This window comes from Cibotium barometz, chromosome 26, assembly GCF_041138505.1.
Source record: "Cibotium barometz isolate CiBa-2024 chromosome 26, ASM4113850v1, whole genome shotgun sequence".
NCBI lineage: Eukaryota > Viridiplantae > Streptophyta > Polypodiopsida > Cyatheales > Cibotiaceae > Cibotium > Cibotium barometz.
This window is the reverse complement of record NC_141071.1, coordinates 48,072,855-48,212,338: the sequence shown is the minus strand read 5'-3', so window position 1 is coordinate 48,212,338 and position 139,484 is coordinate 48,072,855. Positions and strand designations below refer to the sequence as shown.

The following is a 139,484-nucleotide window of genomic DNA, read 5'->3' as shown; positions in this document are numbered from 1 at the left end:
ATTGTGTCTTCAAAGGTGGTAAGCATGTAGGATGGAAGACACTAGAGCCTATGGTGGTAGTACATATGCCACTATCTAAAGGCCTTGTATTGATGTCAAATATCCTCCCTTCATGGTTGTAACTCTATAGATAATCATCTTGTATATTCATGAGATGTATAATAAGCTTGAAGAATCTTATAATGGCCACGATTACTAGATCTAGAACGGTTGTCCATGCCTACACCATTGTGAGCATAAATTGATGCTATTAATTTAAGGTGTCAAACCCATAATTGTTAGAAGGTTTTACATGATGAGAGACACAAGTCTTGTTCACAATTGGAAAACTCATCACATTTACATATACAAAGGTAACTAATCTTTAAAAATAAACTTGGAAACAGGGAAAACTTATCCCATGAGTTAAGGCATTCTTGCAAATGATTCTAACACAACCATTTGGAGACCGCTTCAATCAGAGCATGCAAGTTTTGTGTGTCGCCATGCATACAATGAACGAGCCTATTATTCTTGGGAGGGGATGGATTGTGTAGTTAGCTAGTAAAAAAGAACCACAACACTTGAGCTTAAGGGCACCTTGAACCTATCAACATCCAAAGCCTTATCCTCCACTTACAAACTATCACCTCAGGTAATCTCTAACACTAAATAATCCCCTCACCTTGCAATATCAACCACCCCCTCAAACCATTATGGAGATCCAAAACCTTGTCGATGAAGACAACAACCACCCCAAACATCAACCTTAATACCCCTTCAGGTCACTAAGAAGGAGTGGATATCCAAGAGTATTGTGGCTAGACAAGGAAAGTTTGATGCCCAAAGACCTTGCAACCATTTATCCAAAAGCCCACCCATGAGTAGAGATCTACCAAGTGGGAGCCCTAAGCAACATAGTTTTATGCACATATTGTGTGTTGTTGGATCTCTTTCAAGATGTTAGAATCTCATGCTTTCTATGACAAAAAATCTTCCATTTGGGTCATCCTAGAAACCTCACAAATTGCACCCCGACCTCCAAATCCAAAGATAGTCAAGCGACATCCTTCAACCTTAGTTCAAGCCCAATAGCCAACATTCTCGTGGTGGCAAGCTATTAGAAGCACAAGGTTTCTACAATGGGAACCCCTACATTTGGGTTTCAAAGTCAAGAACTACACCACAAGCCTCTACAACCACACCATCAAAAGCTAAACCAACGATGGAAGGGAGACCAAAAGCCATTCTTTTGACACTAACCTAAAAACTTAAGCAGGAGTGGAGAGGAGTGGTTTCCACCTCGACTCATGTCTCAACACCACCTCTAGAGAAGTTGGAAGAGTTGATTGGATGAGAGAGAGAGAGAGAGAGAGAGAGAGAGAGAGGGTGAGAGTGTTACATTTATATATATTTTATCATATTTTTTATGCTTAATAATCGTATAAAAATATGCTTGATTTAATGTGTGCAGAAATGGGTTTAATGGAATGTGCAAATGTGCACAAGGTTATTAAATGTGCGTATGTGCACAAGGTTATTGTATGTGCAAGTGTGCACAAAGTTATTTCATGTGTAAAACCCATTAGCATTTATAGTTCGGCAAAGGTTTTGATATGTATAAACCTTAGGAACTTTCATATGGTTACTAATATGTAAAGTAATACCAAAAAGTGGGAAAAGTAAGCTCAAATTGTACGCACATCTATTATTAGCTCCTTGGACTATTTTTATGAATACAATTCTCTGAATACTCATGTCGTGGAAGTGGAGCTACACAGGGGGGGGGAAGGAGTTGCACCCAATCTTGTCTTGATGGTGAAGTTATTCTATTTCTCTTGTCTTATGTTATGCTATGCTCCTTGATATTAAATTGATTCAAGTCTTTGTTTTAATTTTTGATGTATTTTGTGAGTTTTTAATTATTTCTTCAAGAAGTACAAAAGGGTTCCGTGACAGAGAGAGGAAGGGTGAAAGATAAAGATAAAGGGAAAGAGAGAAATAGATAGAGAAAAAGAAAGAGAGAGAGGGCAAGAGAGGGAGCAAGATCCCTCCCCCCTTCCCTTGGGAAGAGAACTAGGAAGCAAAACTCAAGCTTGGTACAGAACAAAGAAATCGTGCTGAGCGAGACATGGGAAAATTGCAAGAAACTAGCAAGGCATCGTAAGCAATAGGTTAGGTAGAAGATTGAGGAGAAGAGCCAATGGCAACACAATCGAAGTGGCCAAAAACCCCCAAAATCAATCGAGCTCTGCATCTCCCTCTAAGGTGCAAAACAAGACTATAACCCCATGATGCTAATCAAGAGAGGTAGAGATCCCCAAGAGGTCCAATGCAAAGCCATTACATGCCAAGGGATGCATATTCTAGTGAGAGAATATGAACTTTTACTAAGATGAGCATTTGAAAAAGAATACTGGAAGACTTAGTAAATGAGAATATGAACTTTTAATAAGATGAGCATCCGAATGAGAATACTAGAAGTCTTAGTAAATGAGAAATTAGAAAATAAAATTTAATATTAATAGCCAAGTTTCCATGTGCATAAATTTATTGGGGATTTTCCATGTGCAAATACGTATATACCCTGCACATATGCACATACGTATATATACCCTACACATTAGGGTTAGAAAGAGAAAGAAATAATAAATTTATTGGGGTTTTTCCCAAGTCCACATATGCACATGTGTATCATCACTGTAAGATTCCTCCCCCAACCCCTTTTTGATGTCTAGTATATTCTCCTGTAATCAATTCCTTTTCTGAAATATAAGAGATCTTGTTTGTGACTGTTTTAACCTAGAGAGAGAAAATATTCTAGAGAGAGAATATTCAGATTCTGAATAATTCTGGATAGAAAAATATCTCTTATAATTCAGATGAGCTCCCCTGAAACAGAAATTTAGAAAGAATTTTCCAATGTGCAATTGGAATTAATTGGAAATAGGTATAAAGAACCTTAGCCTAAGGGTCTAGATTTTCATAAATCTTTAGACTATGGTCCAATTAAGGTTCCTATGGGCCAATAGCATCAATCCATGTGTAGGGAGGAGATAAATCCAATTTGTAAAAGAAGATACCCAAAAATTGAGTAAATGCTCACATAAGATGAAGAGTTGAAAATGTACAAGGTTTATTAGTAAATAAACACATATGTAAGGAAGGGGAGTTCTTTAAAGGAGGTGCATATTTCACATAAGATGAAGAGTTGAAAATGTACAAGGTTTATTAGTAAATAAACACATATGTAAGGAAGGGGAGTTCTTTAAAGGAGGTGCATATTTCACATAAGATGAAGAGTTGAAAATGTACAAGGTTTATTAGTAAAAAAACTATGACACATATGTAAGGAAGAGGAGTTCTTTAAAGGAGGTGCACATTTCACATAAGATGAAGAGTTGAAAATGTACAAGGTTTATTAGTAAAAAACTATGAGCAATAAAATTTTGACACATATGTAAGGAAGGGGAATTCTTTAAAGGAGGTGCATATTTCACATGCTTGAATGAGTTTTAAACTCAAAAATAATGTGATATTTTTATCTCTCATCTCTCTTGAACCAAACCAAATCAAAATGGAACCAAACCGAATCAAAAAGTAACCAAACTAGGTCCAAATCTAGTCCAAATTCAACCAAACTGACTTGGAAAATTCTAGAATCAGTTTGTTTGGTTAGGAGCTCAAATTTTCCTATAAATAGAAGCCTCCCCTTGTTGAAAAAAATATAATGTCTTATGCATTGTTACTCTACTCCACCTAAGCCAAAATATAGAGTCTTATGCTTTGTTACTCTACTCCACCTAAGCCAAAATATAGAATCTTATGCCTTGTTACTCTACTCCACCTAAGCCAAATTAGATAGAGTCTTATGCCTTGTTACTCTACTCCACCTAAGCCAAATTAGATAGAGTCTTATGCCTTGTTACTCTACTCCACCTAAGCCAAATTAGATAGAGTCTTATGCTTTGTTACTCTACTCCATCTAAGCCAAAATATATAGTGTCTTATGCTATGTTACTCCACCTAAGCCAAGAACTGTGAATTCTTTAATAATTCACTAGTTTTTGACACTTCTCTCTTTCTTCAATCCCCATTGGTGGCTCCATCAACATACTAAACCAATTGATTGGTTGGGGGCCTCTACCGTGAATAAAGAATCAAGCAAATCATAAGGTAAGTATATTGAATTTTGATCTTTCTATGATTTCTCAATGATTCTCTCTTCTCAACCCCTCTCAAGCTTGAGAAGTTTAATTGGTATGGTTTTTTTTAAATGCTATTGAAGTTAATTGGTGAATAGTAGTGAAGAGTTACATACTTTAATAAATGCTATAGAAGTTAATTTCCACTTATATTTAAATTCTAATGGTTTTTATAATTTCTCTCTCTCACTCAAGAAATGGTCATACTCATGACCCATTCTCAATCCAAATGAAGCTTTTCATAAAGCTTTTTCTTAATCCAAGATTAAGCTATGCTTGAGGCCAAATTAATGGCTTTTGCTATGCTTTTAGGTTATGCACATTGATGATTCAATCCATTATGGATTGATGACCCAATTAGAGACCATTCTAATTGTTTTCTTAATGATCCAATTAGAGACCATTATGGATTGATGATCCAATTAGAGACCATTCTAATTGTTTTCTTAATGATCCAATTAGAGACCATTATGGATTGATGATCCAATTAGAGACCATTCTAATTATTTTCTTAATGATCCAATTAGAGACCATTATGGATTGATGAGACCATTCTAATTATTTCTTTAATAATGAGCTTTATCCCTTAGAAAAAAATTGAGATTTATCAGTCATAGTAGCGGAGCTATGGCAAAATTTTTATAGAAATTACGCATAAAATAAATTCATTCAAAGTATAAAAAGAGGAATTCCTACCATATTCTAGGAACTATCATCCTAGATTAATTAAAAGAATTTTATTATGCATGGAGATGTGGATGTTGCATGTAGATGTAGATGTATGGATGTGAGTGTGAATGTGGAGGTGGATGTATGCATGGGACGTGGATGTATGCATGTAGAAATAGATGTGTAGATGAGGATGTAAATGGAGATGTGGATGGATGCATGTAGATGTAGAGGTATAGATGTAGATGTGAATGGAGATGTGGATGTATACATGTAGATGTAGATGTATAGATGTAGATGTGGATGTGGAGGTGGATGGATGCATGTAGATGTAGATGTATAGATGTAGATGGGAATGGAGATATGGATGTATGCATGTAGATGTAGTTGTTAATGGAGATGTATATGTATACATGTAGATGTAGATGTATAGATGTAGAGGTGGATGTGGATGGGGATGTATGCATGTAGATGTAGGTGTATAGACGTAGATGTGGATGTAGAGGTGGATGTATGCATGTAGATGTAGGTGTATAGACGTAGATGTGGATGTAGAGGTGGATGTATGCATGTAGATGTAGGTGTATAGACGTAGATGTGGATGTAGAGGTGGATGTATGCATGTAGATGTAGATGTATAGATGTGGATGTGAATGTGGAGTGGATGTATACATGTAGATGTAGGTGTATGGAGGTGAATGTGAATGTGGATGTGAATGTATGCATAGGGATGTAGATGTATGCATGTAGATGTGAATGTACACATATAGTTGTGGATGTATGGATGTGAATATACGATTGTGATGTGAGGGAATCTGAAGTGATGAGATGGAAATGATGTGATGGGATGAGTATACATATAAATGGAATATGGAATAAGTAATGTAGATTGAGGAGGGATAATGTGGAAAAATGAAAGTTAAAATAGAAATTGTATTGTAAACTGTTTGTAAATGCTGTTTGTAAATGCTGTCTGTAAATGATTGTTTTATGTCAAGAATGCTGGGGGGAGCATTTTGACCGTCTTGTGATTAAGGTCGTGATGAGGAAGTTGCAACTGCTGACGGGGAGTCAATGAAGGACGTCTCGCGTAGCAAGGTCGGCCGAGGTCTTGACCAGCCTCGGTGCGATTAAAATGGTGAGCTTCCGGTACGGTGGATGAGGGGCCAAGGAAGCGGCCTATGCGTGAAGCGCTAGGTTACCTGCGAAGGATCCTAGAGGGTGCTGACCATACGGTGCTCGGGCTCTGGGTTGCCTAGGATACCCACGCGTGCGTCGAGGAAGATATTGGAACAGAGTTGGAGTTGTTTTCTGAAATCGAGCATGGATCTGGTTGATTGACCTTGCTGGTCTTCAATGGATGAGTCCATGGCTCCTTATATGGATCTGTTGGTTGATCTTGCTGATCTTCAACGAGAGTCCATCTTGTTAAGTGATTATATTGCCAAGTATTATGGGCTAGGAACTATCGAAACGGCTCCTGAGCGTTCTAGTTGCCAATGATGCCATAGATACTCTGATGAAGGAATGATGGAAAATTAAGAATCAATTGGATAAATTGGAAGATGGTGATCAATGATACTATGGTTTTATTAAAGGATTGTTTTAAACTGGTTGAATCTGGTTGAAAAAGGGCAATTTCATATTGGGTGTGTGAGTGGTGTGACTAGTTTTATTTTGCATGAACATCCGGCTAGGGGGCCTTGGAACTCTTTTCCTTGGTACCCGGGACAAAACCTAACCAAATTTTTAATTGGATCCCATCACTACAGTGGTTGGGCGGTTGGCTAACCCATGGGATCGGATGGGGTTAGGCTGGACTGATGGATCCGTAAATCGAGACTCAAACTTTTGTTTTTATGATAGAAAAAAAAAATAAATCAATCCCGGACAGTAACTGTTCTATGGATAGGAATCAACGGCTGTGCCTCTTGAATGGGGAAAAAAGCGTTGATCCCAATGATCCAAGTGCAAGTTTCTTCCTTGAACTGACTAAGTATCTTATAGATGTAATCGGATCATCTCGATCAGAAATGATCTTGACTATGTTAGAGTAAAAAGTTATCCTGGTGGAATCGCCCGTGCTTTCCGGTTAAGGAAGTTTTTTCGGGTTCGGTTTTGGAACAACCGACGGATTAGTCTCTTATCCGGATATCCGTGGGCGAGGCCCCGAGTGTGGGACCCCTGTCCCGCGCGAGAAGCGCTACTTCCGCTGTCAGTACCCCGAATCCATTGCTCGGTGGGAACAGGGATCTTACAGTTGGTATCAGAGCATTTGGTTAATAAAGATCAACTGAGAAGACAAATATGTCAAAAATTTATCAAGAAACACAAAAAGGTTATAATTGTGTGAGATAATTCATACAATTTGATATTCAAACTGAAATTCATAATTTTGGTAATTGGATCTTCAGATGGAAGTACTACAATTATATAGAATCCCTGACTTGCTTGAGGCCTAGACATGATAGTATTTACCTTATAATTCCAAGGGCCGTGACTACGCGTATATACCGAGAGTATACTGCAGCTCTTTACTGACAGTATATACGAGTAAATCTAAGACTTGAAATTATAAGCGTTAATGCTATCTAGATGATGATTTCGAATGTGATTGATATGATTTTTAATTCTGTTTGAGAATGGATGAATTGATTTGGATTCTGATTGAAAATGCTGATTGAAAAATGTTGATTTTTAAAAAATTAGTTGAAATATAATGAAACCACAATGAGGGAGAATGGGACGAATCCCTGTAATGATATTCATAACTAGAATGATGATAATGAATTCAGCAAATCACTATGAGGTTAATGGGTGTGCTGTTAGATTGCTACTGTTAATATTTGACCGGTAGATCAAGTTAAGGGATGTCAAATTGAGAACTTGCTTGACTGAAATTTCCGTGGAGGAATGTTTCGAAGGAAACTTTTCGGTCTAATGGACCATTATCATGTTAAAGATATGAATGATATGATCTGAATGAATTGTTATTTAATAATGAGTTCTATATAAGGGATATTTATCCCAGTGTTCTGTTGGGTTGACCAGAATATAAGGAACCCCAGAATAAATTGGATCTTAAGAAAAAGAGTTGTCCTCTACTTGGCGAGATGAGGACATCTCGCATTTTTTAAGTGGGGTAGAATGTAAGATTCCTCCCCAGCCTTCGAGGTATACTGGAGTAAGAATCTTCCCTTCTGATCTTATAATTATTCCCTCTCTAAAATTTTAAAAAAAAAATTCTGTTTAAAAAAGGAAGACCCTTTTCCTAGAATACTTCTCAGGAGTCACGCCTGTTTTAAGGATTTAGAACAATGAGTTTAGAAGTGAGAATCGGTGTTTTGGATACCAAGGTTTTGGTTTTCATTCGAGTACGGCCCCAAAAGAAGTTCTTTATCTCTTGGGGAGTATAAGAAGTTATCCCCCAGATATTGTGACCCTTATATCTGAATTCAATGAAAGTAGGTGACTTAGCCTACAAGCTTCTTTTATCTCCTCATCTCAAAATTCTTAATGCCTTCTATAGAAAATTGTGTCAAACCCAAATCATGGAAAGACGGTAAAACTTCAGTGGCAAGTTACCGTTGGCTTCTAGGTTACGCTAGCTCCTTCCTTTATATAAGTCGTAACTTTTACTTGTCGCTCACAGTAATCTTACTCCCATCAATCTCCTTTCTTTCTTAATCTCCTTCATGGCTTGGCAACAAGAACTAGTTTTATCCATGATGATTTCTCACCTTCAAGACGCAAGAGAGTCTGTGAAGAAAGACTTTATAGAACAGTATGAACGCTCACTTTTTCCTCACCTAGGAACTTCTGTAGCGCAGACCAAATGGCGGACCTATCAAAACATAACTAGGGTAACACCCTGGGGTCAGCAGCACTTTCGTAACAATGTCCGCTTGGCCATGGTTATTGAAGCTTTGGGTTTGGGTCCCCGATACTACTGCGTCATGAGATCAAGGCATCTTGGGTTTTCTGAGCGGGTCTTCTTACTGGCGTGTTTTCTTCCTCATGAGAAGATATGCCTTTACCCCGTTTTTGGCTTGCCTCTCAGAGGTCCTTTTGTTAGATCACCTCATACCACTGAGATAGGTGCGGCAATAACCAGCAGAATCATTCCCATAGATGAGTTACCCTATACTTGTGCAGCTTGTGAGGACTGCTTTCGTGACCATATGATGGACGGGCTTATGAAAGTGTAAAGAGTTTCTCTATCTTTACTGTATAAGTTCCGAGAATGAATAAAGTTTAAATCTTGTTATTATTTTGAATCTTGCTCTCTTTAAGACTTTTCTTGGTGGTTAATCGTGATTAAAATTTTTCTCTAAGTCTCATATTCGTGCATCTTGCGAAATTATTCCAAGTTGCGAGATGAGGACATCTCGCGTTTTTTAAGTGGGGTAGAATGTAAGATTCCTCCCCCAACCCCTTTTTGATGTCTAGTATATTCTCCTGTAATCAATTCCTTTTCTGAAATATAAGAGATCTTGTTTGTGACTGTTTTAACCTAGAGAGAGAAAATATTCTAGAGAGAGAATATTCAGATTCTGAATAATTCTGGATAGAAAAATATCTCTTATAATTCAGATGAGCTCCCCTGAAACAGAAATTTAGAAAGAATTTTCCAATGTGCAATTGGAATTAATTGGAAATAGGTATAAAGAACCTTAGCCTAAGGGTCTAGATTTTCATAAATCTTTAGACTATGGTCCAATTAAGGTTCCTATGGGCCAATAGCATCAATCCATGTGTAGGGAGGAGATAAATCCAATTTGTAAAAGAAGATACCCAAAAATTGAGTAAATGCTCACATAAGATGAAGAGTTGAAAATGTACAAGGTTTATTAGTAAATAAACACATATGTAAGGAAGGGGAGTTCTTTAAAGGAGGTGCATATTTCACATAAGATGAAGAGTTGAAAATGTACAAGGTTTATTAGTAAATAAACACATATGTAAGGAAGGGGAGTTCTTTAAAGGAGGTGCATATTTCACATAAGATGAAGAGTTGAAAATGTACAAGGTTTATTAGTAAAAAAACTATGACACATATGTAAGGAAGAGGAGTTCTTTAAAGGAGGTGCACATTTCACATAAGATGAAGAGTTGAAAATGTACAAGGTTTATTAGTAAAAAACTATGAGCAATAAAATTTTGACACATATGTAAGGAAGGGGAATTCTTTAAAGGAGGTGCATATTTCACATGCTTGAATGAGTTTTAAACTCAAAAATAATGTGATATTTTTATCTCTCATCTCTCTTGAACCAAACCAAATCAAAATGGAACCAAACCGAATCAAAAAGTAACCAAACTAGGTCCAAATCTAGTCCAAATTCAACCAAACTGACTTGGAAAATTCTAGAATCAGTTTGTTTGGTTAGGAGCTCAAATTTTCCTATAAATAGAAGCCTCCCCTTGTTGAAAAAAATATAATGTCTTATGCATTGTTACTCTACTCCACCTAAGCCAAAATATAGAGTCTTATGCTTTGTTACTCTACTCCACCTAAGCCAAAATATAGAATCTTATGCCTTGTTACTCTACTCCACCTAAGCCAAATTAGATAGAGTCTTATGCCTTGTTACTCTACTCCACCTAAGCCAAATTAGATAGAGTCTTATGCCTTGTTACTCTACTCCACCTAAGCCAAATTAGATAGAGTCTTATGCTTTGTTACTCTACTCCATCTAAGCCAAAATATATAGTGTCTTATGCTATGTTACTCCACCTAAGCCAAGAACTGTGAATTCTTTAATAATTCACTAGTTTTTGACACTTCTCTCTTTCTTCAATCCCCATTGGTGGCTCCATCAACATACTAAACCAATTGATTGGTTGGGGGCCTCTACCGTGAATAAAGAATCAAGCAAATCATAAGGTAAGTATATTGAATTTTGATCTTTCTATGATTTCTCAATGATTCTCTCTTCTCAACCCCTCTCAAGCTTGAGAAGTTTAATTGGTATGGTTTTTTTTAAATGCTATTGAAGTTAATTGGTGAATAGTAGTGAAGAGTTACATACTTTAATAAATGCTATAGAAGTTAATTTCCACTTATATTTAAATTCTAATGGTTTTTATAATTTCTCTCTCTCACTCAAGAAATGGTCATACTCATGACCCATTCTCAATCCAAATGAAGCTTTTCATAAAGCTTTTTCTTAATCCAAGATTAAGCTATGCTTGAGGCCAAATTAATGGCTTTTGCTATGCTTTTAGGTTATGCACATTGATGATTCAATCCATTATGGATTGATGACCCAATTAGAGACCATTCTAATTGTTTTCTTAATGATCCAATTAGAGACCATTATGGATTGATGATCCAATTAGAGACCATTCTAATTGTTTTCTTAATGATCCAATTAGAGACCATTATGGATTGATGATCCAATTAGAGACCATTCTAATTATTTTCTTAATGATCCAATTAGAGACCATTATGGATTGATGAGACCATTCTAATTATTTCTTTAATAATGAGCTTTATCCCTTAGAAAAAAATTGAGATTTATCAGTCATAGTAGCGGAGCTATGGCAAAATTTTTATAGAAATTACGCATAAAATAAATTCATTCAAAGTATAAAAAGAGGAATTCCTACCATATTCTAGGAACTATCATCCTAGATTAATTAAAAGAATTTTATTATGCATGGAGATGTGGATGTTGCATGTAGATGTAGATGTATGGATGTGAGTGTGAATGTGGAGGTGGATGTATGCATGGGACGTGGATGTATGCATGTAGAAATAGATGTGTAGATGAGGATGTAAATGGAGATGTGGATGGATGCATGTAGATGTAGAGGTATAGATGTAGATGTGAATGGAGATGTGGATGTATACATGTAGATGTAGATGTATAGATGTAGATGTGGATGTGGAGGTGGATGGATGCATGTAGATGTAGATGTATAGATGTAGATGGGAATGGAGATATGGATGTATGCATGTAGATGTAGTTGTTAATGGAGATGTATATGTATACATGTAGATGTAGATGTATAGATGTAGAGGTGGATGTGGATGGGGATGTATGCATGTAGATGTAGGTGTATAGACGTAGATGTGGATGTAGAGGTGGATGTATGCATGTAGATGTAGGTGTATAGACGTAGATGTGGATGTAGAGGTGGATGTATGCATGTAGATGTAGGTGTATAGACGTAGATGTGGATGTAGAGGTGGATGTATGCATGTAGATGTAGATGTATAGATGTGGATGTGAATGTGGAGTGGATGTATACATGTAGATGTAGGTGTATGGAGGTGAATGTGAATGTGGATGTGAATGTATGCATAGGGATGTAGATGTATGCATGTAGATGTGAATGTACACATATAGTTGTGGATGTATGGATGTGAATATACGATTGTGATGTGAGGGAATCTGAAGTGATGAGATGGAAATGATGTGATGGGATGAGTATACATATAAATGGAATATGGAATAAGTAATGTAGATTGAGGAGGGATAATGTGGAAAAATGAAAGTTAAAATAGAAATTGTATTGTAAACTGTTTGTAAATGCTGTTTGTAAATGCTGTCTGTAAATGATTGTTTTATGTCAAGAATGCTGGGGGGAGCATTTTGACCGTCTTGTGATTAAGGTCGTGATGAGGAAGTTGCAACTGCTGACGGGGAGTCAATGAAGGACGTCTCGCGTAGCAAGGTCGGCCGAGGTCTTGACCAGCCTCGGTGCGATTAAAATGGTGAGCTTCCGGTACGGTGGATGAGGGGCCAAGGAAGCGGCCTATGCGTGAAGCGCTAGGTTACCTGTGAAGGATCCTAGAGGGTGCTGACCATACGGTGCTCGGGCTCTGGGTTGCCTAGGATACCCACGCGTGCGTCGAGGAAGATATTGGAACAGAGTTGGAGTTGTTTTCTGAAATCGAGCATGGATCTGGTTGATTGACCTTGCTGGTCTTCAATGGATGAGTCCATGGCTCCTTATATGGATCTGTTGGTTGATCTTGCTGATCTTCAACGAGAGTCCATCTTGTTAAGTGATTATATTGCCAAGTATTATGGGCTAGGAACTATCGAAACGGCTCCTGAGCGTTCTAGTTGCCAATGATGCCATAGATACTCTGATGAAGGAATGATGGGAAATTAAGAATCAATTGGATAAATTGGAAGATGGTGATCAATGATACTATGGTTTTATTAAAGGATTGTTTTAAACTGGTTGAATCTGGTTGAAAAAGGGCAATTTCATATTGGGTGTGTGAGTGGTGTGACTAGTTTTATTTTGCATGAACATCCGGCTAGGGGGCCTTGGAACTCTTTTCCTTGGTACCCGGGACAAAACCTAACCAAATTTTTAATTGGATCCCATCACTACAGTGGTTGGGCGGTTGGCTAACCCATGGGATCGGATGGGGTTAGGCTGGACTGATGGATCCGTAAATCGAGACTCAAACTTTTGTTTTTATGATAGAAAAAAAAAATAAATCAATCCCGGACAGTAACTGTTCTATGGATAGGAATCAACGGCTGTGCCTCTTGAATGGGGAAAAAAGCGTTGATCCCAATGATCCAAGTGCAAGTTTCTTCCTTGAACTGACTAAGTATCTTATAGATGTAATCGGATCATCTCGATCAGAAATGATCTTGACTATGTTAGAGTAAAAAGTTATCCTGGTGGAATCGCCCGTGCTTTCCGGTTAAGGAAGTTTTTTCGGGTTCGGTTTTGGAACAACCGACGGATTAGTCTCTTATCCGGATATCCGTGGGCGAGGCCCCGAGTGTGGGACCCCTGTCCCGCGCGAGAAGCGCTACTTCCGCTGTCAGTACCCCGAATCCATTGCTCGGTGGGAACAGGGATCTTACAGTTGGCTCTGATACCAACTGTAAGATCCCTGTTCCCACCGAGCAATGGATTCGGGGTACTGACAGCGGAAGTAGCGCTTCTCGCGCGGGACAGGGGTCCCACACTCGGGGCCTCGCCCACGGATATCCGGATAAGAGACTAATCCGTCGGTTGTTCCAAAACCGAACCCGAAAAAACTTCCTTAACCGGAAAGCACGGGCGATTCCACCAGGATAACTTTTTACTCTAACATAGTCAAGATCATTTCTGATCGAGATGATCCGATTACATCTATAAGATACTTAGTCAGTTCAAGGAAGAAACTTGCACTTGGATCATTGGGATCAACGCTTTTTTCCCCATTCAAGAGGCACAGCCGTTGATTCCTATCCATAGAACAGTTACTGTCCGGGATTGATTTATTTTTTTTTTCTATCATAAAAACAAAAGTTTGAGTCTCGATTTACGGATCCATCAGTCCAGCCTAACCCCATCCGATCCCATGGGTTAGCCAACCGCCCAACCACTGTAGTGATGGGATCCAATTAAAAATTTGGTTAGGTTTTGTCCCGGGTACCAAGGAAAAGAGTTCCAAGGCCCCCTAGCCGGATGTTCATGCAAAATAAAACTAGTCACACCACTCACACACCCAATATGAAATTGCCCTTTTTCAACCAGATTCAACCAGTTTAAAACAATCCTTTAATAAAACCATAGTATCATTGATCACCATCTTCCAATTTATCCAATTGATTCTTAATTTTCCATCATTCCTTCATCAGAGTATCTATGGCATCATTGGCAACTAGAACGCTCAGGAGCCGTTTCGATAGTTCCTAGCCCATAATACTTGGCAATATAATCACTTAACAAGATGGACTCTCGTTGAAGATCAGCAAGATCAACCAACAGATCCATATAAGGAGCCATGGACTCATCCATTGAAGACCAGCAAGGTCAATCAACCAGATCCATGCTCGATTTCAGAAAACAACTCCAACTCTGTTCCAATATCTTCCTCGACGCACGCGTGGGTATCCTAGGCAACCCAGAGCCCGAGCACCGTATGGTCAGCACCCTCTAGGATCCTTCGCAGGTAACCTAGCGCTTCACGCATAGGCCGCTTCCTTGGCCCCTCATCCACCGTACCGGAAGCTCACCATTTTAATCGCACCGAGGCTGGTCAAGACCTCGGCCGACCTTGCTACGCGAGACGTCCTTCATTGACTCCCCGTCAGCAGTTGCAACTTCCTCATCACGACCTTAATCACAAGACGGTCAAAATGCTCCCCCCAGCATTCTTGACATAAAACAATCATTTACAGACAGCATTTACAAACAGCATTTACAAACAGTTTACAATACAATTTCTATTTTAACTTTCATTTTTCCACATTATCCCTCCTCAATCTACATTACTTATTCCATATTCCATTTATATGTATACTCATCCCATCACATCATTTCCATCTCATCACTTCAGATTCCCTCACATCACAATCGTATATTCACATCCATACATCCACAACTATATGTGTACATTCACATCTACATGCATACATCTACATCCCTATGCATACATTCACATCCACATTCACATTCACCTCCATACACCTACATCTACATGTATACATCCACTCCACATTCACATCCACATCTATACATCTACATCTACATGCATACATCCACCTCTACATCCACATCTACGTCTATACACCTACATCTACATGCATACATCCACCTCTACATCCACATCTACGTCTATACACCTACATCTACATGCATACATCCACCTCTACATCCACATCTACGTCTATACACCTACATCTACATGCATACATCCCCATCCACATCCACCTCTACATCTATACATCTACATCTACATGTATACATATACATCTCCATTAACAACTACATCTACATGCATACATCCATATCTCCATTCCCATCTACATCTATACATCTACATCTACATGCATCCATCCACCTCCACATCCACATCTACATCTATACATCTACATCTACATGTATACATCCACATCTCCATTCACATCTACATCTATACCTCTACATCTACATGCATCCATCCACATCTCCATTTACATCCTCATCTACACATCTATTTCTACATGCATACATCCACGTCCCATGCATACATCCACCTCCACATTCACACTCACATCCATACATCTACATCTACATGCAACATCCACATCTCCATGCATAATAAAATTCTTTTAATTAATCTAGGATGATAGTTCCTAGAATATGGTAGGAATTCCTCTTTTTATACTTTGAATGAATTTATTTTATGCGTAATTTCTATAAAAATTTTGCCATAGCTCCGCTACTATGACTGATAAATCTCAATTTTTTTCTAAGGGATAAAGCTCATTATTAAAGAAATAATTAGAATGGTCTCATCAATCCATAATGGTCTCTAATTGGATCATTAAGAAAATAATTAGAATGGTCTCTAATTGGATCATCAATCCATAATGGTCTCTAATTGGATCATTAAGAAAACAATTAGAATGGTCTCTAATTGGATCATCAATCCATAATGGTCTCTAATTGGATCATTAAGAAAACAATTAGAATGGTCTCTAATTGGGTCATCAATCCATAATGGATTGAATCATCAATGTGCATAACCTAAAAGCATAGCAAAAGCCATTAATTTGGCCTCAAGCATAGCTTAATCTTGGATTAAGAAAAAGCTTTATGAAAAGCTTCATTTGGATTGAGAATGGGTCATGAGTATGACCATTTCTTGAGTGAGAGAGAGAAATTATAAAAACCATTAGAATTTAAATATAAGTGGAAATTAACTTCTATAGCATTTATTAAAGTATGTAACTCTTCACTACTATTCACCAATTAACTTCAATAGCATTTAAAAAAAACCATACCAATTAAACTTCTCAAGCTTGAGAGGGGTTGAGAAGAGAGAATCATTGAGAAATCATAGAAAGATCAAAATTCAATATACTTACCTTATGATTTGCTTGATTCTTTATTCACGGTAGAGGCCCCCAACCAATCAATTGGTTTAGTATGTTGATGGAGCCACCAATGGGGATTGAAGAAAGAGAGAAGTGTCAAAAACTAGTGAATTATTAAAGAATTCACAGTTCTTGGCTTAGGTGGAGTAACATAGCATAAGACACTATATATTTTGGCTTAGATGGAGTAGAGTAACAAAGCATAAGACTCTATCTAATTTGGCTTAGGTGGAGTAGAGTAACAAGGCATAAGACTCTATCTAATTTGGCTTAGGTGGAGTAGAGTAACAAGGCATAAGACTCTATCTAATTTGGCTTAGGTGGAGTAGAGTAACAAGGCATAAGATTCTATATTTTGGCTTAGGTGGAGTAGAGTAACAAAGCATAAGACTCTATATTTTGGCTTAGGTGGAGTAGAGTAACAATGCATAAGACATTATATTTTTTTCAACAAGGGGAGGCTTCTATTTATAGGAAAATTTGAGCTCCTAACCAAACAAACTGATTCTAGAATTTTCCAAGTCAGTTTGGTTGAATTTGGACTAGATTTGGACCTAGTTTGGTTACTTTTTGATTCGGTTTGGTTCCATTTTGATTTGGTTTGGTTCAAGAGAGATGAGAGATAAAAATATCACATTATTTTTGAGTTTAAAACTCATTCAAGCATGTGAAATATGCACCTCCTTTAAAGAATTCCCCTTCCTTACATATGTGTCAAAATTTTATTGCTCATAGTTTTTTACTAATAAACCTTGTACATTTTCAACTCTTCATCTTATGTGAAATGTGCACCTCCTTTAAAGAACTCCTCTTCCTTACATATGTGTCATAGTTTTTTTACTAATAAACCTTGTACATTTTCAACTCTTCATCTTATGTGAAATATGCACCTCCTTTAAAGAACTCCCCTTCCTTACATATGTGTTTATTTACTAATAAACCTTGTACATTTTCAACTCTTCATCTTATGTGAAATATGCACCTCCTTTAAAGAACTCCCCTTCCTTACATATGTGTTTATTTACTAATAAACCTTGTACATTTTCAACTCTTCATCTTATGTGAGCATTTACTCAATTTTTGGGTATCTTCTTTTACAAATTGGATTTATCTCCTCCCTACACATGGATTGATGCTATTGGCCCATAGGAACCTTAATTGGACCATAGTCTAAAGATTTATGAAAATCTAGACCCTTAGGCTAAGGTTCTTTATACCTATTTCCAATTAATTCCAATTGCACATTGGAAAATTCTTTCTAAATTTCTGTTTCAGGGGAGCTCATCTGAATTATAAGAGATATTTTTCTATCCAGAATTATTCAGAATCTGAATATTCTCTCTCTAGAATATTTTCTCTCTCTAGGTTAAAACAGTCACAAACAAGATCTCTTATATTTCAGAAAAGGAATTGATTACAGGAGAATATACTAGACATCAAAAAGGGGTTGGGGGAGGAATCTTACATTCTACCCCACTTAAAAAACGCGAGATGTCCTCATCTCGCAACTTGGAATAATTTCGCAAGATGCACGAATATGAGACTTAGAGAAAAATTTTAATCACGATTAACCACCAAGAAAAGTCTTAAAGAGAGCAAGATTCAAAATAATAACAAGATTTAAACTTTATTCATTCTCGGAACTTATACAGTAAAGATAGAGAAACTCTTTACACTTTCATAAGCCCGTCCATCATATGGTCACGAAAGCAGTCCTCACAAGCTGCACAAGTATAGGGTAACTCATCTATGGGAATGATTCTGCTGGTTATTGCCGCACCTATCTCAGTGGTATGAGGTGATCTAACAAAAGGACCTCTGAGAGGCAAGCCAAAAACGGGGTAAAGGCATATCTTCTCATGAGGAAGAAAACACGCCAGTAAGAAGACCCGCTCAGAAAACCCAAGATGCCTTGATCTCATGACGCAGTAGTATCGGGGACCCAAACCCAAAGCTTCAATAACCATGGCCAAGCGGACATTGTTACGAAAGTGCTGCTGACCCCAGGGTGTTACCCTAGTTATGTTTTGATAGGTCCGCCATTTGGTCTGCGCTACAGAAGTTCCTAGGTGAGGAAAAAGTGAGCGTTCATACTGTTCTATAAAGTCTTTCTTCACAGACTCTCTTGCGTCTTGAAGGTGAGAAATCATCATGGATAAAACTAGTTCTTGTTGCCAAGCCATGAAGGAGATTAAGAAAGAAAGGAGATTGATGGGAGTAAGATTACTGTGAGCGACAAGTAAAAGTTACGACTTATATAAAGGAAGGAGCTAGCGTAACCTAGAAGCCAACGGTAACTTGCCACTGAAGTTTTACCGTCTTTCCATGATTTGGGTTTGACACAATTTTCTATAGAAGGCATTAAGAATTTTGAGATGAGGAGATAAAAGAAGCTTGTAGGCTAAGTCACCTACTTTCATTGAATTCAGATATAAGGGTCACAATATCTGGGGGATAACTTCTTATACTCCCCAAGAGATAAAGAACTTCTTTTGGGGCCGTACTCGAATGAAAACCAAAACCTTGGTATCCAAAACACCGATTCTCACTTCTAAACTCATTGTTCTAAATCCTTAAAACAGGCGTGACTCCTGAGAAGTATTCTAGGAAAAGGGTCTTCCTTTTTTAAACAGAATTTTTTTTTTTAAATTTTAGAGAGGGAATAATTATAAGATCAGAAGGGAAGATTCTTACTCCAGTATACCTCGAAGGCTGGGGAGGAATCTTACAATCACCTTACACATTAGGATTAGAAATAGAAAGAAAATAATAAAAACAAATTTTTAAATAAATAAAATAATTATTTTAGGAAATTAAATAATAAAAATTATTCATAAAAATATGCTAGGGAGTATGTGTGTACATTAGCCTTGGCAGAAACTATAAATAGAGTGCACATTTTAATTAACCCAGGTTGATGGGTGAAAGACTGAGGTTGGATAGTGAGTGCAAAAACCTTATAAATAATATTCTGGAAGGAAAGAAATTTACTAAGGTAGAGATAAGCATGGTGAATTGATACATAACTCTAACTATGCATAATATGGGAGTTAACTAGATGTGTGGCGGGATGCATGTAGAGTGCATGAGTACATGAGAAAATGGGTAGATGCATGAAGTCTATTGTTGAGTTACATGACATATGGTGGGATACCAACTTTAAGTGGACTAATGGTACATGTAGAGTGTGTAGCCATCATTTTCAAATATAAAAAAGGCCCACTCCTCATGGGAAATCCATGGAATTTTTACTAGAGAGAAGAGAGAATTTTCTTCCTTGTTTTCAATGATGTACATGCCCATTGGCCATATGTTAGCGTTATCAAGGCTATAAGAAATCATTTGAGTATAAGAGAGTGATCATTAGGAGTTATACAAGCACCTAGAGATCTACAAAAAAACTCATGGCTTATTGGAGAGGTGGGAAGTTCATTTTTTAACACACAAGGTACAACAAGTCTACAAATCAATTTTCCAAGGTACAATTAACTCCTTGTTTATAATTTACATTTTTCCTGTTCTTTTGTAAATTAATTAGCTATTTTATGGTGAGTATAATTTAAATCAAATTAGGATAAAAACCCTATTCTCTATACAATTCTCAAAGCCAAAGACCCTTTAAGTATAATTTTGACCCTTTACCTTTAGTTTAATGTGTAACCTTACAAAATAATTAACCATCAAAAAGTTAAGATAATTTGGACCCTTTACCTTTAGTTTAATGTATAACCTTACTAAATTAACCATCAAAAAATTAAAGGTTGGGAGATAAGTTATTCTTAAACTTAGGGATTTTTTTTTTTGACTAAGCCTTAGGTCAAATTAAATTTTAGAGAGAGAAAGCTAATCTAGATGCTCTAGTTTGAGAAGAACCCATGGATGGTGGGCTTTAATTAGGAAAATAGCATTGGTTGCATTCATAGTATTGGTTGCATTCATATATGAAAATGGTTGCATTCATATCCTCGCCTTCATAGTATTGGTACTCTCCAAGCTTGTTGATTGGAACTTATGGAGGAATACTCTCGTCGTCACTATCAATTTTAGGATAGCATTTTTCATCATCTAACTTTTCTGACTCTTTATATTTAGCTTTTAGCTTACCTCCTGACTAATCTCATACATTGTTTTTCACATTGTATTTTGCTCTATAAGAGTTATCCCAAGGGAATGGAGAGTAGACATGATAGGTCTGTAACAACTCCACATCCATAGGTTGCTTACTACTTGCTTATCGCTTCCTAATGTTGTTTGGGATCCCTTGGGAAATACTATAGATCTTATTATAAATGGTTAAAGGTTTTCTAGCCTATTATTTTTCTCACTTTCAATTCTTGGATATATCGAGAAAGAGTTCCTAAAGACCCCACTGGGGAATCTAGATCAAATCCATTTTAAAAATATATTGGAAGCGAAGTGTCATCGATGACAGATGGAACTTTAGACCTTTGTAGAGATCGAGGAGTCATATGTTGCCAGAGGTTTTTCAGGTTTTGGATCTTCTAGTTGTTTAAAGAAATTAGAAGGAAGAGATTTGGGCTCCGTAGGAGGATATGTCTCTTTTGGTAAGCACGATCTTAAATTTCCCCTATGGTGAAGAGGCTGGCATTTTTCTTTAAAGGTGGGTTTGGAAAGCCATAAGGAATGGTGAAGAAGGTGGACCTATTACCATATTAGAGAATTTGGGAAAATCTCAAGACTTTGGGAATTTCCTTTGTAATCTACTTTTGGTGTGTGTTAAGCATACACACCTAAAAGTTGTCGAAGAATGTGCATTTAGGAACTACTATTTAAGCTCTTTATAATGATATGTCACATGAGGGGGGTTTTGAAAAAAGCTTACAAAGGTTCACCATGGTCCTTTCTTTATAATCTTGCAAAATGGGACCTGAGATTTTTCCAAATTCTCTAATATGGTGTCAGTGGTTGATTTTTTTGGGTCGGGGGGAGAGAAGGTGCTACCTTTCATGGAGGTGGCTGATCACTAATGTTTTGCTTCTGGACAAACGGGATGGTCTAATTCATCATTGAGACGCTGTGCGTGTGCTTCTTATGAGAGGTGCTACGTTGGTGGTGTGGTGATGATGAATCAGCCCATCCCATTTGTCCAGAAGCAAAACATTAGTGATCAACTGTCTCCATGAAATGTAGCACCTTCTCTCTCTCTCTCTCTCTCTCTCTCTCTCTCTCTCTCTCTCTCTCTCTCTCTCTCTCTCTCTCTCTCTCTCTCTCTCCCCTGACCCAAAAAAATCAACCACTGACACTAAATTCTCTAATATGGTGTCAGTGGATGGTTGTTTTTTTTGGGTGGGAGGGAGAGAAGGAGCTACCTTTCATGGAGGCAGCTGATCGCTAATGTTTTGCCTCTGGACAAATGGGATGGATTGATTCATCATTGAGATGATGTGCGTGTGCTTCCTATGTGAGGTGCTGTGCGGTGGTGGTGGCGATGATGCACAATTGTCTCACAGTGATGATGGGGTCCAAGCTCATGCACAATGGTGCTGATTTTGCCTCGACCGTGCATGTTGTGGAGGGTGTTGTTGTTGCCACCATTGACCTCCACCCCCGAAGCTGACGTGAAGGTAGCTTGTCAAGTCAAATCTACCACTCCATTAATCCAATACTCGCTACTATTTTCAATGGCCGATCCAGTTCGACTTGGTTGGACAGTCCAGTGCAAGATTTCCAAAGTTAACATTTCATATTTTCTTCTAAGTTTAATCACACGAGAATGATAGTTTCCATGTTGTAGTTTTGATTTCTGAAGTAATGAAGAAGAAAAAAAAGTGTCACATTTGCCTAGAGGGGTATCATAAGACTATTGCATGTTCCTATTTGTGTGATCCTTGTCAGAAAGGGGAGAAATGTAGAAGATCATGGATTTAGCAGAGGAATTCTATGGGTAATCAAATATTTTAATAAAGCAATTCATCTAGAAATCTAGATGAGGCTAGAGATAAATTGTTAGAGTTTTCTGATACATAAGATGTAGTGCTTATGATTGGCATCATGAGCATAAGAGGGGTAGGCACAAATCATGTTCTAGCTGCAAGAAGATAGCGTAGCTTTATTACAATAAGCCATATAGGAACTTAAGAAGATCTATGAGATTGACTCAGACCAAGACAATGATAGTGATGATGTTGACCTTTCTTGCCATTGTGTTGGGATGGATATGGTGGGGGTTGTGGATCATGGGAGAACCAGTAGGGCCATAAGTGCCAAAAGGAGTTCTTGTGAATGATCCTAGTCTTGCATCCAATATTTTCCATGGTTTGGCAGATGTGGTCAAGATTCTCATGATATTATGCAGTTTGGGCATGGTCGTGATTATGTGATTCTTAATGTTCATGAGGATGTGTCTCGTGATGAGGCAACATCCACATGGCTTTTGTGGGGGGACCTCTTGCCGGATATTCTTGCAAAGAGATGCAAATTTTGTGGTTCATTTTCAGTGGAGTCTACTTCACCACAAGGTTCAGTTTCCTCTATGGTTGATGGTAGCTAGGTTTCTTCTCAAGTTTATAATGATGTGTTTACATGATGTATGGTGATATGCATCATGAGGATGATGCTATCATGCTTCATGAGGTGCTGATTTTCATGATATTATTCTTGATGATGCCATTGTTGATTTTCATGCTAGTCTTTTATGTGATGATGATTCACATTGCTATTTTTCATGATATTATTCTTGATGATGCCATTGTGGTCCATTGATGATCTTTCTAGTGATGTTTTTATGCATGTTAGGGCTTTGCGTATCTAGGATAGTGACCGTGATGTTGGTCTTTTATGTGATGATGATTCATATGTTGTTGATTTTCATGATATTATTCTTAATGATACAATTGTGGTCCATGATGATCTTCATATTAATGTTTTTATGCATGATCTTCATATTAATGTTTTTATGCATGATAGGGCTTTGCCTATCCATGATATAGTTTCTTATTCTTAGCGTGATGGGATTTCTTTATCTTTCTATGCTCATGCTCATATTGATGGATATTTGGGGGTGTGCTTATGGATGTTCACGTATGTGCTTATGGATATTCAAGTGTATGCTTAATGGATTACATGTTGCAGTGGGATAGCATGGATTTTCCTTTGCTATTGGAGTGGTGAGTTTCTCCATATATGGTTCTATGTTTTTATCTTCTTTGATGAGGATGTTCTCATGCTTCAAGCACATGCATGTGTTGAAGACCTTCTCTATGCTTATTATTATTACGAGTGCATAGGGAGGAAGGAGCAGATTTCTTTGGTTCATATTGATGCTATTACCTTGATTGGTGATACACATGCTCTTGATGGTCATATTTTTACATGATGTTCATATGGTTGAGGAGCATGTTGATACTCTAACACTTAATTATGATGCTCATTTCCTAGTTTGTAAGCAGTTCTCATGGTGTCAGATCATTCTAATCATTCCTTTGATGATGATATCGTTTATGTCCCAGTTAGAGCATGATGATGCTCTAGGTGATGTTTAGTGGAGGTGTTTAGTGGAGGAGCATACTCTTGGTCTAGTACCTAGTGGATCATTCTGATTTGATGGTGTTCTCTTTGGAGGATGATCTGATCATCCATGCTTTCTTGATATAGTTGTTGCTGAGATCCTATTTGGCATAGTTTTATGGTGATGGTGTTTCATATTGAAATATGGTGCTTGTCATGTTATGTATGGGGCACATGTATGTGGGCATAAGGTAGAAGAAGATTAGGATGTTATGAAATTGGAATGGATGCAAGCTAAGGTTATTAGGAGATATGAATGGATGAATGTAAAAGGTGTTCAATGGTCAAAAAGTAGACACATGGAAGGTGCAAGGGTGCACAAGGCATGTGAGCATTTATGAACACATGGATGGCACAAGTGTGCATAGAACATGTGGATGAGAGCTAGATATGGATGTAACAAGCTCACTCTCATGATGAAAAAAGCGTGATGCGTTGATTAGCCTTGACTCATATCTTAATCACTTCTATTAATGTTGACATTATGCTCTAATTATGTCTTTTTCCATCTTCTATCCACTATAGCTCTCACTTCTCGTGGTTATGTACCTCAATACCCTCTTTATATCCACTTCTTTCAACATGGTATCTAGAGCTAGGTCGTCATCCCATCCCAACAATGTAGTATTAGCACTAATTAGGACTTGCATTAGTTGTAATTAGGCTTGTTATGATCTCTAATTAACATTTTCCTCTACACAAATGAGTGGCTGCCATTGGAGGCATTGGCTCTCTTTTTTCTCTCAACCATGTCACAAACCCTTCTAGAACAAGCTAGAGGACCTCAGAGCAACCAAGCACATTCAAGGAATTGAGCAACCTCATCGAGAATCGCACAGATTTGATGTTAGCTGGTGCTATAAATTTTGGGGTAAAACTTGAAATCGACGAGCTCATGCAAAATCAGATAAACTACACTGAGCCTCATGGATTTTCGATGGCTACAAATCGAGCTACAGTCTCAGATTGAGCTAAAAACGCCGCCTTCTACCTCATTCAGACTCAGGCACTCTTCAAAAGTCAAGTTTAGTAATACAATGATTAAGGCTTGATTAAAATGATTAATCATGTGTTTATGGACTTAAATCTCAAGCATACTCACTGCTATTGAAGGCTACAAAGTTTTTCTTGCTCATTTATTGCCAAATCTACTCAGAATTATCACCTAAAGCTATCCAATTTTCACCATAATTAATTAAAAATTAGCATTACTAATACCTTGATTGGTGTTAATTATCAAAGGTATTCTGAGCATCTTATGATTAGATTTACATCTTTGGATGTTGTTAAATCTCAGTAAGACCCTCTTCATTAAGCCATGACTACCTAAAGCCTAGTGGATAAATTTAGCGGTGAAGGATTCCATACATGGCAAGCAAAGGTCATGTAACTACTCATGCAAAAGGAGCTTTGGGGGGGGTAGTAAATGGAGATGAACTCAATGAAAAGAGTGAGGCTGAGGTGAAAGCATGAATAAATAAAGATATAAAAGCCATGGCCACCATCATTGGGTTAAGCCTTGGGGATAATATCATTCATCACATCGGCAACAAAGAACATGCTAAAGAAGCCTGGGATCAATTAGAGAAAGTATTTGGAGCTAGGGTGAAAATTTCAAAATAAATCCGAAAATATAGTTCTATGGGCTTGATATGGAGTTCAAAGACTCATTTGTGGAGCATGTAGGTAAGATGAAGAGCATTATGATGCAACTTGCAGGTATCAAGGCACCTATGAGAAAGATGCAATTACGATCTTAATCAAAAGCATGCCTCAAGAGTTTTCTTCGGTGAAGGTGTTGAATCCTCCTTAAGTAGGTACCATTGCTTAACACATAGGATCTCTCATATGAGATGTATAATGCTAGACACTGAAGAAAAAAAAGGAAAGTGAGAGGTAAAAGGGGAATTCTTTTTTTTTTTTGGGGGGGGGGGATTGCTTTCTTGTTGTCTTGTTTTGCATCATGTTACATGCCAATTGCTTTCACTAGACCCAAAAACCTACAATTCAAACCTTGGCACTAAACCTAGCTTGGAAGGATCATTCTATGTTGGAACTAGGTTGAACAAACCTCTCTTTGATATATTAAATCATGATTTAAAAATGAATTAGAAGACATGAAGTGAGTGCATGATTGAATGGAGATGCACATGAAGCTTGTTAGAAGGTTTGAAACTTTTAAGTAGACATTGAGTCTTACTTTCCTCTAAAATACCTCTAGCTTGAAGTACACACTAACTGAAATAAAAAAGTGGAAGTAGGAAAAGAAGTCAATCTACCACGCACAACAATGCAAGTCAAGCAACAAAAAACAATGCACTAAATTTGTAAAATGTGATGTCTAACAAAACAAAACGTAAATTTACAACATTGACTTGCTAATGAAAAGTGCACTTTTGTTGCAAGTCCCAATAAGGTAAGAAACAAAAGTTTGAATGCAATGGGAGAAAATTGTATATGAAGTTGAATGTTGGTTTTTAGAAATTTTATACAAGGATGGGTTGAGTGGCATAAAATTCATTCTCATCACAAACAAAGAAAAAATCACAAGGATGAGTTGAGTGGCATACAATTTATTCAAAACCAAAAAGAATACATAGTTTATTGGGGTTACATGTCTCATGCTGAATCCCAATTTTTGTTATAGGAGATCTCCCTTGCCCAAGCTCTTGGACAAGGAGTCTCCTCCGTTCATCACCCCGCCCAATAAAATATTTTGTTGAGAGTTTGTAAAATCTATGAGATATGTGTAAAGGCCCTAAAAATGGTCCTAGACAAGCACAATATCACGAGGTGACACTGAGGAACCACCACATAAAATGTGACACTTACTTGTTTAGTGTTTCAAAGATAGTTAAAGATCTCTCTCTCTCTCTCTCTTCATTAATCCATTATCAATACTAATAATGGATTAGATTAATGTATATTTTGTAAACTTACATCATAAAATGTGACACTTACTTGTTTAGTGTTTCAAAGATAGTTAAAGATCTCTCTCTTTCTCTCTCTCTTCATTATCAATACTAATAATGGATTAGATTAATCTATATTTTGTAAACTTACATCATAAAAACTCAACATATCTAAGTTATATATATTTCAAAGTTAGCACTTATTTTTTTTAAAATATTAACAAGCTTTGGTTGATCTAACATTGATTATTATTGTATTTAAATAATGATACACTCCTTATATAGAGAATTTGAATAACTAACATTAGGAGTTCCCTTAAAGATGGTGGAGTGACAAAAAGGGGGGGGGGGGAGCATAAAAAGTGAAAAAACAAGTGGTTTAAAAAGTGAACACAGGCGCGCATCTCGGGTGTACACAGAGAAGGATCAAGGCGTGAGGAAGAAAACTGTTATTTCCACTCACAGCTGCAACAATTACCTGCTTTGGAGGTGGATGCTGAAGCAGGGTATGGCATGGTGGTGCCTTCTTCTTTACCCCCTCCCTTCTCCTTCATCAAGGGCCATGGCTGTGGTTGGTCTGCAAACAGCCTCGAAACTCAATCCTCTGTGAATGCAGAAACTTCAGATGATGCGCAACCTTCTCACGCGAATGCAGAAACCCTAGAATATTCAGCTGATGTGCAGAATGGGAAGGCTGTGGAAGCCATCAGCATGGACGAAGAAGCGCAGAGAAGGATTTCTGGAGCTGAGTTTTCTGATTCCAACCAAGAAATGCTCAGAAACGGGATGCCTCTTGATCACGACGGTGATGATCAGGACGAGGATGATGATGATGAAGGTGTATCACAGCACAGGGTTGAGAACGGCTGCTCAGAGGCTGAAAGCGAGCTTCTGAAGAGGCGTGTTCAGTGGAATGATAGCCATGGGAAGGAGCTTGTGCATGTCCTCGAGTTTGAAACCAGGTAAGAGAAGACATACTTTTTGATTCGTGCGTCTGTTCTTAGCTGCTCTTTTAAGGGAATCATCTGTGGTATGGCTGCAAATTGATGCTTACAGCTGCCTTTCCTAGGGACTTATCTGTCATTTGGGGGCAAATCAATTTTCTTGGCTGCTCTCAAGGGAATTATCTATAGTTTGGCTGGAAATTGATGTTCATATCTGCTTTATCCTGGAAATTAACTGTCATTTGGCTGCAAATCAATTTTCTTAGCTGCTGTCAATGGAATTATCCGTAGTTTGGCTGCAAATTGATGTTTGTGTCTGCTTTTTTATGGGAATTAACTGTAAATTGTCTGCAAATTGATGTTCTTAGCTGCTTTCTGAGGGAATTTTCTACAATTTGGTGCCAAATTGTTGTGGTATAGCTGGTCTTTCAATCTCTTAGAAAATGCAACTCCAATCTTTCGATTTCATGCCACGGATTTTCCTCAGTTGACATTAGGGCAGTGTTTTTCAATGGAACTAGTGTGTTGCTATGAAATATGAGAGTTGTTCTTGCCTTATCTAAATGTTCCTCTTTCTCCTCGTATGCAAGCACTCGATTCATAGAATGTGATATATACACCAATTGGACTATGGCTATGCATAGTCTTATCTAAGCTCCTACCCCAAACGAGTATTCAGTTGAAGCATGGAGCAATCCAAAGCCTGAAATTAAAAGCAACATTGTTTTTTTTGGTATGCGTGCTACAAGCCATGAACAAAGCTATCTTATACATCACAATGTATTATGCATGAGTTCTATTTTTGAAATCAATAGTTAGTATATTTACAAAGTCCAATGATTGATTAGGGGACATATCTTTGTCAATAGTGCACGGATAGGTGTGGCTGAGGCAATGTAAGCTCACAATGTATGGGGCTTATTTATCTTTGATAAGTAAAAGCTGCCAGGATATTTTGGACATCACTTGTCATGATTGCTTTCAGATAATCTTGGATGTTCAAATACCTCCGTTATGACATCATTCCGAGTATTGGATCCCACTTGCGGTGAATTGTGACCTTGAGCTGCCTACTAGGCACTATTCTTTGACAACACCCATGCTTCACTCATTTATGTATGCCTACTCCTGAGTGTGGGAAATTTGCTCAATGTTTTCTTAAGAAAGTAGGTATTTGGGAAGTAAGAAAAATTTTTACAACAAGGGAGATTCCAGACCAACCAAGGGGGAAATCTCAACCAATCGAGTGCCATGTGCTGCGAGCAACCCCATATGAGAGAGTGAAAAAAATGCCATGATCCCATTCTCATGAATTGGCCATGTTTTCTCTTTGTAGCCCTCGAAGATCCTTGAATCCTAACTGGAGTGGCCATGAGCGTGTGGATAATATCACACCAAATCCTGCGAATGCATTGTGTATCATAAATCAAAGTGCCGTCCATGGCCTCAGTGCATTTAGCCTTCTAGATGTGCCAGGCTATGATGCTAGCAATGATCTCCCATGCAGTGTCCAATCTCTGTGCTGGAGATACATAGCTTGACTCTCGCATGTCTTGAAGACGACACCGCCGACCCACTCCCTTGGTAACTTGTATGATCATATCTCTGTCGTTCCCTTCAAATGTCACCATTTGGTCCCTTCACCAATCTTGACCAGTGTTTCACACACTGAATGGAACCAAGGTGTGAACGGGGATTTTCCACAGAAGAAAGCTGGAGCATTTGTTGGCAAAGTTTGGCCTAAAAGATGGCTATGCAGCATGAGCACCATGGCATTTTTATCAATAAAGTGACTTATAATGTTTAAAAGTCGGTGTTTTCACAAATCATTAATGAAGGGTTGGACATATTATTATTTTGGGCATCCACAGGTGGACAAAAGGAGGCGGCGCCTACATGAAACTTGGGCTACAAGCCAGGAAAAGCATAAAAGTTGATATTTTTGGGCTAAAACTTGGAGTACAAGCCAAGAAAAGCATAAAGTTGATATTTTGGGCCAAAAGGAAAAGCATAGCTATTATTGAGCTAGTCGACTCTACAAAAGCAGGGCTTGGGGCTGTTTTGAGGATGGCATCCCTCCTCAGCATATTGGAGTCTTCTCTTTCTCTCTTCTCTGTTGGCCGACTTGCTACACCTCCTATAGGGCTGGCCGACTTGCTCCATACCTTCTATAGAGCTGGTTGACTCCTTCTTGGACAGGTAGCCATAGAGCTGGTTGACTCCTTTTAGGGCAGCCTCAGAGCTGGTCGACTTCTTCTAGGGCAGCCACATGGCTGGTTGTTTTGTCCCAGAGCCTGACAGGGCTGGTCGACTCACTTCTGGGCTGATTTGTGGACTGTTTATGGAGCTGTTTTTGGGGCTGATTTGAGTCTCTCTTCTAGGGCTGATTTGAGGCTCTGTTTTGGGGCTGATTTGGCGTGGAGTTTGGGGCTGTATTTGGCTCCATACAGGGCTGTTTCATGGACTGATTATGAGCTGATTATGGGACTGTTTTGAGAGAGTTTTTCGGATGGCTTTTGGTGCTATGTTTGTATCTTGGTTGTACATTGAGATCTGGGCAAGAGTTGTGCTGATGCTTTGTGGAAAATCTGGTGCTGATCTTGTTATCTTGTAAAAGCTTCTCTCTCTAAATAAAGAAGTTCCTATGGGGGGCCAACCGTTTCGGCTCAGTGCGGTGTATTTACATCGTTTATGGTTCTTCCGCTGTGTCTTCATACTATCTTTCTGGTATTTGAAGAGTTGGTCTATTGTTGTTCCGGGAGTTCCCCTACTTTGTGACATTGGTATCATAGCAAAGGCTTTCTCGGAAGCAAGAGGCTTCCTTTCAACAAAGAGAAAGAGAGAAGATCAGAAGTGGAGACTACACTGACCAACAATTTTGCTATTGAGCTTGTGGAAGTAGTCATGAGTAGTAGACAGCTTGGTCTAAGGATTTATGGATTCACAGATTTGATGCTCAGAATATGGAGTTGGTTTTATGTGCCTGTGTTGAACACTCTTTCCATATGGATTATTGTGGATTATAAATCAAGTTTACGAGCAAGCTATATGGAGCTATATCTCAAGATACCTTGTGTGTATGCGTAGGAGATATTTCTTTTGGCTTCATGATGAACCTGGCAAGAAAAGCTAAGAATACTTTGAGTTTTGCAAACTTGCTGCTTTTTGCAATTTATTGCAAATGTTTTTGGACACTTAATCCTTGTATGCCCATACAAGGAGAATTGTGTGTTGTTTCTTTGCCTTGAATCGTTTCAGGTAAACATTATGGTTGAAAAGCCTGGTTTACATGGTTTTTCATACGGACATGACCAAGAAGTATGTATTGAGTTTTTGGCTCCTTTTGCTTGGATGGAGTATGTTTTTGGCTCCCTTTATTTGGGATGCAGTGGACTTACGAAACTCATGGATATCTCATGGATCGCGGATTTTTCCATGGATTTCTTTCATCGACCGAAATGCCTGTAAAACTATCTTTCGCAGATGTGTTTATGGACACCAGGATACTACACTTGAGTCCACCTCTTATCATCTTATTATCTCCTACACTTGAGTCCACCTCTCCTTCTAGGTCTGTGATCAGAATACCACCACAAAGGACCACACTCCTAAAATTTAGGAGATTTGCTATTTTTGGCCCAACTCCGATGGAAATTCTGTTCGCATCATTACATCTGGAATTAAGCAGATACCAAGAGTTGGCAAAGTGCCTATGATAGAATGTCTACTAGTTGGGATATTTTTAGAGGTAAAGATTATGGAAGAACCCATCTCTTAGATTGGGACATGTGGCAAGAAAGTAGATCAAAGTGAGACAAGTGGCCTCACACTTGTCACTCCAGTTATTGTGTGGCTTTCCACTTGTCATTGTAGTCTTCTCTTGCTATTTTAGCTCATGGGAGTCCCAAATCTATAAATTGGAGCCCTCTCTCTTCATTAATGAAGGCTCTCTTGCTGCACACTAGCCTCTATCACCGTTACAGGCTGCCCTAATGATGGCTACTCTCTTTCTCTCTCTCTTGAAGCCTGCCCATGAAGTATACCGGCTGTTGCGGATTGTTTTGGTGGCTTCCATCGCGAAGAAATACTGAAGGCAAGGGTATTGAATCATTTATTACGATTTCTAGCCATTGTACTTATACCAGCCCTTGTACCTGCTGTGCCACTGTACCGGCTGTACCAATCCTTGTACTTGTTGTACTTGCTGTACCAGTCATTGTACCAGCTTTTGTACTTGCTGTACCAACCATTATACTTGATGTACCAGCATTTATACTTGTTGTACCTGCTGTACCAACCACTGTACCGGCTGAATGGAGCGTTGTACTTTCTGTACCAGCTCTATTGCATGAAAACCCGTGGTTTTTGGGAAGAATTAGTACCCACACGGAGGTATATGGATTATATTATCGGCTTGGCATTGCTACAGCCTATGTTCTGGCTTGGTTGTCTCGTGTTGGGCTGTGTTATGGCATTTGTATATGGATAATCCGGCATCTCCGGTGGGGAGAGTAAGGCCCTCAAAGCTTGTACATGATATTATTCTCCTTGGGTAATAGAATACTCCAAGGGGGGGGGTCGGCCCATTCCGGCCTCTATGTGGTGTCACATGTGCAAGCTCCATTTTCAGCATTTGTGGATGTTTTGTCCAGTTTTTATGTTTTATGCAAAGTGATGATGGATATGTTAAGGCTGTGGCCATGTTTAAATGTTTTAATATGCATTGATGGTATCCACAAGTGTGTTAAAGGCCCTAGTCCCCCGAGCACTGCCGCGAGTTTCATTGGTATCAGAGCATAGGCTTTCTTGGAAGGGGAGGCTTCCTTCTATCAATAAGGAAGAGAAAAGATCTCAAGTGGGGACCACACTTACCATCATTGCTGTTAAGCATGGTTAGCCGCTTCATAGCTTATGAAGCAAGAGCATGAGTAGTAGACAGCTTGTTGATCTAAGGATTTATGAACTCACAAAATTTTATCTTGGAAGTGTGGAGTTGGCTTTATGTGCACATGTTTAGCACTCTTTCCATATGGATATTGTGGATTATATTATCAAGCTTACAGGCAAGCTATATGGAGATGTATCTCGGGATATCTTAAGAATATGGTGAGGAGATATTTCTTTTGGCTTCATGACCAACCTGGCAAAGAAAAGCTAAGTATACTTTGAGTTTGCAAAGTTGGTGCTTTGGCTATTTACTATGAAGTGTTTTTTGATGTTCACTAACCCTTGTATAGCTATGCAAGGAGAAAGGTGTTGTTGTTTGCCTTGAGATGGTTTCAGGGAAACATTGTTTATGGCTCCCTTTATTCGGATGGATTATATGGACGAATCTGTCCGAGTTTATAGAGAAGAAATCTTTGGATATCTCATGGATATGATGCTTTTATGGATAAAGTCCACCTGTACTCCAAGGTGTGTGGTTAGCACGGAGTATTTGGTAAGAGTTATGGTATACAGGTCTATGGATTCTTGGACTTCTTTTCTAGGGATTTGGATCCATCCTCAGGTTTATGGATTATGTTTATGACTCCCTTTTACTGGGATGGATTATTCTTTTTTGGCTCCCTTTATTTGGGATGCATTGGACTTATGAAACTCATGGTTCACATACCGTGTGTAGTGTTCTCTTGTCCTATGTCTTGAAGATTGTTTCTACCATGTGTGGGTGGAACAATAGAGAGCAGATGGAAGGGAACATGGGCACTTCAGAGGGTAGTGTCAAGCACAACATGCCGTGTGTAGTGTTCTTTTGTCCTACGTGCTCTCTTGAAGATTGTTTCTACCATATCTGGGTGGAACAATAGAGAGCAGATGGAAGGGAACATGGGCACTTGAGAGGGTAGTGTGAGTTGGTAGCCGAAATGCCTATAAACTATTGGTGGCCGAAATGCCTATAAACTATGTGTAGCAGAAATGCTTATGGAACACTAGGTTATCTATGCCTGCGAGTGATTGTTTTATCTTGTTACTTGAGCCCACCTCTCATCCAAGGTGTGTGGTCAGAGTACCAACACGGAGTGCAAGTGGTAAAGTGGACATGATGCCTGGTTGGCACGGGACTTACGTCTATGCCAAGGGTCATGTGGACCGATCCCTTCTTGGCAGGAGACTTATTTTGTCTCGTCTATTTACTTGGGACATGGATTATGATATCTGGACTTATGGAACTGTTTTGTCTCGCCCATTTATTTGGGACATGGATTTATTTATTTTTATGCCATATTAGAATCACTATCTCCCCATACAGAGACCAAGAGGTTCATTGTTCATCTCACCCTGCATGTGGATTCATGTTGGGATTGTGAGAGGGCAATTCAATGAACACTCCACCATACATGTGAATTTGTGTTGCGATTGTGGAGTGAGTGTTTCATTGTTTCCACACCATGCTTGTTGATTAGAGTTGGGATTGTATGGGAGAACATGGGAACTATTGGGATTGGGAGAAAGGATTGCCAGAACTATGGAGAACCAGCTTTTCTGTCACCATGGTTTGTGCTCTTGAATGGCACCAGTTTGTGTGCATAGCACATGTTTCTGTGCGAGGCACTAGTTTCTTGTGCATGGCACTTATTTAAGTGTCTTAGCACTTGGTTGGTGATTTTCATTGGCATATGATTATCTCATTGATATTGGTAATTGAGACAATTGGTTCTTGTGCCTGTGTCTAGCATATCTTCCATGGAATTCTTGCCCATTTATTTTGGGACATGATTTTGATATTGGTATTATGGAGACTTATTTAGTCTCACCCATTTCTTTGAGACATGGATTCTTCAGTTATATTGGATTTTTGAGATTGTCTTGTCTCGCCCACTTGATGGGACACGATTATATCTTGAATATATGGCTTAAAGCTTAAAGTTGCGGACAACTTTTAAGAAGCTGGGGAGGATGTCACCAGCCTGGACATTTCCCAGTATGAAAGGGGTCTGGTGGGCACTCTTGAAATTTAGGAGATTTGCTATTTTTGGCCCAACTCCGATGGAAATTCTGTTTGCGTCATTACATCTGGAATTGAGCAGATACCAAGAGTTGGCAAAGTGCCTATGACAGAATGTCTATGTAATATGCAGCGGAAGTCTTCGTATTGGAGGATCCTGTCACACAAATGCTCACACCGTCTTCTGTATCCTGAGTTTCTTGAGTTTAGCAATCCACTTTAATACTTCAAACTTTAAAGAGATATGAGAACTGTACACTAGATCGGGTCCCAAATTACCCACTGAAGGGCCCTCTATCCCGTTAACGAGATAGTATTTGCTTTATTACTTTAGAGAGAATGATTGTGGACTGCAGATAAGCCAAATGCAAGATCTCGGAGGATTGGAAGCCTGGCTGAACTGTACACGGCTGTAGAAACACCTCAATGAACTGATCTCGAGCCTATGCACTCTTCCCAAGGGCATGAGGAAGGGCTGCACACGTGAGGCTGAGGAAGGACTGTTCTAAGCTATGTAACTATGTTGTAAATGCTTATGAATGATATGTTACCTTCACCAGATGACTTCAGAGTAAGGATTGAGTGCCCCACCCCATTATTCTTGCACAGCTTGGAGTAACCCCCTTGGTAGTTGATGTATGGATGATGCACAGAAGGCGGGTTACTGCTGTAGGACTGAAACGCAATGCTGGAAACTGCTGTAGATCTGCAAACGCAGGACTGGAGTGGACTGAATGGCTGCTGGTGGTGATATGTGCTCAAACGCAGAGGGTAAACTGCTGTCCTGGGGCCTGGCAGGGTACTGTATGCAGGCGCCTAAGGGCTGATGGTCTGAATTGCTGCGTTTAGAGTACAGATGGACTGAACTGCTGCGTTAGAGACTGTGTAACTGCTGGCTACTGAATGGACTGCATGAAGGGGCTGCGTTAAGCTGCAAGGAAGGCTGAAAGCACAAACACAAGCTCCAAAGGAAAGGACCAGTCTAGGTTGAAGGCGGGGAATGCTCCTAGTGCTGAGGATGAAGGCGCCTAGCTCACTGTAGACTGAATGAATGTCTAAGCCCTATGCAAGCCTATTTATACTAACTAGTGGCTGGTCAAGTTGGCTGGTCATTTATTTAATAAAGTTTATGTTTATAAATGACAATAAATGCTAAATAAATACCATAAAATATGGAAAAAATACCAGATAAATCCTAGTAAATTCCCTAAGGCTTTTGGGATGTTCTAAATGATGCACAGGCATATGAATGCATATTATGCAAAATGTAGAGTGCTTTCTGATGCAAACCCTAAGGCTTCTACGGACTCTACATGCATGAATGATTCTCTCCAAGTGGGTTAAGGGACTTGACTGACTGACTGACCCGCTAAGGCTGAGGAATGACCTACGTAGCTCGTGCCTGACTTATCCTGGACTGAGGATGTACAATGGGGTCACAACGCACGACAAATATCATCCTATTGGGTTCTAATAATGTACAAATGTTGCACTGCTGATGATGAGCCAGTTTGTCACCATGCACTGAGTGCAGAGTGCATGTGACATTCCCTCTTGCTTAGCTTGGTGGCAGGTTCATGGCTTCCAAGTAGTGCGCCAACAACTGGGGGTACTCCTAGAAGAACTCCTCGTCTAGCCATACGGCTTCGTGGGTACCTCGATCTCGGAATTTCGTATAGAACTGTCGCATCCGTCGACCGGAACCATGCTTCCAACGATGAAGAACGATTTGCTCGGGCTTGATGATTCCTGCTTCGTCTACCACGTTTGGCTGCTGTTCATCTGAAACATTAAACACTTCTGGACCAACGTATGGTTTTAGCCAAGAAACATGGAAAACATCATGCATCGTCCAACTGGTAGGCAATTTTAACTTCATGGAGACATCACTTAACTTCTTAACTATTGGAAAAGGGCCAAAACTATGGAATGAAAGCTTGGGACAATGTTTGCCCACTTGTTTCAATCTTTGTTTCATGATGCACTGAGAGACCCAATCCCCTTCCTTGAAGTGGATATCTTGTCTAAACTTACATGCCTGTCTGTGAACTGAATAATGGCCAGGCTCAAAATTGAGGGCCAAACTAGGTTGAGTACCAAACTCTGCGGAATCGACAAACTGATCTTCTATGTTATTTAAGTCTTTTCCAGAGATGTTGAGAATGGTAGACTCCTGACTGGTCTGGATGCTGGTCTTTCTACTGAGTTATGCTGACCAGGGATGTACTTGATCATTCCTCCAAACTGGTGGAAGAGTGATCCTGTCTAGTGTGTTGATCACTCCACTGGGCACTTGGCATCGTCGGGACCACTTAAGTGCTTGGTGGTCTGTTGTGACTGTGAAAATGCGTCCATAAGGAACAAGTTTCAAATGTTTGAGAATTGACTATTGTTCTAGCTTGCCCTTGAAAGTCTTGGAAAGACAAGAGGGAAACTTGCTAGGAGGTTCTGCTAACTGTGGGATACTGAGTGGGAGATCATCCTTAAAAATGTTTGAATGAGAAAGGAGATCTGTCAACTGAGGGACTGAAGAAGATGAGACAGCGGTTATTGATGAGATAGAAGCTGTCTGAGCATAAATCAATGCCCCTTCTGCTGCTCCCTTGCACATAGCTCGTCGGACCTGGAGATGAGAAATCATAGGAACGCCAAGAATGCTCCTATCTCCCCGAATCATGACAGGCTCAGGACAACCTTTAGAGATGATAAAGGTGTCCTACCCCCAATTGGGAATAGGCTCATACTTACGAAACCACTAGATTCCTAAGATCATGTCACATCCCAAAAGAGGAGCAACAATGAAATCTCGATGAAATGAGGCCTTTTGAACTTCAAAGGCAAATTGCTGTGCCTTCTGGGAAATGTGGATGCGGAGACCAGGTGTGAACTCGTCTACCTCCAAATGATAGGGCACTAAGGTACAGCTCATGTTGGTAGCCAATTGGGGAGAGAGAGCGTCCTCAGAACTGCCCATGTCAAAAAGGATTATGAACTGTTGGCCCTTGGCAGAGCCATAAGCTCGGATTAGGCTTTTCTGTGTGGTTATTGCCTCACCCTCCTGCTTAACAATTACCACGGATGGCATTTTGAGCGAGAGTCAGAGCCCTGTCATATGTACTAGGTTCAAAGTTACGAACTGTGAACCGAATGTTAGGATCCAATCCACGAATGAATTGCTCCATCTTGGCCTGCGCAGATAACCCTAACTGCTGTGCTAAAGTAATAACCTTTTCGGAAAACTGAAGCACTGGGGATCCGTTCTGTCTGAGTCCATAGAACTCATCTGCTGCCAGACAGGTCATGTACTGGGGCGGGAGAAATCTGGTCTTCAGGTTGTGGACAAAGATGTCCCAATCAAAGGCTGTGATACCTATGGCCTGGTCTATATGAATACTAGACCAATGCAGCCACCAAGTGACTGCCTCACCAGTAAGATGGGGAGCCGCAAGTGGACTTTATCTTGTGGGTCTGTGATCCTACCTAGAGGAAAATGAGCATTAAACTGATGAATAAATTGATTAACTGATGAATGATCACACTTACCATCATACTTACTGAAGTTTGGTTGATTGCGAATGACGGTGGTTGATGCTGCTGTGGATTGCGGGCTGGTGACACCTATGGCTGGGGATACTGAGGAGAGCTGCTGATACCTCAAGTTTATGGCCTCCTTTTCTCGTTGGTGCTCGAGTAACATACGTTCTCGATCCAGCTCACGTTGGTGTTCCCGAGCGGCGAGTTCAGCCTGACGCCAGTCTTTGTCGATCCTGCGTTGGGCTGTTAGAAGTCATCTCCTGTCTAGATTTATACACCAGGGCCTTTGTTGTGGGTGTGCCCGCCCTTATCAGGTGTTTTATCATTTTTCCTCACTCCCCGTATTTTTTCCCTATTTTTCCCATTTTTCTGAGGCTTGGGAGGGCTGCCAGAGGATGCCAGGTGCACTCCAGTGCAGGCCGACTGGATGTTCATCAGTCGTGGGCTACAGGGCTGCTGGCCGACTGCACTCCCAGGGATGTATATATAGGACCCCAGCCCCCATACCTTATTTGTATCATTTCTTGGGATCTTCTTGTGTATATAGAGCAGAGTTACACGCCTACATCTCTCTCTCTCTTGTGCTGTTTTTCTGCCTGCGTTTTTTGCTTTTGTGTTCCCAGATTTGGTCATCATCTCCGCTGCGTATTTTGACATGGTATCAGAGCCTAGGCTCTAGATAGGTCTTGGGACTTGTGTGAGCAAGAGGGGGACTGTTTTGTGGCTGATTGGTGGACTGTTTTGGACTGTTCGGGAAGAGGAGAAGCAAGAGGAAGGCGGGCTGATTTGCTGGACAGCCACTTGCAGGTTTTAGTTCTTCTTTGTTCCCACCCATCCACCCTTTTGAGAGTACATCCCCGCTATGGCAGATCTGTTTGAGATGGCCGAGAGACATGTGAAGATCCCGACACTCCCCACGTTCCCGGTGGACCGTCAGTTGGACGGGAGCAACTACGGCATATGGAAGGTGATGATGGAATCCGTTTTGGAGTCTTACGACCTCGCCGATTTCGTCGTTGTTGGTGTTCCACGGCCGGAAGTAGAGGAAGGGGAGTTACCGTCGATCCGGAAGGACCAGGAGGCCCAGACACAGATGTGGGATCGTGTCAACGCCAGGGTTCGTTCGTTTATTTTCCTCAACTGCACACCACAGGTAATCAATCATGTAAAGCACATGACGCTGGCCAGAGGTATATGGCAGCATTTGGCCTCACTTTACAACAGGGTATCGCCCATGAAGAGGATTTCCTTGGAAGTACAGATGCGGGTTATGAGCCCTGCAAAGTCGTCGACGATGCGGGAGCATATTAACAAGCTGCAGGCTCTTCAGCAGGAAGTTCTTCAGGCTGGGAAGGAGATATCGTCAGAGGACATGGCCATCACGTTGCTGTCACATTTGCCCTCTTCGTACTCAGCATTTTACTCGTCTTTGATTACCAGTGGCAGGCTCAACACCATCACGTGGGAGGAGCTTGTGCCCATGGTTCTGGACCAGGAAGAACGATTCACGAACCCTCCTCAGGGTGGAGGTTCGGATGCCTTAACTGGCCAACGGTCGAAAGGCCGTAACACGGGCAAAGGGAAGGCTTCGTCGGAGAAGTCTTCTGAGAAGATGTCCGTTAGTGACCGCGAGAAACTAAAGGCAGAGAGGACCTGTAATGATTGTGGCGAGAAAGGCCACTACTGGAGGCAGTGTCCCAAGCGGAAGACCGAGAAGGATGAAGACTCCTCAGCAGCAATCATGAAGACTCCGGCTTTTGTGCACCTGGAGGTGATGGACACCGATGCTTCATTTTCTTCAGGCAGGGAGGAGATTGGAGGACTCTCCGCAACGGATACTCGGGAGTGGATTCTCGATAGTAGTGCTTCCAGGCACATGACTCCTTCCCGTTCCGGTTTACAGGATCTCTGCAGGCTTTCTGGTCATATTCTTACTGGGGATACGTCCACTATCCCAGTCACAATGAGGGCAGGATGGAGATAGTTCCCGATGGCAAAGGGGGGAAGCATTCCTCCCAGGTGTTGTATGTTCCGGCTCTTGGTTTTCATCTGTTGTCAGTGCATCAGGTTTGCAAGACTGGCGTACGGGTGGAGTTTGATGAGCATTTTGTTGCTCTCCGGGACAAAGCAACAGGCCAAGTGGTTTGGGAAGGTGGAGTGGAGAATGGAGTTTATAGGCTTTCAGCACTCTCTCTCCCAGGTCCTCAGGATTGTGATGAGTGGCAGTCTGGTGATGGCCACTTGTACATCTTGCTAGAGTTCTGTTCAACGGAGGACAATACAGTGGACCTCTTCACGAAGTCGCTCTCTCAGGACTTGCTCGGGCGGCACCCCAGCTCCCTGTGGTTGGTTTCACAGCCAGGAGCTGAGAGGGGGTGTTAGAAGTCATCTCTTGTCTAGATTTATACACCAGGGCCTTTGTTGTGGGTGTGCCCGCCCTTATCAGGTGTTTTATCATTTTTCCTCACTCCCCGTATTTTCCCCCTATTTTTTCCCATTTTTTTGAGGCTGGGAGGGCTGCCAGAGGATGCCAGGTGCACTCCAGTGCAGGCCGACTGGATGTTCATCAGTCGTGGGCTACAGGGCTGCTGGCCGATTGGATTTCATCAGTCGTGGGCATCTGTCTGCTGGCCGACTGCATTTATGCAGTCGTGGAACCTATTTAGTAGTCGTGGGCACTTTATCTGCTGGCCGACTGCACTCCCAGGGATGTATATATAGGACCCCTGCCCCCATACCTTATTTGTATCATTTCTCGGGATCTTCTTGTGTATATAGAGCAGAGTTACACGCCTACATCTCTCTCTCTCTTGTGCTGTTTTTCTGCCTGCGTTTTTTGCTCGTGTTCCCAGATTTGGTCATCATCTCCGCTGCGTATTCTGACATTCCTCATAGTCCCCTCTTTCTGCTTTTTCTTCTTTCCTTCGGGCCTCATCCTCTCTCCTTTGTTGTTCCATCTGAAAGAAGAGGGAGATGTAGTCGGGTGCTGCTGGAGGCGGAGGAGGACGTGCTGCTGCTGCCTCCAAGAGTTGGATAGGCTCCATGAGCAGCTGGTTCTGAGCTCTAAGAAGAGCTATGGTGTCTGTTGTAGGCGGAAGAACATGGTCTCCTTTGGGGGAGACGTCTTCCGGCTGATGAGTACTCTCTTCTGTAGACTTGATGCTGAAGTCGGTGGTCGTGCCGGAACGCAATCTAACCATCCAAGGATGCCCCCACACTAGGATACGGTGTGTGTGGACAATCTGAATCTGATACCAATGTAATATGCAGCGGAAGTCTTCGTATTGGAGGATCCTGTCACACAAATGCTCACACCGTCTTCTGTATCCTGAGTTTCGTGAGTTTAGCAATCCACTTTAATACTTCAAACTACTCTCTTTCTCTCTCTCTTGAAGGCTGCCCATGAAGTATACCGGTTGGGGATTGTTTTGGAGACTTCCGTTGTGAAGAAATACTGAAGGCAAGGGTATTTAATCATTTATTATGGTTTCTAGCCATTGTACTTGTTGTACCAGCCATTGTACTGGCTGTACCAGCCCTTGTACATACTGTACTAGCCATTGTACTTGTTGTACTAGCCCTTGTACCTACTGTACCAGCCATTATACTGGCTGTACCAGTCCTTGTACTTGTTGTACCTGTTGTACCAGCCATTGTACCGGTTGTACGAGCTTTTGTACTTGCTGTACTAGCCACTATACTTGCTGTACCAACAACTGTACCAGCATTTATACTTGTTGTACCAACCATTGTACCTGCTGTATTGACTGAATGGAGCGTTGTACTTTCTGTACCAGCTCTATTGCATGAAGACCCGTGGTTTTTGGGGAAGAATCAGTATCCACACGGAGGTATATGGATTATATTATTGGCTCAGCATTGCTACAGCCTATGTTCCGGCTTGGTTGCCTCGTGTTGGGCTGTGTTATGGCATTTGTATATAGATAATCCGGCATCTCCCGTGGGGAGAGTAAGGCCCTCAAAGCTTGTACATGATATTATTCTCCTTGGGTAATAGAATACTCCAAGGGGGGGGTCGGCCCATTCCGGCCTCTATGTGGTGTCACATGTGCAAGCTCCATTTTCAGCATTTGTGGATGTTTTGTCCAGTTTTTATGTTTTATGCAAAGTGATGATGGATATGTTAAGGCTGTGGCCATGTTTAAATGTTTTAATATGCATTGATGGTATCCACAAGTGTGTTAAAGGCCCTAGTCCCTCGGCACTGCCACGAGTTTCAGTAACCTTGGTGAGTGTCGCATGAACTCATGGAAGGGTAGTTGCCTTGGTGAGTGAAGCCTCGTGGAAGGGGAAACCTTGGCGAGCATCTATGGTTTCATGGTAAATCATATGGCTTGGGCATGCGTATGGATCATAGGGGTGGTGCCCTTATGCAGTGCAATGGTATGGCAAGAAGTTTTGTGGCTATGTATTCTGTGTACTTTTCTTTTGGAGGTACTTAAAGCTACTAATGGATTTATGGATATTTAAGACACAATTGGCTCTTGTGCCTTTGTCTAGTTACTATTCGGCATATGGATTTATGGATTTTTGGGACACATTTGGCTCTTGTCCCTGTGCCTAGTTATTTTTAGAGTTGTTGACTCAGGATATGGATAAAGTTTCTTTCTTGATACGGTTGGCTCTTCTGCCCGTATCTGACTTCGATCTGGATTTATGGCTTTAATGCCGGAATTATGAAATATCATGGATTGGCAGTGCATCTGCTATACTTGAAGAATATCTCAGTGGTATAACAGGTTTATATATTTGCGGACAATTGCTTTATAAGATGGAGGGGATGTCACTATTTGGTCCCTTCACCAGTCTTGACCAGTGTTTCACACACTGAGCGGAACCAAGGTGTAAAGGGATTTTCCACAGAAGAAAGCTGGAGCATTTGTTGGCAAAATTTGGCATGAAAGATGGCTATGCAGCATGAGCACCATGGGGATTTTATCAATAAAGTGACTTATAATGTTTAAAAGTCAGTGTTTTCACACTGTTAGCAGTCATCTCCTGTCTGTACACTATGTTAGGGCCTTTGTTGTGGGTGTGCCCGCCCAGTTTTGGTGTGTCCCCATTTTTCCTCACTTCCATGTATTTTTCTCTTTTTTTCTCAGTGTAGGAGGGCTGTTGACTACCTCCATTTGCTGGCCGACTGATGGTTTTAGACCCGACCTGCTGTTCTGCCTTGGCCGATTGCAGATATGCTGGCCAACTGCCCATACGTTGGCCGATTAGGCTTGATCAGGTCGTGGGCTGTTGTCGGTTGTTTTAGTGCTGTCCGACCACCAACCTGGGGCCATATAAAATGGCCCCTTGCCCCCCCCACACTTGTCATTTTGTATTTCGGGATTTATTGGTGTATATATAGCAGAGTTACACTAGCTTCTCTCTCTTGCATCTGTGTATTGCTCTCTACAGCAGTTGTCTTCATTTCCGTAATGAAGGGTTGGACATATTATTATTTTGGGCATCCATAGGTGGACAAAAGGAGGCGCCCACATGAAACTTGGGCTACAAGCCAGGAAAAGCATAAAAGTTGATTTTTTTGGGCTAAAACTTGGAGTACAAGCCAAGAAAAGCATAAAGTTGATATTTTGGGCCAAAACTTGGAGTACAAGCCAAGAAAAGCATTTTTGGGCAAGTTTAGCTGTTTTGGGCCAAAAGGAAAAGCATAGCTATTATTGAGCTAGTCGACTCTACAAAAGCAGGGCTTGGGGCTATTTGGAGGTACATTCGACAGAAGCTTCTGCGTTTTTTGCTACAGGAGGATTTTCGGGTGATTTCCAGCCTCTTAGGGCTGCGTTTTGGTGGGAGGAAGGGACCTACATCAGCGTTTTCTGATTTGGACAATTTTTTTATATAAGGGTTGGTCCTATTGATTGGATCAATGATGACAGCTTCAGATTTGGCTCCCGTACCACTTTCTTGTTATTTCCTTGATGAGGCAGACAAGTTGGATGGTGGTAACTTTCAGTCATGGAAGTTGCAGGTTACTTCTATTCTCAGGGAGTATGGTTTGATGGAGTTTCTCTCGTACAAGAATCGGTGCTTGCCGGACCTTGCCTCTGCGGAGGATGTGTGTCGGTGGAGGAAGACTGACGGACAGATCTATGCCTTTCTCCTCCTAAATTGTCAGGATTCGGTTCTTTGACACTTCATCTATGCTCCTGATGATGCTTCTACTTTCTATGTGTGGCAGTTGCTTTGTGACCTGTATGGTGATGCCAGTGATCGGCAGATGGTTTTTGCTTGTGGGTGCTATGCAGCCAGTAATCTTATGGATACTTCTTTTGGAGATGTTCCTGTAGTGAAGGATAGTGGGCCAGTTTTGCTCACTGCATCTGAGAAGTTTGTTTCTCCTGTTGCCTTGCCTTCAGTTTCTGTGCATACTTCTCCTTGCCATGATGATATTGTCATGTGCATGACATGCTCATGTACCTTCTCAGGGCTAATCCAGAAGGGGCAGCCAGAAAAAGGACAAGTAGAGGTAGGATTTTGGAGCACAAGGCCAGTGTGGACTTGGAGCAAGGCTGGAGGGCATGAAGAGGAAGGCCTGTCGGTTGTACCAGAATTAAGCAAGAGGCTATCGGCTGCATACAGGTGTGGTCGACTGAACTGGTGGAGAGCAAGGCGGCTGCAAGCGTTACTATTTATGGGAAAAAGTGCCCAGTCGGCTGGTCCGACAACAGTCAGCCAGCTCAGCTTTGATTCAAGAAGACTATATAAGGGCACATGAGAATCATTCAACTCATTTAGGAGTTGGGACTTTTGGGTCCTTAGGGTCCCATTTAGGGACAAATTTTGGTGATGTTCACCTTTTGTATGAAGGCAGCCTAGGGCTGTAGATTAGGTATCTTTTTGTACCATATGAATATACTGAATTTCCAGCATATCTCTCTCTCTCTCTACTCTCTCTTCATGTCTGCGTTTTGCATCAGCATGTTTCCAATAGTGTTTAGGGTTGAAAGAAGATCCCCAGAGCTTCCGCGTGTTTCCTATCTACTCTCTATCTACTCTCTTGGGCATGGATACCTTAGCATCTGCTTTAGGCCCCAACATTACTCCGGAACAGTTTAGGGGCGAGCCAGTGTACCAAGGAGATAGTGGACACATGGCTACATAAGTAGCAGGTCCATTTCCAGTTTCATCCATATGACGATGGCAAAAAGATTCAGTTAGCAACAGGTTTCCTCTCAAGCAAAGCTTTGCTTTGGTGGAAAGAACTCAAACCTAAACCAACAACTTGGGCACAGTTTGAAGAAGTCTTCAAAAAAGAATTCCTCAAGAAGGAGGATGACTACGATATCGTTGCTCAGTTTGCTAGTTTGACCATGACCTCGCAGAACCTCACTTATGAGGTCTACCTCCAGAAATTTCGAGACTTGCAGATGAAAGCTACGAAGATAGATTCTACTACTCTTTTGGGTTTCTTCGTAGCCGGTTTACCCGACTCATACCGTTTACAGGTTAAAAACAATAAATGCAAAACTTTGGACAAGGCCATTTATTCTACTCGTATTTATGACGATACAATGGTCTCTTCAAAGTCTAAACCCGTGACCGAGCAGGGAAACAAGCACAAAAGGAAGTTCTCTGCACCGATGGCTAGCAGGACTGAAGGAAAGTCTTCGGACCAACCTTCGAAGAATTCTACCTCGACACTAGCAAAGAAAAATCGTCTCCTCAAGGCTTTGAAGCTCAAGAAGGAGGGACGTTGCTTCATCTGCGAAGAAAAAGGACATATGCGCAACAAGTGCCCGAAGAAGAAGGGTACAAAGACCAATGCAGGACCCAAGCTGAAGGCAGCTAACCAATTGACTTTAACAGGTACTTCAGTCACTATACTTTCTCGCCCTAGTTCATGTTCTGATTGTATGTTCAACTCTAAAGTTTTTGGCTTGCATGATCTTCTCCGAGTTTATGGAGAAGTGCATGGCCATAGAATCCACATTCTTCTAGACCCTGGCAGCTCACACAACTTTGTTAATTACAAACTTGTGCAAAAATTGGGTCTTGACACAACACCTAGCGATCATACCTATGAGGTACGCCTACGGCAAGTATGGGATTGAAAGATGGAGAAGTTACTGATCTGGATTCAGGACTACGAAGATACTCTGGAGTGCTATATTATGCATCTAGAGCATGTAGACTTGTTATTAGGGATTGAGTGGTTTAAGACTCTTCAGGTCCAGATAGATTGGTCTAGTCATACTTTTTCTTTTGAACATAGGAACACCCAGTATTGTATCTTAGGTAATTGTATACATCTCTCTCAGGGACCTCTTGTAAATACAGTTGATTTTGGAAATATAATGGATTCTTCTTTGTATAATGCTTTCCATTGTGTCTTGATTCCACTTTCTTCATTTCTCATACCTACTATGGATGTTAATGAATTAAGTGTGTTTGAAAGCAACGAATTAAAGAAGATACTTGATTTGTTTCAAGATGTATTTCCTAAGGAACTGCCATCAGGCTTACCACTTGAAAGGGCAGTAGATCATCGTATTGACCTGGTCCCTGGTGCTCAACTTGTTAGTCTTCCACCTTACAGGATGAGTGTCATGTGCACAGTGTGTATCTACTGTGTGCTACACGTACGCAAGACTAGTTTCGAGGCTTGGGGAAGCTTGGAGCTAGGCAGGTTGATTGACGAGCTGAGTTAGGGATATACTAACGGGCGGGCATCCAAGTATGGACGGGCAGGCGCCCAAGTGTGGATGCCCGATGACCAGCCAAGAGCCTATAAAAGGGTGGCCAAGGTTAGTTATTGGGATATAGAGAGTCTCGCGAGTTTGTGAGAGCTCTATGGTCTTGGAGCCTGGATCTAGTGCAGACGTGCACCTGCTTTACGCAGCCGAGGCCGGCAGCAATCTCGAGGCCCGGGAGGGAAGCTTCGTGGCGGTATGGGACGTCGCGAGGAGGAGATTGTTCGGTACGTCAACCTAGTTAGCTCAGCTCGTGGCTCGGTGGGAACAGCCAAGTCTGTGGGCCTGCCCACGGCTGTCATGGTTGGGAGGTGAGTCAGGCCTGCACCCCCTTGTTTGTTTGTTCGTTTGTTTGCAGGATTTGAGTCTCGTACCAAGAACGATCACGAGGAGATCCGTGGGGATTTGACAGTGGTATCAGAGTATACCTCGTGAACGAGCAAGTCGGTAGGTAGAGAAGATGAGGTTGAAGGAAGGTATGTGTTAAAAAAAAGCTTGCTGTTTTTTCTGTGCATACTGCTGTTTTCAGATTTAGTATGTGTTTTTTCTTCATCAAAGAAACCCATATTGATGGGGATGGTAGATGGTAGGGTCGTTTGCTTGCAAGAAGTAGGGAAGTCGCTTGTGCAGTCGTACGCATGCGCAAGTTGGGAGAGAAAACAGAAAAAAAGCATGGTTTGCTTTTCGTTGAACGATTGAGAGAGAGCGTTTGTGAGAAGGAGGCGCTGGCGGGTTTGTGCGCTGGCGGGTGTTGCAGGCGATGGGCTACCGACGGCTACAGGCGCCTAAGGCTTGCGTAGCCAGGCGGCCAGGCCTGCCAAGCCAGGCGGCCAGGCAGCCAGGCCCACGTAGGCGCCTAGGCCAGGCGGGCAGGTGCCCAGGCCAGGCCAGGCTGGCGCTCAAGCCAGGCAAGGCAGGCGCCCAGGCTCACGCAGGCTGAGGCTGGCGCAGGCGCAGGTTGGCGTAAAAGCACCGGCAGAGGCAGGTGACAGCAGCAGCACGCCGGCGGGCTAATCCAGGAGGAAAGAAAAAAAAAAACAAGGAAAGCACTCGGGCTTTCGTTTTTTTTAGTTTAATTTTTTTTAAAAAAAGTTTAAGTCTCCTCCTCCAAGGTTTCAAGGTATTTTATTTTTTTTAAGAAACTAGAATATATATATCCATATATATATATATATATTAATATATATATATATATAAACACAAAAGCAAAAGCCAAAGATAGCTTTTGGAGGCTTTTCGTTTTTGTGGAAACCTTTATAAACCCCCTTAAGTGGGCTTCTTGCCACACATCTCTCAAGTTTTCAAGCTCTCAAGCTCTCCAGATCACTCGCACTTTTGTGGTGCAAAGATCAAATTTTCTCTCCACTTCCCCTCTTCACGATGTCGACCCAAGAATTAGAGTTGGAGCCCCTTGTGGAACGCGAAGGCTTGCCGGCTACGGAAGGTACCGATGCCGATCTTTTTGACGATATTGTGTCAAAATCAGATTTCCAAGAGTTCAAAGTAGCTCTCGAAGCTTCTTCGTCGGAACGTCAGGCACAAATCGCAGCCCAGATGCAAGCTTTGCAGAACTCCATCGCTCTATTGACCACTACCCTCTCTACTTTATCGGGTATGGATACCTTGCCCTCTGCTTTAGGCCCCAACATTACTCCGGAACCGTTCGGGGGCGAGCAAAAGCAGCGCACCAAGGAGATCGTGGACACGTGGCTACATAAGTGGCAAGTTCACTTTCAGTTTCATCCATATGATGATGGAAAGAAGATCCAGTTAGCAGCAGGTTTCCTGTCCGGCAAAGCTTTGCTTTGGTGGAAGGAACTCAACCCTAAGCCAATGACTTGGGCACAATTCGAAGACGTCTTCAAGAAGGAATTCCTCAAGAAAGAGGATGATTATGATGTTGTTGCCCGGTTTTCAGCTTTGACCATGACCTCGCAGTACCTCACTTATACCTCGTCGCCTAACAGGTACTTACCCTTGGGCTTTAACTTTACTCTTCTCTTGAGTCTTCCTATAAGTTATTTTATAAATGTATAGAGTCTAGACTTGTAGCTTTCTTGGTGCTTCCCCTATTACCTGAATCTTGATCTCTTACGTATGTCACATGTAGAGTTTAAGATATTAAGGAGATTTGGAATCGGCGTTGGGATTGGTTTCATAGGCTAATCCATGCTGTTGCTCACATTTTGCATCTCCTTTGGAGGAATGAGGAGCAATACCTCAATGAGGAGCTAGAGTCAGGATGGACCGAGTACATTACCAAGTTGGTGGCATTGGGAGGTGATATACAGCTTATGAGGAAGCTCGAGGATGAGCTTCTCATTTACCGCAACGGTAGCGATATGTTTGGGCAAGCTCAGGGGGAGATAGTTGGAGCCAGTGTCTTAGTGGGAGAAATATGGTATTGGTACACCCAACTTGGTAAGGTTCTTGAATCTTGTATCTTGTATCTTTGTCTCCCATTCTTTCAAAATCTACATTCAAATGCAACTCTCTTTGACTCTAACTTTACATTCTTTTTTTTACAATGTAGAGATGGATTGCATTGAAAATTCTCTCCCAAGATTGTAGTTCAGGGCCTTGTGAGAGGAACTGGAGTACATGGGCTCTTTTTCACACCAAAAAGAGAAACAGACTCTCCACAACACAATTGGAGAGGCTTGTCTTTGGCCATTGCAATCTCCGATTGCTAGAGAAAAAGGGTCATCCCATTGAGCCTTGCCAACTGAATCCAGATAAGATTGATATCATGAAGTGCAAGGAGATTCTCGACATTCCTTAGGAGGAGAGAGACATCTATTCCATGCTCTATGAGGAGATCATGGCTCCGGCTTGCACTACACGATCTTGTCGAGAGGCTAGTACTAGTGGTGCACCCGCACCTCTGGAGGATGAGGCATTTGAGGACTTAGCTACCGGCAATGACCTGAGAGTGGGGTTGCAGAGGCAGAGGCAGAGGATGAGCATGAGGATGCAGATGAGGATGAGGATGTAGATAGCAGCTAGCAGCTGCCAGCATCATTTTATTTGGACATGTTATTTATTTTGATCTTGGATTTTGAGTCATTGATGGGAGAATTAGGGTTAAGAGTTATGTGGGAGACATACACAGAGAAGCACAAAGGGAGAGAGAGAGAGAGAGTTGTGGGGATAAGTCAACTCATGAGGCATGAGTGTGTGACTCCCCTATCACACATGTATATTGCACTAGTACACATAGTGCACTTAGTACATTAAAAGTACTAAGTGTACTATGTACTATAACTTATGGGCTTGTACACACTATAAGGGTGGGCATAACGCCTTTACCCCAACAACCTCCCACTTAAAGGCAAAGTGCCCTTAAATGAAGGAAAAGAAAAAAAATCAGCATGTACATGATAATATACAAGGCCATATCAAGGCTGAAACTGGCCTCATCCAATGCCCATCAAGTGTCTGCAATGAGCAAACCGCTCCGGAGGCAAACTCTTTGTCAACAGATCAGCCGGGTTGTCATCCGTATGAATCTTAACAAGCTGAATTTGCTTGTTCTCTATCACCTCTCTGATGAAGTGATACTTCACATCCACATGCTTCGTCTTTGCATGAAAGACAGGGTTCTTTGCCAACTGGATGGCACTCTGACTGTCACAATGCAACAATGGAATATCCCCTGTACAGCCCAAATCAACCACTAACCGAGATAGCCATAATGCCTCCTTGCAAGCCTCTGTGGCTGCAATATACTCGGCCTCTGTAGTAGATAAGGCTGTGCACTTCTGCATCCTGGATATCCATGACACAGCACCTCCTGTGAATGTAAATACATAACCGGTAGTAGACTTCCGGTTATCTGGATGACCGGCATAATCCGAATCCGTGTAACCATGCACTAATGCATCCTGTTTGCCAAAACAAATGCACAAATCCTGTGTGCCCTTCAGGTATCTCATGACACCTTTCACTGCTTCCCAATGCTTCTTGCCAGGTTTGGCCATGTATCTAGAAACCACTCCCACTGCAAATGCAATGTCCGGCCTAGTAGCAACCATGGCATACATGAGACTGCCACAAGCTGAAGCATACGGAATCTTGGCCATATCAGCCCTGTCTCTATCTGACTGTGGGCTGTCCATAGCACTGAGTTTCACATATGGAGGCAAAGGAGTACTAGTCTTCTTCCCCCCGTCCATATTGAACCTCTGCAAAACTTTGCCAATATATTCCTTCTGAGACAAATACAACACATGCTGATTTCTGTCCCGAAGTATCCGCATACCCAAGATGTGATTTGCATCACCCAAATCCTTCATATCAAAGGTTTCATGCAGCCTCTTCTTCAAAGCATCCATCTCTTTACGAGATTTCCCGGCAATCAACATATCATCAACATACAAAATGAGAATCAATAGACTGCCATCCAAAGCTTTCTTGGTGTACAAGCAGTGATCTATGTCACTTCTCCTGAATTTCTGTGATTTCATGAATATATCAAATTTATGATACCATTCTCTTGGTGCCTGTTTGAGTCCATAAAGACTCTTTTTCAGCTTGCATACAAGCTTCTCCTTTCCACTCACTGCATAACCCTCTGGCTGCTGCATATATATCTCCTCATGGAGATCACCGTGAAGAAAAGCAGTCTTCACATCCATCTGAATCAAGTCCAGATCATCATGCGCAACCAAAGCCAACACAGCTCTAAGTGTGGTCATTTTGACCACTGGAGAGAAGATCTCCTCAAAGTCCACACCATATTCCTGCTTGAAGCCCTTAGCCACTAACCTGGCTTTGTATCTTGGCTTTGCATCTGGTGCAACTTTGAGCCTGTATACCCATTTGCATGGCAAAACCTTCTTGCCTGCAGGTAAATGCACCAACTTCCAAGTTCCATTTTTATGCAGAGAATCCATCTCTGACTTCATGGCACGCTCCCATAGAGCTTTGTCTGCCCTCTGTAAAGCCTCTTTATAACATGAGGGCTCCCCACAGTCAGTGAGCATCAAGTAGTCAACCCCTGGAACAAACCTGTCAGGGACTCTGGAGGGTCTTGTGGACCTCCGTACCCAATGACCATCATTTGCAGGTTGCTGTCCAGCCTGCATATCACCCATTGGTGGCTCCTGTTCCATGCCATAAGGCTGAAAAATCATGCCCGGTATCTCCTCCAACTGTGGTATATCCATAGGGATATCTTCTGCCATGTCTGGCTGTCCATTTGGACCATTTTCAGCACCATTTAAGGGCTGGTTTTCCTGCTGTAATGGCTGATTTACAGCCCTTGGTTGTTGTCCATGATGTCCATCATCATCAAAGATGACTCTGCCAGGCTCCTGTTGCCTTGCAGGCTCCTTATACATGCATGTTTCATCAAAAATGACATCATTGCTGCGTATGATCTTTCTATTCATGGGATGCCAAAGTCTATACCCCATTTCACCTTTGTCACCATATCCTAGGAATATGCATTTGTGAGACTTAGGATCAAGTTTGGTGCGCATTTCCCTGCGTATGTGCACGTACGCAACGCAACCAAACACTCTCAAGTGCTTGTATGACGGAGGCTTTCCTGTCCATACTTCCTCTGGCACTTTCCCACCAAGCCTCGTGTTAGGTGACCTATTTATAAGGTGAACGGCTGTCATAACAGCTTCAGCCCAAAAACCATGAGGTAATGCAGCATGTGACAACATAGAACGGACCTTCTCCTGAATGGTCCTGTTCATCCTCTCTGCTGTCCCGTTTTGTGGAGGATCATAAGGAGTAGAGAGCTCCCTCTTGATGCCTTTAGCATCACAAAAGTCCTGAAACTGTTTGGACATATACTCTCCACCATTGTCGGAACGCAAAGCCTTCAGTGTTTTGCCAGTTTGATTCTCAACAAGAGCAACAAACTTCTGAAACACTGAGAATGTATCACTCTTCAAACGAAGAGGATAGACCCACACCTTGCGTGTGGCATCATCAATAAAAGACACAAAATATTTTGCCCCTCCCAAAGAAAGCTAAGGCATCTCACATACATCTGTATGCACAAGCTCTAACTGAGCATCTTTCTGTCCAAGAGCTTTCTTGTGGGGGCACTGTAGTTGCCTACCATATATACAATGCTCACAAAACTGAAAACTTGAAAACTTTAGAGAAGGCAAGTAACCCAAACGAGACAATTGCTCCATTCCTTTGACACTCATGTGTCCCAACCGGCTATGCCACATAGAAATTTCCGGCAGCTCGGTTGCATTTACATTAGCATGGTGACAAACACCTGCATGCATGAAATAAAGAGTGTCCACCTTAGAGCCTCTGGCAACAACCAGTGAGCCCTTACTAATTTTCCACTTTCCACTACCAAATGTGGTAACATAATCAGCATCATCAAGCTGTCCAGTAGAAAGCAGGTTCTTCTTGATCTCAGGCACATGCCTGACATCATGGAGCATAAGCTGTGAGCCATCTGAAAACACAAGCCTCACATCACCTCTGCCAAGTATCTTGCATGCATGGTTATCACCCAAATAAACCACTCCTTCATTGCCAGCAGTATACCTGACAAACAAGTCTCTGCAACCTGTGACATGAAAGGAGGCACCTGAATCAATGATCCATGAGTGCATACCATGACCACCTGTAAGAAGTGAATGGGCATCAGGTGAAGACGTAAAGAGGACCTCATCCTCACTGCCACCTGCATGTGACACATTGATTTCTTCAATCTTGACTCCACTTTTGCCCTTTGGCTTTACATCTTTGGCTTCATCTTTCTCTTTGTCTTTGCCTTTTCCCTTTTCCTTTTGATCATTTTTCCATTTGTAGCATTGCTTTTTAATGTGTCCCTTCTTGCCACAATAATGGCATTCCAAATCCTTTTTGGAGCGAGACTTGCTCCTTCCCCTTTCTTGGCTTTTCCCCCTTTGCTGGGATCTCCCACGTGCATTCATTGCATTGGACTTTCCAACAGAGTTGTTTTTCCTGTTCATCTCTTCCTGAAGAAGAGCACCCTCAACATCTGCATATGACAGCATAGCATGCGAATTGCTAGTGGCTGTCCTGAATGTGTCCCAACTCTCTGGCAAAGTGCATAACAAAAAGGTGGCTTTGAACTCATCGTCCATTGCCAACTTTTGATTGATGACCTGGCTGACAATACCATTAAACTCATTTAGATGGGCTGTCATAGAAGCCCCTTCCTTCATCTGAAGGCCTATGAGTTTCTTCAACCAATACACTTTGCTTGAGGCACTTTGTTGGGCATACAAGTCCTGCAATCTCTGCCACATTCCCCAAGCTGTCTTCTCTTCACGAATGCTGAAAAGTAATGAGTCTGACACAGACAACATGATAGTAGATCTTGCCAGCTCATCCATATCTTCCCACTCTTCAGCAGTAAGAGAAGCGGGCATCACACCCCTTTGTTTGATAGGCTTGTGCTGCTTTTTCTGGAGCAACACATTGTAGCACTGGGTTTGCCAAATATCATAATTATGCGAGCCTTCAAGCTTCTTGATGTGAAGCAATGAAGAGCTCTCACCTGTGGTTGCCATAGCAATATGCAACCTGATAATGCCTGACTCCCTGCAAAATGTGCAAACACTGCACCAAAAGCACACAAAGTGCTCACAGTTTTTCTCCCAAGCTTTATCTCCCACTGCGGAAGCAAGAATGCAACTTTTCTCCCACTTTATGTGATGAAATCACCAAAATCTGGTTGCTGCACCGCACCAGCTGCTGTTTTCGCCTAGCGTATGTACGCCCAGCGCTACACTAGAGGGCCCTCGCTTGGCTGATGGGCTGGCTGGGCAGCAGCTGGTTGGCCAGCTCCTTTTGTGCTGCAAGGAGCAGGGCGACCAGGAATCAGCAGGGCGACCAGGAATCAAAAGGCCCAAGAGCAGGCGACCAGCACAAAGGGGGGGGCGGCCAGCAGAGCAGAAGAGGGAGGAGAACCTGGTGACCAAAGCTCTGATACCAGTTGATGGGAGAATTAGGGTTAAGAGTTATGTGGGAGACATACACAGAGAAGCACAAAGGGAGAGAGAGAGAGAGAGTTGTGGGGATAAGTCAACTCATGAGGCATGAGTGTGTGACTCCCCTATCACACATGTATATTGCACTAGTACACATAGTGCACTTAGTACATTAAAAGTACTAAGTGTACTATGTACTATAACTTATGGGCTTGTACACACTATAAGGGTGGGCATAACGCCTTTACCCCAACAGTCATGACTCGCACCCACGTGGTGGTCCTTTTGATTTCTATTTAGTGATCACTATTAATGAAGTACGAAGCGTTTTCTTGGTAGTGGGCAATGGTGCAATTTTTTTTTTCCATGAAAAGATCCTTTCATTAGTTATAAAAAGAAAAAAGCCCAATGGGCTACAAACCCTCTCCTGCTCAAGAGATCCAATCAAGGCAGCTAGGGAGACTCTCCCTAGGTGCAAAAAAGTACAAATAACTAAGAGGCTATATCATACAATAGGAGGGGGGAAAATCCAAACAGGTGGCCTGTAGTGCCAGCGGTGGGGGGTACCCGCGTGTAGAGTATAGAAAGGGCCGTTGCGCCAAGTGGTGTGGAAGGCCTGGCGTCGCAAGATCGCTCGATCCGAGTCGCCCCGGATGCGGTCATACTGGCCTTGCAGGGTGTGAATCAACTCCTGCCAGATAGCCCGAACAGTCTCTGCTGGTGGCTCCAGTCTCCCCTCAAAGGCCCTGAAACAACGGGCTCTCCAGGTGAACCATATGGTGAGGCTGCTGAGGAGCTCCCATCGTAAATCCCTCTCTTGTGTCTAGCCGGCTGTCGAGAAATCCGGTGAAGGAACAAGGCGAGGGTGGCCCCCAATGAATCTGATGGCCTGGCTGGCCTGCTCCGTCTCGTATCGCAAAGCTAGCCCTGACGAAGTCGACCAAGCAGCGGCTCCCCAGGTATACATTCCCTCTGGAGAGAGAGGGGCCAAAATGCGCCTGTGGACAGTCCCATAGGCAATGTCGCTGTGTCTCCAATGGGTGGTCGCATCGGACGCAGGCTACAAAATGGCTCCCAAGCTGCAAGCTCCGTGCCGTGCACTGTAACATGACTGTCTCCCACCCTATCGGCCGGGTCCTCAAGCATGTTGAAGTCTCCCCCAACACACCAATGTGCGGCCTCGGGCAATGCATTTGTAACAAGGGTCCAAAACTTTGCTCTGGCACTAGCATGATTGGGCGCATAGACATTGAGCACACCAATGTGCTCATCGTGCATCCTCAGAATAACATACTGCGCTCTACCAGGCACAGTGACCCCGCGATCCACAATGGCCTGCCGCTATGCATCCGCAATGACCATACATACTCCTCCCTGCCCACCCAAGGGGCCAAAACCTGCAGACCAAAAAGTGTCCCATCTACCAGGCATCACCGAACCATATCTCCGAATCCTGCTCTCACTCAAATGGTGCTCCTGTATCATCAGAATATCAATACTGCCCCCAACCAGGCATCTCTAAAGCTCCTGCCTCAAGCAACCACGATAACGTACATAGTGTGCACTGCCAAGGCCCTGTACATTCCATGAGATGATCCTCATGGATGACCTGCTGAGGTGGAGGCTGTCTCAGCCATACGGTGGGCCTTTGCAAGCGGCTTGGATGGAGAGTAATCCCCATCCGAGCGACTACGAATCTGCCCACCCGGTGTGCTACAAGAGTCTCGGACCAGGCGCGAGTTGTTGTGTCCCATAGCGACTGCCTCCCGCTCGGAGAAAGAATCCTCATGTATGCATACATAGCCAGGGTCTCGCGCTAGGTCTGCCACTATGCGAACCACCAAGTGTCGATTCCCGGAGGCATCCGCACTCTCGGTATCAAAGAAATGTGCCAACTCCCAGAGTCGGCCTACCATGTCTGTAATCTCCAAGTCGCTCACATGGTGAGAAAACTCAACTGCCTGTGTCTGCAAAATACTAAGAGCAAGATCCAGAGTCCACTCCCGGTCGTGAGTGCCGCAAAGAGGGAAGGAGAAGGCCACCGCTGAATCAAGTGCCTCCTCCCCTCGGGCCGGAAGTATCACCACATGAACTCTGATAGGTGCTGGCTCATGGGGGCCCTCCGCTCCAAATAGGCGTGTAAAGGAGTAGTCGAAAGCCTCCGAGCGCTGTCTAGTGTCGAGACTACTCAGTCGACTGCGGATAGAGGATATCCGTCAAGCACGAATCGGCATGGTAGGTCTCCTTTGCGGTACACGAGCAAGGTCGGTGCTCAGTGCCCGCCGGACTGCAGGTGAGCGCCAGGGCACTGCCAGTGCCTCCCGAGGAGCTGAGACGAGCGGAGGGGGTGGGGAAGGAGACGCTGAAAATGCGGGAGCGGGAACGGGAGGAGGTGAGGGTGGAAGCGAGGCGGGAGGGGGGGATGGGGGAGGGGGGGGTGGAGGTGAAGGGGGGGCGCTGGCATCTCCTGATCCTCAGTCTGTGTTGGGTCTTCTCTTGGAGGGGAGCAAAGCTATTCCTCACTGGAACCCAATGATGTTGAGGCTGTGTCTGCTACTGCATCAGTCTCTGGGCATGCTGCTGTGGCTGTCTCCCTCTACGGTGCCCCTGTCCAGGCTGCCAATCAGAGGTCTCTGTGGGCTGAGCAGGTGTCCCGGAGGCTGCCTGCCGAGCCGCATTTGTGGACGGGCCATCGGAGGTCTGCGGATGCGGTGAAGGTCGGGGTCTCCTGCGAGGGCAGGCCTTGGCCAGGTGGCTGACTTGCCTACATATAAAACATTAGTTCGGGAGCCCCGAAAACTCCACTCTCTGATCGATCCACCCCCCCCCCCCCCCCCCCAATCCTAGGTAACTGAATGACCTTCGGAAGGGAGGAGATGTCAGAAACCAAAACTCTGACCGAAGGAAGGCCAGTTGCTCTAGCTACCACTGAAGCTGCTGTGGGGCCAGTCTCAAGCACCGAGCCCACCAATGATCCTATCCTGGAAAGGAGCGGAAGGTACTCGCGGCGAAGTCCAGGAAAGCAAACTGTGACATGGAATAGGCGCTCTCCCTGCTGGGTCGAAACCATGCTGCCAATGTCTGAAGAAGGCCCGAGCGCCCCTGATGTCAAGGGGACTCATGGCTAGGACCTGGGCCACGCTCTGGGCTGTCTCAAACTCAATCTGGTATTGTCCGCGGCCCAGTAACTGAACGTCCAGGATCTTGCCCACATCTGCAAGAAGGCGGGCCTGGAGAAGATCCCGGATCTCCCCTCTGCTGGGGCAGGTGCCAACTATACGGCAGATGGTGGAATGTACCTGGAGGCGTTCCACCTCTACGGTGAGGCTCGCTTCCTCTTCTGGTGAAAGAGAAAGCCTGATGGGGGTATCCTCAGGGGCGGGCAAGGGGGCTGCGGAAGAGTCCCTCTCAGGTGAGGCGGGAGGGGCCTCCATCAGAGTCAGAAGCTGAGTAGAGGGCGAAGCGGAGACGGAGGGTCCTGCAAGAACCAAGCTGCACGAAAACGCGGGGAAGTGCGGAGCAGGGAGGGAAAGACCGAAAGCGAGGGGGGGATGGGCGGATGACAGAGGAGAGAAAAAGGGGGGGGGGGGGGGGGGGGGGGGGGGGAAGGCGAGGGGAAGCGGGGAGGGAGCGGGAAGGGCGCGATAGGGGGCGGGAAGGGCACGAAAGGGGGGGGGGGGGGGGGGGCGAAAAAGGGGGGAGAAGGGCGCGAAAGGGGGGCGGGGGTAGGCGGGCAGGTAGGCGCGAAAGGGGGGCGGGGGCGCGAAAGGAAGAGGGGGCAAGCGGGCAAGAGCGGGACGCGGAGGGGGGGACGCGAGTAGGCGGGGACGAAGGAGAGGGCGAAGGCGCGGGCGAAGGCAGGCAGGCGGGGGGCGAAGGCGAGGGACGAAGGCAGGCAGCAGGCTCGAGCGGGGGGGGGGAGGGGGAGCTTCAGCGAGCGTCAATTTGAATCACGACAGCTCTATCTATAGCACAATGGGCAGTGGTCCAATTGGCAATGATCAATTGTGATTTGTGATATCATCATATCTTACATGTATTTTGTTTTTATTGAAATGAATTCAATGTGTCTCTTATAAGTTATGTCGTAGTAGGGACTTTTTTTTTTGGTATATTTCAAGTTTTTTCTATTTTGTATGAAACCTATTTAGACCCGTTTCTTACCTTTTATGAAACGTTTCAAAACGTATGAAACCCGTTTCATACCTGCCGTTTCAAAAACGCCTGGCAACACTGCTCTCGACTAACGATTGTACTAATCGAAGAACTTGGATCAGAAGAATTAGGGATGACCGCAGGGGTCTGTGTGGGAGCAGGACTCACCTCGGAAGCCATGGAGGCTGGGGTGGTAGTGTGTGGAGTGGTAGTCTCCTTTTGTGTAACAAAAGAAACACCTACCCTCCTTCTTGTACTAAGCTGTCTCTTCTGTACTTAGTTTCCCACCGGTCTTGCGTGCGTGAGCTTTCTGGTATGGAGTAAGCTTGGTCGTGTTAGTCGAGTTCTTGCAGCCAGAGGCTCCTGTGCTTTGTCTTGGGGAAGACCCCGTCTGGTTCTTGCCTTTTTCCCCCGAGGCGGGTGGCTTGGGTATGGAAGGTTGGGAAGTCTTGGGCTTTTTGCCACTGTACTTTATTTCAGCACTTTGCGCAAGCGAGAGTGCATCTTCGAAGGTGGCTAGTTGAAACATACGCACTTCCCACCTGTCGGATTTACGTATCAAGGCTATAAAGGAACTGTCCTTTCTTGTCCTTTTCAGGAATGCCTAATCGCAAACTTAAGTTCGAAATTTTGTTGGCCAACTGCAGGACTAGTTGCACGTTTTGACACGCCCCCTTGATCTTGTCTTTGAGTCATTGAAGGTAATGGGGTGAGAGAAACCACCGCTTTAGATCTAAGACAAACTTGTCCCAGACATAAGTTGCCATACCTAATTGTGTGAGAGAAACAGGAATTAGGGTTAGAGTAATTCGTGTGTGGGAGACATACACAGAGAAGAACAAGGGAGAGAGAGAGAGTTGTGGGGATAAGTCAACTCATGAAGATATGAGTGTGTGACTCCCCTATCACACATGTATATTGCACTAGTACACATAGTGCACTTAGTACATTAAAAGTACTAAGTGTACTATGTACTATAACTTATAGGCTTGTACACACTATAAGGGTGGGCATAACGCCTTTACCCCAACAACCTCCCACTTAAAGGCAAAGTGCCCTTAAATGAAGGAAAAGAAAAATCAGCATGTACATGATAATATACAAGGCCATATCAAGGCTGAAATTGGCCTCATCCAATGCCCATCAAGTGTCTGCAATGAGCAAACCGCTCCGGAGGCAAACTCTTTGTCAACAGATCAGCCGGGTTGTCATCCGTATGAATCTTAACAAGCTGAATTTGCTTGTTCTCTATCACCTCTCTGATGAAGTGATACTTCACATCCACATGCTTCGTCTTTGCATAAAAGACAGGGTTCTTTGCCAACTGGATGGCACTCTGACTGTCACAATGCAACAATGGAATATCCCCTGTATAACCCAAATCAACCACTAACCGAGATAGCCATAATGCCTCCTTGCAAGCCTCTGTGGCTGCAATATACTCGGCCTCTGTAGTAGATAAGGCTGTGCACTTCTGCATCCTGGATATCCATGACACAGCACCTCCTGTGAATGTAAACACATAACCGGTAGTAGACTTCCGGTTATCTGGATGATCGGCATAATCCGAATCCGTGTAACCATGCACTAATGCATCCTGTTTGCCAAAGCAAATGCACATATCCTGTGTGCCCTTCAGGTATCTCATGACACCTTTCATTGCTTCCCAATGCTTCTTGCCAGGGTTGGCCATGTATCTAGAAACCACTCCCACTGCAAATGCAATGTCCGGCCTAGTAGCAACCATGGCATACATGAGACTGCCACAAGCTGAAGCATACGGAATCTTGGCCATATCAGCCCTGTCTCTATCTGACTGTGGGCTGTCCATAGCACTGAGTTTCACATATGGAGGCAAAGGAGTACTAGTCTTCTTCCCCCCGTCCATATTGAACCTCTGCAAAACTTTGCCAATGTATTCCTTCTGAGACAAATACAACACATGCTGATTTCTATCCCGAAGTATCCGCATACCCAAAATGTGATTTGCATCACCCAAATCCTTCATATCAAAGGTTTGATGCAGCCTCTGCTTCAAGGCATCCATCTCTTTACGAGATTTCCCGGCAATCAACATATCATCAACATACAAGATGAGGATCAATAGACTGCCATCCAAAGCTTTCTTGGTGTACAAGCAGTGATCTGTGTCACTTCTCCTGAAGTGCTGTGATTTCATGAATGTATCAAATTTATGATACCATTCCCTTGGTGCCTGTTTGAGCCCATAAAGACTCTTTTTCAGCTTGCATACAAGCTTCTCCTTTCCACTCACTGCATAACCCTCTGGCTGCTGCATATATATCTCCTCATGGAGATCACCGTGAAGAAAAGCAGTCTTCACATCCATCTGAATCAAGTCCAGATCATCATGAGCAACCAAAGCTAACACAGCTCTAAGTGTGGTCATTTTGACCACTGGAGAGAAGATCTCATCAAAGTCCACACCATATTCCTGCTTGAAGCCCTTAGCCACTAACCTGGCTTTGTATCTTGGCTTTGCATCTGGTGCAACTTTGAGCCTGTAAACCCACTTACATGGCAAAACCTTCTTGCCTGCAGGCAAATGCACCAACTTCCAAGTTCCATTTTTATGCAGAGAATCCATATCTGACTTCATGGCACGCTCCCATAGAGCTTTGTCTGCCCTTTGTAAAGCCTCCTTATAACATGAGGGCTCCCCACAGTCAGTAAGCATCAAATAGTCAACCCCTGGAACAAACCTGTCAGGGGCTCTGGAGGGTCTTGTGGACCTCCGTACCCAATGACCATCACTTGCAGGTTGCTGTCCAGCCTGCATATCACCTATTGGTGGCTCCTGTTCCATGCCATAAGGCTGAAAAATCATGCCCGGTATCTCCTCTAACTCTGGTATATCCATAGGGATATCTTCTGCCATCTCTGGCTGTCCATTTGGACCATTTTCAGCACCATTTAAGGGCTGGTTTTCCTGCTGTAATGGCTGATTTACAGCCCTTGGTTGTTGTCCATGATGTCCATCATCATCAAAGATGACTCTGCCAGGCTCCTGTTGCCTTGCAGGCTCCTTATACATGCATGTTTCATCAAAAATGACATCATTGCTGCGTATAATCTTTCTATTCACGGGATCCCAAAGTCTATACCCCATTTCACCTCTGTCACCATATCCTAGGAATATGCATTTGTGAGACTTAGGATCAAGTTTGGTGCGCATTTCCCTGCGTATGTACACGTACGCAACGCAACCAAACACTCTCAAGTGCTTGTATGACGGAGGCTTCCCTGTCCATACTTCCTCTGGCACTTTCCCACCAAGCCTCGTGTTAGGTGACCTGTTTATAAGATGAACGGCTGTCATAACAGCTTCAGCCCAAAAACCATGAGGTAACGCAGCATGTGACAACATAGAACGGACCTTCTCCTGAATGGTCCTGTTCATCCTCTCTGCTGTCCCGTTTTGTGGAGGATCATAAGGAGTAGAGAGCTCCCTCTTGATGCCTTTAGCATCACAAAAGTCCTGAAACTATTTGGACATATACTCTCCACCATTGTCGGAACGCAAAGCCTTCAGTGTTTTGCCAGTTTGATTCTCAACAAGAGCAACAAACTTCTCAAACACTGAGAATGTATCACTCTTCAAACGAAGAGGATAGACCCACACCTTGCGTGTGGCATCATCAATAAAAGACACAAAGTATTTTGCCCCTCCCAAAGAAAGCTGAGGCATCTCACATACATCTGTATGCACAAGCTCTAACTGAGCATCTTTCTGTCCAAGAGCTTTCTTGTGGGGGCACTGTAGTTGCCTACCATATATACAATGCTCATAAAACTGAAAACTTGAAAACTTTAGAGAAGGCAAGTAACCCAAACGAGACAATTGCTCCATTCCTTTGACACTCATGTGTTTCAACCGGCTATGCCACAGAGATTTCCGGCAGCTCGGTTGCATTTACATTAGCATGGTGACAAACACCTGCATGCATGAAATAAAGAGTGTCCACCTTAGAGCCTCTGGCAACAACCAGTGAGCCCTTACTAATCTTCCACTTTCCACGACCAAATGTGGTAACATAATCAGCATCATCAAGCTGTCCAGTAGAAAGCAGATTCTTCTTGATCTCAGGCAAATGCCTGACATCATGGAGCATAAGCAGTGAGCCATCTGTAAACACAAGCCTTACATCACCTCTGCCAAGAATCTTGCATGCATGGTTATCACCCAAATAAACCACTCCTTCATTGCCAGCAGTATACCTGACAAACAAGTCTCTGCAACCTGTGACATGAAAGGAGGCACCTGAATCAATGATCCATGAGTGCATACCATGACCACCTGTAAGAAGTGAATGGGCATCAAGTGAAGACGTAAATAGGACCTCATCCTCACTGCCACCTGCATGTGACACATTGATTTCTTCAATCTTGACTCCACTTTTGCCCTTTGGCTTTACATCTTTGGCTTCATCTTTCTCTTTGTCTTTGCCTTTTCCCTTTTCTTTTTGATCATTTTTCCATTTGTAGCATTGCTTTTTAATGTGTCCCTTCTTGCCACAATAATGGCATTCCAAATCCTTTTTGGAGCGAGACTTGCTCCTTCCCCGTTCTTGGCTTTTTCCCCTTTGCTGGGATCTCCCACGTGCATTCATTGCATTGGACTTTCCAACAGAGTTGTTTTTCCTGTTCATCTCTTCTTGAAGAAGAGCACCCTCAACATCTGCATATGACAGCATAGCATTCGAATTGCTAGTGGCTGTCCTGAATGTGTCCCAACTCTCTGGCAAAGTGCATAACAGAAAAGTGGCTTTGAACTCATCGTCCATTGCCAACTTTTGATTAATGACCTGGCTGACAATACCATTAAACTCATTTAGATGGGCTGTCATAGACGCCCCTTCCTTCATCTGAAGACCTATGAGTTTCTTCAGCCAATACACTTTGCTTGAGGCACTTTGTTGGGCATACAAGTCCTGCAATCTCTGCCACATTCCCCAAGCTGTCTTCTGTTCACGAATGCTGAAAAGTAATGAGTCTGACACAGACAACATGATAGTAGATCTTGCCAGCTCATCCATATCTTCCCACTCTTCAGCAGTAAGAGAAGCGGGCATTACACCCCTTTCTTTGATAGGCTTGTGCTGCTTTTTCTGGAGCAACACATTGTAGCACTGGGTTTGCCAAATATCATAATTATGCGAGCCTTCAAGCTTCTTGATGTGAAGCAATGAAGAGCTCTCACCTGTGGTTGCCATAGCAATATGCAACCTGTCAATGCCTGACTCCCTGCAAAATGTGCAAACACTGCACCAAAAGCACACAAAGTGCTCACAGTTTTTCTCCCAAGCTTTATCTCCCACTGCGGAAGCACAAATGCAACTTTTCTCCCACTTTATGTGATGAAAGCATCAAAATCTGGTTGCTGCAGATTTTGGACAGCACCTTAAATGTGCTCTATTGCCCTTCCAAAGTACTGTACAACAGTACCAATTGCTCATAAATGATGTACCAAACCTGTACCGGCAAATACAGCAGCTGAAATTGAACCTTTTGCTCACTCAAATCAGTGTACAGCCATGCCAAAACTTGCACAAAGCTGTGCCAAATCTGTACCAGCAGGTACAGTAGCAATAAATGCTCTCCTGGCTGTCCAAATGAGTGAAAATCAGACTTTTACAGTCCCGAACACTGCATACAACAGTCCCGAACAGAAATTGGGCAAAAGCCCCTTGACTGCAAGCTGATTTTTGAGGATTCAAGGCATAAATGTCTTGCCTGCTGCTTTGCCAAGCTCAACAAGCATACAAACTTGAAAAGCCCCTTGATTTAAGATCAATTTTTGATCATACATGGTACATTGACGCACATGAAGGCATCCAGAGTGTTCACGATGCTTCCCCCTGGCCACATATACATCCAGTACATAGAAGCCCCTTGATTTACAGGCACATTAAGTGCTTGTAAGGCATCAACACATTATCCACAGCATCAACTGCGAGTGCCTGCATGCAAATCAACTCAATCGGCACAAAAGCCCCTTGATTTGCACTGCAATTTGCTGCAATTTTGCCCAAATGTGCGATTTCCCACATCATACAGCATGTATGAGTGCTTAATTGCACAATTACATCAAAAGCCCCAAATTTCGACATCCAATTTCTTGCAAATTGATCCTGATTGTGACCAATTTCCTGCAAATTGATCCTGATTGTGACCAATGTCACCCAATTTTGCCAATTTTGCTCAAAATTGAGCAATTCGACACCTGTATCTGCTCAATTGTTGATTGTACTTGCTCAATTGCAAATCCCAAAAAAAAATTGAGGAAAATACCTTGTAATTTTTTGATTTTTCTCTGATTTGCAGGCGGGTTTTGTTGTTGCAGGAAAAGGGATGATGATGCTTCTACCTGTTCTTTTAGTGTTGTTCCTGCTTTGCACTGGTAGTAGCCATGGCTGGCCGCGGCAAAGCTCCTGGCAAGAAGAGCGTCTCTCGCAGCTCGAAAGCTGGCCTCCAGTTCCCTGTTGGCCGGATTGCCCGTTTTCTGAAGTCTGGCAAGTACGCCGAGCGTGTCGGTGCTGGAGCTCCTGTCTACCTCGCTGCTGTTCTTGAATACCTTGCGGCGGAGGTTCTTGAGCTCGCCGGAAATGCTTCTCAGGACAACAAGAAGACGAGGATTGTGCCTCGTCACATCGAGCTTGCCTTCGCTCCACGTCACCCAACTTGAGCGCCGCCCGCCTAATAGCCAGCCGACGACTAACGCCCAGCCGCTCGCCTTCGCTCACTTCAGTGGCTCGCTTGTTCGCCAACGCCTTTGCCAACGCTTCTTCGCTCCACGCTCAGCTGCCTAGTATTCGATGGACGCCCGCCTGTGCGCTTGACTCATAGACCCATTCGCACGTAGACGCCGCCGCTGGCAGAGGCCTCATGGTGGCCCTTCAGACGAAATGCCCGACTGCTGTGCGCTTCAAAGTTGCCGCCACCTTCGCCTATTCACAAGCATCTCCGCCATCACTGCCGGTGTGGGGTGCTACGCGTAGCTCTGCCACGTCAACACTTGGTCGACTGTCTTCAGCTGCAGCCTGCGTAAGTTGCAGAGAGAGAGAGCCACGCTTGTGGAGGTCCCTTGCAGTTGGCGTCAAAATCTATGGCACAACTGCTGCTGCCCCTAGCTTCAACCGGCACGGAACCAACCTATGGTAGTACCCAATCAGCACCAAGCTCTGATACCAGTTGTGTGAGAGAAATAGGAATTAGGGTTAGAGTAATTCGTGTGTGGGAGACATACACAGAGAAGAACAAGGGAGAGAGAGAGAGTTGTGGGGATAAGTCAACTCATGAAGATATGAGTGTGTGACTCCCCTATCACACATGTATATTGCACTAGTACACATAGTGCACTTAGTACATTAAAAGTACTAAGTGTACTATGTACTATAACTTATGGGCTTGTACACACTATAAGGGTGGGCATAACGCCTTTACCCCAACACTAATCTGGTGTGGGCATGAGCCCACTGGATCCACCATGGAATGGCCTCACCTTCTAAATACCAACTAGCCAAGATCACTCTGATAGTATCATTTTTTCTTACATAAGTTAAATAAGCTTCAAATTGATGCAACCAAGATTAAAGGGTTGTGGGGTCGAGTTTACCATACCATTATACTTACTGAAGTTCATCCTTTAGGGAGGATGACTCAAGGAAGAAGCTGGTGCCACTCTTGCATCTAACGCCATAAGAAATCTTTCGTGCTCCACACGTCACTTGGCGTCGTCGTGTGAAGTAGCATGGGATGTTGCCGCATGGTCTTCCGTCAATCATCTGCAACTCGAGTGTCGAACTTGGCTGTGGTGGTAACACTGCAGAAGGGTTGGGATCTACTATTGGGATTTGGGAAAGACAAGGAGAGAGGAGGAGACGGAGAAAAAGGGGCTGGAATGCGGGTTCTTTCTTCCAAGTCCAAGAGCTGTGCCTTTTGCTCTTCCAACTTGGTGCTCTAGTCTGCGATTGCTTGCATTATCATCTGGAACATGTCGTGCACACTCATGTCTGCTGCCCTCGAAGGATTGCCTGGTGCTTCTTGTTCCAAAGTTCTTTGTTCTCTCTCTTCGTCGAAGCTTGCCATATTGGGAATATGCACTTCCTTTCCGGAACCCAACAAAACCATCCACCATGCGTGTGGGAGACTTTCCGTAGGCTTCCGGAGACTAAAAACCAACCGCCCTTCTAGGAACAGGAGTCGCACCGAAAGGGGTGGTCATCAGAGTCTAGAAACCAACCACACAAGACAAAAAGAAAAATCTTTCTTTTTTTCTGGTTGTCTGGCTGAATGTACACACTTGAAGAAGGCTCTGATACCAATGTCACATGCGGAAGCTTGGTGGATAGAATCGGTAACTTCAATGTTCAGAATTCAGCAATCTTTTGCGACGAAGATAACACACAACATAGAGAGAGGTGTAGGAATAGAGAGAGAGAAGAGAAGAGAAGAAGAAGCCCTTTTTAATGTTGTAGGAACAATCCCAAGAGACCAAATAAGAGAGAGAGAGAGAGAGAGAGAGAGAGAGAGGGAGTTGGACACAGTATTGGGTCCTGAATACCCTCTGTAGGGCCCCCACCACGAATGGTGTATTTGCTTTATTAGAATGATGCAAATCTGCAAATAAAATCTGGTTCTTGACCTTTCACCTTCACCTTGGTCGAGAGCTCCCCTTGGCTGTTCTGGCCCTTGGAATTCAGCAACCTAAAGATGTTTCTATGCTTGGCTATTTATAGGCTGCTGTACTCAAATGGTTGTTTTTAGAGATACAGATTTTCAACGATTACAAAAAAAATTAAGCTAGCTGAATAGAGTAGGTATTCAGGTAGGCAAGGGTTTAGTACGTCTCTCCATTCAACTGAAAAGGAGACAGTTAAAAAGGAGAGAAGTTTAAACATGTTCTGTATGATCCTGGCTGTCTCTTTTCTATGGGATGTTTGCACTATCTACGTTTGCATAACTTATATCTCTTTTCTATGGGCTACACTTACTATCTACTTTAGCATAACTTGATCCAAGCTCTCAGTTGTTTGTAGTCTGTTTATTGTATGTAGGATGCCCATACACTTGGGACTTCTGTGGTGACTCATACGGGTTGTGTCGTAAATAAAAAGTTTTACCTGCAATGTGTCTGTTTTAATGACTTCTGTGGTTGTGTTGATGCAATGTCTCTTTTTCCTTCATTCTCAAGAGGTTATCGTATCAAAATGTAGCTTGAATTGAGGTCATTACAGTATCAAACCCTTCTTACTTTGGGCTTTTGGGATTATTCTGGATGTTTTGGGAACAGTGACACGTGTGATTCTGATGACAATGATGATGATGAATCACGGAGTTGCACCTGCACCATTCAGTAGTGGTATGGCAACTGTGTTATTTATGTTGAAATGTAACATTGTAGGCAGTCCATTACAGCTCATCTTTTGAGCTGAACAGATTAAAATAAATTGCAGAGTAGTCAATCATTCTGGTGAATTTCTGGAGAAAGAGAGAAGAGATGACTGTCTGCTGCTTGATTTGTTTGTACTACCTTCAGGAAGAAGTCATGCTTGCCGGCCTTGCTGTGAGTGAACAAACAGGGGTGATTGCTTTGAGTGTTTCATCTGCAAAGCATCAACCAGCACATCTGTGCTGCTTAATACAGCTGTGTGCAGTTGAAACCCATTGATTTGCACAGTTTGTTACCATAGCAGATACCGAAAGTGTTTTACTGTTTTTTCGACAGGAGTAAAAAGGTGTGTATCTGTGTACTAGTGTCATCAGCTTAGGGCCAAATACGTTTGTGCTATTAGCAGCATGGCTTTAACAGGCATGCTGTGTAAATGTATGCCAATCCTTTTTCCCATTTTACAGGATTCAAAGCAGCTTCTAAAATTAGAAATTCGAGTGTCAGCCAAATCACTTAATTTTTGTATGCAAAGTTGTGCTTTTCAATCACCAAGAGAACCCACTTGTGGACTTTACTCACAATCTTCATAGCAGAAGGGATGCTTTGGAAGATGACTGTTCAATCATTGATTTTGCCTAAATTTAGAAGGGACAGTTCAAAGAAAAGCATTTATAGACAAAGCTGGGAGGTAAAAACTTTTGAGATTTAAGTGGTGAGTTTGTGTCTTTTTAAAACCTCTGTTTGTTTGTGTTTTGAATCCTCCAAAGCTAGTGCAATGTGGCCACCTGGATCATTGATAGATGAGAGCAAGAACTTCAGCTAAAGAAGATATAAACGTAAATAGAGCAGCATAATAATAGTCCAACTTTCATAGGTGTCCTTAGCTAATTATAAGTAGGGAGGATTTATAGAAACCCCCCTTTTAATGAGTAACAAAATTGTACTTGATCTTTAGTTCTCCAATTCCAGTACTTTGTCTATGGGAGATAAAATCTGCCTATTGTCTTGCATGCGGAACAATTGAAGAATGTTTTAGGTGTACTTTTCTGACTGAAAAAGGTTCCAGACGGTGGTTGTAGAACTTAAATGCCCATAAAGTATGTAAGTGGACCAAGTCAATCATCACGAATTGATCGCATACAGCTTACTTTTGGCTGCAATTTGTCCTTGACCATTCATTGTTACGAGTTTATCATCCACAAAGAGTGCTATGATCACAGTACTCTCATTCGCATGTATATCATAAAGGTTCATATGCATTACACACAGTTCTTTGATATCTCCATTCAAGGATGTAGGTTTGACATCCATCAGTCAAATCGGTCATTGACACTGTGCGGTAAGAGCAGTAATCATGCTTTGTGTTTGTGCCATCGAAACAAGAACACCCCTTCGTACTGGGAGCATATTCCTTGGACGAAGTAGGCTTTGTATTTGTCCATGCAGCCATTTGCTTTAATCCCTCTTGCATCCCACTATAAAATGTATGCATGCAAATCACTAGTTCCCAAGTGCCATTTTGGCATATTGAGCCTGTCTTGTTGCCATGTTATGTATCAACTACATAGTCATAAGTGTGGACCATGCTGATCCATAACAAGTGTGATGAGTGTTACATTTGTACTCTTAATCAAGACGAAGCCTCGTACCTTGTCTAGTTTGGAAAATGCTTCTACTTAGATTACCTGTTATTCCCAAGTCACACAAAGTAGTAAGGTACCAGGAATAGTGGTATGTTCCGCATGGCCATGGGTTGATTTGAACCATAGGAGTCTTTGTGGGACTCTCATGAGTTTCATAGTCACTGCCTTGTTCATCGACATCAAGAGAGGGATTACACTATGCTTCTTGCCATTCCAACCTTACACCTTAGATTTGGCTACTCTTATTTCTCTCAAGAAATAAGACTTACATTTACAAAAATAGTCATCAATAAAAGGTGACTGCATCACCCTTTCTTAGTACGTCGATTTGACACCAACACAAGTTTGTGATTTTTCGACGCATATAAACCATTCGGACTGTCTACGCCATGATAAAATTGTTGCTTCCTTTCGCTAGTTGTCACACGACAACTTATATACATATGCCACCTCATGTGCTAACTAGTTTACCCTTGACATCTTCAATAAAATATGATCAAAACTACTCTATGGTAGTGACCGTAGGCAACCAAATAGCATTCTAACAATTCATGTATAATGCCATTTATAGCCCGTCTCATTGAGAGAAACAACTTAGAACAAGGCCACATATGCACAACTTAATCACCAAAGCTTGTGGTGGCATTGTTGCTAGAAGATATATCTTCACCTAGATTTTAATGTTGCTTATGATCCTTGATGGATTTTTCTCGCAGCATTCATTGGCATAATGATCATATTTTTTATAATAATGTCAATCTCCACGCTTACATTCACCTCTTTCTAACATTGTAACCACCTTGAGATTGTTGTCTGTATTTATCACACTACAAGAAATAGGGAGAATAGTCGCGTTTCCATCCCCGATGAAATCAAAGGATCTAGAGAGTGAAAAATCAAGTTTTATGGTTATAAATGTGACTACAGGCTCGCATCTGGGTTGCATTATAATTGCGTTTATAATATCCAAAATAACCAAGAGTACATTTATAATTGCCCTATGCATGCAGAGAAAGCTATATCTATAAGTTCTATGCATATGCATAGAGATCAATGTATTTACATTGATCTCTATGCATATGCATAGAGATCAATGTATTTGCATAAGGATTCTTACCTTATGCATAGAGCTCTCTTTTTTGCATAAGGTGTCTACCTTATACATAGAGCTCAAAGAGAGTTGTGTGCATAAGATAAGAGCTCTATGCATAGAGCTCAATGCATTTGCATTAGAGTTCTCATGCATGTGAAAAACAAAGTACTCCCATTGCACGGGGTGTGATATTTAAAAAAAGAGTGTTGGGGGTGAAGAGCTTGCAGAATGGAGAGCTAGCAAGTGAAAATAGAACATAACAAGAGAATATTATTTACATACTCTTATTTTAATACTCTTCAAAGAGAGGTCTATGCATAAGATAGAGCCCGTACACAAATATAGAGAGCTAATTCCATGCATAGAGCACTCTATGCATGTGTAAAGATCATAGAGAAATGTAGAGAGCTATATATAGAGCACTCTATGCATGTATCAAGCTCATAGAGAGCCCTATGTATGCATAGAGAGCTATGTCCTATGTATAGAAAGAAGTATAATGGAATTTTTTTTATTATAAAAGTGTTATTCTTATTAAATTTGATTTTTATGCATAGAAAGATGCATAAAGAAAATTTTTTTATTACAAAAGTGTTATTCCTATTAAAATTGATTTTTATGCATAGAAAGATGCATAAAGGAATTTTTTTATTATAAAAGTGTTATTGTTATAAAAATTGATTTTTATGCATAAATAGATGCATAAAGAAATGTTTTTTTATTTTAAAAGTGTTATTCCTATTAAATTTGATTTTATGCATAAATGGATGCATAAAAAGATTTTTTTATTGAAGTGTTTTTCCTATTGAAATTGATTTTTATGCATAAATAGATGCATAAAGAATTTTTATATCAAATTTAGAATTCTCTTAAATTCTATGAGTATTTGATAAATGAATAATTAAATAATCTAAGAGAAAAATTTCTATTGTTTTATATTGCATAAAGCTCATAGAGAGTCTTATGCATGCATAGAGAGCTATATCCATGCATGTCTAGAGAGATCCATGAAGTAGCGTCCGTTGTGCATGCAAAGATTTTGACTATATATGCCCAATTTCTATTTCAATACAAAGTTGTAGCAAAAAATTGGTTGTACGACAGTCTGTGAAGAGAATCTAAGTGTTACAGGTGTTGGTGGATATATGTTTATGTGACTGGTTCAGATACAGTGGCATTATAATAAGTTTACAGTATTGCTATAGAATGTTACAAATGAAGTCTTTTTGCAAGCACTGTTTGGTAAGTTGCTCTGCCAAGTAAAGATGTCTGACAGTCTATCATAGATTATGAGTGAGAAGCTAGACAAGAATAGAATCAAGCATGGTAGTTCAAGATAATGAATTTCCTTATGGGTGGAAAAAGGATATTGGGAGTTCATCATAGGTGATGAAAAGGATCTAGAGATTGTTGAAGAAAATTTGACCCCTCAGCAAGTGAAAGCATATAAAGTATGGCATGAAAAGGCCAAAAAGGTGATGTATAAGTTGTTTGTTAGTGTGACAAATTCTATGATTATGCGTATACAAGATGCACAAATTCCTAAGGACAGTTGGGACACCTTGGTAAAGATGTACAATTCAAACACCCAAGATTGGAAGATGTAGTGCTCAAGGAGGAGCTACATAATGTGACCAGAGGAAAGCTGAGTATAAATGATTATTCAGTAAAGGGTTTCTTAGATTACCAATAGATGATGATGATATGGTGTCTTCCGTGACCTTGAATGGTCTTGGCAAATAATACAACAAGTTTCATGCCTCCATTAGAGTTCAAGAGAACTTTCCTAGTTTTAAAGAATGAATTGCTTTTCTCATCCAGGAGATGAATATTGGGGGAGGTTCATCCTATGGAAATTCAAATAAGCTAGCTTTATACTCACATACAGATAGAGGTAGAGGGAGATCATCATCTAAAGGCTAAGGTGGAGGCCATTACAGAAATCATGGGTAGCAACAACAACAGGATTCAAATGTACAAACAAGTGGAAGAGGCCACTCTGAAGGCAGGGGAGCCAGAGGGGCTGAGATGGTTGGCAAAGAAATCAAGGTGCAAATAACATAGAGTGTTATTACTATGGCAAACTAGGGCACAAAGAAAAGGACTACTATAAAAAGAAAAATTATACTAAAAGTGACAAGTTACAACAAGGCAACTATGCATCAAGTAAATAGGGTGGTGATGACATAAGTAAGCAGTTGTTTATGATGCAGCATATGCTCAGTTCCTTAACAAGAGAAGTGTCAGGATCTAGAGATGTTTGACATGTGAATTCTGGCACCTCATGAACAGTCATGGTGGTGAGTGGTTTAGAGACATGTAAGAAATGGAAAAACCAAGTTATGTAGAAACATGTGATGTTATTGTGCATCCCATTGTGCATGTTGGTAAAGTATCATTGTTTATGCAGGATGGAAAAATGAAGTACTTGGCACAGATGTACTTAATGTTCGAATTATTACAAAAGAACCTGGTTTCTATTAGATAAATGGTTGAACAGGGTCTATAAGTGAGGAGGATGTTTTGTGGAAGACTTCAAAATCAATGTCGCTTAGTTGCATAGGGTAACAAAAATGACATGATATTTACTTTGGATATGAACATGCCTGAGGAGGTGAAAGCAACCATGTTTGCGCGCATGAGATAGGTGTCATTGTAGATATTGATATATGGCACAAGGGCATTGGTCATGTGAATGTACACCGGCGACAGTTGGTCTATGCACGCCAAAAATATTGTTACAAGTTTGCCAAATTTTAAGGTTAATGATGCGCGTAAAGTATGTGAAGCATGCCAGCTTGGTAAGCAAGCCAAACATGCTTTCTCACATGAAACGCATGTCAATGCAAGGCCATTGGATGTTATATATTCAGTTGTATTGGGATCAACCAAGAGTGCAACAATTATAAGTTGCAAGTATTTACATTCATTGATCACACAAGGAAAGTGGGGGTTTGTTTTATGAAAGAGAAAAGTGAGGTGTTTTCTCACTTTGAGAGATTTAAAGCCTTGGTCAAGAAGGAAAAAGGTATGCAGATTAAATGTCTAAGATTAGATAGTGGGGGAGAGTAATTCTCCAATGAGTTCAGTGATTTCTTGAGAGAAAGCAAGGAATCAAAAGAGTTTACATGTAGGTACACTCTGCAACAACAAAATGGTGTTGCGGAAAGAAAAAATAGGCACATTGTAGAAGTGGCACGTGCCTTGATGTATGAAAAGAATATTGTATATTATTTTTAATCTAAAGCAATAGAAACTACTACGTGCATTATGAAGAGGACCCCCCACTTCTTAGCTTCTCATGGTATGATGCCTAAATAGAAGTTTACATGTATAAAACCAAGTGTGTCTCACTTGAAAGTGTTTGGGTATATTGCATATGTCCACGTTTCCAATGAAGTGAGAACAAAGTTGGATCCAAAGGCAAAAAAATACATCTTCATTGATTATGCTTTGGAGCAAAAAGGTTACAAATGTTATAACCCTACCATTCATGAGATATAAGTAAGTAGACATGTTGTCTTTGATGATACGAGTAGCTGGTATACATAAGTGAAGGAAACAGAAGATGCAAATGTAAGAAGTAATGATGTTGCCCCACATGTAGAGTAGCAATCATAGGTTTTTAACGGACCTGGAAAGTCCTCTAGCAGTAGATCTAATGTTAGTCCATGGTCAGTAGTCCATGGTCAGGTAGGTTGAGGACAAATGTAGGTACACACAGGGAAGGAAAAGATAGATCAACCTTTTGTGCATTATCTATCAGCAATAGGTCACTCACATGTGAATGGTGACTGTAGTGGCTTTGAGCACAGTCTTCATAAGGATCTTGGCATTCCATCAGTGGTGGTTACTCCTAGTGCAAGGAGAACCAAAGCTATTTTGAGAACACCTAGTAGTGATCCACGTGTACGCAAGTCTACAAGGGTTAAATAACCTGACAGGAGTTGAGATATAATGATTATACATCCCATCATTATACTTACATGGTTAAAGCAATACAGGAATTGGAGTCCACTTGTTTTGAGCAGACACTTGGAAATAAAAAATGAGAAAATGCCATGAATGAGGAGATGGTAGCATTGGATACAAATACAACATAGAAGCTAGTACCTTTGCCTAAGAAAAAGAAGACAATTGGATGTAAGTGAGTGCATAAGGTCAAGCATAATACAAATGGATGAGCAGGTATAAGGAAAGATTGGTTGTTTGCCAAGGGTTATAAGCATACCTATGGCATTGACTATGAGGAGACATTCAATCCAATTATGAGAATGGCAACCGTGAGAGCTATTATTACTATGGTTAACATCAGATGGATGTAAAGGATACTTTCTTATATGGTGATTTGTAAGAAAAAGTATACATGATGCAGCCACCAAGTTATGAGAGTGATATTGCACACCCAAACTTTGTGTTCAGGTTATGAAAGCCTTCTATAGATTAAAGCAGGCACCCAGAGCATGGTCAAACAATATCAGAGAGTATCTTGTTACTATTGGATTTTAGATATCTAATATGCATATTTCTCACTCTGTGTGAAAAAGACAGATATAGAGGGATCATGCTATTAGTCACTAGTGATAGTAATGCTGACATACATGATGTTAGGAGGCTTTTAAAGCAGAAGTTTGAGATGAAGAATCTAGGTGAGCTACGATATTTCTTGGGCATGGAGGGGGTGAGATCACCTCATGGAATTTTTCTATTATAGAGATAGTATGGCTCAGACATGTTGTCCAAGTATGGTATAATAGGCTATAAGTATTTTAGTGCCATCATTGGAGTAGAACATAAAGCTTTCCACATATACAAGTGAGTTTTTTGGATGATCCCCCTATGTATAGACGCATAGTGGGTAGCTTGATGTACACGACCATTACTAGGCTAAACTTGAGCTATGTTATTGGACTTGTGAGTCAATTTATGCAGGCCCCTAGGAAGCCACACTTGGATGTGGCTAGACAGATTCTTAGGTACATAGAGTAGTCTACAGTTGATTATGGACTTTTCTATGAGGCTGGCACAAAGACACTGATTGGGTTGGTAGTGTCACAGACCGAAGATATACCAGGGGCTTTATTTATTTATTTTTGGAGTTCTCTTGTCAGTTGGAGTAGCAAGAAATAACCTCAATAGTTTCCTTTTTGAGAATAGAGGTAGAGTACAGGGGCATTGCTATGGCAGCTTGTGAGGTAGCTTGGTGTTTCAAAAGCTACTTCGTGATATGGGTCCATCGACGTTGTCATTTATTATTATAAGTAGCATACAGCTAACTAGTAATCCAATATACCATGCTAGAATGAAGCACATTGAGCAGCGTTATCACTTTGTGAGGGAGAAGATTATAGCAGCAGGTGATGTAGATTCGGTATATATCAACATAGAGAATTAGGTTTCTGACATCTTTCATGAAGGCATTGGGCATAGAAAATCTCCACAGATTTAGGAGCTTACTTGGAGTGCAATGTGTGGAGTTGAATGTATATCCGCATGTATTGTTGTGAAAATAACCCGCTAATATTGTCATGTTGACTGAGAAAACCTTGTGGATTCTCCCACCCGGGCCACAACGCATTGCAATACCTCTTGTCGCATAATCTACCTACCTTTATCTCATTCATCTTCAAAATGCATAGTGCTCTTCCTTTATCACATTCATCTTCTTCCTTCCTTACTCTTCCACAAAGCATAGTGCTCTCTTCCACAATCATAGTGCTCTCAATCACAATGTATGTGTCACCTCCCTTCTATGTTTTTCAATCAAAATGTTTGTATTTTTTATGTTCTCCATTCCTCCTCTCTCCAATCCCTCTCTCTTTATTGATTTAGTATTCCTTTTTTGTGTGTTTGGTTTTGTGTTAGTGTAAATACTATTTAGGGCATGCTCTCTTTAGCTAGCTCTTAAGATAATGTCAAACCAATGCTTTTGTTTTATAACTTTATGCCTTTTTTGTTCTATGTTCAGGATTTAGGTATGGACACATGTTTTCCCTTGCTTTCTACTTTATACTCTATGTATAGAGTATAAAGTAGAGAGTATAATGTATAGGGTTTAGGTATGCATACTTTATATTCTATGTATAGAGTATAAAGTAGAAAGTATAATGTATAGGGTATACATGTTTTCCAAATGCTTTTTTTTCCTATGCATGGGGTTTAGGTATGCACACATGTTTGCCAGATGTGTACTCTCTACATTATATTCTATACATAGAGTGAATGCTATATAAAGAGAGCTATTTTATGCATGAACTATGCATAAACAAGAGATCTTATGAGATCTATTATATGCATCATGAGAGCTATGCATGAGCTATCATCAGCTATGAATAAAGAGAGCTCTCTATGTGCGTAACCTCTCATGAGTTATGCATAAGCTCTCTCATACATGTTTTTTCATATCATGTTTCTTTGATGTGTAGGTCTTCCATCTACCTTGCAAGGTCTCTATTCTCCCTCATCATACACTCTTAAGTTAAGCTCTTGTTGTCCCTACTTGTGTTGCATAGAGTATTATGCTCTTTGCCTTTGGTTGGGCATGCATAGAATACATAGGGCTCTCTATGCATGCATAGAGATCTATATCCTTGCATAGAGCTCATAGATAAGAGCCCTATGCATGCATAGAGATCTATATCCTTGCATAGAGCTCATAGATAAGAGCCCTATGCACGCATAGAGATCTATATTCTTGCATAGATCTCTATGCATGCATAGGGTTCTTCTCTATGAGCTCTATGCAAGGATATAGATCTCTATGCATGCATAGGGCTTTTTATGAGCTCTATGCATGCACAGATGTACCTTATAGATAGAGCTATATGCATGCATAGAGATACATAGAGCTCTATCTTATAGATAGAGCTATATGTATACATAGAGCTCTCTATCTACATGTTGTGGTCCTTTTCTTATAGTGACCATGAAGTCAAACTCTGAGAGTAGCAGCAACTATCTTGTAATCCTTCGGCTCTCTAAGAGTTCTATGTATACATAGAGTGCCCCATGCATGGATATATCTCTTTATGCATGCATAGGGCTCTATTCGAGCTCTATGCATGCACAATGGGCTCTACCTTATAGATAGAACTCTCTATGCATGCATGGAGTGCTCAATGCATGGATATAGCTTTCTATGCATACGTAGGGCTCTCTCTATAAGCTCTATGTATGCATACAGTACTCTATGCATAGACATAGCTCTCTATGCATACGTAGGGCTCTCTATGAGCTTTATGCATGGATATAGCTCTTTGCATTTATCTATGATCTTTACGCATGCATAGAGTCCTCTATGCATGGAATTAGCTCTATACATTTGTGTAAGGGCTCTATATTATACATAGACCTCTCTTGTTATATTATACATAGACCTCTCTTTGAAGGGTATTAAAATAAGAGTGTGTAGATAATATTCTCTTGTTAAGTTTAGTTTTCACTCTACTTTGGTTAGTTCTTCACTTGTTGGCTCTCCATTCTCTTAGGGTATGCATAGAGTACATAGGGCTCTCTATGCATGCATAGAGACCTATATCCTTGCATAGAGCTCATAGAGAATTGAAAAGATGCAGGGGGGAAGAGAGCTTGAGCTCTTGCAAGCACACACACACACTCACAAAACCCTAATAGAGAACACACAAGGTGAGAGGCTGAAAATCTTCTTCTTCTCTACTCAACACTCAACACACCATATACAAGAATAAGAGTACACACAATATGAAAGGTACTCAACCAAATACATACACGGGTTCTCTATAGTGTGAACCCGACTAAATGAGCTGGCGCTATAACTATGCCAGTCTCTAGAGTGGCTGTCACACAGCCTGTCATCCCACTGGCCGCATATCACCCAAGATCTCACCAACCATGCCAGTGGTGTAAGTGCGGGGCCTATCCCCCAGGCGGGTCATCAGTGTCCACCGCCTCACTAGAGCTCGATATCTCAACACTCCCCCTCGAGCTCAACTCCATCTCATGCACACCAAGCGAAGCCCTGAATCTGCGGAGCTTCTCTGTACCCAATGCTTTGGTGAAGATGTCAGCTACCTGATCCTCTGTGCTGACATAAACAAGGTCAAGGTCTCCTGCCAAGACCTTCTCTCTGACGAAGTGGTAGTGGACCTCTATGTGCTTCGTACGAGCATGAAAGACTGGGTTCCTAGCCAACTGTATACTGCTAATGTTGTCACAGAAAATGACAACTTGTCTATCCACTGATAGACCCAAATCTGCAAGTAGCTTTCTCAACCAAGCTACCTCACATGCTGCCATAGCAGCTCCTCTATACTCGGCCTCTGTACTGGATAGAGCAACCGTAGGCTGCTTCTTGCTGCTCCAAGTCACAGCAGCACTCCCCAAAGAAAACATGAATCCACTGGTAGATCTTCTGTCTGAGATACTACCAGCCCAATCAGCATCTGTGTACCCATGTACACATATCTCTGTCCCAGTCTCATAGAATAGTCCACAATGTAAAGTAGACTTCACATACCTCAGTATGCGTCTCACAGCATCCAAATGCGGTTTCCGTGGAACCTGCATAAACTGACTCACCAACCCAACAGCATAGCTCAAATCTGGTCTGGTGATCGTCATGTAGATCAAACTTCCTACTATGCTCCTGTACATAGTAGGATCCTCCAAGATCTCTCCTGAATCTGCACTCAACTTGCCATTCTGATCCAATGGCACAGAAATAGGCTTACAGCCTGTCATACCATACTTGGACAACATGTCCAAGCCATACTGTCTCTGCAGTAATCCAATACCATGTGGTGACCTAATCACCTCAATGCCCAAGAAATATCTGAGCTCCCCCAGATCCTTCATCTCAAACTTCTGTCTAAGCAAGATCTTTACATCAAAGATCTCTGCATCATGGTCCCCCGTAATGATCAAGTCATCTACATAGATGACAACAAGCACAACCCCTCTATCACCATGTCTCACATACAATGAGAAATCTGCATTGGCTACATGAAAGCCAATAGTGACAAGATATTCAGAAATCTTGTCAGACCATGCTCTTGGTGCTTGCTTTAAGCCATACAAGGCTTTCTTCAACCTGCAAACATGCTCGGGGTGACCCTCATCCTCATAACCAGGTGGCTGCAACATATACACCTCTTCTTGCAAATCCCCATGCAAGAATGCATTCTTTACATCCATCTGATGTAAAGACCATTGCTTTGACGCAGCCACTGCTATCACAACTCTCACTGTTGCCATCTTGGCAACTGGGCTGAAAGTTTCCTCATAATCAATCCCATATGTCTGCGCATATCCTTTGGCTACCAATCTAGCCTTGTACCTGTTTATGCTTCCATCACTGTTATGTTTAACTTTGTACACCCACTTGCATCCAATGGCTTTCTTGCTTTCAGGCAATTGCACTAAGTCCCAAGTTTCATTTCCATATAGTGCATCCATCTCCTCATCCATAGCTTTCTCCCAACACACATTTCCAACAGCCTCATCAATGCATGTGGGCTCAACAACCTGCACAACCTTTGCCATATATGCATAGTGATGTGCCACATAACCATCATAAGTAAACCTCTGCACAGGATTCTTCACTCTCCCAGATCTTCGCAGCTTTTCATTCATGGCTTCCATAGCCTTCTTTACACCAGGTGTTCTCATAGCTGGGATCCCAAGCTCCTCATCAAGGCTCATATCTGAGCCACTAGACTCTCCATCAACATGAGAATGCCCTGCAGAAATGTCAGGCATACCAAGGGGCTCAACCACTTTCTCTTTTCCTTTACGTGATGTACTAATCACATTTGCAGGGCTGGTATTATGACGCAGTCTGCCACTCCATGGTCTATCAACAGACCCACTAGATGAGGACTCTCCTGGTCCACTCAAAGACTGTGATTGCTGACCTGCATTCTGTGCAACCACACTTCCACTCAAATCAGCCCCAACAGCTTCTTTTTCAGCAGCATACCAGCTGCTCATCTCATCAAAGACAACATCCCTGCTTACCCTCAACTCACGTGTAGCAGGGTTATAACACCTGTATCCCTTTTGCTCAAGGGAATATCCAATAAACACACATTTTTCAGCTTTCGGATCCAGCTTGGTTCTCAGCTCATCTGGCACATGCACATATGCAATGCATCCAAAAACTTCCAGATGAGATAAATCTGGTTTTCTGCCAGTAAACCTCTCCTCTGGAGTTACATCATGTATGGCTGCAGTTGGAGTCCTGTTCATGATGTATACTGCTGTAGAAACAGCCTCAGCCCAATAGCAATGCGGCATATTCTTCTCTTCCATCAATGCTCGCGCAATCTCAGCAATGTGCCTGTTTTTCCGCTCAGCAACTCCATTTTGCTGCGGAGTATATCTGCATGTGAATTGTCTCCGAATACCATTCTTCTTCAAGAATTCAGAGAACTCATTGGAGAAGTACTCTCCCCCTCCATCTGACCTTAGGCACTTGACATATTTTCCTGTTTGCTTTTCAACCAAAACTCTGAAATTCTGAAAGTGAGTGAAAACCTCACTCTTCTCCTTCATGAAATATACCCACACTTTCCTTGTGTGGTCATCAATGGAAGTGACATAGTACCTGCAGCCTCCCATAGACACGGTCTTTGTAGGACCCCATACATCTGAATGCACAAGATCTAGTGCATTTCTGCTCACATATCTGTTACGTGGAAACACATGCTTTGTTTGCTTCCCAAATTGGCATGCTTCACAGATTTTCTGCATTCCTTCCACTTTAAATTTTGGCAGCCCTGTCACAATTCCTTTTGTCTGCATAGACTTCAATCTCTGCACATTTACATGTCCAATTCTTTTATGCCATATGTCTGTGTCTGCAACAACTCCTGAACCATTTGCAAACATCGCAGCACTCATCTCAGGCATGTCTACATCCAACGTAAACATTCTGCCCACTCTGTTGCCTTTTGCAACCAACCTGCACTTGTCTTTGAAATCTTCAACATAACACCCATCAGGGTTAAACCGAACCTGCAACCACTGCTCAATCATCCGGCCAACTGAAACCAGATTCTTTGTTATGTTCGGTACATGAAGTACATCTGCAAGGTACTTCACTTTGCCATCCTGCATAGATAATGGCACATCTCCAACGTGGGCAATTGGATGAGCAGTGTCATCCCCTGTTTCCACAAAACCTGGCCTTTCCGGGTTTTTCATCTCCTTGAACCACTCCCCATGACTCGTCATGTGGTTCGAAGCACCTGAATCCACATACCATACATTATCTTTTTGTGCTGCATCAACATTTTCAGACATGGCATTCACAACATGCTGCATAACAAACAACCTTTCATTGTCCTCATTATTTCTGCTTGAGGATGCATAGTTGTTTTGCTGCACTTTTCCATTTTGCATGTCAGCCTGCTTCTTATAACATTCTGACTGCACATGTCCAGGCTTACCACAATAATAGCATTCACGTGTATCATTATATTGCCTTTGCCAATTTCCACGGCCTCTTTGACTCCCCCTGCCTCTGAATTTGCCTCTTCCACCTGCGTGTTGTTGTTGTTGTTGATTCTGGAACTGTTGTTGTTGCTGCTGCTGCTGGCCATAATTCTGATTACCTGTTCGGCCACCTCCTTGATCGCGTCCACGGCCTCCTCTACCTCGTCCTCTTCCTGAACTCGTGTAGAAGGCCTGTTGCTCTGAACTGTTTTTGCTTTGTGAAGACTGTTGGTCTTCACCCAAGTTCTTCTCTTCGATAATCAGCATAGACACCAAATCTGTAAAGTTGGGAATGTTTTCCCGAGTCTGAATAGACGTCTTAAACGCCTTGTATTGTGGCCCGAGACCACGTAGACAGACTTCCACCTTGTCATCATCATCTACTGACACACCAATAGATGCAAGGGATTCCACAATACCCTTTATCTTCAGCGCATAGTCATTCACAGACATGCTCTTTTTCTCCACAGTATGAAGTTCATTCTTCAACTGTATCTTACGTGCCTTGGTGTTTGTTTCATAACGCTTTACCAAGGTGTCCCACGCCTCCTTGGGGGACTTGGCATCCTGAATGTGCCCACCAATCATGGTGTCCTGTATACTAATGGAAAGCCAATACATAACCTTCCTGGCTCCTTGGTTCCAGTCTTTAAACTCTTTCACATCTGCAGCAGTCGGATTTATATCCGGTATCTCCGGTGCCTCTTCATGCTCACCTTCTATGTAGTCCCAATAACCTTTTCCCATCAGGAAATTTGTCAACCTGAACCTCCAGGCATGGAAGTTATTCTTATCCAGCTTCTCAGCCACAATCTGTGTTATGCCATCATTAGACATCTTGCCAAACACACAATTTTACCAGAACCTGCACTCTGGTTTTTCTGCACAAATGCTGTATTTTCTGCACAGCGGTACTGCAGTACTCTCAAATGTCACAACCAGTGACTTCAATGCACATACATACACCCAATGGCAACTGTGCAGCACCCACAGTGTCTGCACAGTCAATCTGTCTTCCTGCAGTTCTTAAAACAGAGTTCTGCAGTGAATCGATGACTTACCCGCAGTGCTCGAAATCGCCTGCTTTCTGAAAAACGGAGGTCCAGACGCGCCCGAAACGCGTTTTCGGCCCGAAAATTTTAGTCCGTAGGATTGTATAGTTGCCCTATAGCTTCACTCCCGCGAAGAAAGCTCCTCAATCGAAGATCGTTTGCCGGTGCCTCCCGTAGAGCTCCCGACAAGGGTTTAGTCACCAACACAATAGGGAAGAGTAGTTGAAGCTCTTACCCTCGTACCGCTTCCTGTGGTTCTCTTGCTTGCAGCTCAGCCCTTAGCACGAACCAGGCTCTGATACCATGAAAAGATGCAGGGGGGAAGAGAGCTTGAGCTCTTGCAAGCACACACACACACTCACAAAACCCTAATAGAGAACACACAAGGTGAGAGGCTGAAAATCTTCTTCTTCTCTACTCAACACTCAACACACCATATACAAGAATAAGAGTACACACAATATGAAAGGTACTCAACCAAATACATACACGGGTTCTCTATAGTGTGAACCCGACTAAATGAGCTGGCGCTATAACTATGCCAGTCTCTAGAGTGGCTGTCACACAGCCTGTCATCCCACTGGCCGCATATCACCCAAGATCTCACCAACCATGCCAGTGGTGTAAGTGCGGGGCCTATCCCCCAGGCGGGTCATCAGTGTCCACCGCCTCACTAGAGCTCGATATCTCAACAAGAATAGCCTTATGCATCTTCGCTATGAGCCCTATGCCATGCTCTTCTCTATGAGCTCTATGCAAGGATATAGATCTCTAAGAGCCCTATGCATGTATAGGGCTCTTTGCTATGAGCTCTATGCAAGGATATAGATTACTATGCATGCACAGCTCTACCTTATAGTAGATAGAGCTCTCTATGTACATGTGTTTCTTTTCGTACAATGATCATGACGTCAAACTCAAAGAGTAGGAGCAACCATCTTATAATCCTTTGGCTCTCTACGAGCTCTATACATGCATAGAGGGCCCCATGCATGGATATATCTCTCTATCCATGCATAGGTGTTGCGCCCAACAGCTTAGTAGCTGCAGAGCACTCAGTTTGACCACCTTCCACGTTGTGAGCACCACCTCGGTACTACACGTGTGAAGATAGCGGGCTGTAACCACCAGAGTATCCATTGCCAAGATCAAGAAGACTGAGCTTAAAAGAATGGTGCAAGGAGAGCAGGGGGCGCTAGCTGAAGGTTGCAGAAGTGCATGTTGCTGATAGTCACAACTAGTGGTGGACAGCTAGTGATGTGAAACATGCTATAGTCATAGTTCTTAGGAGGTTTTAGTCTTGTGTCGAGGAGTTGCTCTGTAGTGAAATTCTATTGATTTTGGAAGTAATACATTTATCAAAGAGCAATGTTGCTACTCACTTTATCTCTATGTACTCTCCACAATGTGTTGAATCGGAATGTTGTACCTCTGCTTTAAGAAACACGTTGTGTGCCCGAGAGAGAGAGAGAGAGAGAGAGAGAGAGAGAGAGAGCTGAGTGAGAGCAGAGTGTGAGTGTGTAAAGTTCTAAAGTTGAGTTATGTTATCTAAGTGTCCCCATGATCACTCTAGAGTTGGTGTTTGAATCCAAAAGCTCTAGCGGGTAGCTACATATCTCCCACGGCATTGCTTGAATGATCTGATACCCTAGACTATTGTCTTATCATTCCGCCCACCGAGAGGAAAATCAACAAGAAACACTGGTGATCCTGTTGGGAAGCTTCCACAGCAACTCTGCTGGAAAACTCCCTACTACTGAGGGAAACCTCTGCCACAACTAGGCTGAGAATCTTTCCTGTTTCGAAAATCTCAGCGAAGCAGGAAAATCTCCACTGAGTAGCATTATGTACCTTCAAGGCAAAGGAAATCCTGAAAAATAAAGTTCTGGTTCCACACAAACTAATCTTGCTAGAAGTAAATTCCCAAAACAAATCTGCATAGGAAGCCATAACATGGAGGGAATTTTCTATAAAAGTCAGTGCGGAGAACTTTTCACCACACAATCCAACCAGCAAAAATGGTTTCATGCATGCCTTCCACATGATTGTGAACCTAGGAATGGAGAAAAGTAATACCTTCCAAGAAACCCTCTAGGAAGCCTGCCGCCGATGGGAGTGTCTCGCACCGTTCCAACCAAGAAGATAGTGCGAAAAATTTTACAACACCACACGAGCAAGAGGGAGTGTCAGGTTTCAAGCATAATTTGGACCAAGAAACGGAGTGCCAAGAGCTAGAAGATGTGCACAGTCCAAGTCCAAGAAGATGTGCATAGTCCAAGTCCAAGAAGCTCAAGAATGGTGGCGCAAACGGAGTGCCAAGAGCTAGAAGATGTGCACAATCCAAGTCCAAGAAGCCCAAGAATGGTGGCGCAACAAAATCTGGAAGAACAACCACAACAACAAAACCCCCGAAAAAGGTTCGAGGGAGCCATGTCATTATTAGCCAAAAATTTCCCGGTGTTCTTAGGGTAGAAAGAGAAAGATATTTGCATGTAAGGAGGTTTGAGCAATACCGTAAAGTGGCCACACCTCGGGATGTGGAAGAGCCAGAGCTAAGTGAAATCCGTAGAGATGCTTTCATGAAAACCTTCAAAGACACAGCCATGGAGTGGGTATCAAGATACCAAGACCACCATTTCAGACTTATGAAGAGGCGATTACTGCTTTTTTGGGGAGATTTTGCAAGATAAAGTCTACAACTCAACTCTGTGATCAAATGAGAGAACTCTGACAAGAGGACATGGATGTAGAAGCCTAAGCAACAAAACTGCTAAGCTCAAGGCAAAGAGTGAAAAGATGCAGGGGGGAAGAGAGCTTAAGCTCTTGCAAGCACACACACACACTCACAAAACCCTAATAGAGAACACACAAGGTGAGAGGCTGAAAATCTTCTACTTTTCTTCACTCAACACTCAACACACCATATACAAAGATAAGAGTACACATAATATGAAAGGTACTCAACGAATACATACGAGGGTTCTCTATAGTGTGAACCCAACTAAATGAGCTGGCGCTATAACTATGCCAGTCTCTAGAATGGCTATCACATAGCCTGTCATCCCACTGGCCGAATATCACCCAAGATCTCACCAACCATGCCAGTGGTGTAAGTGTGGGACCTATCCCCCAGGCGGTTCGTCAGGATCCACCGCCTTACTAGATGAGCTCAATATCTCAACAATCCCCCTCGAGCTCAACTCCATCTCATGTACACCAAGCGAAGACCTGAATCTGCGGAGCTTCTGTGTACACAATGCTTTGGTGAAGATGTCAGCTACCTGATCCTCTGTGCTGACATAAACAAGGTCAAGGTCTCCTGCCAAGATCTTCTCTCTGACGAAATGGTAGTGGACCTCTATATGCTTCATGCGAGCATGAAAAATTGGGTTCCTGGCCAACTGTATACTGCTAATGTTGTCACAGAAAATGACAACTTGTCTATCCACTGAAAGACCCAAATCTGCAAGTAGCTTTCTCAACCAAGCTACCTCACATGCTCCCATAGCAGCTCCTCTGTACTCGGCCTCTGTACTGGATAGAGTAACCGTAGGCTACTTCTTGCTGCTCCAAGTCACAGCAGCACTCCCCAAAGAAAACATGAAGCCACTGGTAGATCTTCTATCTGAGATATTACCAGCCCAATCAGCATCTGTGTACCCATGTACACATATCTCTGTCCTAGTCTCATAGAATAGTCCACAATGCAAAGTAGACCTCACATACCTCAGTATGCGCCTCAATGCATCCAAATGCGGTTTCCATGGAACTTGCATAAACTGACTCACCAACCCAACAGCATAGCTCAAATCTGGTCTGGTGATCATCATGTAGATCAAGCTTCCTACTATGCGCCTATACATAGTAGGATCCTCCAAAATCTCTCCTGAATCTGCACTCAACTTGCCATTCTGATCCGATGGCACTGAGATAGGCTTACAGCCTTTCATACCATACTTGGACAACATGTCCAAGCCATACTGTCTCTGCAGTAATCCAATACCATGTGGTGACCTAATCACCTCAATGCCCAAGAAATATCTGAGCTCTCCCAGATCCTTCATCTCAAACTTCTGTCTAAGCAAGATCTTTACATCAAAGATCTCTGCATCATGGTCCCCCGTAATGATCAAGTCATCTACATAGATGACAACAAGCACAACCCCTCTATCACCGTGTCTCACATACAACGAGAAATCTGCATTGGCTACATGAAAGCCCCCATGAAAGCCAATAGTGACAAGATATTCAGAAATCTTGTCAGACCATGCTCTTGGTGCTTGCTTTAAGCCATACAAGGCTTTCATGCTCGGGGTGACTCACATCCTCATAACCAGGTGGCTGCAACATATTCTTTACATCCATCTGATGTAAAGACCATTGCTTTGACGCAGCCACTGCTATCACAACTCTCACTGTTGCCATCTTGGCAACTGGGCTGAAAGTTTCCTCATAATCAATGCCATATGTCTGCGCATGTCCTTTGGCTACCAATCTAGCCTTGTACCTGTTTATGCTTCCATCACTGTTATGTTTAACTTTGTACACCCACTTGCATCCAATGGCTTTCTTGCCTTCAGGCAATTGCACTAAGTCCCAAGTTTCATTTCCATATAGTGCATCCATCTCCTCATCCATAGCTTTCTCCCAACACACATTTCCAACAGCCTCATCAATGCATGTGGGCTCAACAACCTGCACAACTTTTGCCATATATGCATAGTGATGTGCCACATAACCATCATAGGTAAACCTCTGCACAGGGTTTTTCACTCTCCCAGATCTTCGCAGAGCTTTTCATTCATGGCTTCCATAGCCTTCTTTACACCAGGTGTTCTCATAGCTGGGATCCCAAGCTCCTCATCAAGGCTCATCTCTAGGCCACTAGACTCTCCATCAACATGAGAATGCCCTGCAGAAATGTCAGGCATACCAAGGGGCTCAACCACTTTCTCTTTTTCTTTACATGATGTACTAATCACATTTGCAGGGCTGGTATTATGACGCAGCCTGCCACTCCATGGTCTATCAACGGACCCACTAGATGAGGACTCTCATAGTCCACTCAAAGACAGATTGCTGACCTGCATTCTATGCAACCACACTTCCACTCACATCAGCCCCAACAGCTTCTTTTTCAGTAGCATACCAGCTGCTCATCTCATCAAAGACAACATCCCTGCGTACCCTCAACTCACGTGTAGTAGGATTATAACACCTGTATCCCTTTTGCTCAAGGAAATATCCAATAAACACACATTTTTCAGCTTTTGGATCCAGCTTAGTTCTTAGCTCATCTGGCACATGCACATATGCAATGCATCCAAAGACTTTCAGATGAGATAAATCAGGTTTTCTGCCAGTAAACCTCTCCTCTGGAGTTACATCATGTATGGCTGCAGTTGGAGTCCTGTTCATGATGTAAACTGCTGTAGAAACAGCCTCAGCCCAATAGCTATGCGGCATATTCTTCTCTTCCATCAATGCTCGCGCAATCTCAGCAATGTGCCTGTTTTTTCGCTCAGCAACTCCATTTTGTTGCGGAGTGTATCTGCATGTAAACTGTCTCCGAATACCATTCTTCTTAAAAAATTCAGAGAACTCATTAGAGAAGTACTCTCCCCCTCCATCTAACCTTAGGCACTTTACATATTTCCCTGTTTGCTTTTCAACCATAACTCTGAAATTCTGAAAGTGAGTGAACACCTCACTCTTCTCCTTCATGAAATATACCCACACTTTCCTTGTGTGGTCATCAAAATGAATGTCACATAGTACCTGTAGCCTCCCATAGAAATGGTTTTTGTAGGACCCCATACATCTGAATGCACATCTAGTGCATTTCTGCTCACATATCTGTTACGTGGAAATACATGCTTTGTTTGCTTTTCAAATTGGCATGCTTCACATATTCTCTGCATACCTTCCACTTTAAATTTCGGCAGCCCTGTCACAATTCCTTTAGTCTGCATAGACTTCATTCTCTGCACATTCACATGTCCAATTCTTTTATGCCAAATGTTGTGTCTGCAACAATTCCTGAACCATTTGCAAACATCACAGCACTCATTTCAGGCATGTCTACATTCAACGTAAACATTCTGCCCACTCTGTTGCCTTTTGCAACCAACCTGCACTTGTCTTTAAAGTCTTCAACATAACAACCATCAGGGTTAAACCGAACCTGCAAACCCTGCTCAATCATCTGGCCAACTGAAACCAGATTCTTTGTTATGTTCGAAACGTGAAGTACATCTACAAGGTACTTCACTTTGCCATCCTACATAGACAATGGCACATCTCCAACACGGGCAATTGGATGAGCAGTGTCATCCCTTGTTTCCACAAAACCTGGTCTTTCAAGGTTTTTCATCTCCTTGAACCACTCCCCATGACTTGTCATGTGGTTCAAAGCACCTGAATCCACATACCATACATCATCTTTTTGTGCTGCTTCAACATTTTCAGACATGGCATTCACAACACGCTGCATAACAAACAACCTTTCATTATCCTCATTGTTTCTGCTTGAGGATGCATAGTTGTTCTGCTGCACTTTCCCATTTCGCATGTCAGCCCCTACTTCTTATAACATTCTGCCTGCACATGTCTAGGTTTACCACAATAAAAGCATTCACGTGCATCATTATACTGCCTTTGCCAATTTCCACGGCCTCTTTGACTCCCCCTGCCCCTCTGAATTTGCCTCTTCCACCTGTGTGTTGTTGATGTTGTTGTTATGTATTCTGGGACTGTTGTTGTTGCTGCTGCTGGCCATAATTCTGATTACCTGTTCGGCCACCTCCTTGACCGCATCCACGGCCTCCTCTACCTCGTCCTCTTCTTGAACTTGTGTAGAAGGCCTGTTGCTCTGAACTGTTTTTGTTTTGTGAAGACTGTTGGTCTTCACCCAAGCTCTTCTCTTCTATAATCAGCATAGACACCAAATCTGTAAAATTGGAAATGTTTTTCCGAGTCTGAATAGATGTCTTGAACGCCTTGTATTGTGGCCCGAGACCACGTAGACAGACTTCCACCTTATCATCATCATCTACTGACACACCAATAGATGCAAGGGATTCCACAATACCCTTTATCTTCAATGCATAGTCATTCACAGACATGCTCTCTTTCTCCACAATATGAAGTTCGTTCTTCAACTGTATCTTGCGTACCTTGGTATTTGTTTCATAGAGTTTTACCAAGGTATCCCACGCCTCCTTGGGGGACTTGGCATCCTGAATGTGCCCAATCATGGTGTCCTGTATACTAATGGAGAGCCAATACATAACTTTCCTGGCTCCTTGGTTCTAGTCTTTAAACTCTTTCACATATGCAGCAGTCCGGTATCTCTGGTGCCTCTTCATGCTCACCTTCTATGTAGTCCCAATAGCTCTTTCCCATTAGGAAATTTATCAACCTGAACCTCCAAGCATGGAAGTTATTCTTATCAAGCTTCTCAGCCACAATCTGGGTTATGCCATCATTTGACATCTTGTCAGACACATAATTTTACCAGAAACAACACTCTGGTTTGTCCTGCACAAACTGCTATATTTCTGCAGACAGCGGTACTGTAGTACTCTCAAATGTCACAACCAGTGACCTCAATGTGCATACATACACCCAATGGCAACTATTGACCTCTTTGCAGCATCCACAGTGTCTGCACAGCCAATCTGTCTTCCTGCAGTTCTTAAACCAGAAATCTACAGAAAATCGATGGCTTACCCGCAGTGCTCGAAATCGCCTGCTTTCTGAAAAACGGAGGTCTAGACGTGCCCGAAACGCGTTTTAGGCCCGAAAAATAATGTAGCTTTACTCTCGCGAAGAAAGCTCGTCAATCAGAGATTGTTTGCCGGTGCCTCCCGACAAGGGTGTAGTCACCAACACAAATAGGGAAGAGTAGTTGAAGCTCTTACCCTCGTACCGCTTCCTGTGGTTCTCTTGCTTGCAGCTCAGCCCTTAGTATAAACTTGGCTCTGATACCATGAAAAGATACAGGGGGGAAGAGAGCTTAAGCTCTTGCAAGCACACACACACACTCACAAAACCCTAATAGAGAACACACAAGGTGAGAGGCTGAAAATCTTCTACTTCTTCACTCAACACTCAAACACACCATATACAAAGATAAGAGTACACATAATATGAAAGGTACTCAACCAATACATACGAGGGTTCTCTATAGTGTGAACCCAACTAAATGAGCTGGCGCTATAACTATGCCAATCTCTAGAATGGCTGTCACACAGCCTGTCATCCCACTGGCCGAATATCACCCAAGATCTCACCAACCATGCTAGTGGTGTGTGGGACCTCCCCCAGGCGGGTCGTCAGTGTCCACCGCCTCACTAGATGAGCTCGATATCTCAACAAAGAGTGGCGGAAAAAACCCGACCCTCAATGCAAATAGTTGCAGATTAGTTTGTCCAAGGGCTTAAGCTAGACATCCACGCAGCGGTCAACACAACGCAAGCCGAAACTGAAGAGGAGTTTGAGGAACTGGTCGAGCTGGCCAAAATGGCAAAAAAAAGAAGCCAAGAAAGAAGACAAAACAAGAAGCCCAGGAAAAGTGTCACAACTGAGAAGGAGGATTCAAGCAACACCTCATAGGACACCCCAGTAGTAGTGAAGAAAAGGAAAGACAAAAAGAAGAAAACCGTGAAGGCAAAAATGAGCCTCGGAGAATTTGTGCTGCAGGTGAAGCAGCTGATGCAAGAGATGAAAAAGAGAAAAAGCTCAGAATTTTACAAAAATGTGTTCTTCTCTCAATGCAAACAAGAAGGCCACCTTAAGGAGGAATGCAGAGTGCCACCAACGTGTACCATTTGTAACATGTACAATCATACTACATGGAACTACAAGTACAACATGAAAAATAGAGCTCCCATGGTAAGGAGCGAAAAGAAGACCCCCAGGAATGGGAAGGTATGGGAAAAGAGGTTGCAAAAATTACTCAAGAAGAAGAAGCCAAGGACATGCCGATGGATCTACCACCTTCACGTGCTACTATTGCCAAACAGCCTAGGCACACCAAGGCAGAATGTGCCATGAAAAAAAAGCATGATGAAGAAAGACAAGCGAAATTGATGCAACTCAAAGAAAATCTACCAAGTGCCAACATGATGCAGTCGGATGACATATAGACGAAGGTTCAATGCTTGGTAGTCACAAGGGTTAAAGCTAATGAATCTAGTGAAGTAATAACTCCGCTAGATAATCCAAACTCACCCAAAGCCTGCAAGAAGACAGTTGTGGAATTGGACTAGCAAGAGAAGGTAAGGATTCAAACCAATAAGGAAATAGAAAGAAGGCAAGGCAAGCAAAAGGAGGAGGGCTCATGTGATGCCATCACATGTCTTTCGCAAGCAAGTGGAAATCTACACAAGATGCGCGCAGAGCATAACAATGAAAGATGCTCGGTAAAAAGCAAGAAGGATGCTAATTGGTTGCAAACCAATGTAGTATCAATGCTACTGGTGGGACAGACAGGTTCTATTGAGACAAGTGCTGGATTTATGTCCAAGATTCAAGGCTAAAATATTGATGGCATGCATTGAAGGAATGAGCAAAGAATTGAAACACTCAGAAGAAGAAGAAACTCCGGAATGCAGCAAAATGCAAGCTGAGGAACGCTGCTTGGATATCCCCAATTGTGGTAGTCCCCAAAAAGAACATGAAGATCAAAATCTGTGTGGACTACCTCTCAAGCTAAATGCCGCAACTACCTTAGATCCCTTTCAACTTCTGTTTACAAACTCCTTGCAAAATGAGGTGGCTGGGAAGGAAATGTACTCATTTATGGATGGATTCAATGGGTACAAGCAAGTAAAAATGGCGCCAGAAGATAGGGAGACAACAACCTTCATCACTAAATGGGACATCTTCATGGCGACCGTCATGATATTCGTCCTGAAAAATGCACCGACTACTTTTCAAAGAATGGTGCAAGAGATTTTCTTTGATTACGTGACAGACTTCATGAAAGCTTTTGTGGATGACTTCAATGTATCGGGAGATAAAGGCAAAGCACATCTATCATTTAAGGCTGTGTTTGCAAAGATGCAGAGATATAAGGCTCAAGCTAAGTCCAGCCAAGTGTGCATTTGCAAATAAAATCAGGAACACTGTTAGGACACATAGTATCAGCCCAAGGATTAGCCATAGATCCTACTAAAGTGGAGGCCATATCCAGAATGTCTACTCCAGAGAACATCAAGCAACTAGTCTAAGAGTGGCCATCCCAGAAAAGCTACCAATGGAAGAATCCCGGGAGCACATAATATAGGAGCTCCTAGATTTAGAGGAAGAAAGGCAACACAGCTCTCTATAGGCGGAGATAATGGAGTGGAGAAGGAAATCCTTGATTGACATGCATCTCAAGCACAAAACTTTCAAGCAAGAAGACCTAGTATTGGTCTACAACTCCAAGTTGGGATCGCACCCCAGAAAATTCAAGATCCGGTGGATAGGGCCATTCATGGTGGTGAAAAAGCCGGTCAATCAAAATGCCTTTACATTAGAAAGCTTGGATTGCATACCTTTTCCCAAAATAGTGAATGGCTTCAAGATGAGAAAGTACATGGACCAACCGGTGGTAGACACACTAGAAGAAGAACAAGCAGAGGACAAGGAGCTCGTCCAAAGCATATGATGTGGCATGATCTCACCAACGGAGATTGACACAGAAAATCCAAAAAGCAACAAAGCCACAGAAAAATTCCGCAAGGGTGGCCAGTCCATGAAAGATCACAATTATGCAACCAAACAAGACCAGGTCAGCAAAGAAGCAAGCAACCAAGTGTACGCCAACCAATTCCACGTCAGTAATGCAAGTGGCCACAATGTTGGCATAAGTGACTGCATAGAGGACAGTTGTCACAACATCATTAAAACTCCACATGCAATGATAAGGCGGGGAGGTAGCGAGCAAAGTTTAATGCCTTTAAGCTAAACTGCGGGAATGATACGAATCAAGGGTCAAATCACATCGAAAAGCGGGAAGCCGAAAATGACAACGCCCCAAGAAAGGAAGGAAAGAGGAAAAAGCATCGCAAAAAGAGCACAAGGAGCCAAACCGCACACACTCTCAACCCGCTTTCTTGCTCATTGCCTTCTCACCAATTCACAGCTTTCTCTCTAAAGACAGAGCCATGCCAAAAATCAGCAAGACTCTAAGGCCAGAGAAAATCCTCTGCATGCATGCCGATGATGGTCCCTAACATGAGAAAGAAGAAACATCGAGAGTGGGCGAGGAAGTGTGGCTTCGAAAAGCTGCTGAATCACCAGTGGGAGGACCTGTAGGACCCCGAGGATGGAGGCAAGCTGATCAACAAGTTTCTTAAGACAAACATTGTGCATGTGAAGGGGAAGGAGCCCATAAAAATATCAGAGCTTGCAACACATCACGCACTAGGGTTGCCAATGGACGGTGCGCTAAGACACTAACATGAAGCCCAAGGTGGAGGAAGAGATCCCAAAGACAAGCAACATGCACCAGGTGAAGGATGTGGCGGCAGATAAGACCCGGAGAGAACAATTTATCTTCTTCTTACAGAATGTGATGCTCATGGGAAAGGTAGAGGACATGTCGAACAAAAACTACAAGTTGCTTAGAGCAGCAGAAGCAGGAGAAAATATAAATTGGGTTGCCATCTACAAGGAAATTTTGGCAAAACGGGTAGCCACATGGGCCACAAAAAAACAACCGACGGTGGTGCATGCACACTTAAGGGCAATTGCATAGGCTGCCAAGTCCGTGGATCTCAAGTCCGAAGAATCCAATGCGGAACGCCCACACCACGAAGCCACAGGGTCCTCATCACATGAGAGTGACTTTTAGTTCGTTTGAGGATGATGTGGATGATGAAGAAGAATGACAGAAAATAGCCCACAAGGCCAGCAAAAAGAGAAGCATAGAGTGAATGAAGACCTGCTGCTGCCAAACTTGGAAGAAGTAAAGAAACAGAAAGCGGAGGAAGAAAGGAAAAGGCAATTGGAATAGAGACAGAAGCAAGAAGCTGTGTAGAAGCAAAAAAGAAAAACAAGGTGGAAGAGGAGAAAAGGAAAAAGAAGGAAGAAGAAAAGAGAAGAAAAGAGGAGGAAGAGAAAAAGAAAAGAGAAGGAGAACATCAGAAAAAGAGAGAAGAGGAAGCACAGAACAGTAAGATGTCTACAGAGGCAGAACTTTTTGTACCACCAGAACTTCGGCCTTGGGTGGCAACTCTAGTACAAAAAATGCAAGAAGGTTTGAACCACAGCCCAAAGCTACCTGAAGAACTGGAGGCGCAACTCCCCACTCAGCAGCATGAAGAAAGGGCTGATGACCATGGCCCAGAACATTCTTTCTCAAGCCATCACTACAGTGGAGGAATATGAGTCAAAGGCCCGGAACACTATTGACTAGATGTGCACCATGAATCATCAACAACACGGGCTGCTCACAAAAGCTTCAACCAAAGCCAAGGATTTCGAGAACAAAGCACAAATCATAGCTCAGCATAATGTGGAGATGCGGAACAAGCTTACCATGGCGGAAAAGGCCTTGGTCCAACAAAAAGAGCTGAGTGAAGGGAAGATTAGAACCCTCACCAAAACGAGAAAAACATGCTCCAGGCTCAAGTAGAAAGACTTAGGACAGAATTAGTAGAAGCCCAAAAGCCAACCAAGGTCTCGGGTGACACCATAAAACAGACAAACAAAAAGTGAGGAGCAGAACTTGGTGCAAGCCTTGAAGACCATAGCTTGGAAAGCAGCTCATTGGGAGGAGGAGGAGGCTGGCAAAGAAAAATAAGGAATTACAACAAGAATTGCAGGATGCTACACCCTCCTAGGAATATGCAAAAATTTTGAGAGAAGCCTATGAAGTAAAAGACAAAGCAAAAACACAGGCAGAAGAATACAAGGAAAAGTTAGAGAAAAGCACAAAATTTAAAATGAACATAATTAGTGAGCTGAATGCCCTTGAATTAGAAATGCAACACTGTCTGGAAAACGAAGACTAACTTAGAAGAGAAAGACCCGAAGCCTCTAGAGCCAAATAGAAGAGGCACAACCAATGGCGGAAGAGGTGCAGCAGACCCAAAAAAATGAGATTGCAGGGGAAACTAGAGCTACTGGAAGCAAAAGAGGACGTCACCAGGCTACAAGCAAAAATCGCCAAGGTGAAGGCTGATGTGGAACTAGCCTCAGAAAAAGCACAAAGATGCTGTCGGCCAGTAACACAGTGCGGAGAGCTACTGGTTGAGGTTCGGAAGTTGCAGGACGCCAACCAAGCCCTGGAATAAAGAAAATGAGCGCCTTAAAGACAGATTAGCCAACAGCTCAACTGCTCCATGGGCCAGCACGGATAACCCATTTTTTGAAGCTTCTCATGTGATGTTCTGAGAGCTATTGAAGGCCAACAAGGAGCTACCACAATACTTTAAAAATGCAGATAAAATAAGGTTCATACTGACCAAGAAACCCCTCCCTCCGAAACATCCATGCTCTCAATTCTTGTTCTCTCAGACTCCGAAGGGGAGGAAATTTCTCCCACCAAGGATGCAATTACCAAGTAGCACCGATGTCTAGAAGTGGAACACCGGAGATCCCGATACAGAAAAAACACAAAGCCCCCTTCCAGAACATCCGGCAGAGTACGAAGAAGCTCCACAAGTCGAGTGGAAGCCAATACCAATGGCAGAAAAGAAAATCCTAGGGAAAACCCCACACACCGACCAGTGGTAAGAGTGTTCAACCTACAGACTCCTCAAACCGACAATAGGGGTCTTAGGTGTTCAAAAGAGTAGGCGACAAAACTAAAGAAAATGCAAAAGCACGTAACTTACTCCGATAATGTGTACATTCTAAACTACACTCCTCCTCGGAGATGTTTATGAAGTTCAAATAAAATTTTGTCAAGGGAACGGGTTCCGAAGCAGAAGCTCCAGCACCGGGCATGCCAAGTATTACGTGTAGCTCAATGGCAGCAAAGCGCTCAGTCTGACCACCTTCCACGTCGTGAGCACCACCTCGGTACTGCACATGTGAAGATGGTGAGCTGTAACCACACTCACACTTTGCTCTCACTGAGCTAAGTCTCTCTCTCTCTCTCTCTCTCTCTCTCTCTCTCTCTCGGGCACACAACATGCTTCTTAAACAGAGATACATCATTCCGATTCAACACATTGCAGAGAGTACACAGAGATAAAGTGAGTAGCAACATTGCTCTTTGATAAATGTATTACTTCTAGAATCAATACAAGTTCACTACAGAGCAACTGCTCGACGCAAGACTAAAACCTCCTTAGAACTATGACCATAGCATGTTTGACATCATTGGTTGTCCACTAGTTGTGACTATCAGTAGCATGCACTTTGGCAACCTTCAGCCAGCGCCTCTGTTGCTCGCCTTGCACCATCCTTTTAAGCTCGGTCTTCTTGATCTTAGCAATGACTACTCTATAGCCAAAAATGGGGACCAAAATGTGCACGAATTGTGCCGAAACATGCAAAAACTCACTTAACTATACACAGTATGGTCTTCTTCCTTCACCCAAGGGGGTTTCTCCGTTTGAGACAATGAATTCCATGTCTGTCTGTAGCTCTCGTTAGCTACTACTGAAGGTGTTGCTTTAAAATCAAAGAGGGAAAGAGATGGAAATACCCTTACGCATGTACCACTTCCTTGCTTGCCTTGTTCTTACCTCTTGCTTGCCTCCTTAGCTCTCACGCAAATTGGAGCCTTGATACCATAGAGGGAATGCATGGGAGACGAAGAGCTTGGGTACCTTACAATCAAACACACACACACACACACACACACATACACATGAGAGAGCAAGACATAAGAGAAAGATGGATGGCTGAATTTTCTTCTATATTCTCTTCTCTACAATCAAACACACACACACACACACACACACACACACACACACGAGAGAGCACGACATAAGAGAGATGGATGGCTAAATTTTCTTCTATATTCTCTTCTCTACAATAATTAACACATAAAGAGATAAGAGTACATACTATAAGGGAAAGTACTCTCCTACTATAACATACAATGATCGGTCCATAGTGCTCACCCAAACCTCCCTTGAAACACATCCAACAAGAGATTACCTGGTGAACTGCAACTGTCATGAGGATATTTCCAATGGCCGAGCTCATAACCCTTGAGGTCTCCAAGCTCCACAACTCCTTGAGAAGAAGTTCCACTAAGCCTCCCAACGAGCGTTGTCACACTACCACATTGCACTACGTGTATTCGTCCCTCCTCTCACCTCACATCACTCACACACACTCACTAGCATGCAATAAATTGGTGGTTGATGCTTTTGGTGTTGAGGTTTCTTTCTTTGGGCAGGCTTAGGGGACTTTTTTATGCGCTTAGGAATTCAAGCTTTGGTATTACCTTTATAGTACCCTTGAGCTTGCAGTAATATTTTTGGTACCCACATTTTTTGAGATGTTGGAGTTCTTTTTGAGGAACTCACATAGGCTTTTGTGGATGACGTTGTGGAGTACTTTTAGTTTTCCTTGGCGATTGAGTTTTGCATTGAAAAAGAGGATTTGATTATCAAGGCACCCAAATTGGATTGGCGCCTTCATAGTAGGCCTGGGCTACAAGTAGCTGCTTCTCCACCCACATTTTGATACCATTAAGATATCTTGATGTTGGTTGTCTTGGTGGAGTTTTCTTTTTGGTTGAAGTGGAAGGGCCCTCATTCACATTGGTTGGCATTGAGGTTGCGGTTTTGAGACTCATGGGTGTTGTTGGTGTGATGAGGCTTGAGTCTCTTGTGTAGTGGTGTGGCTGATGATGAGGCTTTTGAGTAGGCAGTCTTCTTCTATGGTGAGGATTGTGGATGAAGAGGTGTTGGCGGAGGTGAAGGGGCAGATGCATTGTCCGAGTTGGTCATAGTGACATAGATGGGAGGTCGTTATGTAGAGGGGCTTCCGAGGAAGAGGCTTGTAGCTTTTTGCGTTCATCATCATAGAAAGCCATTAGGGTTGGATCCTCTTTTGTGCAATATGGTATTGTCAACGTTATGTTGTTGACCATCATGATGATCCTATCACTGGCAAAGCATAGTGGTGCTTGGGCAGCAATAGTCCATTTATGCCCAAAGATTAAATTTTCTTCCAACACATACTCAACCACAAAAAAACTTACACATAAGGGAGTTAGATTCTATATATATTGTATGTTCAAATTACCTCAAACATGGCATGTTCAAATCTTATGTGAATGGAATTCTAATAGAATGAGCCGTGAGTGTTGGTTGACCTAACAAATCCCATAACTTGAGGGTCATGAGATTGTGCTCTCGTTTTTGTGGATCAAGTTTTGCTTGGATTGTGGTTATTTTATTGGAAAGTTCCAATCCAACCATAACTCTTGGGATATTCCGAGTTAGATATATTTGGAGGTCCAGCTCCTTCAAGGTTTCTTCCTCCTATAAATAGCAATTTCACAATGCGTGCAGGAGTGAGTGTTTGCATGGATTCATCAATTGAATACAACGAGTCGCGTACCCAAGTTCCACCAAGGATGACATCATACTCAAGGGAATCTGAAGTAGCATAGAATCTAAATTTCACATTTCCACCGATTGCTTGAGTAGCATAGCTGAAGTATCTTGATCTTCGATGTTTTGTCCATTAGCATCGCTTGTAAGACCATTGTCTTTAGGGATGATTTTAGGTTGTCCCAATGACACTTGTGTCTATTGTCATGATGTTATGAACTAGCTCGAGGGCTAATCAATGCACGTTTGCGTTTAACACCATTTCTTTCTACCATGATAGAATCTTCAAGTGGAACCATGGATGTTTTAGATCACGTTTCAGTTTCATATTTCCATTCACTTTCATTCTCTTCATGGCTCTCAGCTTTTTCAAGACTTCCCAATGTGTATAATGGCACACTTGGTCCTTTGATAACTTTAACTGAGGTTTGTTTGGAAACTTGCGAATCTTGATAGTCCTATTCTATGTAGCTCTTGATGTCTTGGTATAACTCATGTTTATCCTTTAAAGGTGCAAGTGATGATGCTCTGATGGCTTCACCATGAGAGAAAAGCATTCCTCTAAATGAGGATTTGAGAGGTTGCTTTAATTTCGTAAGGGATTCATCGAATTCCTCATGTGTTTTTTCCACTCGCATCATTCGTGAAATCTTCTCTTGATGACTCTTCTTGCTTTGATTGGGTCATATCTGTAGGAGAGTACGTCTTCCTCTTGAAAGGGGAAGCGATACTCCTCTTGTTTTTGTATTTTGGTTATTTTTTTAGGATTGACATTATGAGGTTCAATCACAACCAGTGATCCTATATGACACTCAACAATGCAAAGCATGCTCTCTTGAGCTTGCTTTTTTTAGGATTGACATTATGAGGTTCAATCACAACCAGTGATCCTATATGACACTCAACAATGCAAAGCATGCTCTCTTGAGCTTGCTTTTTGCGTTTCGCATGTATCATGTGATCATGATTTTCAGTTTGGGGTGGTTGGGCGGATTCTAGTTTCTTGATTTGTTTGTGAGGTGCACTGAGTGATGAATCATAACTTGTTTCATCCTCACTAAGTGATGTACTAGAACTTGTATCATTTTCAGACTTTCCTTGGATCGTCAAGTGTTCTTTATGTTTGCCATGCGACGAGAAGGAACTTTCTTTTGGGCTTTTGTATCCTGTGTCGCACATGTGGGTGTTGTGGTAGCCTTTGAGGTGGATGCTTCTGCATCATGTGTTCCTTTTGGCTCTTTTGTGGTTAGGACTGCCACAGGCTCTTGCTCGTCTTTTATTTCAACCTTGGTTTTGATAGTTGGGTTGCCATTATTTTTCTTGGGTATAGAAGGTTTTATTTCTTCTTTTGGTTTTTTATTTAAAACATACTCTTGTACCCATTTTGAAGTGTTTTCTTTTACATTCCTTTTGACTGTTTCTCATGCCTTGCCTTGTAAGCATGTAAGCACATTCAAGGGCATCGTAGACAATTGTCCATTTTGTACATTCAAGATGTTAAGTTATATTCTGTAAAATAGGTTGCAGGTAAGCAACTCGTCTTTGGTAATCTTGGAATATGTGATCGATGCCACATCGTTCACATATGGGTTTCAAGGTGTCAATGATAGTAGACATGGAAGTATTCCAAACTATGCATTCTGCCACCTTGTGCAGTCCACAATAATAGAAACATTGAAGTGTTTGCTATAATAGTTTCTGAGTAATTTTTACCCTTTGGACTATTTCTTCTTAGAGCAAGGGAGATGGAGGTTTTGAGTTAATTGTAGTTGAATTAGGACATTGAGGTTTTGAGTTAATTGTAGTTGAATTAGGACATTGGGGTGTGTCATGACTAAAGGTTTTGCAGTATATGCAGTACAGAAAAATAGGCACCTTGTACGCATAATGGGGATTGGGATGGACGTGGTGATTGCAATGAACACAAGGCATTTCGCCCATCACTTGGAGAAGCATTAAGAATGTTTGGTTTTGAGGTGGTTTGTTCTCTCTTGGAGATCCTGGTTCAAGCCTTTTAAGCAAGGTTGCATAGAATTCAGGGAATGATAATTCCGAGATCAAATTTTCTTTAGCCATTGCTTCACTTGGTTTAGATGAGGAACATCTCGTATCATGATCATCTTCCATCATGTTGTCATCTAAACGTATTGCTTCTTTACAACATTGATCAAACGTTTCTGGATTGGATACAATGAGCAAGTTGTGTAAGCTCTTATTCTTTAAGCCCATCATGAAACCTCTCTTCAATTGAGAATCATTTAGTTTCTCCCATGGCTCACATCATGAGTCCAAGAGTTTTATCCGAAGGATAAAGTCTCTAGTGGTTTCGTTTTGTTTACACTCAATCAAATAGAGTTCACTTGTTACACTCAATCAAATAGAGTTCGTTTGTTGCACTCCACCGATTAACTTGTCTTGAAAAGCCGTGGGATGAAAGCTGTTTTTAAGGTTTTGAAGTTTATCTTTATCACTGGCATCAATGTGATGAACCGACTAGCCTTTCCCACTAAAGCATAGGTTCAATGCATGTACCTTGGTGGGGCAGTTTGGATTTCCAAAGGCTTCGCATATCGTTGTTCAAATATTTATTAATGAATTGAACAGGATCAGTCGTTCCATCGTATTTGCGTCCATGATTTTGGAAATTTGTACGGCGGTGTTTTGTATGAGTCGTTGAGGCCATGTGTGAGTGCTAATGTGGGTATTGGGCAACCCCCCTTCCTAGATTAGTCAATATATCCAAGGTGTGGGAATCTAGGGGTTGTAAAAGGTTGATACCTAGCCCTCCTAAAAGTTTAGGACTTGTGGTAGTGCTAGGCAAGGGACCACATCCTAGAGAGATTGATGTGACAGGGGGTGTAAAACCCGATGACATGCTTGTTGTAGGCATGGCAAATGGTATTGGGAGATGCATTTGGGGTATGGATCTCAATGACTCGAAGATATCAGCCCCATTGGGTTCAGTCTTAGTGTGAGCCCATGTAATCTCTCTATTATTGTCATATCTTAATGTTGTCAATTGCTCCTTTAATGAGTAAGCACAGTTTTTTTTTTACTTTTTAGGTTTTCTTATAGCCCGTTACAACCTCAGGAGGCTTGAAATACTCTTCATTGGGTCAAACGAGTGTCTGTTTTTCCTAATTAGCTTAGGTGCTGCATGCACGCAAATGACCTCTTAGAGATATTTTTTACAGAAAAAGTGCATGCTAATAGCATTCCAGATGGAAGAGGAGGTCTCAAAATCTATTTTCCATCACTGTCTCGATTTTTTTAAAAAATCCGGAAAGATAGATTTTTCCTATTTCGTAGCCCATTTTTTAATGTGTTCCAAAAGGAATTTGGAAAAACAAAGTATGAGAGAGTTGTAGCATTTTGGAGTACTACAACTTTGTCTCTCTGAGTTTTTCAATGATTTAGTTGTTTAGACATTTAAAAAGTAGCCCGAATATAGTTCGCAATCTTTTTTGGACTGTTTTGGATGATTTTTAGTGCTTTACGGGCCATTTTTACCTCGATTTTTGAACTGAATTTTGAGGCTGCTAGTCAGAGAAAAAACGATGGATTTTACCCTGTGACACTCAAGACCAATTTCGAAAACCGCGATGTCGACTTTCCGATGAGCACTAGAACACGTTCATCAGACTTATGGTTTAGGAGATACGGGCCTCCAAAAGGGCTGTTACATTTTTTTTGGTGAGCCTATTTCATGTCATGAAACAGGTACAGTTCACGGTGTGAACTGGGTGATTCACGGAATGTTTTTTTAAAAAAAGGCATGAGATGCGTGAGACATCGCTTTTTTTTTTGGGCGAGCTTGTTTCACATCGTGAAATAGGTACGGTGCATGGCGTGAATTGGGTGGTTCACAAATTTTTTTTTGGGCGAGCCCGTTTCACGTCGTGAAATAGGTACAGTTCATAGTGTGAACTGAGTGGTTTACAGATTTTTTTTAAGTCTAGAGAGAGAAATTTGAATTTCCTTGTTTGGGAAAAATTTTAAATTGGGGAGATATGGGCATTTTTCCAAACAAGCAAGTGGGAATAAAAAAAATCAGCACTTTTATGACACCCCCTTACACCCTTCATAAATGATCCCAAAATGGAAAATTTGACAACTCATTGGCATCTTTTCATTCAATGCTTATTAGCCTTAATGAGTTATTATGTAAAAAAGTGCTTAAGAATTAATCAAAGATTAATCCTTTCACTAATCTTTCTCTCTTTTAGATTAATCAAGGGCTCTAATTAATCACGAATTAATTCACACCATTGAGCACATCATTGGATAGAGCATGAAATTGCTATGCTATGTGCATCAACTAATGTGTAAATTAATCTATAATTTGAGATTGATTAAACTCTTAATTTTAGTCTCTTCTCTTTATGCAAAATTAAGTAAAAGAGAAGAAATTCATTCAATTGACGTAATTAGGTGTTTTGATGCATCTAGATGCTCTCAAAACACCCAAAAACACTAATTTCGACCTCTTACATGATCAATTTTGACCCAAAAAACATATTTTCTAATCTTTTTGCCTCTTGAACTGGATTAGTCACCCTTAATGACAAAAACTAGTCAATTAAGAAAGATTAGTCAATTTCAAGGATTTTTAAGAGTTTTTGCAAAAAACATTACAGGATTAAGCTACTCCTAATTCTTGCTAATACTCTAAAGCATACAAATCCAACAAAAAACATACAATTAAAGAAAAATTAATGATTTTAGCTCTATGTTTAACTCTAAAAAAGAGAGCTAAAATCATAAAAAGTTACATTCTATTGCATTTTTTAATGCAATGGAAGCAAACAAAGCCTAATACACTCTATGTGCAAGCCCTAGGAGCATTAAAAACCACATTAACAACAATAAAAACCAATAATTTAAGCTAAAAAGTAAGCAAAAAGCATTCGTATAAAACAAAAAAGAGAGCTATTTTACACCAAATCACACACAAATCTCCATCAAAACCACATCTTTTGTGGGAACCCACTAATAAAGACAGTGGGCAATGAGTAATGTGTAGATTAGAGGAAAACAATGCAAAAAGCCAAGGGATGATTCCCCAGCAGTGGTGCAAAAATTTTTATGGCTCACCCAAACTCCCCTTGAAACATATCCAACAAAAGATTACCTGGTGAACCGCAAGTGTCATGAGCATCTTTCCAATGGCCGAGCTTGTAACCCTTGAGGTCTTCAAGCTAACTCCTTGAGAAGCAATTCCACCGTACCTCCTGCGAGCTTTGTCACACCGTCACGTTGCACTATGAGCACTCCTCCCTCCTCTCACCTCACTTCACTCACACACATCACTAGTATGCATTAGAGAGAGAGATTAGCAAGAGTAAGACTCTATTGCACAATGGGAGAGTCCTTGTATTATGAGAGATTTTCACTTATATACATGGCCATAAGCGTTCACACTCACTTAAACTGTGGCCGACCAGGCACTTTAGGCTCATAACAGGCCTAATGCTATTACAATGACTACTCTCATAATATATCCATGAAGTACATCACTTGGGACTTCATCCTAACTTACTACCACACACTCTTGAAGCGGGAATTGCCATAAGTATTTCATCGAACCATTACGGGCGCACGTCCAAGTTGTAGGTTTGGACACCATTACTTCATATTTTGAATGTATGACCTTTTGGTGTATCTACCTTAACTCCTTGATGTAAGATAATGCCGGTAGCTCTTGTTAATCCTAGGAATGGGTTAACAATGAACTCGACTAAATGAGCTGGCGCTATAACCATGCCATAACTCTAGTACTCCAAAGTGGCTTTGTCACAGTCTATCGTTCACTAGTGGCATATCAACCATAAGCGCACCATCTGTGCGAGCAGCATAAGTGCGGAAGTTATCACCCAGGTGGATCATTAATGTTGATAGTACTAGTTGAGCTCGATATCTCAATAAGTGATCCATTTTCTCTCGCATCTTAATGGATATTAAACCTGAGACCAGCTCGAGACTTCTTTGGTTTCTAGCTTTTAACTTCTTGTTGAGCTCATTGTAATGACACTATTTATTCACCTTATTACATCTAATTGCTCAGCTTAATGTTCACTTGCAAATGAGAATGATTTTGGAAAGTAAGAAAGCATGTTTATCCCCTTAGCATTAATTTTTCCATTTAAAAGTATATACCTATGCGTATTGTTTTTCCACTCTTGGAAGGAAAAAAGAAACCCTAAAAAATAACATGACAATGCTCATAATTCTAGTGTAAAAAATATTTTGACTTGGGAAACCTATAAGAACATTAAACCACTTGTCATCATGTGATCGACACAACATTATCTACTAAAAGAAACTTGAAAGAACAAAGTTTATATTCTAAATCTGCAAATTCATGATATTTTACATTTTTGAACTAACTTATTAACATCTTGATCTCAGTGTTGCAATTTATTTTATAGAAACAAAGTGAATCTTATATTTATTCAATTGAATTCGGGTGTTACTCATTGGTCTCTAAGTCTGTCTGAGGTATACCACTTTTAGTGTGCTGGTCAACAACCAACCCTCCTACACTAGCCGTGAGGTTACTCTTGGGGCTGGCCTTACCATGCTAGCTTAATTGGTTGAGTAGAGTCTCTACCAACTCGTCCATGCTCATGTCCTTAACTAGGACTCTAGCTGGTGTGCTAGTTGGGCATCCTTGGCCAATGAGGCTTTAGATGATGCATTCCGTATCTGAGTAGATGACTTCTACATGTCTTGTAGAGTTTCTAGACCTATAGAGATGGTTGTGAAGCCTCTTGCTCTATATACCAATCATAAATCGATGAGTGATAAATCATTCAGTGTTTTGTGGGTGGGTGCTACATCATCTCATGTGGAGATACTTGGGTCTAGCAATAAAGTCCCATCTTATTTCTCCTCTTGCTTAATGCTATAGATCTATGAAATGGGGATCCATTTGGCTCTGTTGGTTGAGAATCCCACCATGAATGTATATCTTAGGACCTCATAACTTGCCCTTTCATGTGGTTTTAGAGACCTAAACCATTGGCCTAGTTTACCTTCAAGGTAAAGTCCAAATGAATGGATCTTGGTGGGATCATCAATCTTCCCATGGCCTCACAAATTTGATCAAACTTCTCTAGATATACTGAATGGGATCTCTAATTCCATCAAATTTGGTCATCGTCCTAGAGATGTGGATTGGCTTTGGTTTGCACAACTCTAAGCCTCTAGTTATTAGTTTGTGGCAACCATAATGATAGATTAGGAGATCACAGTATTGAGGTAAAAGATCCAAGTCAGCCCTCTACTAGTGGAGTTAAACGAGAAGATAAAGGAAAGGGACCGGCTCTTAGCTTGATAGGAGTGGAGACTATTCCAGAGACCATGCCTGTGGCTAAGAGGACAAGAAGTACAATGGCGGAAGCTGAACCGTCATCTAAAAAAGGAAAACATGTCCAATTTAACATCAGCCCTCAACCAGAGAAAAAGAAAAGAAAGCCAAGAAGACGCTATAAAACTTCAGATTTGCGTATCGGTCAAGGTCAGGAAGAATACACCCTGATGGGTGATTTAAAAGGAAGGGCAACCAATATAACTTTTGCCCAATTGCTTGGATTGTGTTCGAAGCTCAAGAGAGAGTGGAAGAGGTTGGCAAATCTGAAAAAAGCAAATGAGCAGGAGCCCACGCAAGGTGAAATGGAGTTGATGTCTGTGGAAGACCTTCCTGATATCTGTCTGTGGAAGACCTTCCTGATATCTGTCTGTCGGTTGATGCTTGGTGTGGAGGTGTAAGTGTCGGAGAAGCATATGTGGATGGCGGTGCACAAATCAGCGTAATGACTCAGTCATGTATGGAGAGATTGGGGTTGAAGCTGAATGCTAATTCAGATTTTAGACTTCGATTGGCGAATCATGCAATAGTGAAGTGTCTGGATATATGTACAGGAGTACCAGTAACTGCTTTTGGTGTGATTTGCAGCATAAATTGTCATATTATGCCGGCTGGTTTGGGAGCTTATCCGCTGATTTTAGGTAGGCCTTGGCTCAGACAGGTAGGTGCCATCCAAAATTGGAGGAGGGGTACTATAACTGTACATAATAAGAGAGGAAGAGCTAGGAAGTTCAATATGAGTAGCAAGCTAGAAATGAAGAGTGAGCCTAAAGAAACAAGTGTTGATGAATATACAGATAGTGAAACTAAGGAAGAAAGTTCTACTTCTGATGATGAAGGTCAGGTATCATTTTTAGTGAAAGAAGAAGATGAGTATATAATGCAAGCTGAAGAGATGTCAAAGGAGGAAGAAGAGAGTAGACTTGAAGATATGGACAGTCTGATGTAGCCTCCATGACCCAGTGCAGAGAAAGAGAAGCTATTTACAGGGTATGTTGAATCCCAGTTTACAGTCAGTGGAAAAAGAAGAATATATGAAGGTAATACATAAATTTCCAGATTTGTTCATCACCTCATATGAAGAGATCCGAGGATTCAAATGGGAACCAATGCCTATAGTATTGAAAGAGGGTGTGAAGCCAGTATTTTAGAAGCTGAGAAGAATAAATAGAGAGCTATTGCTCGTGTTGAGAGAAGAGTTGAGTAAAGTATTGAAGGCAGGATTAATTTATCCAGTAGATCACTCAGATTGGGCAAATCCAGTGGTCATTACTCCAAAGCATACAGGTGGGTGGAGAGTCTGTATTGATTACAAGCCTCTAAATGCTGCAACAAAAAGCAATCACTATCCTCTGCCATTCATTGATGACATTTTGGACAGGGTGGCTGGATACGAGAGGTATAGTGTATGCGATGGCTTTTCTGGGTATTTTTAGATTTCAATTGCTGCTGAGAAAGACCAAGCTAAAACCACTATCATTACACCGTGGGGTTGCTATTGTTATCAAGTAGTACCATTTGGTTTGAAAAATGCGCCCTCATGGTATCAGAGGAATACTGATAGAGTACTTCTTGCACCTCTTACAGATGATTTTGTGAGAGATTTTTTGGATGATATATGTGTATATAGTTCTCAAAAGGAGCATGGCGATAAATTGGAGCAAGTATTTTTTAAAATGGATGATGCAGGTGGACAGTTGAATCCTAAAAAGTGTCATTTAGGATGTTCAAAAGTGAAGCTGTTGGGTCATATGATATCTCAAAATGGAATTGGACCTGATCCAGAGAAAATAAAAGCTCTTATCTTATTATCTGCACCATCAACATCCAGGCAGCCTGTAGACTTTTGTCCAGAAGATAAAGTATATGGCGAGATTTATTCATTTAGTATCTCAATTGCTTTATCCTCTTCAACAGGCCATGAAGAAAGAACCGTTGCAATGGAATAAAGAATGTGAGGAAGTGTTTGAGAAAGTGAAGGAGGTATTTCCAGTGTAAAAGCCCCAGATTTCTCCCATATCTTTTATGTGAATCCATCTTTTGGTCCGGATGTGGTTGGAGAAATTTTAATGCAGAGAGGAGATGAGTCTAGATACATGAAACCTGTATATTATGCAAGTAGAGTGAAGACAGAAGCAGAAAGGAAATATACAGAGGCTGAATTGGTTTTGTCAAGTCTGGTATATGCCTGCAAGAAGTTCAGGTCATATCTCCTGATGAGACCATTTGTGGTTCTAACGAACTATACTCTTCTCCCTCAGTTGGTGAATGGTACTTCTCTCTCAAAAGGTATGATGCGATGGTTAGTGGAGCTTCAAGAATATGATTTCTCATTTTTAATTGAAGATACTTGTAAGGCAACTCTGGCAGATCTTCTGACGTATAAGGAAGGCCCGATCCTGGTGAAGGAAGTGAATTCAAAGATAGAAAAAGAGGAACAAAGTATCATTCCCGGAGCTCATATCTTGTTCTTTGATGGTTCGTATAAGAGGAGTATACATCAGGCCACTGGGGGTTATATAATCCAAGATTCAGAAGGCGGGCTGATTCTAAAAGATGGAATACCTCTGAAAGCCAAAAGTAATAATAAGGTTGAATATGTAGCGTTGTTTAAGGGGCTATAGGTTGCTCTAAAACAGAAAATTCAGAAGCTAATTATAAAAGGAGATTCCCTGTTAGTAGTAAAGCAGGTCTTGGGTAGTTGGCAGGCGAAGAATCCGAGATTAAAAGGATGTCTGGCCAATGTCAGAAGGTTGCTGCGTCAATTTACAGCATGGAGCATTTAACATGTGCAGCAAGAGGACAATCATATTGCACATGAGTTAGCCCAGGAGGTAATTAATCAGGACCTAGGAATTGCAAAAATTGAAGAGCCATTATACAGAGGGAGAGAATACCTGTCTAAAGTGGTGGATTACTTACTCTCAAGTCGCTTGCCTTAAGAGCTCAAAAAAGGCCAAAAGTATACAAAGCCATTATACAGAGGGAGAGAATACCTATCTAAAGTGGTGGATTACTTACTCTCAAGTCGCTTGCCTTAAGAGCTCAAAAAAGGCCAAAAGTATCATTTTATCAGGAAGAGTAAGCATTATGTCATGATTGGCAAGGAGCTGATCAAGTATTGAGAAGAATTCCCTGGAGGGAAGAAATATATCATATTCTATCTTCAAATCATGAGGGAGCTTGTGGAGGTCATTATGCATTTAAGATCACTTTGCAGAAGATATTACTGGAGGGTTATGTATGGCCTTCCATCCAGAAGGCTATTCAACACTGGTGTAGGTCTTGCCATGAGTGCCAGAGAATGGGGAAAAGAATCTTAAAAATGGAGCCAAGAAATATCATGCTAGTATATGACATTTTTGAGAGGTGGGGGGTGGATGCAATTGGACCATTTCCCAAGACGGCTAGAGGGAACTGTTATATGCTTACTGTGGTAGATTACCTATCAAAATCGGCAGAAGTAAAGGCGGTGAAGAGAGTAGATAGTAAGGAAGTGGCTGATTTTGTGTATGAACATATATGCTGCAGATTTGGTATTCCTCTAGAGTTATTGTCAGACAACGGTCCTGAATTTTGAGGAGAGGTAGTTGACCACTTATGCAGAAAACTAAACATCAACCACAAGTATACCACTCCTTATCACCCTCAATGCAATGGTTTGAATGAAAAATTCAATGGTGAATTTAAATTGATGATGACTTAAATGACAAAAAGTCATGTCAAGAATTGGGATGTAGAGATGAATCGTGTATTATGGGCATACAGAGTTGCGGTGAAATCTGGTACACAATTCTCACCATTTCATTTAGTTTATGGGAAAGAAGCACTCATGCCTATTGATGTAGAAATTCCAGCTTTGAAGTTTCTGATTGAAGAAGGATATGAACCTATCAATTGTTACAGAGAAAGATTGTTGGCTTTGCAAACAGTCCAATTAGACAAAGAGCTAGCTTTTGATCACTATGCCACTATGCAATTGAAAAGACAAGAAAAAGAGAATAAGAAGGTGAAGCAAAAAGAAATCAAAGAAGGTGATCTGGTTCTCAGGTATAATAGCAAGCTGGATAGTACATTTCATACTGCATTCCAGACAAAGTGGGGGGAAGGTCCATACAAAGTTGAGAAAAAGTTTGATAATGGAAGCTATCAGCTGACTGATTTAAATGGAAAGAAGCATAAAAGAGAGTGAATGGTCTACGATTAAAGAAATATTTTGCTCGGTTGATGTTAGCCTTGAAAGAAAAAGATCGAGAAGCTTATGATGTATGTCAGGAGGTTGTGGAGAGTACAGAGGAAGATCTGAATATCACATCTCTGTTTATACAGCTGCTGGACATGAATGTCTCAGCAGAAATAAGGGGTTGCTAAATATGTGTGGACAAAAACAGAGACCGATGATGTGTATATACTGTGCAGAATACTAAGAGCTTTAGGAATATGTAATCAGTTTGAGTCAGTTTTGAGTTTTGGTTGAGATAAATTCAATGTACAGGAGAGAGAAAGTAAAGAGAGAAAAAATAAAAAGGTTTTAGCATAATTTCCAAGGTTTTTGAAGAGGAATTGAGGTACCCTGTGACATGGATGGTGGGCTGTGAGACTGGACACCCGTGTGTCAATAGGAGTTTGATTTAGAATAGGTGGCAGGCATGCAGGCCAATGCCAAGTGTCAGCACAGGAAGGCTCAGGAAGCCTCCTGGAGAACTCGCTCGTTTTGGAGCCAGCGGGAGTTGATTTGAAAGTTTTTTTTGGGGCGTGGAAATAGAAGAGGCGCTTTTTTTAAGCTTGGAGGAGCTATCAGAGGAGCTGTGAAGCTGTGGATGCAGAGGAGACCGACTGTGGGGCTTGCTACGGATGCCCAGAGAGTAGATGGTGAGCAGAGGTTGCTGAATTTGTTGTAGGAGGTCGCAGGAAGCAAGAGAGAGCATGGTATTGCATTTCCATTGCAAGGAAAAGGTGCCAGGAGCCAGAAGAAGTAGGGCGACCAGAACTAGGGCCACGCTGGAGGTTTGCAGGAACAAAGGAAGGAGGTAAGTGCGCTTTTTTTGTGTGTTGTATCTGCTGTCAGGAAGCGCAAAGAAGAGAATCAATGTGAGGATGATGGTTCTTCAGGCTACAGTCTGGTGGGGGTAGAAGTGAGCATGCCGTGGAGAGTTTGCTGTTGGCCATGAGGCAGCTTGTGTGTAGAGATCGAGGACACAGGGACGCCAAGGCTTGGAGGTGGTGTTCTGCGATTTGCATGGGCTGAAAGATGCTCTTCTTGGATACAAGAAACAAGGAGCCTTGGAGGTCTGTTGCCACATTTTGCTGAGAGCTGGTTGAAGCACTTCTTCACATCATCAAGGCTAGCCATGTTATATGTTGTGTGGTGGCTGTAGACAGAGATATGCTCTCATGAGGTCTTAGATACAGAGATCTTTTGGTTGGAAGCATGGGAGTCTCCTGCAACAACCGGGAGTAGACTGTGTGTGATGGAAGAAGGAGGGCTTGGTGTTAAGGTCTCTCCTTATGATGTTGAGCTCATGTGGGTGTGTTGGACAGGCTGTTTGGCCAATATAGTGGGCATGCTATGGTCAAGTTTTGTCCGACTGTGGAATGCAAGGGTTGGCTGCCATAGGGCCTTTGTTAGGACTGTATTGTTGCCTTTGTGGGTTGTGGACCTTGGTGCATTCTATGGCCATGATGATGATTATGATGATGATGGTAATATATGCACGTGTTCTTGGTTGATCAATCAAACACCAGTGCTTGAATTCTCCACTTCATAGTGGAGTTTTTAACACAAGCAAAGCCCCCTTTCAAAGAAAAAATCTGGTTAAGAGGAGATTCCCACAAAGAGATGCCTAAGAATATCCATGTATAAGAATAGGAAATGATCATGCAGGTAATATTTGATAGTCATGCAAAAGGCTTACTGTCTTTTTAGCTTCCATGCACCCTTAAGGCTATAAAAGTAGTTGTTATCACTATGGGCAATCAATTGGCTTTAGTGTGAGCTTGCTTCTCATGTAAAATCAAGGATGCTTCAAGATGCAAATGGTAAACTGAAAAAATTTAAAGTAAAGAGGGAACAAGAAGCAGCGGCATTGGCTGTCCAGAAATATAGAGGAGAAGCTACACGAGGAGGTTTTTGTCAAGAGGCTTACTGGAATTTGTGATTTTCATATCTGTTTTAGTATTTCAGATTGCTGTGATTTTGTGGAGGTGTTCCCAAGGTGTTGCAGGCCAGGAGCAAGAGGAAAAGAGGTGTTTTCTGAATTTCAAGTTAGCTACAGCAAAACAGCAGTAGAAAGGGGTGAAATAGGAGGAGTTTTGTGGAGTCCGGAGTCAATTATATACAAGTTTTGTGGATTGTTTTGGAGTTGAATTGTATACAAAATATAATCCCCTGTGTGAGAGCATACTGGACGGGTTTTCTGTGAAGTTTTGTGTAAAGAGTCAAAGCTGGAACTGAGCTCTTGTATACATGTTTGTAATAGTTTGCTATCCTAAAAATACAGTTTTGTAAATTTGAAGAAAAGTTTTGAGGATAGTCCACCTCAGATATGTATCTTGTCCTGGAGTTTGGTCCGGATATCGAAGAACTGTACTTTGAAGATGGTTCTATGTTTGAGGTCATTATTCTGAGAGTGATGCAAGGTACTGGTCAGTCGTCATAGTTCATATCGCTGAGGGGGAGTGGGCTGATTATTATGAATGGGTGTTAGATGAAAATGGTTCTGAGGATGTAATGGATGTTCAACTCTGTAAAGACGAAGACTTGTATTGAAATAAAGTTTTGTTCATACTCTTGGGTCTGGTGTTCTGGGTGTGTTTGTATCAGTGTGTGGAAGTGTGACACTCTATAAAGGCATATATAGCTATACCACTTCCGTGTCATCAACGTCGTGAAACACATAGTGCTTCATGCCATGAAATAATGAGAAACGGTTCAGGTCGTGAACCCCCATAGTGCTTCATGGCGTTAAACGATCAAATACCATCCGCCAATTGTAAGACACCATATGGCTTGCTTCATTAAGTTAGCCGCCGAGGCCGACCGGCTGATTCATAAAATCAATTTCTTCCCTCTTTTGTGCATTTTTGCTTGTGTGATTTTTGCATTCGAGCTTCCTCATCACAATCGTGCTCATCATTCGTGGATTTGTGCTCCAACTCTTCCGTCTGTCATAGCTTGCAACTTCGATTCCAAGTGGTAGCTCATGCTTTAACCTTTTTTCTTTCCTTCTTTCCTTTGTAAAACATTGGTACACAGTCGCATGTTATGATTCAATCTTGTGAAGTGTAACACTTCGTTGAGTGTGCTCTATTTTCATTGTGCGGCTATGTTGTGTATATGTTCACCCATCATGCATTTGTAAATGTGTGAATAAAATGTTTCACTCAAATGGATTTTCCATGTGAAAGAGCAATCTGCTAATTCACGGCACAACACCGATCCTTTGGACGGGGCTACACATTCTTCATTCTTTGTCTAAATACCTCAATCATGCCCTAGCTCACACATAATATCATTTTAAAAATCAAAAAAATCATCAGGGTAGCCCTGCTATCTCACGGGTTAAAAACCTGCTATCTCACTGGTTAAAAACATGCTGTCTTACAAGGGTTAAAAACCTGCTATCTCACTGGTTAAAAACATGCTGTCTTACAAGGGTTAAAACCTTGCACTTTCATGGCTTAAGCCATCTCATGCATTAACTATCTCACGGCTTAACCATCTCCTGGGTTAAGACATATTACGCATTAACTATCTCACGGCTTAACCATCTACGCATTAACTCTCTCACTGGTTAAGCCATCTCATGGTTTAATTGTTTCACGGCTTAACCATCTCATGGCTTAACCATCTCATGAGTTAAGCATCTCATGTGCTAACAGTCTCACGGGTTAAAACCCTACAACTTCACTGGTAAAGATCCTACCGTCTCACGACTAATGCCTTCCCACCTACATCTTCACGTATTAAACACCTTGTTATTGCTCACCCCACTAACACCCTTCTCATCCACATAACACACACACACACACACACACACACACACACTATCATTTTTTTTTTACAAAGAAAAGAAAAAGAGGAGAAGGTGCCTACAGATTTTGGAGGATGTGGAAGTCAAAGAGAAGCTAGAGAAGGTAGGGCTGGGAAGAATGGTTGAATGCCTCCCTCGCACAATCAACACCGAATTGTGTGTGGAGTATTTGAAATCCTATGACATGGCAACTAAGATGGGACAGGTAACAAACGTAAATGGCACCACTGAACAGGTTCTCTTCGCTTTGCAGTTGCCACCACCAATCAAGATACATTCTCATCACAACTTTGAATGTATCTTGATTGTGAGAATGCCATGCTTAAAAGGAGTTCATACAATTCAAACAGGGCAGAATACTTACCAAGGTGCTGAGTCATGCAACAAATCTTTTGCTTCCAGAAATAATGCCCGAAGAACAAGTATAGCAAGCAAAACAGGTAGAGCCACCAACACTTACCTCTGGAGAGCTACAGGAAGGGCAGGCATTGTTGTTAATCCCATTTTGGATTAACAAATATGCTCCTCCATTTGAGGACATTAATAAGTGTCATGCAAACGCACTATAAAAGTTGTACATTATGAGATATTGGCCACCCAAGGCCTTAGTTAAGTAAGTTTTGGGCGCCCAAGTGTGAATAAGGCCAACTGTATATAAGGCATTTTCTTATAATGAATGGATACAATCCCCCTTTGTGCTATTAAGAGCTCTTGCTTTTGTCTTGAGAGAGAGCATTCTAGCACTTGTGCCTTCTTTATACTTGTATGTTGCATGCTTGTATTGAGGAGTGAGAGAGAGTGATTGCCTTATGTGGTGGTGTGAGCGACTCTACGGTGACAGTGTGGAGGTAGAGCTTGGAGGATTGGAGCTTCTCAAGTGAGCTTGGAGACCTCAAGGGACACAAGTTCGAAGCATTGGTAAGTGTCCTATGACAGTTGTGTTCAATTGCTCTTCCCTAAGGCGAATGCATTGAGTTCCCTCTCTTGGAGGTGTGGTAGTCCATAACATCTTTGGCGCCACTGCTGGGGAAACGCCATTTTTTCTTCCATCCTCTTTCAGTTTCAGCTCCTATTACATAAGATTCATCATTGCCTTTGCATTCTATTAGTGCATTGTGTAGGAAATGAATGGATAAGATTTGAATGAGTGAAAAATTGTGAGAAATTGGTTGTTTTTGTTGTGTATTTGTGTGGTGGAGTGGTCTTGGAAGAGGGCTCCACTATTTTTTCTAGTCAATTTTGATGTTTGCATCACCAGAATCGTTAACGTGAACGAGTAGGGTGATGTTCTATTTTTCTTTCTTTTTGAAAATTTGTAAAAATTATAAAAATAAGGAGCCATTAATTGTGTCTTGAACTCGTATTACATTCCTTATGCGTGGCACAATCATCTTGGAAGCATTTGGATAAGGATTTTGCACCCAAATTCATCTCAGTCGACGATGCGAGAATTTTCCACGTGAAATTGTAGGAGACCATTTCACGACGTGAAATGTTTTCTACAACCTCACGGCGTGAAATGCTCCCAGTATCAATTCACAAGATTACCTTGTGAAAAATAGGTAGCCTTATCCCGACACTGTGGGTTTGACAAAATAATTTAAATTCTTTTCTAATGATGTACTCAAAAAGAGTTATTCCTTTATACGGTCTCAGATATATAGAGACAGGTTTTAGTATGTGAAAGTCTGGGATAAGGCCATCTTATTCCTTTTATACATGATTTTATTCATATTTCCTAGACGGCATACTAGGGAGTTTCAAATTGGTAAGGTATGTATGGGTGGTATCATGGTGGTATGGGATGCTAGTGATCCCTCACATATATTATCTTATGGGATAATTTGGGCTCAAGATTGTTGCTTTGCTTACATCACTTGGCAAGTTGACTGACCTCGACATTCAAAGATAATCTCATTTTTTACTTCACTTGAAGTTGTAGTGTAGGCATTCTCTAGATGAAGTTCTTTTATCTATAGCCTGCATGTTTTGATGAGTGTAATCTCGTCGGCATATTCACTTGTTGAAATCTTTTTCTTTAGAGTTCAACGAGTTTATCTTGTTGTGTTCGGATTAAGGAAATTTGGATTCTTCCTTTGTTGGCATTTCTTTCTCTAGTTTCGTACTTTAGGTGATTTATACAGTCAACTTGATGGTTTACAGATGAACATATGTGACTCATCGAGACGTTGATGACTCTCTATGTTGATATGGGTAACTCTAGACATCGATAATTCCCTGTGCAGATGTGGGTATGTCGGGCCGCCAATGGATCCCTATTTCCTATCGTTATAATGCCATGTCTTCCTATTTTATTATGAATGGTTTACAACGAGGAAACTACTTTGAGTATGAATTCCTTTGATCATCCGTTCCTCTGATCATCCGTAGTCTAATGGGCAAACACAGCGTATGAATCAGATTGTAGAGGATATGCTTCATGCATATGTCTCTGGAAAAGCATCAAATTGAAAAAAAATATCTTCCAATGATGGAATTTGCCTATAACAGTTTTAAATATACGGCCATTGGTTTTAGTCTGTTCATGCTTATGTATGGGTATCAACCCAGGGCACCTATTGATGTTTGTCTTAATAAGGACATCAACCCAGGGCACCTATTGATGTCTATCTTAAGGACATCGAGCTTGATGCATTGAGGGATTTCTTGCATGATATGTAGGAAATGCTAACCGAAGCTCAGGATTCTATCAGGAGTGCTCAGGATAGGGCACGGTTCTATGCTGATAGAGGATGCTCGACTTGGTCTTTTGAACCAGGAGCGTTGATTTATTTAAAAGTTCTTAAAGATTTTCACACTTTGTCAAAAGGAAAATGCTCGAATTTATCTCCAAGATATTGTGGTCCATTTCGATTTATACATCGGATTGGCATGGTTGCGTATGAACTTAAACTATCTCCACATGTTAGAGTTCATCCAGTCTTTTATATCAATAGATTGAAAGGGAAACTGGGAGGTGAGGATAACATAATTACTCCTCAAGAACTCGTTGAAGTCGAAAAATTATCCTATGTTCCACATGAACCTGATAAGGTACTTGAATTCAGGGAAAGGAAACTTTGTAGTTGACTAATCCCTGAGGTTAAAATTAGGTGGAAAGATAGGGAAATAGAGGATTCGACTTGGGATTCGATTGATATTGTTTTGTGCAGCTCTCCTTCTTTTCATTGCAAGAGTGCAATGTTTTGAGAGAGGGGAAGTATAATATATGCATATTATGTGTGCATATACTAGGAGGCTAACCTACATGGGAACAAGCTCTAGTGGAGCATGGGTTAGGACCAACCTTAAGGGTTAAGGCTAGTGTCAGGCATCCAAGGGTCACACATGGGAAATGGAGAGTCAAGAGTCATTTGAGGGCCCTATTATATAATAGGGGCATGGGCACACTCAAGGGAGGCTTAGGCTATGGTCTCTTAATGTTATCGTGAGGCTAGGTTATGTTATGTTCTCTTGTGTAGAGGATCATAACTACTCACCTACCATTTCATACTATAGCTACATGCTACTGGATTGGAGTTATATCTCTTGATGACATGGGACATCAAGGTAAAGGTATGATGTACTTTATTATAATTCATGTGTGCATCCCTTGGGCTCAAGGGTAGTCAGGTGGATGAGTTTATGCCTGATTTATGCATGTTTATGCATAACAATTATCTAGAGAGATCTTGAGATTTTAACAGTTCCCACCTGAATATTCATGTTCAAATTGGACTCAGTGGTTCCGCTATGAGCAAGTGGGCTCAAAGTGGACTTCGTGTCTAGGATGGTAGACACATGCACACACACTTTTTGAACACTCCAATTTGCATTGAGAGGGATTGTTGAGATTGGCAATGCTAAATTGATGGGGTGAGAGGTGAGTTGGTCAAATTGATTGGAGAGATTGTATGCACACAACCAAGTTTACATTAAGGAGGGGTGTTGAAATGTGCAATGTAAAATGAATGGGTTATTTGGTTGAGTGTGGGAAAGCACCCTAGAGGTGCAAGATACTGTGGTAAGATAGGAATGCCACATGTGATATTGTATGGAGTGTGAGTGTTAACCAAAAGAGTGAAAAAGGATTTTCCACAGGGATGATGATGTGTAAAGTGAGATAAGGCTAGAAGGCCTATATCATTGTATGGTTCATTGGTGATATGCAATAGAGAACTTGTGTTGAGTGTGCAATCTCTCTCTCTCTCTCTCTCTCTCTCTCTCTCTCTCTCTCTCTCATCATGGAGTTTTTAGTGTGGTATAACCCACCTTAATCTTATGCTTAATCTTGTGTCTATCACCATGATCGATCCCATATTAGGTTGTAACACATTGAGGAAGATAGAGAGAGAAAGATGATAGTTGAGTCCCAATAGTATTATAAGGTCTCAAATGCTCTCTTTTATTGTTGCCTATGCACTCAACATCTTGTAGGTGGTGGTATAATATGCAAAAGTCTTGGAAGTTTCAACTTTGTATGCTATGCTATGCTATGAAATTGGAGTAAATTGAGAGAAGAGAGGAAGAGAGAGAGTGAAAGAGTAGAGAGAGAAACCGTTTGCCTCAAAACCAAAAAGTGCTCGTGCCAAAAAAATACACCGTTAAGTGTGTGTGTATGTGTGTGTGTGCACATCAGCCCCAACATCATCTTTTTCAGTAGCATACTAGCTAGAACATCCATGCTTACCCTCAATTCACGTGTAGTAGGATTATAACATCTATATCCCTTTTGCTCAAGAGAATACCCAATAAACACACATTTTTCTACTTTTGGATCCAGCTTAGTACGCAACTCATCTGGCACATGCACATATGCAATACATCCAAAAACTTTCAAGTGAGACAAATCAAGTTTCTTGCCAGTAAACTTCTCCTCTGGCGTTACATCATGTATGGCTGTTCATGATATAAAATGCTATAGACACAACCTTAGCCCAATAGCTATGTGGCATATTCTTCTTTGCCATCAATGTTCATGCTATCTCTGCAATAATGTGCTTACTTTTCTCCTCAGCAACTCCATTTTGCTGCTACGGAGTGTATCTACATGTAAATTGTCTCTGAATGCCATTCTTTCGCAAGAATTCAGAGAACTCATTGGAGAAGTATTCTCCCCTCCCCTCCTCCATCTGACCTTAGGAACTTCATATGCTTTCCTGTCTGTTTTTCAGTATAACTTTGAAATTCTGAAAATGAACAAACACTTCACTCTTCTCCTTCATGAGATACACCTACACTTTTCTCGTGTGGTCATCAATGAAGGTTACGTAGTACTTGCAACCACCCATAGACATAGTCTTCGCAGGACCCCATACATATGAATGCACAACATCTAGTACATTCTTGCTCACATTTCTGTCATGTGGAAATACATGTTTTGTTTGCTTTCCAAATTGACATGCTTCACAAACTTTCTACATACCTTCAACTTTAAACTTAGGCAACCCTGTCACAATTTCTTTAGTCTGCATAGACTTCATTCTTTGCATATTTACATGCCCAATTCTCTTATGCCAAATGTATGTATCTACAACAACTCCTAAACCATTTACAAACATTGTAGCACTCACTTCATGCATATTTACATTCGATGTAAACATTTTGCCCACTTTGTTGCCTTTTGCAACTAACCTGCACTTATCTTTAAAGTCTTTTAGATAGCAGCCACCACCATCAGGATTAAATCGGACCTGCAAACTTGTTCCATCATCTGGCCAATTGAAACCAAATTCTTTGTAATGTTCGGAACATGAAGTACATTTGCAAGGTACTTCACCGTACCATTTGCAAGGTACTTCACCGTACCATCTTGCAAAGTACTTCACCTTACCATCATGCATAGACAATGGCATATCTTCAACATGGGCAATCGGATGAACAGTGTCATCCCTTGTTTCAAACAAAACCTGGTCTTTCAAGACTCTTTATTTTCTTGAACCACTCACTATGGCTTGTCATGTGGTTTGAAACACTTGAATCAATATACCATAAATCATCCTTACATATTACTACATCATTTCCAGACACAGCATTACCCATATGTTGCATAACAAACAACCTCTCATTGTCCTCATTATTTCTGCTAGAGGACGCATAGTTGTTTTGTTACACTTTTCCATTTCACATGTCACTCTACTTCTTATAGCAATCTGCATGCACATGTCTAGGCTTACCATAGTAAAAACACCCTCGTGTATCATTATGCTGCCTTTGCCAATTACCATGACCTCTTTGACTCCCCTTGCCTCTAAATTGGCCTTTTCCACCTGTGTATTGTTGTTGTGAATCCTGGGACTGTTAGTACTTCTGCTGTGACCATAATTCAGATTACCTGTTCGGCCACCACCTTGGCCACATCCATAACCTCTACCTCGTTCTCTACCTGCATTTGTGTAGTAGAAGGCCTGCTGCTCTGAACTGTTTTTGTTTTGTGAAAACTGTTGACCTTCACCCAAGTTCTTCTCTTCAATGATCAGCATTGACACCAAGCTGTGAAGTTGGGAATGTTCTCCTGAGTCTGAATAGATGTCTTGAATGCCTTCTTGTATTGTGGCCCGAGACCACGTAAACACACTTCTACCTTATCACATCATCATCAATAGAAACACCAATTGATGCAAGGGATTCCACAATGCCCTTGATCTACAAGGCATAATCATTCACAAACATATTCTTCTTCTCCAACAGTATGAAGCTCATTCTTCAACTAAATCTTTCATGCCTTGGTGTTAGTTTTATACAGCTTCACCAAGGTGTCCCATGTCTCCTTAGGTGACTTGGCATCCTATATATTCCAAATCATGTTGTCATGCATACTAATAGAAAGCCAATACATGACTTTCCTTGCTCCTTGATTCCAATCCTTAACTCTTCTACATCGGCAACAGTTGGATTAATCTCCGGTGCCTCCTCATGTTCACCTTCAATGTAGTCCCAATAACCTTTTCCCATCAGGAAATTTGCCAATCTAAACCTCCAAGCATGGAAGTTGTTCTTATCAAGCTTCTCTGCAACAATCTGGTTTATTCCATCATTTGACATCTTTTCTGCAATAAAAATTTACCAAAAATAGTACTCTTGTTTGAACTGCACAAACTCTTGTATTCTCTGTAATGGTACTGTACTGCATCACAAACCAGTGACCTCAATTTGCAAAAATATACCCAATGGCAACTTTGAGACCTCTTTGCAGTACACACTGTGTCTGCACAACCAATCGCCCTTCTTGGAGTTCCAAAAATGGAGGTCTGCAGAGAATCAAAACTTACCCGCAGTGCCCGTGAACACCTATGAACTGAAAACGGAGGTCTAGACGCACCCGAAATGCATTTTCGATGACCCGAAAAAACTTGTCTAACTGGCTACATAGTTGCCCTGTAGCTCTCCTCCTGCAAAGAAAGCTCCTCAATCGAAGTTTGTTTATCAGTGCCTCTCGAAGAGCTCATGACAAGGGTGTAGTAGCCAACACAAAGGAGGAAGAGTAGATGAAGCTCTTACCCTCATACCATTTCCTGTGCTTCTCTTGCATGCCGCTCAGCCAAGTCTGATACCATGAAGAGATGCAGGGGGAGGAGAGAGCTTGAGCTCTTGCACAACACACACACACACACACAAAAACCCTAGAAGAGAACACACAATGTGAGAGGCTGAAAATTCTTATTCTTCTTCTTCTTCACACAACAAAAGAGGTCTACAAAGAAGATAAAGTGACTAGCACACATAATAGAGTATATATAAGCAGTCCATAATGTGAACACGCTAAGAGGAGTGGGTAGATGTGGACTAGTCACAGTGTAGTCAGCTCTGCTGTAGAATCTTGGTGAAGATATGTCGGTGCCAACTACCAAACCTGCCAGTGATGTAAATGTCGAACGATCATGCAAGCACTTGAGCTTGACATCTCAACATGTGTGTATAAAATACATATACATATACATACATACATATATACATACATACACACACATGTATACACACACACACACACACGCACACATGTACATGCGTGCATATATACATATGTATGTATGTATACACACACACATGTGTATATAAATATATATAAATACACACACACACACACATAATAACAGAGCTATTTTCCACTAGCACATGTACACATTGGGGTGGGCATGGAGTCTAGATACATTTTAGGGTAATTGGCTATATAAGTCACCTAGTGGACATCTATTGTCCTTTATGACGCTTTTATGATCTTTTATGACTTTCATGACATTACACACTAAATCTTTAGCTTTCTTTCTCTAATATAGGCTAATAAAGGGTAATCTAGGCTAAGCTAAGCTAATCTAGGTTTAGCTTCCTTCCAATTTGTAACAAAGCTATTTTTTCAGTAGCACTTATACAAGACTTATACACATTGGGGTTTAGGCACTATGCTTTGGGCATAGACTAGTGTGACCACATTTTAGGGTAAGTGGCTATAAAAGTCACTTGGTGGACAACTATTGTACTTTATGACCCTTTTATAACCTTTAATGCCTTGTATGACATTATATACTAGATCTTCGATTTTCTTTCTCTAGTCCAAGCTAATTAAGACTAATCTAAGCTAATCAAAGCTAATTTGGGCTAAGCTTCCTTTTAGTGCTATCAAAGACCTCGGCTTTGATCTTGATATTTTGATGATAGTGATTAGAGCACTTAATCATTCTTGGATTAGCATCTATAGATTTTAAACAATCATTTCTTTAATTGTTCTTGGTCTTTGATTCTTGATTAGAGTTCGGTATACATGTATACATTGGCATTTAGACACACATATTATTTTTAAATTAGGATTAATAATAATTTACAGCAATCAAATTTTGAGTTTATATTATATTATTTAACATTTGCCTAATAATATGGATTAGATAACCTTAATCTCGAGCACAGATTTACAAAACAAATTTTAGAACCCTAATCTATATCATTAGTACAAGATTTACCTTGAGTGGTTCTTTTCATCAAATCTATTCATAAACCATAGTTTTCTTCCACATTTGCCTAATTTTTTAGGAATCCTGGCAGTCTAGAGAGAACTTTTGGTTGCATGTGCAAATCTTGGTGTAGAGTTCATCAAGAAGGTGTGCAAATCTTAAAAAAAAGCCTAAACAACACTTTCTTGAAGGTTTTGGAGAAATATTACAAGAAGAAGGCTGTTGTGCAAGGTTTTAATGGAAATCTTGGTGATGAAGTGCAAAAGAAAGTTCAAAGAGATTTTCTTGGTGTTTCTTGGAGCAGTTTATGTAAATCTTTGAAGAGAAAAGTCAAGAAAATGGATGTTGTATAGTTTACAATAGTTTCAGATCAATGGAAAGCTTGATCGCACTCCCTAGCTTCACATCGACTCGGGAGGATACATTGTTAGCTTTGTCATTGGCATTGTGCTACATTCCTTTTCATTTGATGCGGGAGGAGGGATCATAGCTTATTGTATGTGTTTGTTGTGCATGATCACCCTTTGATTTTGGGGACAAAATCATTGTAGGAGAGGATGGTTTGCAATAAAGCTATTTTCCACTAGCACATGTATACATTGGGATTTAGGTACATAGGTTATTTTCCACTAGCACATGCACAACATTAGGGTTTAGGCACATAGGCTATTTTCCATTAGCACATGAACACATTGGGGTTTAGGCCATAGGCTTTGGGCATGGGCTAGGATGGACACATTTTAGGGTAAGTGACTATATACATAAGCTATATAAGTCACTAATATGGACACATTTAAGGGTAAGTGGCTATAGAAGTCACTTGGTGAACACATTGGGATTCAGGCGCATAGGCTTTGGGCATGGGCTAGAATGGACACATTTTGTCCTGTGTTGGCACATAAGCCAAGTTGATCTCTCCTGCTGAGAGTCTCTCCCTGACATAGTGATAATGCACCTCAATGTGCTTTGTGCGAGCATGAAAAACTGGGTTTCTTGCAATTGCCAATGCGCTCTGACTGTTAGTGTAGATAGAGGTGGCAGACTCCTGTCCAACACCCAAGTCAGCCATAAGCCGTCTGAGCCACACACACTCAACCGTAGCTATGAAAGCTGCCCTGTACTCAGCTTCACAACTAGAAGTGGCCACAGTAGGTTGCTTCTTGCTCAACCAAGATATGCATGAGCTATCGAGCATGAAACAAAAACCACTTGTGGACACTCTTGTGTCATAGCAACCAGCCCAATCTGAGTCCGAAAAAGCATGTAAATCTAGTGGCAACCATCCCCCCTTGGGATAAAACAACCCAAGATGTATGGTGCCACTCAAGTAGCAAAAGATGCATTTAACTACCTTCCAATGCTGAGACCCTGGGCTATGCATAAACCTGCTCACCTGTGAGACTGCAAACTGAATGTCCGGCCTCGTAATGCATACATAAATGAGGCAACCAACAACTGTCTGATAGAGTGTGAAATCAAGTTGTCTCCAGCATCATGAAGACTCAACTTCAAACCTGTCTCCATTGGAGTAGCAATAGGCTTGCAATCTTCAAGGCCAAATCTCCACAACAATGTCTCAATATACTTTGTCTGACACAAAGCAATACCTCCATCACACTGCTTAAATTGTATCCCCAAATAATGATGCAAATGCCCCAAATCTGACATCTCAAAAGAGGCATTCAAATCAGCCTTAAAATCAACAATATGACTCTCATTTGGTCCTATGATGAGCAGCATGTCATCGACATAGAGAGCAATGATTAGATGTTCATCATCCACACGTTTAACATACAAAGTGCTTTTTGTTGGACTATTCTGAAAACCATGTGTAGTCAAATATGCATGTATCTTTTTATACCAAGCTCGTGGAGCTTACTTTAAACCATACAAAGCCTTTTTCAACCTGCACACTTTGTTTTCCTGCCCTCTTTGAACAAAACCATGAGGCTGCGATACATACACCTCCTCATGCAAATCTCCATTCAAGAACGCAGTCTTTATGTCCAACTGATGTACATTCCAACCATTATGAGCTGCCAATGCAGAAATGCTACGAATGGTAGTCATACGACAAGTGAGAGCAAAGGTCTCATCAAAATCAATGCCCTTTTCTTGAGCATAACCCTTTGCAATAAGTCTAGCCTTATAGCGATCAACACTACCATCTGGCTTTCGTTTCAACTTAAAAACCCACTTATAGACATGGGTATGTATCATTGATGTATTTGAGGGCCTGGTACTCAAGGAAAGGATCATTGCTTTACTCTAAAAGAGCCTCGTATGCTAAGCTGCATCAACACCCATGAGAACTTGCTATACTGGTTTGGAATCTACCATATTCTCTGGTCGTCTCTCTTATTTAGAACCCCACGATGTGGATAGTACTCTTACTCTTTCTTCTTTGCAGCATCTACAATAAAGAAACATATACACAAAAGAACATAAATATCAAACAAATGATACCTCAACATAAGCTATAGGATTAACCAACATTAAAAGAATATAATGAAAAAATCAAGATTAACAATTTTATAAGCATAAACCAAATCTTGCTTATTACATTTTTGCACAAATAGTCTTAAAACCTAAAAGTCCTAAGATTTAAAATCTACACAGAGCAAAAAAATAAATAGTTAGTATTAGCCATATTAAAAATTATTCTAAACCACAAGATTAATAATAGAATGAAAAAACTAAGATTAACAACTAATTACTTGTAAAGTTTGAATAATAGGAGAATTAAAACTGCTTAAATTACCTTTTGCTTTCCCAAACTAGTGTCAAAACTAACAAATCACAAAGCTTCAAAACCTGTATATTAGAGGAACACCAAATATTTAAAAACTAACAAAATACAAAAAAATCCAAATCCAAAAAACAACCCAAAATTTAAAAGGACAACAGATAGTTGTGAAGTAATAATATTCAGACCTTCAAAACCAATAAAACACAAACTCTTATAACTTGTAGAAAAGAGAAGCATCTAATATTAGTGCAGCATTAAACTTATTTATACAAACAAACATTAAAATTTTGAAAGCTTCATAGTAGAATAAATGAAATATTCTTGCCATTATCAAGGTTTCCAAAACTATAAGAGAGTGCTATAGTACTCTATTTGCATCCAAAAAATACAAGAGAAAGGTAACTACAAGGCAACATGAAATTTTAGTATTATCTCGGTAAGCTTTTGTCTAAAAGAAATAAATTTCTACCAAAATATAAACATACTAGAGAAAAAGAAATTTTTTCCCAAAAAAGCAAATAAGAAGGACTAATTTCATGGATGCCATGGGAAATTGGATATATCTCATTAAGCTTTTATTTAAATGAAATAAAATCTTAAGAGAAGATGGACATACTATAGAGGAAGCTAACTGTAAATTTTAGGAGAAGATGGACATATACTAGAGAGGAAACTAACTATAAATTTTTGTCAAAAACTAAGCAAGGAAGTATGAGATATGGCAAAATTGAATTTCACAGAGAAAAAAGTGAAAAAAGTGAAAAAGGGGGGGGGGAAATCAAAGCATGAAAAGTGAAAGAGGGAAAGAAATTTGTAATCGATAATGGCATTGACATTTCTAACATGAGAATATTTTATTGTGTGTGAGGACTTCAAGGTACATCTAACATTTCTCAAGTTTTTTGAGATTTCATCCCAATATTATATTCCACTAGCTTGATCTTATATGATTTAGTGGCACAAGATTTTAAAAGATCCATGTTACATGGATTGAGAATCCTAGCTCTCTCATTGGTTAGCCCATTCTTTTTTAAATACTTTCTTAGAGGGCCCTTTTTAGAGTCCAAATTTATCCTAATGAAAATATGTGATTATATAGTCAAGTAAGTGGACTGTTGATGAGTGATTAAAAAATCATAAACGATTGCAGATTTTATCTGCCACATGTCACATTATAATAAGGCAGTGAAAAATGATGGAATCTAGGATAGATCCCTTTAGCGGCAAACGAAAATTGTCAACCATCGATTAATTGATAGAAATGGATGCTACAATTGACGGAGCTATGTCAAACAGTTAACTGCATGATTGCACTATACTCGACTACTATGTAGCTATTGTGATTGTAGAGTATGTTTACCTAACTGCATGGAGCTGTGTCGAACAGTTGACTGCATGGAGCGGTGTTGAACAGTTGACTGCACGATTACACTATACTCGACTACTATATGTAGCTATTTGTGATTGTAGAGTGTGTTTACCTAACTGTATGCTATAGTCTATACTCAAATGGAAACCACCAAATAAGTTGTTGTAGGGCTGGCTGCGTGAACTATTTACACATAAGGTACTCCCTCCTAAGTTCCACTCTACATAAATTTGAAATCTATAGGAGAGCAACAAGCTATGGAAAGCTTGTAAAATTGTGTAGCTTGGAAACCAAAGGAGCAAGTAAATTAAATGGAGAACCTGGCTCTCTGATACCATTGTTAGCTTTTACGGAAGAAAACTTGCAAACACTCACTCACTCAATATTCATCACGGATTGAAGAGAACACAAGGGAGAGAGTGTGTATATGTAGAAGGCTAGTTCACTTGGAGCAATAGCTTAAGATACAATGAAGTACAAAAATTAACAGTAACCCTAAACAAAGGATGAGGTTACTTATATACTAGCTAACTCTAAGGTACCCATTCACACATGGATGGCATGGGAAAACCCTAATGGGAAAAAAGTGCCCATGGCATAAGTACATGACCGCACAGTGTAACAAATGGCCTTTACCACCATAAGGCAAATCTCAAGTATCATTTTTAAGGATTGAGTTGTACTCATCCTACAGGACCTGCATTCAATGATCATTTTCTTGTGCTTCCTCAAAGGAAACAAGTTCCTCTTCATTGTATATATTGGCAATGAGATCATGATCAAAAGAATAAGATGCATGATGAGAACCTACACGTGGCTTGCTAGGTAGAGTAGTAGCTAACTTATTATCCTACAATGTCTGCACCAGCCGCTTTAGCATACTCTTGGATACCTGTATAGCTACCCCCTTTCCTCCCACTACATCATCCATAATTGCCTCATCAATAGGCTGATCTGTGGACTGAAATTTGAGCTGATTTTCAGCCCTGTATGGGCTGATTTATAGCACCTTTTTGAGAATTCATTTGCTCCACATATGGCCACCCGGCTTTGTGCAAAGGTAAGAGTGTATTAAAGATGTCCTGTGAGCATGCATTTTGCTATTTTTTGCACAATAAACATGAGCTGAATTGAGTTCTCAACAAAGACAACATCTCTACTCCCAAAATCTGCTATGATTGAATGGTAGAGTCTATACCCTTTGCTTTTAGAGATGTATCCCATGAAAATATATTTTACTACCTTATCATCCAAATTATTTCTCAGGCACAAAAGCATAAGCAAGACAACCAAAAATATGCAAATGAGCCACATAGGGCTTCCTACCATTCCAAGCTTCATAAGGGAAAATTTTTAGCGCATCTGTTTAGCGCATAAGTGGCACACATAATTGCTTCTAACAAAAAAAAAAACATGAGATGAATCGTAGCCTTTAATCATGTAATATGCCATCTCCATGAGAGATCTATTCTTCCTCTCAGTCATACCATTTTGATAAGGTGTACAAGCTACTGTGCATTAATGTTTTATGCCATCTCCATGAGAGATCTATTCTTCCTCTCAGTCATACCATTTTGATAAGGTGTACAAGCTACTGTGCATTAATGTTTTATGCCTCTTTTAGCCATATATATATATATATATATATATATATATATATATATATATATATATATATATATATAACTCCTTTGATAAATTCTCCCCCTTGAATCCATACAAAGGGTGCCAACTTTACATCATGTAGACACATTTTTAGCCATAGAAACAAAATGTCTAAAGCATGTAAAAACATCTAACTTTTCCTTCAATGGATACACCCGTGTGTCTGGAGTTTACATTAATAAAGGTCGTAAAGTAGAGGTATCCCCCAATTGATGGTGTACTCATAGGACCACATACATCACTATTTATAGGCTGTAATTTTTGGATAGCCCTTATAGATCCGTCTTTTGGGAATGATGCACATTGCACCTTGCCCAAAATGCACCCCTCACATACATGTTTGATATGGGTCTCAAGCTTTGGTAACTCTAACACCATCTATTATCTTTTAAGGCACAACAAACTACCAAAATTCAAGTGACCAAAGAGGGCATGCCATAGCTCCGTGTCATTCATAGCACATGTGGTAGTAATTGAATAAGCATTGTGTGCAAATCTCTCATACATGTCCAACCTATAAAGCCCATGGCTTAGAGTACCAGATACCACAGTGATGTCTCAAGACATCACTCCAGTCATAAATTGTACACCTATCACATCAACAAATATGACCACTAGGCATGCCTTCTATGAGAGTGATTATCCCCTCCCACTATTTACAGCAATAAGAATAACCTTACCAACTTCTTTCATTGGATACAAGGAGTTGTTTTCACATCTGATCATGCCTCCTTGAGGAGAACACTTAAGAAAGGAAAATAAAACATGCTCAGAAGTAAAGTGCTTGCTAGCATCATTATCAAAGTGCCATATATGCTGATCTGCCACTAACATGCATACATCATGAATAGAAGGATCATAATTATAGTGCACAATGATTGCCCAAACATCCTATGCAAAGTTTGTTGACTCCTTCTTTTCAACACTTGGTGTTTACACATCAACCATATCCATCCATGACTGTTTCTTCTTCTCCTTCTCTAGCCCTTTTTTGTATTCATTGATATAATAGGCTTTCGACAGTAATTGCATTTTCCTTTCTTCTTAGTCTTATCACCCTCCTTGTCGGCATCCTTTTCAAAAGACTAGGCTTATTCTGCCTTTGGCTTATAGCCACCTTGAGAAAAGGCTTTACCTTTATCTTTTTGACTAGCAACTCCCGCATGCATACTAGTTCAATTTTTTCTAGATTGTTCTTCTTGTAAGAGCACTATAAATAACTAATCTCTAAGATAGAATGCAAATATCCCAAGAACCTACAGGTACTATCATGTAACCGATATGGCTATCAATAGATCACTGCCTCTACTATTATGCTGACAAAGGAAACCTCCAAAGTGTATGAAAAATTACAGTGTAAAGTGTGGAAATGATACTTAGCAAGAATGAAGAAATCTATGATAATGTTGATGATGTTATTGAAGTTGTTAAAAAGATGACAAGGGGATGAGAGTCAAGACAACCTAACTTCTATGCCACCATGTAGTGGTATCTTCCCAAATCATTGGACACTTTTATAAGTACAATAAATTCCTTGATGAGATCATTAACCTTGAACAACACACCTGCATCTTGAATTGCAAAAGATAAATATAGTAGCCTTGTGAAACATTGATTTTGTTACCAGACAAGTCCTTTATTGGGTTCCATGGAAAAGGCACCTTGTGTTGCTATTAAAGAAGTTTGGCTAGCAAATTTGAATGACCAATGATCATCATAAGGCTCACTTATTTTGTTGTTATGATGGTGCCTTTAAAGCAAGCATTTTTTTTGAATTTCTAAATTGGTTAAACAATTTCAAGTTGGAAACTTTCATGCAACCATATGAACTTAGGTGGCTTGGAGTAGAAGATTAACATAATCACATGAAGGGTTGAACTCAATTGTGAATTTATGTGTGCATTCAATTGTATTAGTATTGTTAAGGTTGTAAACCTCTACTCTAGCTAGCTTTGGTGCTGAAATTGCACTTGACTTTTTGATGGATTTCCTCCTTAATTTAAAGGCTTTAAGTGGCAGCAAGGATTCATAGAAAATCTCCTAAAACCTAGCTAATCTCACATATTGCTACTAAATTATTGGTGGGAAGATTTGGAGGACTTCATGCAAGTGATAAGAAACACTAGCACCCAATGATATCCATGCAAGACCGAAGATTAATGTTGGTGTATGTAGCAACTTGACTTCTTCTTGGGGAGTGAAGAAGTCAACATTGATGTGCTAGTGATTATGTGGTAGCTTGACTTGTTCGGAGTGATGAGAATCGCCCTTTAAGGTATGACCAAGGAGTACAAGGTTGCAAATGGGGACATATAAGGTCATATGCAAGCTTTGACTTGAACAAGGCCTACTTGATTAATTAGGTGGGCCGCGTAGATTCCAAATCATGACTTTAAAATTGACCACCATCCATCCAAGTTAATCGACAGAAGGCCAAGTAAATTCCAAAGCATGACTTGAAATTGACCACCATCCATCCAAGTCAATCAATGGAAGGCCAAAAGTCAAAGAAAAAAAAATGTTCGAACACCATTGGAGATGTAAAAGTGGCATGAAACTTGAAATTCTTTCATCTTCAACTCATTAACCATTATTGAATTGGAAATGCCACAAATGTATCAACATTTCTATAGCACAATTGTGTGCGAGCTTAAAAAGTGCATCTATTAGATAACTCCACACCTTCAGTTTACGGTTATTTATAGTGTGTCTCTAATCAACCATTCTTGTGAGCACATGGGGGTTAACCAAAGCACAATAAAAATGGAGAAATAAATTGTCTTGCCAATTTAACCAAGGAATTTAGCCATGATTCAATCATGCAATTATAATCGTTTTGAACATTGTCATCACCATTAAGATTATCCTGCAGCACAACCCAAACATCCAAGGGATTAGATGTCAACCAAGTGGGGGTGATGTTCACCTAGTCAATGATTTGGCCAATTTAAAAAGTCAATGTAAGTCAAAGGTCAATTATAAAACCACCATTAGAAGTGGCATGGGTGGACATACCATTACAAGGTCAATGTGTGCGTGAGCCAAAGCCTTAGAAAAAGGATTGAAAGCACATGGACAATGGTGGATGGGTAGCTAAGATGGGTGTAATTGTCAAAGACCTTGATAACAAGGCCAAATATCATGATTTTTAGAGGATTAAAGGTCTACATCAACCAAATCAATGATAGGTTTTCAATGCCTAAAGATCGAAACCCAACGTTTTGTGTTGTGGATTTTGCATGAGTTTGTGTTGTCCGTTTTGAGGTTTAGGCTTATATGAGTTTGGGAAGCTTGCTTAAGATTTCTCTTGAGTGAAGGAGAAAACTCTTGGCTGAAATCTTGTACTAGGGTGCTTGAGTATGAAAAAAGAGTGGAACTTAGAGATGAGAGGGAGGTGAGCTTGAGAGAGGAAGAGAAGATAGCTCGAGAAGGTGTTGGGCATGTGAATGTGAGAATGGGTGTGAATATCCAATGGTAGTGAAATTTCTCATTATTTCTTTCCTTATGTTGCTTGGAGAGTAGGAGTAAGCACAAGAGTCCATGGTTCTCTTAGTAATACAAAATACACATAATCCTATTTTTCTTAGCATTGAGCTTGACTGCTCCAAAGCCTTATATTAAGGCTACTTATATCCTTAGTCGAGGCTTGTTCACAAAATCATTGAAAGTACATAACTCCAAGCTCTCTCACTTATCCATCATGCATAATAAATAGAGTCTCCCTTAAAACAAGCACACATACATACACACCAATTTTCAAGGCCTATGGCTCATGGTAATCACTACATTATTGATATAGCCTCTACTACATTTAATCTCCTCCTTCTTCTCATCTCTCTCTCTCTCTCTCTCTCTCTCTCTCTCTCTCTCCCCCCATTAGCCTTGTATTTATAGATAAATCTCTTTAAACCTTAACTAGCTTTAAATCTTAACTAGCTTTAAAGACATAATTACATAGATAGGAAGATCTCTCTAGGCCCTTCCTATCACATGAATTAAAGATGAACTCTACCTCCTTAAATTTCACACTTTTTATTGATACCAAACTAGTCCACTTTAGCATTAAGGTCTTTGTCCACACCTCACCACATGACTATGTCTCGTGAGGCTAAGTGGCCTCTCCACAATCTAATGTAGAACCTATTTATATACCCCCCTTGAAATAAGAGCCCACCAACTAGGGCTTATCCTTCAAGGGCAAGCATGTCTATATCTCTCTCTTGGCTTAGGTCTTCATGCTCCTTGCCTAGACCTCCAACCATAAGAGCAAGATGATTGGCCTACCTCCACAACCTCTGTATATTGGCCTACCTCCACAACCTCTGTATAATGTCACCAACATAATTTGTACTCTTATGTGTTAGCCATATCAGCCCTAGGGCTAGGGCTATTTGTACACTTTTACTCCACTTATTTCATATCATTATCATTGATTACTTCTAGCTATCGTGTCTCATCTCTCTCGCTCTCTAAGCTCTTGTACGACTGTGTGTACGTGTGTTTGTGTGTGTGCAGAGCATCTTCTCCCTCATCCAACATTGGTATCAGAGCCTTGGTTCACGGCCTTGGTTTCAGAGTAGTGTATAGTGTCTTGGTTTTAGAGCCTACATCCGCATTCGATTGTCGGCACTCACCATTAGCATTCATGCATGCTCTTGCCTCGACATCTTGCTATTGGCCTTAATGCCTTTTTCCTCATTGGCATGGTCTCCTATTGTGCTTTTCAGAGCTGGTTTTAGAGCTTAGCTGCAGAGCCAATAGCTCCTTACCCCATTAGTCTCTAAAGCGGTGAAGCTCGGTGTACATTGTTGGTGTTCTTCATGTTTGCCGCTATACATCTGTTCATTTTCACCACCTTAAGCCTTGGTAAGCTCTTGCACTTTAAACTTTCCATAGATCTAGGGTTTTTGTCTCAGCTAGTACATTCGTTAGCTTTTCTTTATGTTGTTGTACACTCTGAGCAACCCCACACACTAGCACTATGGCTTTCAGAAGCTTTCGGCATTGAATTTCAGTATCTGCCATTTTCTACTATTGCTATTGTTGTTTAAGTACCGGCTTTCACTTTTCGGCATTAGACATTTGAGTCCGTCAATTCTACTCGGTAAGCCATTCAACATTCCTTTCAGCATTGGAATTCTGCGCTTGTCGATTGTGCTTGGCCAGTCTTGCTTGCACATGTTCCTTCTACAACAGAACAGCTCAAATGGGATGCTAAAGAAGTGCAAGTGCATGCCCTGATTGCTCTATCCTACAAACGCAAATCATACCTCATATTCGTTCATGTACCTCTTCTAAAAGTGCATGGGATATACTTGCCTCTATGTATCAGATCCGCAATGAAGCTCGAGTGGCCTATCTTTGAAAAAAGCTTGACTTGGAGCATATAGCTGAGGATGAATCTATGGATGCATTTCTAACCCGTGTGTCAAGGATTTGAGAGAGCAGTTGATCAATATTGATGAGATCATTCGTGAGACAGTTCTCTTGTCTCTACAGTTCTCAATGGCTTGCCTGAATTATATAAGGGATTTGCTACCACTCTCCACCTTCTGATGAAGCAGAATGTAGATTTGTACACCTTGACGAGTTGGTAGTTCTCTTGTACACATAGAGCAGTCACGTTCTAATCATAATAATATGCTTGCTTTTGATCAGGCTTCTTCTACACATAGAGCAGTCACGTTCTAATCAGAATAATATGCTTGCTTTTGATCGGGCTTCTTCTACCTCCCATCATGGCAAATGAAAATTTGGGGTAGCTTCAGTGCTTAACCAAGGGCAAAGCACAGGCCCATTCAGATCCTCCTAAGTCTGAAGGGGAGAAATTTGAGAAGAAGAGCTGCGACTATTGTTGGAAACCTAGTCATATACTTGAGGATTGCCGGAAGCGGAAAAAGAGTGAGAAGAAGAAAAAGCAGCAAGGTCTTGCTACCACCACAATTAACAATGACAAAGTAGAGGAAGCTAATTTCTCACATGATGCTATGCTTTAACAATCACATGCAGTGATCTGCTAACCTCTTGTCTCTCATTATTGGATGCTGATTAGTACTCTGAATTCAAATTGTCACTTGGTGTTATGCCTGACATTGATCTTGGTGATGATCTATCCTCAGCTGATTATGCTTTATAGCAATTGTCAACAAAGTTGTCTCTATGATTGCTGTGTTTGAGGGGGGACACATGTTGTGAATTGTTGATAGTGATGTATGTGGTCGGTCACTTATGCATTTGAATTGTGCTATGTCTTGGAGACATACTTGTATGCAGTGATGTTTACTTACTGAGATCTATTACTTTTATTCCTCACTCCTTGATTCGAGTTACCCACCTTTGCAGCTCATTGACATGGATACTAATGGAGTCAGACTGTTACATTGTCTTTAGCTTGGTTGCCTTGTCACAATGCATAATTCAGGGTTCCTTTACATCAATCTTGTGGGATTACACATCTCTTTTATTTTGCCTTACTGAGAGGTTGACTTATACTCTCATAGTTGGATTTATACCTTGCTGCTCCCACTTGACAGATTGTTATATCAACCCTTTCTTGGATGGGTTTACTAAAGTAGGCTAATTTGACCCGTTGATTCCACCTTGTCAGCTTGACCATTGACACAGGTTCTTTTTTTGATGTATTGGCGTTTAGTGGACCTTGACAGCTTATACATTGCTATTGTCCATAGTTCTTACATCTTTTGATTATTATTGACTCTGATGATCCCGCTTTGGCTCTGAATCAACCTTCTGCTGACAAACAGTGAAAACGGAATCGTTCTCTAGGATAGCTTGTGGAACACTTGAGAAATTCAACACATAAATTCAACCATGAAAACACATGCTTTGCAAGTTTCAACAAAATCAAATAAATTGAACAAAAGCATAGCAAACATAATACTTAGCTCCAAGAGACAAACATGCTGGGTGCAATCTTCCCCCCCCTTGTGCGTGGCCTTCCCCCACACAAGAGTATTTTTATTAGCTTTCAACCAAAAATAGGCCATAGCCCCCAAAAATATACAAAGTGTGCTTTTTGAGAGCACGACACTCTTTCACAACAAAAATAGAGTGTCCCAAAAATTGGGGCTAGGGTAAAGCCTTTAGGCTTTAATAAATTCAACATTATAAATGTATTTTTCCCAATGTATCAAAATGGAAAAATCAACTACTAAGGTTACAAGCTACGCTTGTAAAAATAAATATGATGCGCATAAGAAACATTCTCCTCGCCGTTATTCATCAATCCTCGTAATCTTCATCACCTGAAAATATAAGCCCAATTAATAATTAAATTAATCCCACAGATATTAATCAGGCACAAACCATCACCAACTCATGACTACCAGGCGTAAGTACCCCAGGAATCACCCTGCCATACAAACCTAGCTGAAATAATCATAGACAGCCCCAAGCATACGTCATATACTGCACGTATTAATATTTATAGTGGTGTCACCCACGATATTAACCTAGCTGGCATGACGCAAGAGTAACCTAGGCGTCCCCAAATTACTCAAGAGGGAAAAATAATATTCTTAAAGAGGACTTAAAATATATTCTCATGACATCTCTCGTGCTTGAGTTTGCAATTGTCCTCAATTGCAGGTTTGCTGGGTTTGAAAAGAACGAAGGATCTCAGGATAAGCTCAGAAAAATTTCTCGGGCATCCATTTTGCATCTTCGAGGATAGTTTTTGAATGTCAAAAGATATTTGATGTATTGGTTCCCAGTTCTTGTTGTTGTCGTCTCTTGATCAATAATAGCATCAGGAACTAAGACTTCTTCCTCTCCTTCAACAAGAGGTGGTTCCTCATAAATTGGGTGAAAAGGAAGTGTTCCTCGAAAGGGTTTCAAGAGATGAATATGGAAAGAGTTGTGGATATTCCAATTAGATGGCAACTCTAGTCTATAGGCCACATTGTTAATCTTTTCAATAATTTTAAATGGTCCATAGTATCTAGGTGCAAGTTTAACTGCAGGGAATTTTTCCACACTCTTCAATCGTCTCTTCTGAATTCTCAAAAGTACATAATCACCTTCTTGGAATGAAAAATCTTTACGCTTCCTATTTGCTTGAAATGTATACTTCTCTTGAGCTCTTGCAATACAATCACGCACTTCAGATAAAATGCGATCAAAGTCTCGAGTATATTGGTCAGCAGCTTCAATCTTATGGGAGAGTCTAGTAGCCGGAATAGGAAAAGCTATACCATAGATAATCTCAAATGGTGCTCGACCAGTAGTTAGCATAACAAGGAGTATTATTATAAGCAAATTGGAGTAGATGTATGTACTTATCCCATGAACTAGGTTGCTGGGAAACATAGGCTCTAAGCATATCCAGATAGTGCTATTCGTGACTTCAGTCTGTCCATTTGATTCAGGATGAAAAGTCGTAGAAAAATCTAACTTAGTGCCTAAGTTTGAGAAAAGAGCAATCCAAAAGTGACTACAAAATTTGGAATCTCTATCAGAAACTATCACTTTGGGTAGACCATGATGAACAAAGATTTGCTTGACAAATATGGTCGCAGCTTGCTGAGAAGTCAGTGTCTTTTTACATGGAATGAAATAGGCTTGCTTACTAAACCTGTCCACGATTGTCCAAATCATGTCATGATGACTGGAAGTAGTAGGAAAGCCTGTAATGAAGTCCATAGACACTTGTTTCCATGGTCGGTCTGGAATGGGTAAAGGCATAAGCAATCCCAAAGCTTTGCCTTTGTAGCTTTTAATTGCTTGACAAATGTTACACTTAGCTACAAATTTTGCTACATCATTTTACAAATGAGGCCAAAAG

General features: G+C 41.5%; 1 protein-coding gene and 1 pseudogene across 2 annotated transcripts; both read left to right on the top strand.

Annotated features, from left to right (window-relative positions):
• Positions 1-27,508: 27,508 nt before the first annotated feature.
• LOC147624048 (uncharacterized) lies at positions 27,509-69,047 on the top strand. 2 transcript variants are annotated; one of them, XM_086820932.1, is made up of 3 exons: positions 27,509-28,082; positions 68,676-68,744; positions 68,922-69,047. In XM_086820932.1, exons 1-2 carry the CDS (start codon positions 27,634-27,636, stop codon positions 68,740-68,742), a joined length of 516 nt encoding a protein of 171 aa, XP_086677058.1. In that variant the 5' UTR covers positions 27,509-27,633; the 3' UTR covers positions 68,743-68,744; positions 68,922-69,047. The 2 variants fall into 2 exon arrangements, with proteins under 2 accessions (XP_086677058.1, XP_086677059.1); XM_086820933.1 differs by having other exon boundaries at positions 68,839-69,047.
• Positions 65,369-66,068, top strand: LOC147624049 (protein H2A.7 pseudogene; annotated as a pseudogene).
• Positions 69,048-139,484: the final 70,437 nt, after the last annotated feature.

Bases quoted from the DNA above. Each gene is read 5' to 3' on its own strand.
- LOC147624048 (XM_086820932.1), top strand. From the start codon at position 27,634: ATGGTGGTGCCTTCTTCTTTACCCCCTCCCTTCTCCTTCATCAAGGGC. The intron at 28,083-68,675 runs GTAAGAGAAGAC...TTTTGGGAACAG, and splicing joins GTCCTCGAGTTTGAAACCAG to TGACACGTGTGATTCTGATG.